General features: G+C 26.4%; 16 protein-coding genes and 1 long non-coding RNA gene across 24 annotated transcripts; 9 read left to right on the plus strand and 8 right to left on the minus strand.

Moving 5' to 3' along the window:
- Positions 1–436: 436 nt before the first annotated feature.
- On the minus strand, positions 437–1455 carry LOC119668568. The gene is made up of 2 exons (XM_038078123.1): positions 1287–1455; positions 437–1218 (listed from the first exon to the last, which is right to left on the minus strand). Exons 1-2 carry the CDS (start codon positions 1316–1318, stop codon positions 603–605), a joined length of 648 nt encoding a protein of 215 aa, XP_037934051.1. The 5' UTR covers positions 1319–1455; the 3' UTR covers positions 437–602.
- Positions 1456–2323: 868 nt separating this feature from the next.
- Positions 2324–5051, plus strand: LOC119669504 (endoplasmic reticulum-Golgi intermediate compartment protein 2). Its single transcript, XM_038079412.1, has 5 exons — positions 2324–2518; positions 2586–2741; positions 3882–4174; positions 4245–4542; positions 4618–5051. Exons 1-5 carry the CDS (start codon positions 2398–2400, stop codon positions 5013–5015), a joined length of 1266 nt encoding a protein of 421 aa, XP_037935340.1. The 5' UTR covers positions 2324–2397; the 3' UTR covers positions 5016–5051.
- Positions 5052–5109: 58 nt separating this feature from the next.
- On the minus strand, positions 5110–35243 carry LOC119669507 (arginase-1). The gene is made up of 5 exons (XM_038079415.1): positions 34595–35243; positions 34310–34501; positions 34067–34253; positions 7818–7917; positions 5110–5469 (listed from the first exon to the last, which is right to left on the minus strand). The coding sequence occupies exons 1-5, from the start codon at positions 34815–34817 to the stop codon at positions 5110–5112; spliced, it is 1062 nt and encodes a 353-aa protein (XP_037935343.1). The 5' UTR covers positions 34818–35243.
- LOC119669505 (protein elav) lies at positions 14808–18551 on the plus strand. Of its 2 annotated transcripts, XM_038079413.1 has the most exons (3): positions 14808–15314; positions 16821–16905; positions 17100–18551. In XM_038079413.1, exons 2-3 carry the CDS (start codon positions 16857–16859, stop codon positions 18386–18388), a joined length of 1338 nt encoding a protein of 445 aa, XP_037935341.1. In that variant the 5' UTR covers positions 14808–15314; positions 16821–16856; the 3' UTR covers positions 18389–18551. The 2 variants fall into 2 exon arrangements, with proteins under 2 accessions (XP_037935341.1, XP_037935342.1); XM_038079414.1 differs by lacking the exon at positions 16821–16905.
- A 1772-nt stretch (positions 35244–37015) lies between the features above and the next one.
- On the minus strand, positions 37016–78821 carry LOC119669508 (carboxypeptidase D). Of its 3 annotated transcripts, XM_038079419.1 has the most exons (14): positions 78563–78821; positions 77942–78343; positions 51863–52098; positions 49955–50434; positions 49772–49872; positions 43982–44093; positions 41364–42006; positions 40893–41302; positions 40755–40834; positions 40501–40694; positions 40220–40443; positions 39893–40045; positions 38763–39826; positions 37016–37216 (listed from the first exon to the last, which is right to left on the minus strand). In XM_038079419.1, exons 2-14 carry the CDS (start codon positions 78194–78196, stop codon positions 37089–37091), a joined length of 4080 nt encoding a protein of 1359 aa, XP_037935347.1. In that variant the 5' UTR covers positions 78197–78343; positions 78563–78821; the 3' UTR covers positions 37016–37088. The 3 variants fall into 3 exon arrangements, with proteins under 3 accessions (XP_037935347.1, XP_037935344.1, XP_037935345.1); XM_038079416.1 differs by having other exon boundaries at positions 77942–78821; XM_038079417.1 differs by lacking the exons at positions 77942–78343; positions 78563–78821 and adding an exon at positions 67040–68198.
- On the plus strand, positions 42648–43946 carry LOC119669509. The gene is made up of 3 exons (XR_005251616.1): positions 42648–42678; positions 43165–43357; positions 43540–43946. It is a non-coding gene; the product is annotated as an uncharacterized LOC119669509 (long non-coding RNA).
- A 1714-nt stretch (positions 78822–80535) lies between the features above and the next one.
- LOC119669513 (thioredoxin, mitochondrial) lies at positions 80536–81893 on the plus strand. Its single transcript, XM_038079424.1, has 3 exons — positions 80536–80782; positions 81014–81221; positions 81568–81893. The coding sequence occupies exons 2-3, from the start codon at positions 81057–81059 to the stop codon at positions 81871–81873; spliced, it is 471 nt and encodes a 156-aa protein (XP_037935352.1). The 5' UTR covers positions 80536–80782; positions 81014–81056; the 3' UTR covers positions 81874–81893.
- A 65-nt stretch (positions 81894–81958) lies between these two features.
- Positions 81959–84462, minus strand: LOC119669510 (5'-AMP-activated protein kinase catalytic subunit alpha-2). Of its 2 annotated transcripts, XM_038079421.1 has the most exons (3): positions 84356–84462; positions 83844–84300; positions 81959–83770 (listed from the first exon to the last, which is right to left on the minus strand). In XM_038079421.1, the coding sequence occupies exons 2-3, from the start codon at positions 84117–84119 to the stop codon at positions 82355–82357; spliced, it is 1692 nt and encodes a 563-aa protein (XP_037935349.1). In that variant the 5' UTR covers positions 84120–84300; positions 84356–84462; the 3' UTR covers positions 81959–82354. The 2 variants fall into 2 exon arrangements, with proteins under 2 accessions (XP_037935349.1, XP_037935348.1); XM_038079420.1 differs by having other exon boundaries at positions 83844–84413.
- A 2310-nt stretch (positions 84463–86772) lies between these two features.
- On the minus strand, positions 86773–88518 carry LOC119669511 (GDP-fucose protein O-fucosyltransferase 2). The gene is made up of 2 exons (XM_038079422.1): positions 86942–88518; positions 86773–86882 (listed from the first exon to the last, which is right to left on the minus strand). The coding sequence occupies exon 1, from the start codon at positions 88348–88350 to the stop codon at positions 86980–86982; it is 1371 nt and encodes a 456-aa protein (XP_037935350.1). The 5' UTR covers positions 88351–88518; the 3' UTR covers positions 86773–86882; positions 86942–86979.
- A 2077-nt stretch (positions 88519–90595) lies between these two features.
- Positions 90596–92681, minus strand: LOC119669512 (60S ribosomal protein L22). Its single transcript, XM_038079423.1, has 3 exons — positions 92577–92681; positions 91732–92340; positions 90596–90967 (listed from the first exon to the last, which is right to left on the minus strand). The coding sequence occupies exons 1-3, from the start codon at positions 92586–92588 to the stop codon at positions 90701–90703; spliced, it is 888 nt and encodes a 295-aa protein (XP_037935351.1). The 5' UTR covers positions 92589–92681; the 3' UTR covers positions 90596–90700.
- A 2409-nt stretch (positions 92682–95090) lies between these two features.
- Positions 95091–102148, plus strand: LOC119669514 (gamma-aminobutyric acid receptor-associated protein). Its single transcript, XM_038079426.1, has 3 exons — positions 95091–95300; positions 101311–101508; positions 101575–102148. The coding sequence occupies exons 1-3, from the start codon at positions 95211–95213 to the stop codon at positions 101641–101643; spliced, it is 357 nt and encodes a 118-aa protein (XP_037935354.1). The 5' UTR covers positions 95091–95210; the 3' UTR covers positions 101644–102148.
- A 2348-nt stretch (positions 102149–104496) lies between these two features.
- Positions 104497–107509, plus strand: LOC119669515 (vacuole membrane protein 1-like). Of its 3 annotated transcripts, none has more exons than XM_038079427.1 (5): positions 104497–104616; positions 105733–106051; positions 106136–106417; positions 106493–106799; positions 106863–107509. In XM_038079427.1, the coding sequence occupies exons 2-5, from the start codon at positions 105762–105764 to the stop codon at positions 107298–107300; spliced, it is 1317 nt and encodes a 438-aa protein (XP_037935355.1). In that variant the 5' UTR covers positions 104497–104616; positions 105733–105761; the 3' UTR covers positions 107301–107509. The 3 variants fall into 3 exon arrangements, with proteins under 3 accessions (XP_037935355.1, XP_037935357.1, XP_037935356.1); XM_038079429.1 differs by lacking the exon at positions 104497–104616 and adding an exon at positions 105109–105128; XM_038079428.1 differs by lacking the exon at positions 104497–104616 and adding an exon at positions 105341–105419.
- A 4531-nt stretch (positions 107510–112040) lies between these two features.
- LOC119669516 lies at positions 112041–118933 on the plus strand. Its single transcript, XM_038079430.1, has 4 exons — positions 112041–112461; positions 116741–118115; positions 118297–118514; positions 118573–118933. The coding sequence occupies exons 1-4, from the start codon at positions 112385–112387 to the stop codon at positions 118874–118876; spliced, it is 1974 nt and encodes a 657-aa protein (XP_037935358.1). The 5' UTR covers positions 112041–112384; the 3' UTR covers positions 118877–118933.
- Positions 118934–120718: 1785 nt separating this feature from the next.
- Positions 120719–122395, plus strand: LOC119666522 (delta-1-pyrroline-5-carboxylate dehydrogenase, mitochondrial-like). The gene has a single exon (XM_038075804.1). The coding sequence runs from the start codon at positions 120719–120721 to the stop codon at positions 122393–122395; it is 1677 nt and encodes a 558-aa protein (XP_037931732.1).
- Positions 122333–124662, minus strand: LOC119669517 (protein transport protein Sec24-like CEF). Its single transcript, XM_038079431.1, has 3 exons — positions 124564–124662; positions 123672–124490; positions 122333–123614 (listed from the first exon to the last, which is right to left on the minus strand). The coding sequence occupies exons 2-3, from the start codon at positions 124432–124434 to the stop codon at positions 122950–122952; spliced, it is 1428 nt and encodes a 475-aa protein (XP_037935359.1). The 5' UTR covers positions 124435–124490; positions 124564–124662; the 3' UTR covers positions 122333–122949.
- A 1643-nt stretch (positions 124663–126305) lies between these two features.
- LOC119669520 (exosome complex component RRP4-like) lies at positions 126306–127340 on the plus strand. The gene has a single exon (XM_038079434.1). The coding sequence runs from the start codon at positions 126356–126358 to the stop codon at positions 127253–127255; it is 900 nt and encodes a 299-aa protein (XP_037935362.1). The 5' UTR covers positions 126306–126355; the 3' UTR covers positions 127256–127340.
- Positions 127341–127359: 19 nt separating this feature from the next.
- On the minus strand, positions 127360–139085 carry LOC119669518 (rho GTPase-activating protein 15). 2 transcript variants are annotated; one of them, XM_038079432.1, is made up of 5 exons: positions 137881–139085; positions 129261–129596; positions 128154–128259; positions 127743–127922; positions 127360–127662 (listed from the first exon to the last, which is right to left on the minus strand). In XM_038079432.1, exons 1-5 carry the CDS (start codon positions 138602–138604, stop codon positions 127569–127571), a joined length of 1440 nt encoding a protein of 479 aa, XP_037935360.1. In that variant the 5' UTR covers positions 138605–139085; the 3' UTR covers positions 127360–127568. The 2 variants fall into 2 exon arrangements, with proteins under 2 accessions (XP_037935360.1, XP_037935361.1); XM_038079433.1 differs by lacking the exons at positions 127360–127662; positions 127743–127922 and adding an exon at positions 128951–129071 and having other exon boundaries at positions 128174–128259.
- Between the last annotated feature and the right edge of the window lie 1014 nt (positions 139086–140099).

Below are 140099 nucleotides of genomic sequence, written 5' to 3' on the forward strand. Positions count from 1 at the left end.
ATGTATGTACTTGGTTAAGGTGTTTTTCATGTAAATATATCCAACTTTGACATACATCATATAGTGAAAAAATTTCTTTAAAATAATAGAATTATTAAAGTTCATTGCCCCAAATATGTAAGCTCGGGAAATAGGAATTGTGTAAAATTTGAATATTACAAATTAATAAATACACAATAGCAAGTAATATGCTGTGTGTTTTTTTGCTACAAAGAGTTTCGTTTTAGCAATATTTTTTGATGTGCGTCGTATTACGCACAGATGAAGCACTTTCATTGATCTCTTAAAGCTCTCGATTGATTGCTGGCATATACTATTAAGTTGAGATTTATTTAAATAGATTCAATTTAAGGAATGCCACAATAATTTATTTAATACATACAATTAATAAGTTTTCAGCTCTATAATTTTTAACAATTATTTGAAACAGCGCCATTTTATACAATTAAAAAAATCTAGCTTGAATTTACTCTTACATATAATTAAACATTTAACTACAATAAATACTATAGACATACACATATCAACACAGTCAACACACTAATCTTTTAAATGACTTACATTTTTGTTGAATTTTGAGAACTCAAAAATGCTAGCTTAATTTATTTGTTGATACTACCGTTCACAACCGAACTGTTTGTTGCATCCGAAATTGGTTTTATTGCATCCAATTCATTCTGAATCGATTCAAATTGATTAAAAAGCTGATACAATTCTTCGTGATTCATTTCCAAGTTGATATCTTCACCAGCTCCAGTTTTTAACTGAAGTACGGCCAATGCATTTTTTTCACGTTGTTGACAGTGCGATGATATTTCAACATTAAGTTTCCAAGCCACGTCGTTTATTTCATTTGATTCATAACGTTCGTTTGCTAAGTTATTCATGATGGGTGTTGTTTGTCGTACCCATAACCGAATTATTGCATCAATTTTAGCTTCTTGCAATTGAAGTTTTTCGCGTAATTCTACTTGCAATCTTGAAGGTTTAATAACAAAAGTTGATGTACGACGTAATATATAAGAAAATGTCTTTATTAGAAGTAGAAAATCACTTCTAGGTACACCTACTAAACGTTCAAGTTCTTCAAGTGCATTTTCTGGCTCAACCATATCCTGATCTTGATCAGTGGGGCTCATTTGTCGATGAACAAAATTAAGTACCGTTGTAAATGTTTCGTATGGCAATGCATTAATAATTTTAATGCCTTCGCGTGCCCTACACATAAAATGTATATAAGTTGATCTAAATATGCTCACAAATTATATTACTGTTATTATTTTTACCTTTCAGTAATCTTGATCCAATTAATATCCATAATAACAATAACTGTAAAAAAATTCTGTTTTGCTTCACGAACGCCAGAAGATTGTTATTTAAGTAGTGTTGTAAAGTAACTTATAGCTTAAAATTGACAGAACTATACACTTGATAATGAGGAATGTCAGCAAGAAATGTAAATTAAAATTATCGTACGTTTAAGCTTTGTTATACATAAGCCGTAATTAGCCTTAATTTTTGCTTAATGGTAAATACGTTTTTTTTAATATAAGTTGTTAGTTGTGTTAATTTATATGAAAGAAAAATAAAAAAATATTAGAAAAATATATATTAGTAAGCATTTTTATCATACATATTTAGATTAATTTTTTTATTCGTGTATTTGAAATTATTAATTAAGCATACCGTACTATCAAATCGCACTATGTATATTCAAGTATGCATACCAAATTTCAGACTACCGACTTGTATGCGATAAAATTACTAATTGTTTCAAAGTGTGTAGCAAAGCGCATACCTTAGCGGCGTACATGTAGTATCGTCTAAACCATGCTTAAACGAAATGCTCATATGATTTTACCGGATAACCGGAATTTCAGTGAACACCCACTATAGACTGATTTTTGAATTAGTCTATTCTGAATTGAAATTTAGGACTTAAATTTTTTTACGAGTAACTAACTATAAAGATTAGAGTTTGATGTTTAATTAGGTATTAAATTATCGATCTATAGTGGATAAATCGATAGATTAATTGAATCCTAATTTGATAATCAAAAACGCCATAAATGTCCAATGTTATGTTTATTGTTGTAGTTTAATTGAGTTTGCTGCAAATTTGTTGTGTTGTCTTCAACTTTTTTTAATAGTATACATATGAAGAAAATTACACATGTTTAAAAAATCGGATGTTATGATAAAATTTACAAACAAATCTATCAACTTTTTATAGTGTATTCACGACATATAATGGTTTCCAACACTTTTACTTTCAGCTGACGTTGGCATATCTGACAATTGATTCCGGCTGTCAAATGTATTTACATATTTATATTGAATGAAAAATACAACGGGAATATAATAACAAATCTTAAATTATATTTATATTTGTTTAAAATGGCTGCAACGTTGCGATATCGCGGCGATAGAAGTAATTTAATTGAAATGGCAAAAAATTTAGATGCCTTTAAAAAAGTTCCAGAAAAATATACTGAACCATCCGAAATTGGGGGGACGTGTAAGTTTTTGAATTTTACTTGTGCACAACTAAATTTTAAATATTTGTTACTTTTTTCACATTACAGTATCACTTCTTAGTCGAATATTAATTATCTATCTTATTTATAAAGAAATTTGCTATTATCAGAATGCAAATCTTGTTTACCAATTCGAGCCTGATATTGATATGGATGACAAGGTTTTAATGAACGTTGATATTACAGTGGCAATGCCTTGCACATGTAAGTTTCAATAGTTATTTAAAAAAAATTAAATAATATTTAACAGTTACACAAAACTATTATGAATAGCTAAATAATCTACTAAAACTTATTCAAGGTCTCTCTGCCTGAATACGATCTAGGTTCCTTTTAGTTCCCACTCTTAATGCTATACTATTTATGCCTTCCAATTACTTATTAATTTTTCTTATGGCATTTGTTTTTTCAAAATTTTGTTTTACTGTTTTTTTTGTTTTATTTACAAATGAAATCACATTCACTTACTTTTCAAAACTATAGCTGATATTAGATGGATAGATAATCTTACAATTTTGAGCTATCGAACAAATTTTTTAAACCTAAACCTATGTATACATATCAATACAGACACATAAGTCACAAATACACTTATAATTTTACTTAATAGGAATATATACATTCGAACAGTCAAGCTACTTCAAAGTCCTTGAGCTCAGTGCAATTTACATGTAGGACAGTCTTTGACTGCTATATATCTCTAAATAATATGTCAATCCGTTCAGTTTTTCTCTAATCTAGGTTCCCGGTCAAAGGGATATTTTCGGCAACTGTTAAGCAGACGAGTTAACCAGACTAGCCAGATTAGGAATCCACTCAAAATACTTACACAATCTTAATATATCGTTCCTGTGCCGAATTTTTTTAACAAAAGATTGAAAGTCACAATGATATGCAGACTGTATGTGATTTGGCTACGCTCCAATTAAAAAAAATATCAGACTCTCTCATTGAGATACCCCGTAGAGATAGTTCGTTTACATATAAGGTACATTGTGTTTTAAGTAACCATGCTAGGAGACCAGTCTCCTTTTCAACCATACCGGCCGCAGTCGTGGAGAGGATGATGAAATTGCCTCCCATCTGATTTGCTTCTGTCCAGCTCTTGCACGGCGTCGCTTTCTTTTACGAAGATCTTGGCGAACTGCAAGACCTTCCTCTAAATAGCATTATAAGCTTTGCCAAATTTTCTAAGTGGTTCTAACCCTTGAGTTTTTAATTATACGGTAAAACAATGGATTGTCTCTAGGGATTGCCGGTATAATTTAACCTAACTTACTTTATAATTTAAAAAAAATAAAATAACAAATAATATAAATACTAATTTCGTGCCAAATTTCGTAGCTTTGTCCGGAGTAGATTTAATGGACGAAACGCAGCAGGATGTATTTTCTTATGGTACCCTTCAACGTGAAGGTACTTGGTGGGCAATGACAACGGAACAACGTATGGATTTTGAGCGTATACAACATATTAATTCGTTTCTACGGGAAGAATATCATTCTGTAGCAGATATATTGTTTAAAGATATTATTAAAAGTAATGAAGCACACGATACACCTACTATGAATGAGAAACCTCTACCCGAAGAACAATATGATGCATGTCGTTTACATGGTACACTAGGTATAAATAAGGTTAGACTATCTCATATCTTTCTTTAATATATATTTAATATAAAATAAATCCGAAGTTTTATTTTCTTAGGTAGCTGGTGTATTACATTTAATAGGAGGTGCTCAACCGGTATTTGGTCTACTTGAAGATCACTTTGTAATTGAACTACGACGTCTTCCTGCTAACTTTACGCATCGAATTAATCGACTCAGTTTTGGCACATATTCTCGCCGTATCGTACAACCACTAGAAGGTGATGAAACATTTGTAGGAGATGATGCAACAACTGTGCAATATTTTTTAAAAATTGTTCCAACAGAAATTCATAACACATTTTCTACTATTAATACTTATCAATATTCCGTAACAGAAAACGTTCGTAAATTAGGTAAAAATAATAGTATATTACTGTACACATACCTACATACCATTATGCATAATAATGTTAAAAATATATTTGCAGATGCTGCGCAGAATACATTTGGATCGCCCGGTATTTATTTCAAATATGATTGGTCTGCTTTAAAAATAATTGTGCGTACTGATCGAGATAATATTATACAATTCGTTATACGTTTATGTTCTATAATAGCGGGAATTATAGTCATATCTGGCGTTCTTAACTCAATTTTATTAGCATTACAACGCAAATTTATAAAAACATTAGCACCACAGGCGCTGCAGCAGTCAACGTTAAAAATTCCTTTAATATCACAAAGTAATAGTATACCACGACCAACAATAGCAGCTACAAGTATAACAAATGATCTCATTAACGTGGCGAACAGTATGACGCAAGAAGCATTAGAATCTCATATAGTTACCGGTTTTGTACCCACCATTCCAACTAATAAAAATTAAGCATAACACAAATAAATCGAATATATAAAATTATAGGCAAAATCGAATTTTAAAAATAATTTATTATTGTAAATACATTTCTATTTCGAAATTTTTAATTACTTTTAAATAAATCTGTATTGATATTTGAAAAATTACCAGCGCGTTTATAACCATAAAAACTTTTTAATATTTCTAATGTTGAGTTTAACGTAGTTTTTACATCTTCTTCTGTGCCCAGTAAAGGATTAAGCTCAACCAAATCAACTCCTTGTATACGTTTAGTATCACGAAAAGCTTCTATTAGTGCAATACCTTCACGCAACGTTAATCCGCCATTCACCGCAGTACCTGTACTCGGTGTGATTGCTTTATCAAGTGCATCTATATCAAAACTTACATGTATTTTGTTTTGAGGTTTTATTCCATCTAGCGTCATTTCAATAATTTTTTGTATACCGTACTTATCAATGGACTGAAAGAGATATAATATTTTAAATTTTATATATGGTTTAAGGTAAAAATTTTAACGAATATATAAAATAATTTATAAGATAATATAACAACATAAAATTTATACCTTCGTAAATATATCATAATAACTCTTAAACTCAAAATGATTTCAAAATCTTTATTACTTAGGTATATAATATCGAAACTAATTTATTTATCTTAAAAATAAAAAATTCTTCAGTTCAGACATTTCATAAAGTATTTCGGTTGTCTGTTGATTAAATATTGTTTTTCCTTGGAGAGATACCGTTGGAACCAAACAATGACTGGTTAAACTGGTTTTGAAGACTCTTCATGAAGACAATCAACTATTATTAAAAAGTATATTTAAATTAAAAGTAGTCATACACACACTGATGTTGCAGGAAATCGGCAGAATTGTTCTGGAAAACATCAAAAGATCTTTAGAAATTTTGAACGACCATAAAGTGAAGTTTCGTAAGATAGTCGACACCTTAGAGATATCAAAAGATAGTGTGTTTAGAATTTGAAAATTTAAGTATGCGTGTTGCTTTCGACGTCTATGCAAACGATAATTAACTTGAACGAATTGCACTTCGAATTTTCTTTCCCAACCACCATACTATCTAGATCTACTCTCCAATGGCTAGAAAAAAATGTACAATCTTTCAAGCCTTTTTTCTTACCTTCCTGTCAGACTTGTCATTAACGAAAGATTTTATGTTTTATAATAATGTATATATATCCTTAAGGAAGGCCAACTAGGACCGTTGCGCCATTAATTATGATGATGATTGGCTTAACTATTGGACAATCTGAAATTTATAGCAGTTCAGTTGTTAAGAAAACGTCTTCCAGTAACTACAATCTGCATCCCAATCTTTAGCATTCTAGTAAATTTTGTTAAGCCTGAGTACACGTACTGAATATGAAACCATACTGAAGCTTAATACTATAAATCCGAATGAACAAAATGTGATACCTTTTTATATATTTCTCTATATACAGATATCACAGGATGCATTACCTATCTGAACAGAACTAATAGGTTTATTTATTTTAATAAATAAGTATTTTAATAAAAAATTTACATTTATTATAATAAATGTAAGTTTTAATTATAATAATTTTTTAATTTTTAATGTTATCGTAATACTAATAGCGTTTTCGATTGTTAAATCTGGGGTAATTATTTTAATCAAGATTTACTTTTAGTGCAATTTTCATTTTCGATTGGTAAATCTACATAATACTCGAGATATTGTATAACACTCAAGATTAATTTATAATACTCTAAGTATTTTGCCAGAGTAGCAAGTTTACCCTGAAATGAAGAGCTGTTTTCGATATATGAAGGGCTGTTTGATTCAATATATGTATTTTTGAAAAATATAAATATCTTCTGACACAGCTACAAATCTAGATTGAATGCAGAAAGGAAAAAAAAAGATATTTTCTATCATTTCGTAACAGTCAGCAAAAATAGATCAAAATTACCAAGTTCCCTAGACATTTGTCTATGTGATACTAACAAATTGTTCCCATATCGACAAATGAAAATATCTTTCTTGGAACAGATTACTGTTGTTATATATCATATAAACTTAATTTAGCTTTATTTAAAAAATAATTTTTAATTGTTACATTCTATATTACGACATTATTAAATATTGGTACGAGTATATCATATAAGTTTCTGATTCCTTACTATACATAGAAAGGAGAATTTTGAGAAATTTTAACAAATGGATACATATCATTTAAAATTCAGAAAATTTTCAATGAAAATGATAAAATTATAAAATTTATTAATATATAAAACGAATTGTTTAGATATTTACATTTCTACTAAAAGTATCTATCAACTGTTTAAAATTGCTATTGAAAAATGATTTAAAGCTAAAGGTTTTACGCCTAATTAAAAGATACTAGCTACTTTCCTCACTTTATCGTTAACGTCTCTTTACAAACAAGTATATATAGACTTGTAATTTTATTTATATTTTTTTTGTTTTTTCACAGTTGAAAATCCGGATTCGTTCTGCCTGAATTTAAAAATTTTTGAATGTATAAAAAATTATAACAAACAAGCTAAAATCAAACCAACCCCAATTGTATTTTGTCAGTGCGTTACACTGTTGTAAAGAAAGGACTTAAGGATAAATAATACAGCAAAAGCGAACTGCATCCCTCTTTTTCCGTATTATTATTGTTTGGCACGATCGGTGCTACTCATTGAAATCCATAAAATATACTTTACAAAATAAAAATAAAAATAAAAAATACTTACTTAAAGGCCATAAATTTTGTTAAAGCAATTTACCATATTCTGAGTACAATGAAACTTACATCCATGGCATATGCGCGTATTCCAAGTTTGTTGAGTATGTACGCTTCGTAGGGATCAACATCCCTTAGTCCAATGTAAATCAATTGATCCGCCGGTAGACTGGAATGTAAAAGATTAGAGATAGAAATGAATCACCATATATTTTAGCTTTATATATGTCATACATAATTAATAAGGGGAGAAAAACGCTAGAGGGTATGTTTATACTTCTATCACAGATAGTGAGAAAAAGTTACTCATTCATCTTATACTTTACACAATAAACTATTTACTTGTATGTAATATTCCCATGTACCCCGCAAGTGTGTTTACACAATTTTCTGAAAGTTTGAAAAAAAAAAACGCGCAGACATGGAATAAGAGGTTAAAATTCTCTTAAGATTATTTTTATAATTAAATTTAATACTCCTATGAAGAATTCCAACCTATGTTTTTACAAGTAGTTATATGTTATTATTTATTAAAAATAATAGCATTTAGCTTACTGTAATGAAAAAAATAAACTATTAATGCAAATTAATCCAATACTAAACACTTGCAGATGAAATTTTATAAGGACTAAACGATTATATATCTTTATTTATGAAATCTTTTCTTTTCGTCATAAGATGCGTTACATTCGATAAAAAAATCAAAGTTAAATCTTTAACGGTTATTAAAACATGATAAGGCAAATTAAACGACAAATCTAATTAAATAAAAGACTAAGAAAAAGGCTATTTATTGTAATCAACAATCGACAATGAGCAACATTATTTTTGGTATATGAAGCCAAACAAATGTCTAGAAATAATAATGATTTCAGTGCACCCCACAAACATAATACACCAATCAGCAAAAAATTATAGTAATCATATGTAAATATTTTTTCCGCTAGGAATAATGTAAATCAACCTATATATTCTAAAGTACTTATTTTCGTTTAATCTTCGAAAGACAGGTGGCACTTAATATGACTTTCAACTCTTTCTGTAATTTTGTATTATAGCCTGAATAATTGCAATTTTATTATATTAATTTACACGAAGTTACAATATATAATATGTTTAAGAAATAGAAAAAGGTCAAACGGAGTCTTATCTCATCAGTCAGTTGAACTTTATATCACGTTTACCAAACAGTTGAAAAATAGAACTATATTTTGAATAATGAAACTCCCATAACGAAGATTATCTTATTAAATAGATAAGTTCTAACAAAAAAAAACTGCATGGCAGATCAGGTGAAAGGTGTTTACAGTGTTGTCAATATTGGAAAACAACTATATTATAACTATAACTATATAACCTATATAGATATATGTTATCAATATTGGAAAACAACTATATTATAACTATAACTATATAGCCTATAATTATTATAATTATAATTTATTAATTAATAATTAATTATAATTAATAATATAATTATTAATAATATAATTATTAATTATAATAAAATTTTTTTTATCTTTTGTTATTTTGTTTATATATTATTATTCTGTATAATATAGTTTGATTTTTTATATTATTTAGTATTCAAATAAGTATTAAGTATTCAAATATAAAAATACTTAATAAAATCAGTATTAATTGAATTAGTTCGATAATATTGCTGATAAGTTCAATACTTAACAATAAACTTTAGGAAAAAGTTTAAATCTCCCTTAAATTATGGTTTAATTTCTCTTCATTGAATATCTTTCAAAATTTTGCTATTTAAAATTTTTTTTCTTATAATTACATTACAAATTAGCTGAGACCTTTTGCCACATTATGTTACCGTATAAAATTCAAAGGATTTAAAACCGAAGGATCAAACCTTTAGTAAATCCTTAAGAATTCTTTAAGGAGAGGTTCTGTAGTAGACTGAGTTTCTTTAGAAAGTAAGTTGGTGACATGTTTAATCCATATTATGCGTATATCGAACAGTGATAAAGTATTTTCTAACAATTAAATAAGTATCCAAATAAAAATACACAAATAAATAAATTAAAAATATGTAGTTTAAAATAAATACATTTAAAAACAGTTTTTACCACATCTAATTTGAAGTATGAAATAATTAAGTCAATACATACTAATAAAAAAATGTGAAGTGCATATATATTTTTTTTTATTTAATTTTTTAGATTTTGGTACTTATCTGTCTAACCAATATGACAATGTTAAAAGCAACCTGTAGAACATCCGAACAGAAGTCTGTTAGTGCTACCGGTTTAAAAAAATCATTTAATGTCGATTCTTTGACATCGAAATTTCCAGAACGGAATTGAGCAAAACACTCCTAGCATTCTGTGATAAACGAAGTTCCGATTTTTTTCATAGACTTTGACATTCAGTGCTGGTACTGAGGTCTGTTACTAATAAATAATTGTCTAGTTCATCAATATATCGAAAATATGTTAGTTATTTTCCTTTTACTTAATAGAATTGGCTTCTAAATTACTATTTTTATCCGTATGCAGTTTTTATTGTCCATCTGAAATCCTCAAATCTATTAACTTTGATCGAATAGTTTCATTTAATATTTAAGTGATATTCCAATTTGCTGAAATGGCGTATAGCTTTAGTTTTATTATCATTGATAGCAATTCCAATTTGACATGTAGCCCGTTAGATTTTTTAAATGAAAAAATTCATACCATAATATTTAATGTGTCCATATAATCATGTTATCATGTGAGTAATAATAATATGATAATTAAAATGTTCGACGTTTTGAGGTGTTTGATTATGGAAATCGACTATAATTGAATATACTGAAGTAAGTAAGTGGTTGGTTAGAAAATACTTGTTCCAGTCTACAATTAGAAGCTCTTCAACAAAAATCTGGCATTCTTTGATATATATATTCTGAGCGCTTATAGTGTGTTTCATTACAAAAGATATGTAAAGATCACAGTACTTTATTGCAATGGAAATATAATAGATAATAATAGAACTTATCTTGGGATTTGCCTTTGTGAAGATAATATCTCCCTATAGCCACCATAACCAAATCTAACCTATGTTCATTTAAATTAATTTGCTTCAATAAGTTTTGCTTAACAACAATAAATAATCTAAACACAATAGTTTGTTTTAACTTTAGAAATGTATTTTTATTAATATGCAATTTCAGTAGTTTGCATATGCGAGCATTTCCTGTGAAAAGACTGTGCTTTTTAGTTACAAAAAGCATATATTCCATTATGTATTGCAATGAAAAATTTTATGCACATACATATATATATTTAATAATATCATATATTTATATGTAAATATTTAAGATAAGAGACTCATTATGGAAATTCTATTCCACCCTTAACTTTTTTGTGCTTAATATTTAATATTTCAACATCACATATACGTAAGGATATTACATGTTTAACCCCTTTTGTAATTCTAAAAAATTTACATTTCGTGCCATATATGGTATGGTATCTATGGTATAGTTTTAACTTCATACGACTCAGTGCACACTTTTTGTCATGATCATGAATAGGCTGAATATCCCTAACATAACAAGTTTTCGTTGATCAATAGTTCCACTTTTAAGGAAATTCTAACATATGCCACTAAATTCGATCATAAAGCAGTAAAGTCTAGTCTAAGCAGCAAATGTGTTAGGGAACAAACTTCAACTTTATGTAGTGATCACATCTAACAGGAATATGCGTAACGAATATTTTTAAATAAATAAAATTCTAACATAACATATGCTATAAAACTTTCCACACACTTTATGCTTAATTAAAACAAAAAAATATTCCTTATTAAAAATCTTAATCCAATTACTTTTAAATATTTGTTGTTTTGAGGTAAAATTGAAATGAAGTTATATTACCTGACATGACCTGCCAACACGATCAAGTTTAATATTTTTAGTACATATTTTTTAGTACATTACTATAATCCAAGTAGTATCATAGCATATGTAGTTTATAACAGCACATTTTACTAAACAAAATTAATACAATTGCAACCCAAAAACTGTGGTATTGCAATGGGCCTATTATCAGTGCATCTAAATTATACATCTAAATCTACATTATACTAGAGTATGATACTCATGGACACCTCTGAGTATGTGTTTGAAATAATATTTGATAATGTAAACTTTTATAATATCTTATAAAACATTAGGTTTTTCAAAAAAAATTGTATATTTTCCTTTCTTGAGCGAAATTTGTATATTTACAAGATTGCTATGAAATACGGTGTCTAAAAAAACACTATATTATTTCGTTGGGTTAAAAATCATTGTCTTTTGCTCAAGTCAAAAATGGTTCCAAAAACGAATTTGGTGACTAAGTGCCAGTACGTTGGCGCTTAAATAAATAAGTCGCCCTGTTGACGCTTAAGTTCATCAATTCCCAATGTGTGCTCTAACCATACCTCTACTCCACACAATGCCATCATCTATTGTCATATCCCAATGCACACACCAATTTAAGCTCTATTGATCTTTCAGTCCGACCTATTGGTGTGGCAAGACTTTTTCGCCTCGATTCAAGTTAGTTTGAATTAAAAACTCACCTAATGCTTATCCATTTCTCATAATTATATGTGTATGTAAAGAGTATCCGTGGATTTTAATGACTACATGATGTTAATACCCACATAAACATAAAAAATTATATTGATTTAAATATCAGTGAAATATCTAAGGAAATATGCTATATGATGTTTTAATACTATAAAAAGGAAAAACTACTGCAAAAACATGCCGAACACCTTGTACGGTTCTGGACGGCCAGTCATTAAAAATTACGAAGTTACTCGAAAAATGGCAAGAGGTCATAAATCATAATGACCAATATATACCTGATTAAAATTGATTTGCAATAAAGAAAATTTTTATTTAAAATCCAGTTAAGCTTTCGTTCTGAACAATGGTATTATGACGAATCTGTAGGGTTTAAGCAATTTGGTAAGCACATCCATTCCTTATCCCTAACAACCCCTCTTCTTCTCACTTAGTCCATACCTAATTCTTTCGTATTTTGTAATTGATTTAATGTCTCCTGCTATATAACATATGTATATAGATCTCTTCAGGGTACAAGAACAACGACAACAACAACTAAATGCAAGTCAAATGCAGGGTGAAACATATTGGTATTTATATTTAATTCGAACCTACAATTGTTGAGATGATGTTAGAAACATTGAAAAATATTAGAATAAGTATATATTCTAGCACAAAATAATTGGGTGTGTTATAACTCAATTAGGTTTGAATACATTTAATGCAAAATTTTTTTAAAAACCTGCTTTTTACATGAAAGGAATTCATTATTTGATTTAGTTGAAAAAACAATTGCATTGTATTGTATTGTAACACAATCCTTATTGGAATTTATTACAATAAACGTCATTTATTATAATAAAAACTTCAGCATACTATTAGTTCTCATAAAACTGTATAAAAATGTTTAGTTTATGTTTAGTTTAGTTTAAAATGTTTAGAACAACTATAATTTGTTTTAATACATGTAAACAGTATATAATAGAAACAGTGTAAAATTTTTGTTTGGATTTAGTTGTTGCTAATATTTTAGTCTTTATCTTAGTTACGTTATATTAACAACACAAATTCACGTCATACAAATTCATTATCCCTTTTTTCAGTTCATATAGGTTTTCAATTGTCTTCAAAATACACTCAAACAAATCTAGACCAAACCTGTTCATCGCCATTTATCAAAGTTTTCTGTTATTATGTGAATTACTGGAAATATATACATACATATAAGATATTCGAAGCTCTGCATTGCATTTGTTAGAGCAATGTACTTTCTGTATCCAGTCTATAATTATATATTCACCCTCTTTGCGTTTTGCCCACACATGCTAAGTGCTTTAACACAAAAAGCCGAAATAAAGTGTAGCTGTTACTGATCCTGGAAGTAAAAATAATACAACCACAAAAGTACTGACAGAAATACAAAAATACAAAAAAGGAAACAAGAAAATAAAATTGAAACCGGGACATAAAGCACACAAAAAACGAGTATAAAAATTGTTTACATATTATTTACAGGAAATATGCATCCCTTATGCTTAACATTTTGTTACTAAACCAACAGAAACAGAAATATAAGAAAACTTATTGCAACCACCCCCTGCTAAATGAACGCAAAAAATAATTAAACTTATTGCCTACAGTATAGTATACCATATACCGCTGAAAGTCAACGAGAGAAATAATACGCATATGCTTTGATGGTATCACGCACCCATAACCCCATTATACGCAGCCGGTGAGTAAAAGAGATATTACTTGCACGCGATAACAGAACGGTTGACGACCTCTGCTAGCGCATAACTTTGTTTCTTTTCTCATTTGAAAATAAAAGGCATTTTTTATACAAATTGGAACTCATACATCCGGAGTATTGTAAATATTTTGTGTATATTTATGTATATATATATAGAGCGGAAGTATGGAAATGAAAAAATGTACAAAAATGAGCGAAGAGTAAAAATTCTTTCTCTCATTTGCATCAGTTCCAACACATACTTCCAGTGAATTAGTTTTTTAAACTATTAAATAAATTTAAATGAAATTTGTTAAATTTTTATAAAATATAAAAACTACTTTACACAATAAAAATTTTATTTCGTTAAATAACGAAATAAAATTTAATAATTTTACTAAAGAAAGTAATTTTAATTTAATATTTAATTATTTGGGCTAAATACAACACTTCACCATTAGTTCTCTCTCGTATTTGTTAACATTTCGCAGTAGCTATTTCTTTCATACACGCTTTAAAAGTATGCTCACAGAATGCACTGGCAGCCATTTTTACTTAAAACAAAAATTCATAAAATCATTTCGCCGTTAACACTCCTAGCATACACACGCAAATTATCCGTACGCCGACTTTGAAAAAATAGTAATAGGTGAAAATTTATAATATATATGTTTAATAAAATTATAATATTGTTCAAAGTACGCAATATAATTGAATTTATTTGTAGAAGCAATTAATTATATTCATAAAGTTCAATAAACTCGCAAATATTTAAAATTGATAGAAAATTATAAAAATTATTGAAAAAGGGTGCAGCTCCTGAAAAATCGATCCAAAAAAGTTGGCGTGTTTAAATGAAAATATATTAGTGGAAGTGAATTTGTCTGTCGAATGCTTCCAAGAATAAATAAATGTTAAATATTATAAACTAATAAATAATTTATATATCGTATTATAAACAAGAAGTCGTGTTTTGTGTTGTGAGTGTTAGAATTGTAATTAAAGTTGTTTTATAAAGAATTGTGTAATAAAATAGATATAATAATTGTATCTATCAGATACAAATTTAAGCAACAGCAATATATATATAAATATATATATATATAGAATCTAAAAAAAATTGTCGGCATTAAGAGCAAAAATTTATACCAACGAAAAAGTCTAAAATAAAAATCAATAAAATCGATTGGCAGCAGCAAATTGTGTAGTTGCCATCTCGTCCATACATTCTTTGAAATACATCTATAATAGTACACGATACAAACGAAAAAGAGTAAGTAGCACAATAGTAGGTACGCAATAGAATCTTTTATTTTTCAGTACAACTTGAATGGCATCTTTCCATTCACTTTTATATTATTTTCCACATTTTTCCAGTTCTCTTATTTTTCTCACATTACTCTCTGGGTTGCTGACGCTAAATTTTACGCAACATTGCGCACGACTGTATTTGTATCTAGAAAAACTATGCAATGTAGGGGCAATACTTTTTGTACAATAAATGTCAGCAACTAGATTGTTATTTTATTAAATTCATTCATTCCTATTTAACAAAATGTACTAAATGTTTAAAAATAAAACATGTACGAATTTCACAACCCTTCAAAAAGAATTCATTATCGCAATAAAGTATTTTTCCACGCTCTTAATAAAATAGCTTTTGACACTTCATATATGAATTAAGTATTAACGAATTCAATTGTTTAAATTAATTAACACAAATTGAAATTTAAACAAGATTTGAATGATGTAAAAAATTAAACCAAATCTAATAACCATTGAGAACTTCAGTTCATTATTACCGGAAGGTTTATATTTTTTAATATTAGGATTATTGAGACCGTAACCGTACTCGGTTAATTTTTACAGTAAATTTGTTTTTGTGAATGTACCGCACATAAACATATACATAATTTTTTTCCCCGATTTTCGAGTTCGGTCTTTACACCCCTATTTTGTTATACGATTATAATCGTCTGCTAAATTTTTGCAACATATTCTTTACCATATACAGTTAGCTCGATAACATGCAATAGCACATATATATGAACAGATTCTTGAATACTATAGTATACATTCTGAAAAGGGAACATATTCATTTAAGCTATTAAATAATAAATAAGTTTCTAAACTACACAGTATTTAAAAAGATATGTGAGATTTAGTTTTATATAAACTTTTTTAATAGACTAGATAAAAACTAGATTTGATATTTTTTTATATCATTTTATGTATTACATAAAGTAAGACAAAAATTTTGCCAATACTAAATCTAATGGAATCAATTGGAATAGAAACCTTTGACCTGCGCGTACATATTCACCCTAGTGATAACTAAGGTAATATTAGCATACACTCTTGTTCTCTTGTTATATATACAAAAAAGGAAAGCACTCCCTTTCCCATTTCTACCCTATTTTTGGTATACTCAAATTTTACAACCTCTCATAAGTCTAAGTCACAAGCTTGAAAGTTAGTTTTTTTAATGCCATTTTATAACTTATGATATACAACTGATTTACATTAATCCGTGCCCATTTTTTAACAAATTTTACAAAATATGTATATATATATATATAAAAAGGTATAATTTTATCTAAGATATCTGGAGTTTTTATTTCAAACCTACACAATTTTTATATATATATTTATTATATATATTTATATTTATATATATTTAATTGAAATATTACTTAAAATAATAGCCTTTACTGTTTTCCTTAAAAGTATATATTTAATGATAAAAGTTTTAAAAGACTTTATTTTACATATTCTAAAGGAAGTGTAAATATTACAAAAACACAAAATAAAAAATATGTTCCGAGCATTACCACATTCAAGCATTTTTACCCGCAAAATAAAAGGTATATTTATTTCAAAATTTATTATTTACAGATATTTTTCACTAATACTAATCAATTATAGTTATATTATAAATTTTTATATTAATTGTTTTTGTTTTTATACGATTTTAATTTCATGTAAACTTCTATTGCGGCGAATCTGTATATGAATCTGAATCTGAATCTGAATCTGATCTGGTTTATGATAATATTAGTGGATTTTATTACCACAGCAAACGCACCACTATTACCAACTGCTAATGCAGCAGCCGCTGTAGCTAATGTTACACCGGCACAACAAGCTGCTGCCGCTGCAGCTGCTCAACTCCAGCAACAACAGCAAGTTCAACAAGCTATACTTCAAGTGCAGCAACAACAAACACAGCAAGCAGTTGCTGCAGCAGCTGCAGCTGTAACTCAACAATTGCAACAGCAACAAACGAATGGCACTACTGCCGGACAACACAATGGCAGCAATGGAAGCTCAGAAACGCGCACGAATCTGATAGTAAATTATCTACCACAAACTATGAGTGAAGATGAAATTCGTTCATTGTTTTCTAGTGTGGGTGAGATTGAATCTGTTAAATTGATACGCGACAAATCTCAAGTTTTCATGGATCCTTTAAATCCACAAGGAGCAACAAAGGGACAAAGTCTTGGTTATGGTTTCGTTAATTATGTGCGTCCACAAGACGCTGAACAAGCCGTTAATGTGCTAAATGGTTTACGTTTGCAAAATAAAACTATTAAAGTATCATTTGCTCGTCCCTCTTCGGATGCTATAAAAGGCGCTAATTTATATGTTTCTGGTTTACCAAAATCTATGTCACAGCAGGAGTTGGAGGCTATATTTGCGCCATTTGGCTCAATAATTACATCGCGCATATTACAAAATGCCGGAAATGATGCACAAACAAAAGGTGTAGGTTTTATACGCTTTGATAAACGCGAGGAAGCAACTCGTGCTATAATTGCACTTAACGGTACAACTCCTAACAATTGTACTGATCCAATTGTGGTTAAATTCTCTAATACTCCTGGTAGCACAAGTAAAATAATACAACCACAACTACCAGCGTTCCTTAATCCACAACTTGTACGACGAATTGGAGGAGCAATGCATACACCAGTGAATAAAGGTCTTGCACGTTTCTCACCTATGGCAGGTGATATGTTAGATGTTATGTTGCCCAACGGATTAGGTGCAGCTGCTGCTGCTGCTTCAACATTGGCAAGTGGTCCTGGCGGTGCCTATCCAATTTTCATATACAATTTAGCTCCTGAAACTGAAGAATCGGCTTTATGGCAGTTATTTGGACCTTTTGGTGCAGTGCAATCAGTCAAAATTGTTAAAGATCCAACAACAAATCAATGCAAAGGCTACGGTTTTGTATCGATGACAAATTATGATGAGGCTGCTATGGCAATACGTGCACTCAATGGTTACACACTCGGTAATCGAGTTTTGCAAGTTAGCTTCAAGACAAATAAATCCAAGTAAATAATAAAAACAAAAATAAAAGTAAAAGCAAAAGTAAAAGTAATTTAAAGTTTTGGTGTGGAATGAACAAACAATGTGGATAATGTGGAGAAAAATGTGTTCGTTAAGGTATTGATTAACAAACAAGGTGGTAAAGATTTATTCTACCGCAAAAAAATAAAAAGCGAAATAATATCGGAAAGTTCAGTTGTATTGTTCATGATGCGCTCTCTAAGATTTTTTTTAAATTAAGATACAAAAATTTTTATTAAGAACATAAGAACATAACATATTATTTGATACACATACGTATGCATGTATTTACAATATTTGAGTGCATGTTTGACTTAAAAATAGTAGTTACCAAAGAATAATAAGTAAAAGAAACAATACGCAAAACTAAAGAACAAGAAACTTAAAGAAATGCTCGAATATGCTCTATGCTCTGAAGTAGAACCACCAACCACCATGATGTGCAATAAATCCACACCATAAAAATTACTGATTATATTTAAATAATATTTAATGTTTTAATTACTTTTTATATTCTTAACAGTTATAGAAAATATATATTTCTTAATATTCGTTTCTATTACGTTTTCATGTAAGTCATAAGTCTAAATCCATGCTTATATAAAAAGAAACATTCTAATCACTTTTTGTAAATATATTTAATACTAACCAAACTACAGATTTTGAAATGAAATGTTTTACTACATATTATTTGTTTATAATAAACTCACATTTTTTTCTTTCAAAAGAAAAAAAATAGAAAAACAAAAATAATTACAAAAATTTCGTCTATATGTAAACATTTCTGCATTTCTGCATTTCTGCATTTCTGTTACTATCTCCTAAAAGTGTTTGTACTAATTAATTTTTTGTATATGTATGCATATATAATTGGTAATTTCTGTAAACAATATCAACATACCAGAAATGTGCACAGCTCGGGTGGTGCGATATGGAAATGTTTGCATTTATTAACTAAAGTAAAATATCGGTTCTATAACTAAAAGAAAAAATTAAGCACAGTTTAGATAATTATTATTAAAAAGGAGAAGGAGGAGGTATGCTGTGTAAAGCAAGATTAAAAATTAAATAAAGTGAATATCCTTTATTTCAAATTGAAATAATTTAAAATAAATTATACCAGAAAAAGTAAAATTTTAGAAAAGAAACAATGAAAATTCTTCCATAAAATCTAGTTCGATTCAGCAATAACAACCTATAAAAATTTAAATATAAAACATTTGTTTTATAATATAGTGAAATTTAAAATAGTCATAAGAGACGTTATGGAAATATTTGTTCGATAAGGCATTTCCTTTTTTTTATAAACAACTAAATAATTTATTACTAAAAATTAAATCAAAATATGTAGTAAGCTTTTTTTAAATAAAAAGTTTAAATTAATGGAGGCTGCAACAGTATTAAATTATAAAAATACAAACAAAAACAAAAAAACGATTAAAAACGAAATTGCATAACCAGCAATTGAGTAAATAAAAAAAGAAAATGAAAATGAAAATGAAAATATATCTAAACATTTATCCACAATTTTCAGTGGATTTCACTATTAACAATTCAGATAAACTAACCAAATATTAATAAATAAAAAAACATCAAATAAATAAATTTACTTAAGTAGAAAAATTACAAAAATGAAATGAAGATGAGTAAAACGTTTGTGCAAAGCGTAAACAATTACTTTGTATTTGTAAACAAATATATAATAAATTTAATTAACTAAACAATTTGCAACAAAGAAGCACAAAAACAATACACAATTTATATTAAAACAAATTTTTTACAATTGATAAATTTCAGTGATTTTTTAAAGTTTACTATAATTAATATACATATATATTGAAATATTTATAATTATTTACAATTTTCTTCTCTCAAACCAAACTAATTTGAAAATTTGTTTTTGCGTTTAATATATAAAAAGTATGCATAGTTTTGTTTCTGTGTTAAAAAAAAAAACATTTAAATGGAAATTTAAATTAAAAGTCTAGAGTAAAAAATAAAATGAATTCAAACAATTTTATTGCACATACTTAAAAAATGATGTATTAAATGCTTAAATTTAACTTTAATTAAAAAAAAAACTTAATGTTTTGATTAAAATATTTTAATTATAGCAAAGTTATGTATACTTGAAATCATTAATAATTAATTAATTATTTTTCTTCATTTTGTTTTTAAAATTTGATTATAATTTCAATTTGTTTAAAGGAATTCGCTAAAATGTAATTTAATTCTTTTGTTGTTTATATAAAAAAAATTAAAGTTTCTTGTTGTTTTGTTTAATTTGCAGTTTATGATTTTGTATGAATTTATATTGGAAAAAATTCATATAATAAATTAATAATTTCTTGGCAGCAAAATTAATTTATTTACAACATTATTTTGCGTTAACTACTATTTTTTTAAGTTTGTTAAAACTATTTAAAAATCATATACACAATATAATATTATATATTAATTATTCATATTCACATACAATACATTAATTATATATGTTTATACAAATTTTTACTCTATGTTTAGTTTTAGTTTATTTGAATCATATGATTGATTTATTTATTTCTTTCTAGTTGTTTATTATAATTTTCAATAAGTAATTTGAGATTTAGGAGGAAATATATGTTTAGATATAAAATATACTATATATAAATTAGATTTAGGGTTTCTTATTGTTAATTTTACACAACACACGCGCGCATATATATTTATACATGTATATGTGCACACACAATAATTTTAATATTTTAAAAGTATATATTAATTAAAATAAATATGAAAACAAATGAAACAGTTGTAATGTTGTGTGAAACTAATATATATTTGTTTCTATAATATGCTTAAGTGACAATGGAAACAAAACGAAAAAGAAAACAAAATTTTTAAATTAATTTAAAATACCGAACAAAAATTGAAAAAATAACTAATCTAATATATTAAATCATCTAGTCAGCTATAAAATAATGAAGAAAATACGTTATTAAGGTATGAAAAAAAACTCATGAAATTAATACATTTAAAAATTTAATAATTAGCAAAAATGCAATAAAATTAAAAGAAAATATATTACTAAAGAAAAACGAAACAGAGTAATATAACAAGAAGTAGTCAAAAGTAACATAAAAAGTAGTTGAATTTTTTCATTATAATATTTTTGTAGCTCATTTGAATTCTTCATTTTTCTATTCATTAATAATTTTATGGTGAATTGTGGAGAGCGATTTTTTTTTAATGATTTCGGAATTGAAACATTTAACATTTAACCAAAAACAAAACAAAAATAAAATAACATTTGTTATTGTAGTTTAAACAAAACTTTATATAAGAATTATTATCGCAGTAATAACAAGCTTTTAGGCAAAATTGTAGTAGTTGATTTCTTAACCACCCAGTCTTGTAAATGACCTAATCTCATGCTAAAGGAATTGTAAAGAATCTATTCTCTGATTAAAAATATGCAAAACTCAAAAATATTTTCTTTGTGATTGTAAATGGCACTTACTTTTGGTTCAAGAGCTGCCTACAACAATTATTTTCTACTTAATTTAATTTTAAAAAATTAAGTCAAACATGAAAGATGGCTTCTTCAAATTCGAATAATATAAAAAAAAATTTGTCGCCAAAAAAAAGAGCAAACCTGATATGCAGCATTTAATAAAGTTTAATATGGACCAAGTTAAGATAAAGAAAATCTTAAAAACAACAAGTATATAGTAAGAAAACTGTTATAACAAAATAATATCGGATCAAAATGTTACAACTGCTTCAGACAACTAAAATAGTTGTTAATGCACTTCTTAAAAATTTATATTCGTACGATTAATACTTAATCTAAAATCAAAATATTAATGAATTTTTTTTGACACCAAAAATATAGAACCGTTGTCCATTTTACTTTAAAATATTTCAATATTAAATGAAGTGATCATTGGTGATAATGACATTCAACTTTCTAAAAGGAAATTACAACAAAAATTAGAGTTTAATCTAGGGGTTAGTGACACAAGTCTAGTAACAAATATAATTTTCTTGTGTGTTCGAAAAATATCCTAGATAAATTTAAGGATACTTTTGTTATTACTAATACTTAGTATCTGATTTAAAGAGATTTGATTTTGGTCCTAATAAATAAATGCCCTTGTTTAACTTTACTAATATGTAAGGGATTTTTTTAATTGATTATCCTTGATAACAAATTGTCACTCCTTTCATTCAAATTGAGCTACAATAACAACCATTTACTGCTTTTTGGGAATAAATGTTTTCTTAAACAATATGTTGCATTGTTAATTTTCTATTTATTTTAAAATTCACTCTCTCATACATTCACATTAGAAAGTAATTGGCATAAAATTTTTTTCATTTCATTTTCTCCATGTCCAAAGATCTACGGAATTTTTACCCTTTTGTTAAAAAGATATATTAGGCTTTTAGTTTTAATAAAATAACATATAAGCTAACGTAAAATTATAATAACTTAAATAAATTGCTTTTTATATTAATTTTTTTATTTTGGAAAAACATGTTCTTGTGCAATAGTTATGTTAATGCGAGAAAAGTTTTAAGGAAAACAATTGTGTATTTCAAGAAAGTATGATTTTTTGTCATTATTAGTAATTAAAATTTATTTAAATTTATACACATATATTTTTTTATATGTATTTAAACATTATTTATACACAAATTATTAAGAGAAAAAAACCTTCACTTAATATTTATATATATAACTCTTATGTATATATATATTGTATATATATACAAGCATATATATAAATAAATGTAATAATTTATTTAAACAAATAAGCAAGGCAATGTAAATGCAAACGAAATTGGATTCAGAATTATATTTTGATAGAAATGCAAAACAGCGAAATGCAGTAAAAATTGGTCTGGCATCAATTTACAAAATAAATAAAAAATATAAAAAGCAAAAGTTTATGCAAAAATTATAATTTTATTTTTCTTTTTAATTTTTAATACTTTTTAATTATTATTGGGTTCTGTTATTTTAAGTTCTTATTTTTTAATTTAATTATAATTTTGTAAACAAAAATAAAAAATCACATAATCAATATAATTGTATAAATGTTATTTAAATTTGTGCAGAAAAATCTAAAAAAAAATTTATAAAAAACATTTCTCGAATAAGATGTGGGAAATCAGATTTCAAATTTTAAAATCAAAATCAAATTGTAAAAGCAGAAATTAATTTTTGTTTTGTACGTGTAATTCATTTATATATTTGTATTATTTTCTTTTAATTTTATATTTAAACTAAACTAATATATGTTATTTTATGTGGTTTTTATTATTGGTTTAATCAAACAAATTTGTGTATTTTAATTTGTTTTCATTTTTGTATTTTAATAATTAACAATTAATTATCGATTGTTATATATAGAAAAGTAAAAAATTGTAATAAGCGATGGTTTTATTGAATTTTCCTTTTTTTATTTTAATTATTGTAACGCAATTATATATATTTTTTAATTTACTTGAAATTTTAATTTAATAAAAACATATTTTAATTTTTTGAATTTTGTTCTTTTTATTATTTATTATTTTAAGTTTTTAATTTAACAACAAAAAAGAAACACAAAACAAAATGAAAATTGTATACTCATTTGTTGGTTACTTTCCCATTACATTTTTTTAATATCTATTTTGTGTTTATATATTTTACTTTCTCTTCTTTTATTTGTTGGTTGTTTATTTTATTATTTCACTTTCTTCATTTGCATAATTTTTTGCCAAAGTTTGGTTTCACAACGAAACAAAAATATTCTTTTTATATAAAAAATATTTTTCTTAATTTGCATTAGAAAATATTGAATGCAACTAGCATTCCTTGTTTAATTTTAAAATTTAAAAAAAAATCTTGTCAACCAAAATCTAGTCAAAGTTGATCTCAATTTGATAAAAAGAAAATGAATAAACATATATGAAATAATATAAAATATAAGAAAATGTTTATAAACGTTTAAACGTTGATTTTCTGGATTCCGTATATTGCAAATTAAAATTACTAGTCAGGAAAAAATTAATATTTTTTCATATATAACAAACTAAGTAAATGTCGAGTACTTAATATTTTAATTTGTCTTAATTTAAAAAGCAGCATCATTGTATAAATTACAAATTTCTTTGCAGTATTTATATATTTAAATAGTTGTAAATATTTTTTATTTTCTCGCCAAACACATTCCAATTATACTTTGATATTTTATACAATTATACAAAAAGAAATATATATATAAACATATATATATATATATATATTTATATAACAATACTCATTTTAATAATTAATTCTGCAGATCTCTTTTGTGCAAAGCAAAAAATAAGGATTTGTTAATTTCAAATATTTAATTTAATTAAAAAGTACTTATATTTATATTTTATTATATTATATTTATTATTCTTCATTAAAAAAAATACCAAAAATAATAAAGACATATTTATAATTAATATTTTAATTAAATTTCATTTATTTATTTCTTATAGTTATTATCTGTGAAACAATAAATCACCACCCACTTTAGTGTCGAAAAATGCAAATTATGTTAATTTTTAATTATTGAGAGAAGCAGTAACAGTAAAAGTAACAGTAAAAGTAAAACAAGGATGTCTTTGAAACTACTCACACTTATCAGTTGGCTCCTTATTTTAGAGTCCCGCTTTAAAAAAAAAAGATTTTTTAAATTCTATTCCTTAATATTTATGTGTCGATTGTGGTTTGAATTTTTCCTGCTTTCTCTTTATGTTCGTATGATGCTCTTTTTTCTATATTTACTTCTCATTCTCTTATTATTTATTAAACACAATTACTAACTTTGGATTTACTTATTGAAACAAATTGTATTTGTTTTATTTTGTAAAATTCGTGTGATTGATTGAATAAATACTCTTGATTTTTAGTGTATTTTTTCTATGATGTAATAGGGGATTAGTTTCTATTAAAGAATATAGTACTGGATTCGCACGAGAGTTTTGTTTGTAATTTAATTTGTCAATTGTAATTTCTTTTAATGCAAAATAAAAATTTTTGACAGTTAAAATTACAAACAAAACTGACGTGTGAAACCAGTATAAAATATCCTCATTTTAATGAGTTTTTAAAAACATTATGTTTTGTTTTTTTTATATTTATATTAAACGTGTAACTTCTTTATTTTTCATTACATTTTGATTCTGTTCAAAATTCCTTATGTTAACGGCAGATGGTGAAGCAACTTATATTATTCGTTACTTCTAAATATTAAATATTAATTATTATATTTGTATTACTTTTATTATACCCCATTTGAGTCATTTTTTATAACATTTTATTTTGACTCAGTTATTTGTGACATTCAGGGACTGTAACATTCATGGAGTTATCATTAAAAAAATAAAAATCAACTTATAACTGTTATATTATTCGCATTTTAAAATAAAATTAAAAAAATAATAATTAAATTTGCTTTAATTTATATTGATCTAAAATAATTATTATCATGTGCCTTTTATTTTTTTACACTCTGCTTTTTATTTTAAAACGCACAAATAATTGTTTTTTTAGTCTTATAAATATAAAAATCAAGAATAACTCTTATTTTTGAATATAAAATACTACTCACACTAGCCTACCGAATATTTTTAAAAACGAAAATATAAAATGTATTTTTCATATAAGGTTAAATATGAGTTTAAACAACGTTTAAATAATATTTTTTAAGGGCTAGTGGTAAAACAAATCCCACTTATTTTTTCTTTAAATCAATTATAAAATTATTTTGTTGTCGTTAATTATGACTTCAATATATAATTTTTATTTTTTTTTAAATTTTGTGTTATATATTACTTAGTTAATAATTTAAATTTGTCATATGTGTAATTATTCTTATTTTAAATTCGTTTTCGTACTGCCATCTTTTTTTAATATTGATTCTAATTGAATGTACTTTTTAAATTATCCGAAACTCAGGGTTGCTACTTTGATGCTACCTTTTTTCTGTTACTCTAATTATATTAATTTTATCTTTTAAATTCTTTTTTATTTCCTTTAATAATTTGTATTAATTAATTATTTTAATACATTATATCAAATTTAAAAATATTTAATTTTAATTAAATTTAAGTGGGGATTTTTTTCAAAAAAGTTTAGTTTTGAAAGTGGGTTGCTTTTATTTGAATTATTTTAAGATGCAGTGTTATGAATTAAAAATAATTTTTTTTGATAAAGGTCCTAAAAAAGATGAAACCGGAAACATTTTCAGTTTTTATATTGTTAATGAACTAGTTGACAAATTACTTTAGATCTAACTAATTGTGTTAACGCAGTAAAAAAAAATAATTTTTTCTTTAAAAACATTTTAGATTATATTAATATTTTTTTATTATTTATCATTATTATAAACTTATATAACATTTGTGTTACTTAATATTAGAACATGGTTATATTTTCCTCAATTTCTTTTGGCAGGCTCAGGTCCTTTCAAAATTGTTACACCAAGTGTATTAAAGAAAATTCAAATTGGAACCTTTTTTGTTTAGCTTAATATGAGCGATTCCGGTGGAAAATAAATCGTATGGCTATAAATTATAAACCTGCATTTTATTCTGATTTAATTTTATGTTCCCTTTCCGAATTGTAAAATTCTGTTTTTCATTTTTTATCTATTTTTGTCTACATTTTTTTCAATAAAAATCCATAAACTTATATCATTAATATATTCTTTTATTCAATTGTTTTTTTTATTTTTTTTATTTGCACAATCTACTTGAATTTTAGTTCTACCGTTCAGTGTTTTATTTCCGTTTTTCCTCTTTTAGTTAGAACAATATATTTTATAAATTTTAAATGTAATAATACGAATATGTTTAAAATTTAATTTTTAAAATTAATATTCTTATTTTTATATTATTTTTTGTTTGTAAATAAAAGGAGTTAGTATTACAAAATGATCATTCAATACTTTTTTCAAACACCATACATTAAGGATTTCGAACACATTTTTTAATTGTATTGTTAACAACAATACAAGTAATAAATACAAGCATACAATCTGAGTACTATATTTAGATTTAACAACCATGTGTTAAATTTGGAATAGGTTAGGTCAAGTGATCTGACACCAATTTTAGCTGACAAACAGTAAACTTTTATTATATCAATATGAGATATAGATATATATATATAGATATAGATAGATATAGTTATATTAAAATTCCTAATATTTCTTAAAACCAATTATATAAAGTAGTGTAGGCTCAAAAAGATTATTTATTAAACGAATCTTTTTTTTTGTAGGAACCTCTGACATTTGTTATGTGTTTTTATGTAAAAATGTTATAATCTGTAAATCTGTAACTAGATAATTATCTAACGCTATCCATGTCATGTACGCTTAATGGCTTTCTATGTTGGGTTATTTTGTTTTATTGGTTCTATTAAACTATACTATTCTATTTGGAAACCATTGCTAATAATCGTCGGGTTACATATTTATAATTTATTTCGTTGTTAACGTAATTTTTGTGATATCAGTTTTAAGTGCTAAAAGGCGTATAATTTTTTAAAAAAAAATTTCATTGGTAGCAAAAATAAAAGACAAAATTTAATATTCGGTTTAATGATCAAGACTAAATAAAAAAAAAATATTTAAAAAAAATGATGCTACCTTTGAAAACCAAAAAATAATATTAATTTTTTATTTTTTAAACACATTTCACTATATTTTTAAAGTATAAAAATTTTGCGAAACTAAAAAATAATTTTTAAGTTGTGTAAACTCCTCCTTGTGTTATTAAAAAAACAAGCAAATAAATAATTTTTAATTATTTTCATTTAATTATTTTTGTGTGTGAAAGTTATGAACATATGAATATCTAAGAAATATAAAACTACATAAAAAAATATAATTTTAATTTTTGCTGCTGTTTTTACGTAAACCGAGTTAAAATTTATTAATATTAGATTTGTTAAATTATAATTTTTGGTAAGTAAAATTTCTTTAATTTATAATTTTTACTTAATTAATTATTAATTAATTGATTAAGTAATGAATTGATTTTTTAGGTTTTTTTTGTGAAAAAAACGCTCGTTCAATTATTGTTTACTCTTAATTATATAATTTTTCTTTTTATTTTCAGGAGTGTGTTGCTAATCAAAAATTAGTTTTTAAACAAACAACAATCATAAAAAATTTTATTCATTTAATTAATAATTTAAAAATTTAATATTTAAGTATTATATTTTTCTTATAATTTAGTGTTTCAAAGTGAATATATATAAATATTAATTTTATGCAAATTACTATTTATTTGTAAAACAATTAACCATATGTACTATGTAATTTTTCTCTATAATCATCAATGCTATCACTATTGCTAATATTCATAATCACTATTACTATTACTGAACCTCACAGTCATTAACTAAAATATAATTGTATCCAATACTGCATAAACACATTAGATGTAGCCCTTAAAAAGGCTTTCACAGTATGAACTAACATATATAACTAACATAAGGAAGGACACAGGAAAAAAAAACAGGACAGGATATTCATATTTTCTTAAAAAATGTGATTACTATAGTACTAAATTAGTTTTAATTTATGGTATAGTAAAATTTATAAAAAATTTCAAATAAATTTGAAAAATATTTTAAATATTAAATATATTTTATTATTAATAAAGTTCCGCACATATTACCAAAAGCAATACTTAATGATTTAATTTATTTTCAATTTTTTTTAAGAATCAAAAGAATCAAAAAATTGTTCAATTTTTTATCTTGTGTCGTTCCATAAAATTTCATCTTATAAAGAATATACATATAATTTACACAAATTTAACACTGCATTGTAAAATAATTTTTGTACACCCTACTATGTTATTTATATTTCCTTATTTGTTTTATACGAGTATGATATATTATTTTGATATTATTTATTATTATAGTATAAGCTATTGTAAAAACAAATAACTGCCACAATTAGCCAGACACGTAAGAAATTATGGAAACCGAATTTAAATGAGAAATCCAATGCAAACGTATAAAGCATGAAAAACGAAAGTCTAACAAAGGATTAATATATATAAAAGCTTATTGAAATAGGAGTGTTTTTAAGACCAGTATTTATTATGCCTAATCCCCAGCCTGAACATAATAAGCAATCATTGAAAACGATATATTCAAGACGTTTTTAGAATTCCATACTAGATGAACATACATAGATCGTAAACCGCCTGGCAACAATAAACTGAAACCTGCTAAAATTTGGTTCGTTTTTTATTATTATTCATCCGCTTATAATTATGTTTTAATACGATTTAATGTTTTTATTATTATAATTATTCTATTATGAAACAATAAATATTTTGTGAAAATAAATTATATTTAAAGGCTTAGAAGCTTTTACTCTTATTTGATAATTATTTTTTACATACTTCGGTTTTTCATTAAAATTTATTAAAATTTTAAATAATTTGATTTCATATTGTTAATTAAGTTTCACAAATAATTTTAATTGATTTTTAATTTTCTAATTATTGTTCTAACGTTGATGTAATTTATATTTGAATACAATTACTTTATTTTCTTACTATATCATTTATTTGAAGTAATCTATTAGTTATTTTTTATTTATTCTATATATTATTTAAATATATTTATTTTTATATACTGTTTTATTTTATTTTATTTTTGTTCTGCTGATTACTACAGCATATATAAGAACAATAATTTTTATTTTGTATTTATGTTTAAAATTTTTCTATGACTATTTATTAAAATAACTTTTTTTAATTTGTTCTTTGAGCTTGATTTTTAATTATTTTTTTTTTTTATATTTAATACGCTTTATTTTTAATCATTTTAATTTCTATTATCATATTATTTAAACTTATTCATGTTAAGTTTATATAAACAATTAAAGAATAATTGAAATGTTTAAAACAAATTTTTTTTTTTGGTTTTGTTATTCAGATTTTTCATCGGTACTACCAATATTAAATTTTATTTATTAAAATAATATATTATTATCAAAATATATATTTATTAAATATTATTTCAATTGTTACAATTTTATTTAGTTTTTAAATTGCGAAATTGCTGATAATTTTTTAATTAATAAAACAAGAGTTTCTTTTTTCTACTCTTAATATAATATTAAATGTTATTATTATTTTCATTATAATTTCAAATTTTATGAACAATTTCAATTTATTTTAATTTAATTTAATACACATTTCATTTTTATTAATTTTACATTTTTTTGGCTTTTATTTTTATAATTTCTTTTTTCTATTTAGCTTAATTTTTTAAAAATTTGTAATAATTTTGAATTGGTATAATATTAATTTTTATTAATTTAATAAAGTTTTTACTACAAAAAGTTTCATTATTGTTTAATTTTTCTTCAACTATTATTAGTTTATTAATTTTAATAATAAATTATTTTAATATTTTTATAAATTATAATAATTATATTTATTATTTTAATTAATATATAATCTATTCTTGATTACAATTTTGCTCCAAACTTTTTCGTTAACTAATGTTTGTATAATTAATAAACTTTTATTGTGAAACTAATATATATGTTTTATGATTTTCTGTCTTTTTTACACTTTTATCTTTTTACTTTTATATATATTTATATTAACATTATTTTTTTGAAATAATTATAATTTTTAATAATAACATTATAACATTATTTTTATTTATTTTATTTTTCTAAATTAATACTTTATTTTACATTTTCGGTGCTATGATTTTAACAATTTTAAATATTTAATTTTAACATTAATATTTTAATTTTTTATTATATTTATGTGTTTTTTTTCAATTTTAATATTTTTATAAATTTTTAATTTATTAATATAATTTTTTAATTATCTATAATATATTTATATTTATAATATATTTATATTTATAATATATTTATGTTGGTTTTAAAATATTAAGTGTCTTATTATTTAAATGTATTAATTTTAAATTGTTTAATATTATATATAATACATACAGTTCAATTTATTAATTTTTTTAATAATATGTATAATTTAATTAAATTTATTATTATAAATAAAATTTTACGTAATTATAAAATTTTTTTCAATTATTGATAATAATTATTACGTTACGATACTTTTCTTAACACATTTCTTAATTTTTAAATATAATTATTTTTGTTTTTTAGTTACATAGGAAAAAATTAACAACAAATTTGATTTAATTTGATTTTTCATTTATTTATTTTAAATAATTGAGGTACTAATATTAAAAACACGCTGAGCAACTACGATCCAGATAGTTTGTGTATATTATTTTGAGTTTTAGTGTACATTATATTTATTTTTACATTTGGTGTAAATTAAATTAATTTAGTAATAAATTACGTTTATGTTTAAAGTTGATTTTGGATTTTCAACATATTGCGTTTCATTTTTTATCAACTTTTTTTTATTACATATATTAATTAATTTTTAAAATATTTAACATTTTATATATATATATTTTTAATATTTATATATTTAAGTATATATTTTTAATTTTTAATATTCGTATATATTTTTATTTTAGATTTTGCAAATGACAAATGTAATATATAAATAATATTAGTTGTTAAGTTTTAACATAATTTTACATTATTTATTTCAAAATTTAAACATCAAAGAGACTGAACACATACAATGGAATCAAATTATTTTATATTTACGAGTATGTATATAATTCCTATTAATACTAAGCACTACAGAGACTGAGAAAATATTGCATTTAGTTATAAGATATTTAATATATATACATAAAATATTTTTGTAATACCTTGTGATAAAATATTTTTAGAAAAATTTTAATAAAAATTTTATGAAAACAACCTTTTTTTTTATAAATTTATTAAATAATGGAAGTCAATAATAAAAATACAAATAATTGTATTTCTCGATCTCCACTTTGACGCAGAATGGATGGACAAATGATAAAAAGTGATATATCACTTTTTTGATAAAAAAAAATTGTTAATAATTTGCTTTAGACATAAAATAAGTTTTGTAAATAAATAAATATAACATAGCTAAAATTGAATAACACTAGACATTAAAAATTAATTGAATACAACCAGTATTTTTTGTTATACGAATTTTTATACAGTAAAAACTTTAATTTGTATAATTTTCGGGAAGTGTATCTATAAAGTACTCAGTTTAAAATATCGATCGTTTATCTACATTAAATTAGACGATTATGAAATATGGAAAATGCCCTTTATTATAATATTTCCTATATTTCAAATTAAAATGTTCAGAAATTAGGTAACGTCCGAAGATATAAAATTTATACTTTGTTAGTTGTTATTGTTGCAACTTTTTTTTGGTTTAATAAATAAATACTTTACTATTTTCCCGTGGAAATCACAAAGTAACATATTTGTGACACCTAAACTAATCTAAATAAACACTTGAAATTATAAACACTACGAATAATTTCGAAATTATCAGAGGAGGAGCACATTTTTTAAATATGATATAGAGCCGTTATTGAATAAATATTGCTAAAATAGTAAATTTTATTTATATTGTAAATATTTATATTCATTTAATATCTTTATAACAGGTGTGTAGTTATAATGATCCGATTTAGGTCAAATATGTGCCGTTTCGTTCGATAACTTCTGTCATTTTGAAGGTAATGTCATTATGCCTCACTCAAAGAAGTTCACGTACCTATTGGCTAAAAATTGAGACAGTCGATTTTCTTAAAGCAAGTCTCTTAAAGCAAATTTTACACCAGAATAATCGTTCGCCATGGTCGGGAACATAAGAACAGACGGTAATCATATGGTACCAGGTCTTGACTATAAGGTAGACGCATAAGAACTTCCCAACCAAGCTCACGAAACTTTTGGCGAGCACACATCAATATCGATGTGTGTGATCTGGCGTCGTCCTGATGGAATACAATTTCTTATATTTGTTGGTATATGTATCAGTTATTATATTTGACGGTTATACACATAATATCATTAGCAACTTTATTAGCATTATAAATATTATATATAATAATTGCTCAGATAAAATTAATTTTGTTAAATCTTCGAGAGTTGTTTAATTTAGATTTATTAAGATATTTTTAACGTAGCAAAGGAAAAGTTAGAGATCATATATACCACATATTTTCTTGAGTGATATGAATGACTTAAATTTTTGATATAAAATATCACATCGCACCTTTGTTATATGAGTATCGAAAATTAAAATATTTTTATAAACATTTGTGTGCTTTAGATTTTACGTCAAAAAACAAATTTCAGAACAAATTTTTTCAGCTGAAAAATTATTGTTCATATATAGAAAATAATTGATTTGTTACATGATTCTTTGTCGTATGAAGAAAAACTTTTTTAAGTTTCGTTTGGCAATGTTGGTGATAGTGATAAAGTGAGTTGTTGCTAGGTCATGTTTTTTAATTTTTCATAAACTATTTTTATAATTCAATATTCAAAAAAACTGATACACAAATATTTTTTAGTTTTTTTTTTTCTCCAAACTTAACTATATATCAATTTTTTAGGTAAGAAAATATATGCTTCAATATATTTAACCCCATAGCGTTACTATTGCATATGCAGCAATATATTTGAAGGAATTATTTTACAAATAGAAAGTAAATGTTCGACTTACCAAACTGGTGCAATTTTATCTAATTTTGCATTTTCCCAATATATACGTAGTTCTTGAAGTAAAAATGAAACGGGCATGCCGTGTATATTACCAGATTCAGAAGTTGAATGCAGATTAATATCAGCGTGAGCATCAATCCAAACAAGTGACAAATTTCGCGTATGTTGTAGGTGTCCCGCAACAGATCCTAATTTTTAAATAAAATTATTAAATTTTTGTTTTTATTAATTTATATTATATTACCAAAGCCAATTGCATGATCACCACCTAGCGCTAGAAACTGATCATTTTCTTTTAAAATTTCTTGAACTTGTTTAATCAAAGCCTTATTGCAACCCATAAATTCCGGATAATTTTTGCAATTATTTATTATACATTTAGTATCAGTATCTTTTTCGTATTCTAAATTGCCATAATCATTAACTTTTAAATTGCCTGTGTATTTTAAAATTTGTAAATAAAATAGAAAAATTAACTTAAAATTATACAGCAGCGGATAGCATTTATGAAGGTAAGTTTATTTCCTACCTTGACTAACATCATTTAGTATATTAATTAAACCGTTTTTTCGTAAAAAATCCGGTGCTGTTTCAACGCCTTGTTTACTCTGTCCCTTTGAGAACGGAATCCCAATGATACCCAATGTCATTGTCGAACTGTTGGTACTCTGAGTATTAGCATAAAATCTCCGCGAACATATTCCAACTTGATTTCTATGTTTATATGATTCAGATATAACTCTTTTCCACATTACTGTATTTTTTTAAATTATTTTATTAAAAATATATTTAAAAGAAAAAAATCTAGTTTTCACTTTTATTTATTTGAAGCTCAAAATTGACATACAACTTCGCTGACGTTAATCGCACTGATTTGATGTTATTGATGCTTATGTTGACTAACCTATCTCGTTTATACGAATATTAAACAACATAACTGAGATATGGGTATTCCAGTGATAATTTAAACAGCTGATAACCTTTCCTCATTAAAACCTTAATTCATAGCAGAATGCGGAATATTGATAAGATTGAATTTTTTTTAATGAAAGAAAACAAATCACACCCAATGGCATATTATTTTTAAATGATAATCGGCAGTCAACAAATGATCGTTTAGTGAAGACGTACTCGTAAATTTAATCTGTTAACGAAATATATTTTGTTTTGTAAAAAAAATTTATTAAAAATTATTAAATAATAATAGAAATATATATTAAATTTATTGAGTACTGAATATCATGTTTTAAATATTTGCTAATTTTCTGAAGTCATACTCAATTGAAATTTTGTAATTACCTACTATGTTTGTTAGAATTTAAAAAAAATTTCCCAAGTTAAAGAATTTAAATTCTTCTACTACTGTATTAAAAGTAGTCGCTTTTAGAGATGTTTTTTTTTCGCTGAAGTCAAAAGTTTGAGGTGCTACAATAGTAAAAGTTAATTTTCACTTTATAAATTTGTCAATTTTAAATAAACGGATAATTAATGAGTTGATTAATTAATAGAGTTTCTTTGCACTGGGTGAAAAAACATACACATACATTAATTTAGAAAAAATATTGTAATTGAAATATTTAAAATTCATATATTAAATTAAATTATTTTTAAGATTATTTTTAAACATTTCATTAAAGCAATTTCTTTATTCTAAAAACGCGAACAATATTTCCAATTAAGGAAAAAATACAAAATCTTTTTATCTCTTTAAAAGTTCATTTTAAAAAACTTCGTTTCGTTATACTGTGAATAACAAAAAAACTTTAACATAACTTAACACTTTTCAGAAATAACAAATAATATGATTGCAGAAGTAGCTGGTACTACGTCACGGAGCCACGCTACATCTCTACTTGAGCCTAACCTAGGCTACATAACAACAAACACTGTCGTTAAAAAGGTATAGTGTTAACTGTAATGACCTGACTTAAACTATAGCCTTAAGTAATAAGGTATAGCGGTAGACGTGCGTGAAATGTCATTAAAATAAATGATGACGCCATTAAATGCTCAGCATAACCGTCTTATTAAAATGTGACTATATAGAATTTAAGAAAGGCCATACGAATCCCCACAAAGCTGTCATTTAACTGCTCAAGATAAACAAATTAAAAACACAAAAATATAAACTAATTAAATTTGTATATTTTGTATTTTCAAGTTTTATTTTGATTGGACGTATTTTTTTAATTTAAATAAAATACAAATAAATAGTATATTTCTTACTACTATGTAAAAATTATTAACAAAATATTTCGTTTAAAATATATATAGTTAAAACGAATAAAACTCTAAATACACTACTAAGGTTTAAATTGCCGTAAAATTTTAATACAAAATGTTTTAATAATAAGCAGCCAAGTGTTTACAACGGTAGTATAAATATACATAAATATATTTTGATTTTAAATTAACACTCTCCTAAGTCTATATTTATATCTATTGTGAAATAATTGCTAAATTCACAAATAGAAATTGAATTGCACTAATTTAAATAAATACATACAATTATAGTATATTTTCTTCTCATATTATTACTATATGGTATTTTTAACATATATTATTATTTCCGAAATTAAATTCTTTAGCACAAATTTAAAAAAATGCAAACATAAAATTTGTTTTTAATTAAAAATTTTTTTTTTGGTAACTGTTCTATATAGTATAAAAGTTTTTATAATGAGATTCTTACACACATGTTAATTACTTTATAAATAAACTTGGAAATGGTCAAAGTAATATATAGGCATTTAGAAAATAAAATATTTAATAATTATAATTAATAGCAAGCATCAAATTTCAATAGTCAATATAATTTAAAAATTAAGAAATGGTAAAAAAATTAAATTAATAAATTTAAAATAAAAAAATTTTTGTGATGCTTTTTTAAATCTTTAAAGCTTTTGTTGATTCAATTTTATCAATTAAATTTTTTTACAGTTAAATTTTTTTATTTTAATGTTCTAGTTTAAAACTTATATACACATTGTATAAAAAGACTTTAAATTAAAATAAAATCACAGTTAATGTAGTCGTTTATCCAGCATGATTATTTCGTCGCCACTGTCATCATTAAATTCATCTTCGTCATCAGTATTGATGACTTGTTTAATATTATCCTCATCGTAATACGGTTTAATTGACATGCCTTCTAAAATAAAAATAAATAAAATATATTATAAAATATTTTATATATGCGTTATTTATTTGAAATTCTATTAGTTTTATAAAAATAAGTGCATAAAGTAATTATTATAAGAATAAAACAGTTGCTAATATTATAATTTTGGTATAAAATACAAAGTTGAATATCCAACTGAACTCCCAGAAAATCAGACGAGTCAATTAAATCAGTGGCAGGATATGTGATCTAAGGTAGAGGTAGAAGAATGTTGTAAAAAAAAATCAAGTCTATACTTTAACTGTAGTGTGATTAAAAAAGAACTAATTACTTTGTCAATATTTTTGAATTTCACGTACAGTTTTATGGTTTCTAAAATCTCTAACAATCCAAAATTATCTATTTCTAATTAAATGATGGGAAATTATTTATGTAAGCTGCTTCTATTATTAATAAAAATTGTTTGCTTATTTAATTCTTATAGTTTAGTTAAATTTGTATAATACAATTTGTGTCGAATAGTTTCTATATTACAACGTCTATTCTAAATTCAGTTAATGTAAATCCGACTTTTGACAGCAGGGATGTCCAAAGCACGTTCCATGAGCCTCATTCGGCCCAGGAATAACATTATATTTTTACATTACATTACATTATATATAAATGAATGTTTTAAATAATTTCTTACACTTCACGTTAATTTACTTAATTGACAAGGACTATAGTATATATTTCTTTGTACAATCGGTTCAAAAAAAACTTGTATCCAACTAATATTAATAATGCTGATATTGGTAGAATTTTAAAAGATAAATTAATGAAGAATTATTAAGACAAAACTTAACATTATCGTCGTATTTTTTTTTACAATCTATTTAGTGATTTGTATGGGCCCGATCTTATCTTATCTGGTCTGGTTTGGATAGCTTTGTTTTACAACATTGATACAATTATATGATCTTAACTGTTGGTTTAGTAAAGATATGCACGAAGAAAAGATTCACACTTTATTATTTATATTACAAAATACTGAAGTAACCAAGAATACAAATAAATATAAAACTTTTTCGGATATTATTTTGTTGAAGAAAATTTAGATTCAGTAGTTTGTTAAATAAATTAAATAAATTATATTACTATTGATCATTAATATGATCAATAATATATTATTACGAAATAGAAACTCATTAAAATTAGAAATAATTTTCTAAGAATGACAGTAAATAAAAAAATAAATCGTATTATATTAATTATTACTAAAAAAAATGTTATGTTGACGAATCAAGAGTCGACTATTTAATTGTTTTTCAGGATCCAGTGATTTCGAACGACTACGCATAATCGAAATTTCCGTAACAACATAATATCAGTAGTTCTCACTTTTAATTGTAGTTATATTTTAAATATATTTTTTATATAAATCTATTATAGCAACTATCATTCTTATTTGTATATAAAAAATTCAATATATAATAATATTGTGATAGATAACATTTATAATTTAAATTATTATAATTATTGCATTATATATATAAATTTATAAAATTTATAAAAAAACAAAACATGTATAACTTACTTCTGATAGGCGATCTAAAAAGCTCTGTTTCACCATCTTCACCAAGTTCATCTTCAAATAATTCTTTACTCTTTTGCGGCAGTAATGAAAAATTATAATAACGTCGATCACCATTTTGTCTCCGCCTCGACATTATAAATTGTGCACAAAGAATGCAACCAACCACACAAACAATTATAAGGACACTTGCAATCATTATAAAGAGCAAACGCGGCATACCCATAATATGTTCATTAACTTTTAAACGAAACACTATACCAGGTATAGGCGCTCCTGTCGTACCAACATGCACTACCCTTGTAGTATCTATATGTCGTGGAGCTTCTACTTTAAGCGTTACATCATAACCCGCAGGAACATTACTAAGACTGTATGCACCTAAACTATCTGTAAAATTGCGTACATAATGTTTTGTATGCGGTTCTATTACAGAAATTTTGGCGTTCGGTATTGGATGATTTGACACATCTAAAACGAAACCAGATACTGTTGCCACACCTCCACCCAAACTACCCAATTGATGTACTTCACTATGACCAGTTAACAAAGTTATTGCATTAAGTTTGATTATATTCATATTCGTTATTTTTCCTTTTGTTATAGTAATGCTCTCTATATGTGATTCAAAGTTATAAGCACCAACTTCTATGCCATAAGTACCAGCTGGTAGTATAAGTTGAAAACGAGCGGTATTTTTAGTAACATTATGCATTTGGTTCGAATCAATCAATCGTACGAAGGCATTACGTAGAGGTTCACCTTTATCATTTTGTACCACACCAAGTACACCAGTGTTAATCAAATCGAAGAAGTTATTCAATTTTTCCAAATTTGCTTGCCATACTTTAGCAATTTGGTCTTGTTCTGGCATACGACAACACGATAAGCCCAATGTAAACATTGGTATATTATATAATTTATAAAACAGATTTGTTAATCGTTCCGTGGACTCCCCTTGCTTCATTCGAGTCGTTGTAGAAGCACATTGCAATGGTGATAGACTAAATTCGGTATTCTCAATATCATGAGCCATCTTTTTAATAACTGAATCTCCTTTTACGTAACTAAATAAATAATCAATATGTTAGTTATATAAGTGAACCCATTACATAAATATTTTATTGAATTACCTTAATTCACTATTGCCGGTGGTAAAAGTCATCATTAAATCAAATTTTTCATTCTCCAAAAATCGAAGAAACAAGTCCCGTTTTTTCTCTGATTCTGGACTTAATATTCTATCAGCTAAATCATTTGGAATAACAGGATCGCAAATAGTATTACTAAAATTATAAATTTTTTTGTAAATGTAGTAGTTATATAACATTAAGTATTCAAAATTGATCATTATAATATCTTTAAATCGATTTGATAGGTAGTGAAACACAAAAAAAAATTAAAATGTTCAATAATTTAATTTTGATAAATTCAATTTACCAATATGTAACATTACTTACTTTTGGTTATACATATCAAAAATATTTCCAAAATTATCGGTCGTGGGTAAAAAGTACATAATTGACTTTTGCAATAAGTTTAGAATTACAGGCTCGCGAATGTTATATCCTTCAATAATGTGTCGCACCATGTTCATAGTTATTTCTCGGCCTAAAGGTGATACTGCATCGAATAGTGAGCTTAAAATTAAAATTTTATATTTGCTTTCTTCCGGTTCACCGATCTATTGAATTATATAACATCGATTTAGTTTTATAACTGAAAAAATAACACAACTTACATCTGAAGTTAATTTTATGGAATTATAATAAAATCCAAATTCACTCTCAGCGTAACCAAATGTGGCAATCTGACCATTGCGGGTCTCAAATTCTGCCAATCGTGAACGTATCTCAGGATTAGTATGATAACGTGTATGAACAACATTTTCAATTATTCGGTAATCGTTCGCAGAGGCCCAATGTTGAGGATCATCTATATTATAAAAAAGCAAATGTATAGATAAGAATTTAAAAAATAAAATATCAAACCTACTCCTCATAAGCAAAATATCTAAACGCATTGAACGATTTATGTCATTTGCAATTTCAATTTCTTGACGTTGTGGTGTATAACTGAAGAGCACAGACAATAAACAGAAAATCAGTTAATACAAAATATATATGAACTTACCCATCAGCAACAACTGTTATGTTATATCGTCCTGGCAATGCCAATTTCCAATAATCGCCATATGTAGAACTATAACTCGGATGCTTAGCATCATCCAAAGTTATAGATGCTCCAACAACGGGTGTTGAAATAGAACTTTTTAAAAATCCATGTACACCATATTGTATTTGTTCAATAAATAATATAAGAGGTTCACGGTTATCTGCCCAATATTTCGGTAATTCTGCAGCCATTGGAAACTTATCACAACCCATTTCTATTGTTAATTCTAAAACTCCTGCACGTATATAATTCCAATCTTGCATACCACCTGTAACACTGTACCATTGCGCACCATTTGTTATACCTTCAGGAAATTTCTCATTTCTAAAAAGTGGACAAGGATCTCCTAAGTGCATGGTAGGATGTGCCTAATAGTTAAAAAATATGTCTTAAATCAAAAACTATGTATTGGCGTAAAAAAATATAAACCTTGGAATAAACTAGTGCCAAATGCTTAAAGAGCTCATTATCTTCCGTTGGATTAAGTTTATGGTGCTGAAGACTGGATATCCTCGAACGAGATTGAGTATTTGTAAAGTCATTTTCATTATCATCAAATGGATAGTTTGCTACTAAAGATCCGCCATGTAAATTTGCAGATAATACAAATGGTATTGAAAGTGTCCAATTCATTACCGCAACAACTTCAGGTTCAGCTACACGATTATATCTATCAGAACCATATTGATCAGGAAAATTGCGATTAAGATCAACATCGTTTGCATTTGAGCGTCCATTAGCACTGGATTTGTCACCTTCTTTTGAAATTTCGTACCCATCTGGGTTCATACTGTATAGAAAATGCATACGAGTGCTATTAACCAATTTTGTTATGCGTTGATCAACTAAATAGTTCTCGCAGATATATTTTGTCAGTAAGAGCAACATTTCTTTACCAATGACTTCGTTTCCATGCATGTTGGCGACATATTTAAATTCTGGTATTCCTGGTACATGTGCTCCAGGGGTTACGAAAATTTCCATAACCCAAAGATCACGATCTTGTACACTTTTACCAATTGAATACAACCGAGTTATTGTGGGATAACTTTCAGCGATGTTCCGTATAAATCTTTGTGAAAATAAAAAATGTATACAAACAATTATATTTTTTAAACAACATATATACATATATGATATTTTTTACTTTTTCGTTGTTCAATTTTTATAGAAAACGCATATTGGAGAGATACAAAAATATGGGAAAGATACATCAGAAATATTCTGCTAAAAGTTTTTTTTCAGAAATTGAAAATCACTACAGTTTTGGCAAAATTACAAAATCCACAGTCCATAACACTATTAAGAACTCTCGTTATTTGGTTTTAACCAAATTCAAATACTTCATTTTTGCAGAAGAAATAGCTTAACAGGAACTGTAAACTAAGGAAGGATAAAACTGCAGAAACCGAAGATTATAAATTATAATACCGAAGAATATGTTATTAAACCAACTTAGATTTTTGGAAATCGAATCTGCTTTGGTAATTTTTTTGTAATTATTTAAAATTTGAAATACTATTCAGCTTAAAATTACTTTAGCCGTAATTTTGTCTTTCAGAGTTATAAAAAAACAGCATTATGTCTGGTTGAAACGAATTGGCATCACTTTTAAAATATGTTAAATGCTTTTTTGTGCCATATTTTTGGTTGTGTTGTGTATAATATGAAATATAAAAATTGTAAACACTAAAAATTATTAATTTAAATAAAAGAAAACAAAATGAATATTAGAAGTGCAATGGTAAGTATTTTTATCTTCCGTATTTAAATTTATTTATTTATTTAAATATTTAAAATTATTAGTAAATGAAATGCTCATATGCTTTTAACGGATAACTGGAATTTTGCGACATATTTACAGTAAACATTCACAATAGGCTGATTTTTGAATTTGGCTGCTCCAAAACTTAAGACTTGAAATTTTTGACAAGTTGCTTCACATATTTTCTTTCGTATGTTGCGAATATTTTTTTGCTACTCTGAAATAAAAAACTACGGCTTTTCTATGTTTCATTTAGCAAATATCTTATTATCTTAGAAACATATCCTTTAAAAAAAGCTTGTATCTGTGGATATCCCATACGGTATTCGTACATTAAGCTTCTAAGCTGTACTAATTTGGTATTTAGTCAAGTAAGGCACACTAAGAGAATGCACCACCTAAAATTCTGCGTTTTCAGACTTAAACTACATTTCAAGTTTATTATCCATTCCCCTTATTTTCTAGAACTAACTCAAACTGACTATTTTTTATTTCCTTCATTTGGATGAATTTCATCAAATGAAGACTTGATATCTCCCAAATATTGAACGCTATGGCTCTGAGACCTGGAAAGTGACATATAATATAAACCGAAAATTACAAAGATTCTAGTGCAATGCTTTTCGCCTGTTGCGTCATTCAACATTTATTTTCCATAGTAAGTATACATCTGTCTAATTTATTAAAGACATCAAGTATGTTTTAAAATTTAATTAAGTTAAAGAAAAGCTGATCGACTATCTGTTCAACAACAGGGAGTTATATTAGTTGTGGAGTAGATATAAATAAAAGTTATATATTTATAAATATTAATAATAAAATTAAATTAATAATCTCCAGTGACAATCTGTTGAAGTTGACAAACACTATTTTGATTAAAACGAAATCAAGAAGAGATAGTGGACGTGAATAAGGTACATCTACGAAAAGAGAACAATAATATCGGAAATATTGTTGTTCAGTGCAACCTACAAGGTAATTGTCGACCAGGTCAATCTAGACTGAACCGAAATAATTTTAATTACATAACATAGAGTCCATTATAAATATTTGAGGTTGAGAAGCTCATAAGTCACATATATAAATATTAAAAACTTAAATCAGTATAACAGTATAATACTCGTAGTATAATAAATGTACATAGATGTACATATTTTGTCTAATAAGACTTGGGGTATATCTTTTAACAGTATAAACATTATATAAGCTTAATATGTATTATAATTACTATTTATAATTGCGTTTTCTAACTGAAAAAAAAATCATGAAAATTTATACAAACTTTTCCATTGCTGTAAAATTATGATGTTCGTATTTAGTTGGAGTTAGGAAGCCATCATTTTCATGCTTCGTTAATGATTCTGCATGTTCCACATTAATTTTACGAAAATCACCTAAAATTATATAATATATAAAAAAATTGTTTGGTGATGTAGGTATATGAAAATTGGTTATATAATATAAAATCAAAACTAATTCAAAATGCTAGAGGCGTTTATGCATAAATAGGAAAGGTTTTGTATGGATATGTGTGATTGCAATCAAACGAAAACCAATTTTAAAAAAGATTATTTTGTTTTGTTAAAACCAAAGTAATGTTTAGATATTTAATTATTTTAATATAAAATAAAATGATATGATTATATGCAACTCCAACCAAAACCAAAATAATGTCAAAACTATATGGAAGCGAACCAATGAAACTTTTTCCAAACCAAATTAAATGATAAAAAATAAAACGTATTAATAAATATGTTTCGTAAAAACCACAAATAATTTAAATTGTTGCAATTAGTTCTCAAAACTACAGTGGATAAAACTCATTTTTATTTAAAATAAATTTTTATATAGGTAACGAAAATAGTAATTAATTAAAAAATCCACAACTTGCGAGTTGTTAAAGATTTCTTTTTATTTTATTTAATCGATAAAATTTAATATATAATAATTGGTTTAAATTGTTGATTAATATATTTATGTTCATATTTTTTTTACAATAACTTATTTTAAATTAAATATAAAATACAATACAAATTTTAGATATATATAGTAAAATATATTTATAAGTTCTTTATCAATTTGTGCTACAGTAACATATAATAAATGAAATTAATTATAATTGTACAATATTAAGATATAATAATTATATTTTATATATATTATATAATTTGATTAATATTTGCTGATAATATTTTTTCTATTTATTTTATTTATATATATTATCTTAACAATATTATAAATGACTAGTAGTATATTTTAAAGATATTTTTTAAGTATAAACAACATTTATAATGATATTATAAAGTGATTATAAATATTAGTATATGTATGTATTTTAAGTGATTAGTGTAAGTTGAATTGTGAAGAGACTGTAGAACTTATAGTATATCTGTGCATTGGTAACAAATTTTTTATGATATAATTTTGAGAGATAGAAGACAATATTGTAGGTCATTAAAACATTTATTATATATACTATAATAAGACTTACTAAAGCAACATATTTTCAAATATATACTTAATATTTATGAAACAAAATCCATCATACGGATAGGTTTTAAAACTGACATCGTAGCTATCTGCATTGCATAACACAACGTTTCAAAATAATAACAATAACCACGAAAAAATAAGAAAAGTGATGTATTAGAAAAAAAAGCTATGTTAATGAACAAAAAAAAAGTAATAAATCTTAAATTTTGTTAAAAATTATACATTTATCATTATCATCATTATTAATATTATCATTATCAATTGTTCTTTATATTTGTAGCTTAGAGGCATTTATATTCCATTACATTGCAGACGGTTTTTAGAAGTTATAACAACAAATTTATAAATACCAATAAAATTAATAAAGAGAAAAATAAAATTTATAAAGTATTATCTATATATAAAATAAAAAGAAAACCATTCAAATAGATATTTATTTAACACTACATTACAAGTCTTTTTTAACAAACAGAAAATAAAAATAATATTATTAAATAATAAGAAAAGAGATTAATTCTATAAATTATGAAGAAAATAATAAATTAATTTTTATTTAAAATACTATAATAATAACAATAAATTAAACATCATTTTAATAAAATATGTATCTTATATATTTTCATAACACAGCTTAAACAAAAATTTAAAATAAAATTTATTTATTTTAAAAAAATGAAAAACTATATATAATATATGTATACTAATAAAGTGAAATAGTTTTTCTTAAATTAAATTATTAAAAAAATAGATTCCATTTACAATAGCCATCAATTAATTAGAAGTATATAAAATAAACTTAAACTTTACTTTCTTAAGCTTTCATTAAAAAATATTTATATAATATATTGAACCAAAAAGAAATTTGTCTGCTATAGTTTGCAAAATTTTTTATTATTAATACTACTCATATCAAGTTTTTTTATTTACTTCAGATAATATAATAATAATATTACTTTTATTATTTTTATTTTCATTGTTAAACCGCTGTTATACACCTGTTATATATATAGTATTATATTTCAAAAAAAGTATATGCATTGATTTATACATAAAATAAATATTTATTTTTGGTATAGTTATTATAAAAATCTTATATTTTATTTCATTGAAGCTAAAGAATATTGAATATATATGAATAGTCTATTTCTAGTCTATTAAACTAGACAATAATAATAACCTAAGATGCATGAAATAATTGAAATACAACATTTGATAAAGTCAATAGTAACTCTTATAGTAACAGTTCCAGTAGAAAAGCCCAAAATCATTGCCTTAACGTGATAAATGTTATTTAGTTAAGTTTCAGTTAAAAAAGATTGACTTTACATACATATCTTATCAAAGCTAAATTTTAGAGAAGTATAGTAATTAATTTATCTATTGTAGCTAGTAGACCAAATAGCAGTTGTACGGTTTGTTGTTATGGTTGTCTCTAACCGCTTTTATGTTTTTATAATTTTATAAACTTATACTTTTTCCGTAAATTGATCTAATGGCAGAATAAAAACAGTAATAACGATTCTGTTGTATTAATAATATTTTTTTCTTTCAAGCTAAAGACGTCTTTAATATTTAAATTAATTCCTTTATAATGCATACAATATATACATATAAGAAATTATATATAAGGTCTTTTTAAATATTTGATTTTGTTTCAAGGAAAAGTCTTCTTTTTGATATTTTAAAAATTATACTAAGCGATTTTAATTTTACATCTTTTGGTACATAAAGCAATTATTATAATTAACAATTAAAGTTATTTATAAAAATTTTTAATGCAGTTGAACTGTTAACTTTAATAACATTATATATTTTGTTGATTCTTAATAAATTTTAAATTTCTAAATCAAATTATTAAAAAATAACTAAATTTTTGCTAATTATAATTTAATATGAATATGACTTATTTTTAAAAAATATATAACATACTGATTGTATACAGTAAAATGTTATAAATCGTTTACTATTAAAAAATTTCAAACGCATTAAATAAATAAATATTCCTCTTAGAGTAGAAATGCTACAAAGTTATTATAGTTTATTTCAACATGTAATGCTATATATATATATTAAAGCAAATTTATCAAGTTTTTATATAAATTTTATTTATATCTGTACAATATACTTAAAAGTTGATGTAGTATGGATACAAATACAATATAAGAAACTGCTGTATGTTTATTCAATCCTTTACGGATTTCAGAAGAATTAAATTTATAGAAGAAATCTTCAAAAATTAATACCTATCACAACTAATTATATTATGAACTAATAGGTTATTACAGTGATCTTAAGCATTTGCTCAGGATACTAAACATCTACAGAATCTCTATATAATATATAAAAATGGAGTTATAATACATTTAAAATTCTTATTTGTTATTACAGAATACTAAATAAAGACAGTATTTTTGTGCTATTAAAATACTAACAATGAAATGAAGTATTTTATCATCATCTTAAATGAAAAATGATGGCAAATATTATATATATATAATAAATACTTTACACATATTTAAAGGCCTAATATTTAAATTATTTTATATTATTGTATAAATTTGCATCTGTATATCTCTAGTTCTTATGTAGACTAATCATTAGCTCAAAAACTTAATTTGTTATCAAATAATTTTTCTTAAACGTAATCGTAACTTTTAAAGTTCAATCATAATTCATTTAGCAATAAAGTAATTCAAATTTTCTACATTACTGATTTAAATTTCTATTTTTTCTATTTCTATACCGACTATTAAATATATAGATATATGCTTTTAATTATAATTATTCAAATTCAATTACATAATTAAATTCACCTATAGCTGGTTTGGCCTTCAGCTTGACTGTATCATATATTATAAAGTTAAAATTTTAAAAAAAAGTTTAAAATGATTTATTATAACTGTTGTTAATTTTTTAGTACAAAAGTATTTTGAGAAAACTATGTGAAAATATTTAATATGGATTCATTTCTTATATAATATGTATACTATTAATAGCTTTATAATCGCAAACAGTGTCCAACTTCTGAAATGTTTTGTCAACCGAATTTTCGCCGCATCATATGGTTATTCTGAACTAACACTATATCTAATACTGAGTATTAGTACAGAACCAACCAACGTCCAACTACTAATAAAATAATGGCTCGAAAAATAAAATAGTAATATTTTTTTTCATATCACTAAGAAAATTATTATATATTAACGAAGCAGAAACCCAAAGGTTCAGGCAACACATAGAGAAGGCAAATAGGTTTCATTAAATCATATATTACGGATTTAATATATATAAATAGCTTAAAGTAAAAAAAATCTCGTTAAACTGAAGTCAAGGCAACGATTCTATAGATTTCTTTCTAATTTTAAAATCGAGTTTTAGCTCATTATTTAGAAATTAATAAATTATAATAACTAACAGCATTCTATTACAATTCAATTAATTTATAAATAAATTACATTTTATATTTTATATCTTTATAAAAATAATAATTAAATGATTTCAATATATTTTTTTTTAAAACAGTAAAAAAATGAAAATAGTAACCTGTGGTTGATAGGTCTTTTATAAATTGATTAGATACTTTAAAAAGTGCACTTAAAATATAAATTATAAATAGTCTCCTCATTACATTATTACACTAATTTTTAAATACATACCTTTAAAAGGACTAGATTTAAGCAATTTTAAGACATAAAATCTTATAAAACAGAATTCAACCATCATTAAGATGTTTATAAAGAAACTAAAACTTTGAACCTAGTATTAAAAAACATAAATATTTATTTAAATAACTTATAAGCAACGATTCGTAAAATAAAATGAGATCCTTTAAAAAGTAAATTAAAAACAATATATATGTATATAGAATTAAAACAATTTAAACAATAGAAAAGAAGACTGCACAAAAGATATATAAGATTTCTTTATTTATTTATATATTTATACACGCAACAAACACACACACATAATAACAAAACAATTTTCATTAAATTTAAATGATAATTCATATATATTATATATAGATACATAGATATTTGGCAAAATGTCTAAAACACCAATTTATGTGATGGTATAATATTTAGTGCCAATGCACAGTACCAATTGCATTTGGAATAGTGAAGAGAACATAAATTGTGCCTAACATAAACGGATACTTAGAGATGAATATGTTTTATGTGCAAGTGAATATTGGAGTGACATGGGATTGCACTGCAAACTGTCTAAAATGTTAAGGTGCATTTATTACGGAAGCATATATATATTGTGTGGATATATGATATTTAAATGCTCATAGTGAGTAGTGAGTAATGGTTATAGTGAGTGTGGAGTTAGTGTGATTTCAGTACTAGTTTAGTGAAGTTAAGTTAAGCATATTAAATATGTTTAAATATGATTAAATTTTGACAATTCTTTTTTTTTTTTTTCATTCAAATGAATTAATGTATTTTATTGTTGTGAGAAAGGTGTGTGAAAATCTACATAAGGATTGCAATGAATAAATACTATTATTTTAAGAATAAAATTAATCTCGAAATATTTTACTGTCTATAAAAATATGAACTGTAAAAACTGCTTATACCATCATAATTATTTTCAGTTGGTAGTAATGTGAAGTCGATGCGAAGAGCTTCAGTGTTATCATTAGTAATTTGAATCTGTTGAGGAACGCTGGCTTGATATCTAAAAATAAAATATATGTAATAAAATATAAAGTTCATGAATTAAAATTAGTATTAGTATTTTTTACATAAATAGTACTGACCCAAATGCTTGAGCTTGTATATTATAAATGCCTGGTGTCAACATACGCCAATATTCACCGCGTCGAGTTGTACGTATTGGTTTATCCTCTAAACCGGATACTACAACTGTAGCATCTTGTATTGGATAACCGCTAGCATCTTTTATAATACCCTTGACACCAATATGAGCCAATTTTAGCAATTGTAACAAACTATGCTTATTACGTGCCCATTCGGTTGGTAGTGTCGATGCCAATGGATATTTGCAACAGCTCAACTCAATTGTAAGTTCAAAGCAATTTGTGAACGCATAATTAAAATCTTGCATGCCACCATTCAGTTCGTACCAGTTTGCTCCATTCGTTATGCCGCCTGAGAAGCTGTCATTGCAATTATTGCCCTGACGCATAATCGGATGATTATCAGCATATGTATGCGCCATCAGCTTAAATACGCGATCATCTGGAGTTAGGCTCTCTTCACAACATTCATGATGAGCACTACAAGCCAACATTTACATTTGGCATTTGTTGCACATGCGTTAAAAATTAAAGTGAAGGGAAAAATATGCATTATATATAAATGTTATTTTAAATTTTCAGTTACAAGTAGTATGTATTGTAATTTATGTACTTTTTGAATTAAATTGTAATGACTTTTATATTATGTCCACTGCAGACAACAACCGCAAAACGTAACGGCAATGATATCCACAGTTCCATAAATTTCAATCAGCTGAAGTTTTGCGGTTTCCTCAAAATTATAGTATATTTTTACAAAAAAAATATATCATCTGCGTTGGGCATTAGTTACATAAAATAATGATTTTAAAGCAATATTTAAAAACATTTTACATAAAATACATATGCCATAATAGTTCGAATAACTAAGAGAGCAATACATTTCTAAATCAATATTATTTCAACTTTTATTTATGTACTTTTACTGAATAAAAGATATATATTAATGAATTTATACTACAAATAAAAATGAATTAAACAATTTGTTAAATGTTTATAACAATTGTTTTTTGAAATAAATTCAAAATTTACAATATTAATTTAGGAATTTAAATATTCACCTTAAAGTATATTCAGTTGGTTAAGTTGGTTTTAAAAAACAATTGGTATAAATAGAATTTTTTAAAGACAACAAACCTAGAATAAAGGTTACTTAACTATACTTAATGTTTGCTTTTTATTCTAAAAATATATATTGTAATTTTACATCCCTTTATACGATTTGTTTTTATTTTTGGACAAAAGAATTACCTATCATATTTATGTAATAATCATATGTAATTCCTTACACAGGCAAGTAGTTAATAAATCAAAGTATTTGTTCAAAGTATTTGATAAATTTTCATTTCTTACAGCCCATATCTTTGAAACCTTCCAAGCAACTGAAAATTATTAAGAAATTATGTTCCTCGTTTCAAAATTGTATAAATTCGATATATACTACTTTCAAGGACCTTTCGAAACGCTCTAAAATTAATTTAGGACGTGCATATTTTATCGTTGTACTAGCTCTTAGGAAATGATATAATCAATCTTATCACAAAAAAAAAAATTTCCCTTACAACTGAGGGCCACCCTAATGTAATTTAGGGTGGTAGTTTGGTTTAGTGATTTAGTTTAGTTAATGTAAGCTTATTAGTCTTAATATTCTAATAAATTTGCTTTTAATAATATTAAAAAAAAAATTTAATACATTATAGTATCTATGCTAATTTTGAACATTTGTATATTGTTTGCAAAGTTACTCTACTGAACCATTTATTCATTTCTGTAGCTGTTTTTACAAATTTTACGAATATACTCGTATGAACGCGTACATTCAGTTACACTTTCTAAAACGTGAACTTACGTCATTACAACTTATTAATATACATAAATACATAAATTCGATATTTGATAGGAACTTACATAGAGTTATCATATGGATAACTTGCAACTACGGCACCACCATGAAAATTAGCTGATAACACAAATGGCTTACTGGCAATCCATTCAATGATTGCCGCAGTTTCTGGTTGACGGGTTTGTGAACGCAATTGTATAACTTGTTCATTTTCTAGCCGATCAGGAAAATCACGATTCAAATCAACGCCAGCGGCATTAGTGCGTCCAATGTATTTGGGAAGAGATTCACAATTTCCCTCCTGAAAAGAGATAATGAATTTCACATTTGAGGTATGAGAAGCAGCAAATTACGACTATTTTTATTAAACCAAATTGGCAACACACATCAGTAATCAAATAGAAAATAGGCATCAGTAACAATTTTGGGTGTTTGTGCGTCATTCGAAGTAAATATTATATTTAAATTTACGCTTTCAACTGTTTTTCAGGAAATTGATAAGTCTACACATATTACGTATGCAACGAGTGTAGGTGGATTCGGTTCAGTTAGATATTTTTAAAAAGTAACTTATCTAATTAATTTATGCACAAATCAATCACTAATTTTCGGATATGTTATTAATGCATTTTTTTATTATTTTGTTAATAAATAAAAAGGTGTTAGTATTATCACAAAATTACGCATCAAATAGACGCACTCTGTCTATATCTAAGGTCAAATAGACCTTTACCTAACGTTATTAATTATAACTTTATTTATGTTTATGATATTTCACAGGAAATATGATTTAATGTACATTTATTACAAAACGTTTCGACAAGCTATTTATATACGTAAGTATATCGTGCCAGTCATTGCTTAAATTACATTAAACGCATTTCATGTTTCAAAAGTGAAATTGACAAATAAATTAGTTACTTGGAATAAGTAAAACTATTGAATATGAAACGCACAAACTGGCGTAATTGTTAACGAATATGTTTATTTATTTAGTTTTACTTTTTACAATACAATTAATTGTGAAGCTTATAGGTTTCCGAGTTCACTTAAATAATACAATCATCAAATTTATATACACCAATAAATATTAATGAATTAATTAGATGTTGACTTTATCGAACAACAAAGAATTTATATTTATTATAGAGATATTGTAAAGAAAGCAATTAAAACTCTTTTAAATTTAATCTGATTTTTTTAAATTAATTATTTTGTTCCTATATAAAATTATTTAATATTAAATAATGATTACTTATAAAACAAATATTAAATAAATTATTTATATATATACAGGTATGACTTTTTTGAACATAAAAACTTAAAATATATTTTTTGAAATACCATATAAAAAAATAATTAGGTTTTTACAACTATGGAATCTCTTTTTTATCTGTTATATTATATAAAAAAGTATTCTTCTCTTTTTATGATAATAATTTTTAATATATTGAATTTGATCTAATGATATCACAAAAATATTGCAGAATTAAAGATAGGTTTTTCGAACAGTAGTGAACACAACAACATAAATTCATTGTATATTATTTTCATTAATTGAATTTTTGGTAATTAATTTTTGAATTTTAGAATTTAATTGAAATACCCATCATCAGTGGTCTTCGAAATAATTAGATCTGATCTTGGAATTATAGATATTTATATTATTAGGTAGACTTCGTCTAAATCAATAAAGAAATAAGTCTTACTGGCAAAAAGATTAACCCTTCTATCCCTCTTTAATTTTTTTTTCCTTTTTTATTTCTCAAGAGATTATAGTGTTTCAAGGTGGTTACTCACTCTGTTGGACTCAATTATAAGCAGAAATAGAATTATAGGAGAATAATAAAATATCTAAATCAATCTTTTACCAATTTCAAACGAAGTTGATACAAGAATGACAAGTAAAGCACTCTTTTGTGACTTTTGAAAAATCAATTTTCTTTTTAACAAAGAAAAAATAATAATCAATTCATAATAAAAATTTTTGTGAAAATCAATTTATTGATTTAATAAATAACAGTGTCCTTTGTTCATAAACGATTTAATTGATTACTCAATATTGTAATAATTCAATAACAATTGAGTTCTTAATTTTACTATCAGAATATTTGCACTTGCACTTTTTAATTGAATTTTTATATTTATTTCAAGATATAATTAAATAAATTAAATGATGATAAATATATTTTAAAATTAAATTGAAAAACTCTTAGTGAAGCACTTTAAAATATAATACTTAATGAGATCATGAAATGCTTTTTTAATCTATAGTTTTTTGAAGTAGTATAATTTGCAAATAATTTTTAATTTAATAAAACTGAGGCTTTGAGTGACATATGTACTTTATACATATTACATACAAATATATCACCGATTTACTGCAAAAATTACCATCTCAAGATTGGTATTGTACGTTTTCTTTCCAATTTAATTTAATTCAAATAAAACCTGAATTAAAAGTAAAACTAGAGGCATAAGAAATCTTGATTTTTTTTGGTTGAAAAAATAGCTTGATTTACAACACTAGGCAAATACTTGGTGAATAACCATATTAGCATTAGAAGTTCTTAAGAAAACCACGTTAGGTTTGCTTAAATCCTTTGGGAGACTACGTGTTCACAATTTCAATGAGTTAACTGCATATTTCAATAAAAAATTAAAAATAGGAAAGTGTAAAGTATAATAATATACACTTTAAATATGTTTATATTCAAAATGTTAAACACATTTGTTTTTCTTGATTCTTTATTTTGAGTTACTATTTAAATTTTTAATTCAATCTGTAACTGCCATTCGTTGATTCGTTAATTCATTTGATTAGAATTCTATCTCTGAAATTATTTGGAAAATTCAAGAACACTACGAGTTCAAAAATAAAATATATAGTGATTTTTATTAGCTTTATAAGGAATAACAGGTCCAAACTTAATATCTAAATAGTTATATACTAAATTGGGAATTTGTTTATTTACTTATGTATTTACCATACTGTTTAGCTCTACTCGCAATTTATCCGACCGCTTTTGTAACGGGTTATGTTTGGATTTTAAAACTGGCACTTATGCGATAATAAAATCTATTTTTTACATCATTTCTATTGAGAACAGCTTTTTTATAAATCAAAGTAAGAATAGTTTTAAGGAACAAAAATTAAATGTAGCAAATTTTAATGGCATTTACATTTCTGGTATAAAAAATACCGAAATTTTTATTTGTTATTTAAAAAATCTATGCTAACACAAAAAAGCATTTATTTAAATCACGTTAGGAAAAGTGCAGAGATAAGAAATAGAAAATAAATAAAATTGATAACGTAATAAACATTGAGAAATTGAGAGAATTAGATTAGCAACACCATAAATGAGTTGCAATTCTAGAGTTGCATGGACAATAAATTGATAATTACATACCAGAACGAAAGAAATTACAATAAATCACACAGGATAATACAAATATCATATATGTGAGACTCTAAAGCCAAAAATGCTCAGTGAGCGAAAAAAACGTACGATACATTGTGGGAAACAAAACGAATTTCGTTTTATGGTACTTATAAAAACAACCAGAACGCATTGTGAAAATAGAGAAATGTCACAATGCGTTTTTGATAGCATCTAATGTAACCCTTAAGTGACGAACAATTAAGAAGATATTTAGACTTTATCTACACCGATAGTCACTATTTTCATCTATCAATGTGTATTTCTATATATTCATTTTTGGTTTTATAGCATTGTACATATAGTACATGTTAAAGTATTAATTTTTTTTAATAGCACACAGTTCTTAGATACTAAAATGTAATATAGTACATAATATTGCTATACTGTTGTAATAAATCGCTTGGTTACTAATCATAACGTCTTGTGGCATTCTTCTTTTACCACAACGCGTTCTAGCTGTTTTCAGGGTAACATATATATATATATATACAAATTTGGACCAAAAACATTATTACATTATTAAAAATGTAAGAAGTATTTTTAGCCTTTTCACTAGGTTCAATGGAATTCAGTATATATGTTTTTTTTTTTTATATTTGCTTATTACATTAATAAAACTGTTAAAATGACATTATAATTTAGTACGTATTTGCATTAATATTAATGTTATAGTACTTTCACAGTAAACCGACTTTATAGTAAAATACTCTTCAGTTTAATTCGATTTTAATCTGATTTCAGCCCGATTTTTTTTTTTTTTTGTTTTATGAAGTTTACAAACAGCTAATCAACCTCAGTTTAGTAGTTCACACTCAATTAAAGTTATTACAGTAAAATTTAAAAAAAAATAAATATTTCGCAAAAGCATTTTTGTACTGCGATATACACGATGCAAAAAAAAACAAAAAACAAAGTACGCATTTTTGTGCAATAAAATACTAACAAAAAAAAACAATTTTGTAGCATTATTAAATAATTTAAAAGACGTTAAATGTTGAAATGTTGAAATATTGGTTTTTTCTTGTATTTTATATGATATTTAAAATTCAGATCATAATGATAGACTTTGTTATGGTGACGACTGCGACAATGTTTGTCCATGTGCAAAATTAATATGAGGTTTTATTTATTTATGACGTTTTTTTTTACAGATTAAACTTTGTGAAAAACAATTTTTAATCTCTAAAAAATTGTTAAAACATTTCGAACGTATGCAAGGTTTACAAGTAAACTAAGTAAAAACCAAAATAAATAGTTTAAGATGATCAAGCGGCAGCAGTTTACAAATTTAAAAAATATTTTTAAACTTTTCAAAACTAAGATTAAATAAAATTGATTGAGTTAAGTTCTATTAGTTTTAATGTTAAAGCAATCAACATTGTAAAAATTATTATGTTAAGACACTTGGTTTTGACAAGCTGCATTCACTTATAGAATTTTATTTAAATATATGCAACTCATTCCGTTTGCGATAGAAGTCAAGCGATTGACCTCATTTTTTATTAACTTAAAACACACAATATATACATATAAATAGATATAAATTGCATAAAGTACATATATATGCAATATTATAGAGTAGGTATATGTCAATAAACTTTGTTTTCTTTCTTTTATAACTCATTGTTTACAAAATGAAATGAAAATGTGCATTTTTTGTAGAAACTGCAACAGATGCTGCATCGTTTCTGCATAACGAAAATTATTAATGCAACAATTTTATAAACTTTTCCTATCTAAAATGAACAATAGCAAATATGTTATATGAAAAAAAAATAAAAAATTATAAATTGTAGGTGATAAGGTTAAATAACTGTCTACTAATACAAAAAAATGAAACAATAGTTTATTAAAAATTTTAAAGCTCTGATAATTTTTAGAAATTAATAAGTTAAAAACAATTATGAGTGTTTTGATTATTAAAAATAATAAATTCTTAAATGTAATCAGTCGCAGTGAAATTATTTATATCAAATACTATTCATTTTTAGTAGTTTATTAGAAATAAATAGAAATCTTATATTAAAAGTTATAGAATGTAATTAAATGTCGAACAAATAAAACTTGATAAGAAAATGAGAATGTTGAAATTAAATGTATTCGCATTAATAAACAATTATATTTTTAATGTCACTAAATCCAAAAACTTCTTTTGAGAATTGATATATAAAAATAAAGGATCCAAATTTAAATTGTTTAATAAATGAAGTGAATGTTGAATACATTAAATAAGTTAGAAGCAAACACTATATTACACATATAGTACAATGAATCTCTAAAATCCGTAGCTAATATAAAGAGAGAACTTTCACATAAGTTACTACAAAATTAAAAAAAATGAAATAGGAAAGCTTAATTGAGAAATGTATACAAAAAAAAAATATACAATTGAGTGTTAAATATATGGTATATAGATATTATATCTTATTATTGCAATATATTTTTTTACCATATAATGTATATTACATATAGTTGAAAATATAATAACTTTAAAATATTATTTATAATATTTTATTATTTTTATTATATTATTACAGTTAAGTAAATACAAAAAATCTTTTTTCTTATTATATAATTACTTCAAATAATTATTTTATTAATTTAGGACTCTCTCTATATATAAAATAGAAGACGAAATTTGGAATTAATTTTTTTTTTCAAATTAATTTGACAATTAAAAATAATACTTCAGCTATTAAAAATTCTATTGCTCTTAAAAAAAGTCCCCATATATTTTATAGTTAATTTAACAAACAATAGAACTATTTTTTATAATTCTAGTCTCAAATAATAAATTATTATTTTTTTTTTCGACATTTGAAATTATAGCGAATAATACAGCGTTGAAAGTTCGTTAATAATCAAATCAATTCAATTATTTGTTAGTGGCAACTATTTTCCAAACTATAGAAAAAATAATTTTGGAATATTATTATTTATGGTTAAATGCGAATATTTAATTTATACTCGCATGACATTTAATATTTTTGTATCGTACGAACAATTTTTTAATTATTGTTAGTTGTTTTAAGTATTATTGAAAATCAAACATTCAAGTTTAAGGTTATATGTCAATATCTATTATTATCATCTTATTTGTAACCAAATAATTATGAACTGAATATATTATTTTAATTATTTATAGTATTTACTATTAGTTAATCATATCATGAAAAACAACAATGAATTAAAATTGTTTAACAAGTTGCCTTGTGTCGAGCCCTAAGCTATGGCAAATAAAGTAATATTTATAGAAATATTTACTGAATTCAGTTAAGATAGTAAACTGTGTTAATCAAAAATATTATTAAATATATCAATATTCGTACATGCTTTTATAATAAAATTATTACTCTCAATCTATAATCACCAATAGATTAAGTAAATTACTAACAATCTGATAATGTTATTATACCCAATTGATATTCTCGGAAGAAATATTAATAAATTATTTTGCAATATTTGTTAATTGACTATATTATAAATAATTTGTTAAATATGACTTACTTTGAATTGATTTGAGAGTGGAGTATACTATAAATTGTAATTAATGTCTGTAAAAATGTAATAATTTTATATTGAAGGATCATTATAAAAATATATTAAGATTTGGTTTTCTTACATAAATAAATGTCAGTACTAGAAACTTCCCCTAAAGTTCTTTAACTAATGTAGTAAATAAGTGGAGTAATTGCAAATTAACCACAAATGAAAAGTGTATGCTGTTTATGATTTAAGCCCATCACCTAATTATTTCAAAAAATATATTATTTCCTGTTTTAATGAACTAAAACAAAAACTAATAAAGTAATTGTTATTTTTTTTAATTGCTAGTTTTAGCTGCATAAAATTATAATTAACTATGAAGTTTTGATTTTAATATTTAGGTAAATTTAAGTAACTTGGAAATAAGAGACGCAGGGTATGGATTTATAACACTTAGTAACTTTTGGATAAAATAAGTTATAATTTTAAAGTTAAATTCGCAAAGATATTCTTGACATTTGAAACTATGCTCTCAGAAAGCAATAATTACCTTAACTAATATTATAATAATGTCTAAATCATTTACCTTCATGTATAACACAATGTACAGTACGCTAATATGCTAATATTGTCATAAATTTGAATACTACACTATAGGATTCAAATAATTTACATAGTATGCAATATAATAAAAATAAAAAAATTTACTATAATATATTCACAAGAATTGTTTGCTATATTAAAATTATAATTAAATTCAATATCATTCACTTCATAAAAATCTTAAAAAAAATATTAGCAGTAACAATGTTAGATTAAAATTACTACCATTTTTCCTAATCCTTAATTTCTTTTCAAATACCATTTAATTGTATTCTTAATTTCGCCGTAGTTTAATTGAAATTTATATCGTGTTTTTTCTGGAATTTTACTTTGCTTTCTAATAACTAATCATCTCAACCAAAATTACAATTAATCACTATTACTTAACTATTATATCATTCGAAATAACAATAAGGTAACCGTAATTCAAATTAAATTAAATAAAAATGATGAAAGAATGAGTGTAGCCACTTATTTGAATATAATTACAACTTAATTTATAAGAAGCTGTAACTAAGAACTTATCAACAAATGATTATATTAATGACTAAATTAAAAGTACGAATAAAAAGATCAATTTTAAAAGGAATATTAAATCACATCATTTTAATATGGGTAGATACGTACATCGAAAGTATGTCCTCCAATAACTCAACCTTTGGGCAGCTTCAAGCAAACCGCAACTATTTCATGGAGTGAAAATACTATTTTGATATACAACATTATAATACAACAATATTGGACACAATTTATATTTGATATACAACATTTTGGATATTGGATATATATCAACAAATTTTCAGCATCTACCAATTTAAAGTTATTGCACTTTAAATTTAGGGAAGAAAAACTTTGAATACTTCTTGCCAAATTCAATATTAACATAGTTTACTCAAATAAGAAAGTTTGCAAATGTCACAAAATTGCTTAAAGCTATAAAAATAAATTTTTATTTGCAGTAAATCCCATTTGAAATCAGAGCAATTATATCTAAATTAGTCAAAAAAACTTTCATTTTTTAAAAAATCAAATGCTAAAATCAGAAAGCAGTAAAACTACTCACACTTCTTACGTTTTTCTACATTTAGGGCAGTTGAGAAATATTAACATTTTAGTTTTGGTTTTTCGCATAATGAGCGAACTGAGAAAAAAAATATAAATATGTATAAACAAATAAGTAACAAATTATAAAACAATAAAAAAGATTCGCACATGGGTCTAAGTCTTGAATAACATTTTCTCATAGTACGATGTATATCGAGTTAACATGAATTTACATTTCAAAAGACAAAGTGGTGTACAATAAGCTAATTATTTATTTAAACTGAAACTCAAAAACTTGAAATTTGTTTTATTTTAAGATGTAGAATGCTTGTATTTCCTAATTTTTAATTTATTACACATTGGTACATGCACATGCATTTTGAATTATTTTTAAGGCATGCAAAAATTCAAATGGCAAATTGTATGTAGCTCTAAAGTGTCAATCAAAATTCGTCTGAATTGTATAAATATAAAATCCAATGCAAAAAGATTTGTATACATGCTTTAGTACATACGTACATATATAAACCAAACTCTCTTTGCTAATTTTATTTCATTCATTACGATATAAGAGCAGTCAATGGTCTGGCTTTATGAAATCTTATTATAGATACACGCTTAAGATATGGAATCATAGCAAGTCTATGGAAAATTGAAAAATTCAAACTCTGACATTTGACATTGCGTGAGTATCACACACAACAGCTTTGGAAGCTTATGTATGTGCGTAATATAATTTTGTTGAATAAAGTATATATTCATGAAACCTACCAGCATATATCTCAAATAAAGTTGCTTTTATCGATTTTACCTAAAAACAAAATATGTGAACATGTATTGTGCATGATTAAGAATTTTAACAAACAGGTGAAATTTTTTATTGAGGTAGTTTTGTGCTATATTCTGCTACAAAGTATATAACTTTAAAATCGTATAATAAAAATTAACTTTAAAATCGTATAATAAAAATATTTTGAATTACAACAAAATGTTTCATATTTAATGATTTAAATCATATACTAACAAGTGCTTTGATTGTTTTGTCTTCAAAGAAATTTGAAGGAAAAATTCAAAATTTAAACACTCAAAAAAATTCATACAGCTTTGGCTTATTCATTAAAAAAACATGCTTGTTATTAGCTTCTAATTTAAGAAGCTTAGAAAGTTCTAAGCCTGATATTAACAGTCCAATAGTCCAATAGAGTAATGGACTAATAAATCCAACAAAGTACAGTCAAACTTTCATAACTCGAAATAACATTTTGCAAAGAAAAGATTCGACTTATGGAGACTTCGAGTTACGGAATGTTTTTAGAATTACATTTTAAGATATTTATTTATTTGAAATCAAACACAGTACAGAAATTATAGTTAAATGAAATATTCAGAAATTAGGTTTTGTGATTTTAATTTTTTTCTTATTGTCAGTAAAAAAAGATTCCAATTTATTTCAAGCCTTATAGTGATCATCAGTTGGAGAATCATTAGTTTGAAAATAAAAATTCAGAATTCAGAGTCTTCTACTTCATTCTTGGAAGGCTAATGAACAATTTTATCCATCGAAATCTCATCAATATTTTCCGTTCCCCTTAGAATCGGATCGACTAATTCAGAGCTATAATACTCAATAATATCGCCGTCTGTAGGAAAGCTTGATGTACAAATTTCAACTCAATATAATCGTTAAGAGAAGCATTGGAAGTTATTTTATTTACTTTAAACCAAGATGCCAGCGACTGGCATTTGCACAAGGAAGCAACATAAGAAAAAAATTAAACATTTGAGAATTAAACGTAAAAAAAAATTAATTTAGAAAATTTTAGTTATTGAAGTTTGACTGTATTTCTAAAAACTACATATAAGAAGTATTACTTGACAATAGTCGAAACAGTTGTAAGATAAGCCAGTAATTTAATAAAATTTAAACAGTTTTGTTGCTGGTATTCATTACTGTTTGAACTTTTCCATTCAAAAATAGTTTCTTTCGTTAAAGAATTAAATTAAAATTTTAATTTAATTTAAAAAATATTTTAATTTTTAAATCAGTTTTTGAAGTTATATTATAAATTTATATTGTACCGAATTATACTTCAAATAATAGATCAATTATCTAAGAAACTATACTTCAATTATGTCTAATCACATTCATATTTTCTATTATAATTCGTTATCATTTTAAGGTGTAGTTTATTTTGAAATTTATAAATATTAATATATATATATATTTATTTATATATATGCATATAAATATTAATATATATATATATATATATGCATATAAATATTAATATATATATGCAATACCTAATTTATAACTGTAAATAGATAAGATTATCATAACTTTGAGACTCATAAATATATATACTAACAGCTTATCGGTATAACAAATATTTGTACTGAAATAATTAAAGTTACTTTTGAAAATTTCAAAGTAAATACATAATATTAAAAGCAGTAAATACATAATACAGAAATGATAGCCAATTAATTAATCTATAAAATTATTTAATATGATATATAACTTGAAGTTATAAATACAGAATTTGTTTATATTGGATATATTTTTAAAAATACTATAAATAAAAAAATATGGTCATATCTAGGCAATTTCAAAACTAAATAAAAATCTTTAAGCAATCAAATGAATCAACATAAATATTCTTATCTGCATTATTTTTTCAGTAAATGTTTTATAGTTTCAATAAACTCGAGTTAATCAAAATTAAACGTATATATTGCCTCCAAGAGGAAGTTTTTTAGACTTCCTTTTGAGATATATACATATGAATCAGGTGTCTTCAATAGTAATCAATTCTCCTTACATATTTTATTAAAGCTTTTTATTCCAAATAAAAACTTGTTAATGTTTATATCAAGTTAGTAAGCAAAAATAGTCACTTACTAACTTACATGGTGGTAAGTTTACAATTTAATATTGGAAACTTACCCAATATCTGACAGAAATGTTAGTAGTTATCTTTAAAAAGAGAGTGGAGCGTTCGAATGTGAAATCGATGGTGTTCAAAGTTTTAGGCTTTTACTCGAAAACGAGATTTTTAACACAGTAATGAGATAGCTACCAAACTTGCAAACAATATATATTGATTCCGACCGCTTAAGGCGCTTCCAGAGACCTATATAATCCAATCAACTCATGAGGATTAAACACGAAAGTACTGATAGGTTTCCCAGTCTAAATAGATCTTAACTTAGAATAACAGTTGATTTCTTGATGGTATTTTGGTTTCTTAACAAAAACGATTTTGTCAACTACTGGAATGTTTCTATTTATGTTTTCAATAATAGATAGATTATTTAAGTTTGAATGAATTCAATAATTTCAAAATTTCTGTAAGAAAATAAAGAAAACTCTGATACTGAAGCTCTGCTAGAATCTAATTAATCTAATTTAATTTTACTTACAAAGTTAATAAATTAGATAAATTAAAAAATTGTTGAATCATTTTTATAATGGTTAAAATGTATATCTAACTTCTTCATCTAGTTTTCAATGCTATTATTGGTTATTATAATTAATATCAAAGTAATTAAGACGGTCATACCTTTTTTATAACAATAAATAAAATTATCGTCTGAGATGAATAACCCAAGAGCTTTTCAATATTATAGTTAAAACAATTGTGTAATTATTTGTTTAATATACAATATTAAATATACAACGAAAAACACGACATTTTTTTTAAATATATATATATTTTAATTCAATTATTTTATTTACAAATTCTAAATTTGAATAATTTCACATTAACATTCAACATAAAGTCCCTTTTGAATTGCAAACAATTCTTAGGATCATTGCGTGAGATAAAATATCACAATGTGTGTTGTATTAATAAAATAATATCAAGCATATATACTACAGTGAGGTCTTCACAAAAATAATAATAGCTGATATAAATGGTCATTCAAAATGGAAAATTCCGAAATCAAGGTTATTGGAGAAAATTTGTGAAGAATGCTCTGTGACCCATACAGATAGTAACAGCTAGTAATGATTATGACAAAAACAGACTTATGTATTATATTCGATTATTATCTTAAAAACATTATAACATTAACTTATGTTTATAAGGAGATTTATATCTTATATTGTATGTAGTACATGTTAAATGTAATAATTCATAAATAAGTACATAAGTTGTTATTAAAATCATTAGAATCATAAGATAGTTCAAAAGAAAATTATTTATTATAATTTTCTGTTGCTTTTATAATAACATTGTGTCATGCTAAAATAGATTGGGAAAAACCAATGAGGATATATTTAGTATATTCCAGCAATTTAAAAATGATACACATTTTACTTAAAAGAGTCCGCTGTTGCTCAGCACTTAGCAGTGAATCATATTTTATTAAGAAATTTCATAAAATATTCGTTTAAAACCATAGATAAGTGTTATGATATTTATTTTCTTTTCAAGACTACTTTAAAATGCTTAAATGTATATATACATATATACGCTTAAAAATACAACTATAGTCTCACCTTTCAGCAAACAATGAAAGGCCTGGTGTAACAGGTAGAAGACAGAGTTCGTGGTACTGTAACTTAAATGATTTTTTTTTTTTGATTTGTGTAAGGCTTGTTTCTGAAAAGATAACCAGTGTTTTAGTTGCCTGTTTATAAATAGACCAACCCCTATAGTTTGTGTTATGATTTGTAGTCTTTAAGCAAATTCAACCGAATATTTAACATTAGTTTTGGGAATTTTTGTTGCTAACAATAATTATAACTGAAACCTTTTTTACCAAGAGCACTTATAATAGTTCCGGGATCTACATCTGATACAATACCTTTCATGATAATAGCAAGGCGTTTAAAACTTTAGTTGATAACTGTAATAATTTAATTTTTTATCAACAAAATATTTTATTATGAAACTGAAGTTATTAAGTCAGTTTGGATTCTATGTAATTTCGTGTATATTATTTCCAAATAAAGGAACGCTAATTAGGCGTTATATGAACAGCGTTCACCCAGGTAGATTGAAGATGCTTTTAAATGTTTTAGGTTGATTGATCAGCTAATGCTGTAAATTTACATATTACTAGAGAGTCTTTGTAGATGTGCTATCCTTATAAATTTTGTTTTTTTAACACTTTTTATGTGGCCTTTTTGAGCACTTATAAGTAAAGCATAAAATTAACATGATATTCTATGCCTGACTGATTTAGTATTTTGTTTTTTAGATTATTTGTGTAGCTGATGCTGCTGAAGACACAGTACAAATATTTTTTTTTTTTTTGGTTAGTACACTTTTCATGGATAACGTATCCTATTTCTCTATTTCAAGGATAAGCAATTATTTGGAATGCTTATCAAATGTCCTCAATGTGAGAAAGGATTTTAAATATTCATTTAAATAAGTGGGTGTATATGCAATTGACAAGGATAATAAAATGTTCTTTATTATTATTATATTTTTTTCTTGTATAAATAAGCAAAAAAAATCCAAATCAATATAACAAAATTTAAAAAATTAATTAATAAAATAAGATAAAATAAAATAGATGTAAATAAATGAATAATTCATAATTACTAGTAGTTTCACTACTTTTGATGGATAATCAAACGATCAATATTTTGTATTTTGTAATAAAGAGTAAAAGAGAGAAGAGATAGAAGAGTAAAAGAAGAAGATTTCTAACCACTTTTGGATCTTTGACTTTTGGATTTTTGATCGCACATTGAATTAGAAGCGAAATATAAAAAACTATAACTATCCATGAGGAAAGGCCCAATAGGAAGTCAACACAGATACCTTCTGTTTAGTAAAAATATTAAATATTAAAACAGGATTACGACTAAAAACGTCTTGCAATTCGATCAAGCATCAGGACTGGCTATATTCACTATGTTGACTTATGAAAAAAATTCAATTTATTATTAGTTTTTCATGGTGAATTGACCTAGATTCTAATGTTAATTGGACGAATATACTTGTATAAGTGTTTAATATGTACATAAACATTTTTATTTTTTTATATACATATGTTGTAAATTTAAATAGATTGCGTTTTCAGTTTGAATGCATACAAGCTTTAAAATCGTTAAATAAGGTAATATTGAACTTGATAAGAGTAACAATGAAACTTGAACTCAATTAATATCTTCGATACATGATAATTAATGTTAGTCAGATATATTTTTTAAGTAATTAATACTTAATTGATAATTGATGTTTTATTAACAATTAATATAAAAGTATTAATTATATATTAATAATTAATGAACAATTAAAATAAAAATATTATTTAAAAAATTATTAACATTTAGTCAGTCATTGAATGTATTCAACTACACATTTTTCGCGGTTTCGTACCATTATCATTTATCATTATATCGAGTAGCTACTGTATATCGTGGTGTATAATATACACTGCTCTTCAATGATAATATGTTGCATGTCAAAAAACTTTAATTATGGAAATACAAATATTTCAAATTACTGATCAGTAGACCAAAAAAAAGAGAATAAACTACTCGTACAATAAACAAACAACAATGAATTTAAAAATCACATGCTTTGCAGATTATTGCAAAAAAGTCACAAATTAACGCCAATAAATTTTGCATACTTTTAACATACTCGTATTCGTACTCGTATTTTATACATTGTACGTGGTTTTGTTGTTAATTACCTTTGAATGTGCAAACCCATCTGGATTCATACTAGGCATCAGATATATGTCGGTGGTATTAATTAAATATGCCACATCGAAATTAGTCTCATAATTGAATAGTAAATATTGCGCTAAGTATACAAGTAATTGACGTCCAATGGTCTCATCTCCATGCATATTGCCAATGTACTTCACTATTGGCGTCAACAGATTGCGATTTTGTACATTTTTACCAATTTGCAAAACAATCAGGTTGCGTCCCTCCAATGAACGTCCAATAGTCTGTACTTTAGCATATTCAGGATATGCTTTTTCCAAACGTGCAAATAAATCTTCAATCTGTTCCTGTGTTTGATAGTATGGATTCTGTAAGAATGTTTCATCTTCCTTGATAATGAAACCCTGACAGAATGTTGGCACTAAACTTATGCCAATTAACAGCAACAACGGCAAAGTGTGTATCAGCATTTTGTTTGTTATTTTGTTGGTTGTTGTTATTGTTGTTATTCTTAGTATTCTTGTATTTTTATTTTTTGTGTTGGTGTAACTTTTTGTGACGACGTCAACGTAAATAAGGCTGCTGCAGTATTTTAACGTGGGCGTTTAACTTCAGCCAATCCTTGTTTTATAAGAAACTTGCTATTTTTAGATACAAATTTTCAGCTCCAATACAACAACAATGAACGTTTCATACAAGTTCAATTTGGTTAATGCGTTCCTTGTAATGACGTATTTTGTTGCTGGTATATTCTTTGGTATACTTGGAAATATCTTGCAAATTATATATACGGAATATAATTCGTATAGAAAATTTGTTTATTTTTCGTTTTTTTCTTTAACTGTATCTGGTGCTTTAGTAAAGTATGTCAACAAACAAGTCTCCACTTCGTGTTATCACTTTGGTGTAAATTGTTATAATACTTTGAACAATTTAGTTCTTTCCTTTTTGAGATTATTTTACTTGATAATTATTCATTTTCAATCAAATAGTGCTTCACATATTTTTTTTATTATTATTTAATAGAAATAACAAACAAACGAAATACTCGTTTTAGCCCCTTTGATGTTTAGCTCCAGTTATGGAGATGCCACAGTTTTCACGGCACGCACTCTAGCAACAATACTCCGTGCTTCTACTACTGCTTTCTTGCTCGTTTCAATTCAAACTGAATGAATTTTATTTTTCCATTCTGATATATTGCGCTGGTGACGAATACAGCGATAACAATACAACAGCAACGACTGCAACAACAAAATTAAACTGCTCTTTGTATGCTCAAACAAGCAAAAAATGAAAGCAAGGGTGGGTTAGTGGTTGTTATCTTGGCTTCAATGCTCTTAAAAAGTGCTTAAAGTGCTTTTTATTTTAAATACAAATGTTAAGAGAGAGAGCAATGATAAGCGCTCAGATTTTATTTCGCTCTCTTAGCACAAAACTTATTAGCTTTTACGCTAAATATTGTTAATGCATACTGAAAAACCGAATCGGATACGAATTTGATGTAAATAAATTTTTACATTTGCTATGCATGAAAATAAATGTGTATTTATGGTGAGGGAGTTATTACAAAGAAATGCAAGTTCATGCGATGAATTGTGGGAACTATTAAGTTATAAAATTATAAAAATAAACACAAAAAACTTAAAAATGTTTGTTTGTATATCATAGGATAGTAATATACCATACAGAATCCAGAACGCTTTTTGGAAACGGTTTTATTTTAGGGAGTCACTTATTATTAACGACCAACTGACGATTGCAATTTCTGTTTGCAAGGAAGCGAACCAAGCAGACTTCCATAAGAACAGAGCAACTACACAACAACAAAGGTGCACAGCTAGCCATGATTAGTAATGTCATTCACTCACTTACTTAAATGGCTATAACAACGCGTTACCAAGTTTCGGCCTGCCACAGGTTTGTACAGGCGCGTCTGCTGCGTGCGCACCTTTAGTGTGGTTAGTGCTTCCTTAACTTAATCACTCCACCAGAGATACGACATACCTCAACGTTTTCTTCCTCCAACTACTGCTTCAACTACATTTTTCACTTAACCATTTTCATCCATTCTCACGACATTATAAAGTCAGCGAAGCCGCTAGATGATAATTCATTGAGTTATATTCAATATCGTGATAAAGCTCGTACAGCATGCGTTTCATTCGGATGCTACAGTCATCGCCAACTTGTAGAGGAGTAATCATATTACGAAGAACTTTTCTCTCGAAAACTCCCAGTGCTCCCATTTATCATTCTCTGATAGCTTCCAGTTACACAAATAAGATGAGTGACCTAATACAGCGTAAGTGTTGTCTGCAAGAATGAGCTTTACATCCCAGTTGCTTACTTAGTCTTTAGAAGCACCTATTTAAAATGGTTATTCGTAGTTTGATCTCTAGGCAGACAGCGGTGCAAAGATAGATGAAATTCTTGAGAGATTCAAAATTACAGTTGCTAGTTACTAAGCTCGGCACCTGAGCGACATACATTTATGCTCTAAACACTCTAAACAGCTGTATGGTCAGCCAAAAATTAAAATTAATTAGAAAAACAATATTAAATCAATTTTAAAAAATTAGTAAATGAACAATAATAAGAATATTATGTACTTTGAAATATTTTAATAACATCTATTTTTAATGAAGGTGGTAATAAAAAACTAACATGCTAAAACAAAAAAACTTTTAACGAACAATTTTGCTGTAACGAAGCTTTTAAAGCTTTTTGTAACATTTTTATCTGGGCTTTGAAAAGTTTTCATTACCGAAAAAACAGTGTTCAGAAACACTGTACTAGTGAAATTAAATTATAAATCTTTACTAGCAGTCTCAACTGAGTTTATTAGGTAAGTACCTATAGTACGATAAATAAAAAAAAAATTTTTAATATAAGATTTTGTTTGTGTTAAGTAAATTTTTATTATTTGAAACATAGATTTATAATAAAAAAAAGAACTGGAAACATATGTGTGTAATTCAGAATATATACAACTATAATTTATCTTGGTACCATTATCTCTACTGAAAGTGTTGCTAAAAAGATATAAATATCAAGCAAACATTCGGTGTACAAGGTACTTGAAATTATTAAATAAAATAAAAAATTATCAATGAAAACTTTTTCTATTGTCTTTAAAATAGGCTTTAACTATGTGAAAACTGATTTATTTTTGAAACTAATTTTTCTGCCATGTTCTTTTCTGGATGCAATCTTCTCGAAATGCATTCTTCGGGACAGAAATATAACCTTCAGTAGAAAGAGAAGCCACACAAAGCCATATGAGAGAGTACGTTTATCCTCAATCACATTCGTTTTATTAGTGTTGCAAAACAGGGTATTATTACGTTTTGTTTTCCGGCTCTGGATACTTTTTATACAGAATGTATATATACATATTTTATTTTTACATATTTTCTTTTCAATTATCAGGAAAATCATATTTATAGAAAAGTTAAAACACCTACTTCTCAAACACGGTATCTTTGAGAATTAATATCAAATATTAATTTCAGAGCTTAAAAACGCTTAACTAAATGTGTCCACTCATTTAGAAACTTCTACACATAATATTTTAACATTATCAGAATTTTTATTTTCTATAATAAATGTAAATTAGTCTATTTCCAACACCATAATAACAAAAGCTTAGCAATAGATGATACATACATTACTTGAAGTAAGTACATAAGTACATGACATTTGTAGTCACGTTTTCTACTTAAAACCTCAAAAACCAAAACGCTATACAGATGCCCTAATTTACTTTAGAACTTTTCAAGACGAAAACAAAAAATTTACAATTGAACCAAAGTTTCATTGTTCGCACCAGAGGTGAACCAGGGCGACCTTGCAAAAAACTAGGGAATTACCTTATCTACAACAACAGCAAAGAAAATTGATTACGTTAATATTGAAAGACTTCCTACGCTTTCCACTTTAAATAGTTTTTTGTTTAAATTTCTGCATAAACAGAATATCTTTTTATCGTACCTAAATGTATTAGAAATATCAGTATCAATACATGCAATACATTAGAAATAAGTGTATTTAACAATGCATAAGGAAATACAATAGATAAATTGTATAATAAAGAACAGTGAAAAGAGTTATATACAGTTTCATCATTGCTTAATTATAACTTAAATACATAGACACAGAATGTACTTAGTTACATTAGCTACATTACATATTATATTTTAATATTTATTTAAATAAATTTAATTAGTTACGTATTATTCAAATAAATATTGCGAGCTATTTTTAAATGCGCGAAATGAAATTTTTATAAGTCAAACCCTATTGCTACGTTTCGTGTTTATATAATGTAGATATATATTTTGTATTCCTCGACATCTCTTTTAAAACAAATTCACATATGTAAAGTACATTCTGCTATTGCAAATATTTGTATAGAAGTTCTCCACAGAATTTTTTTGTAATATTAATTTTTTGTTTCTTTATTTTTTTGTCACGTTTTTGGTGCTGTTAGTTAGCACCGACTTTTGCTTATGTATTGTTCGATGTATATCGGGACTTCGAACCGGAATTTTTTCCGTTCCGGTTTTCGCTTCGGCTAAAATATCGGTCTTTTTCGGTTTTCAGTTTGGTTCCGGTTTCAAACCATGGTATATATTGTATTAATTTAATTTATTAAGACAATTCATATACAATACCACATTTTCAATATATAACACCATTACTTTAATAAATAATATTGAAGATTTTTTTTATTTTATAAAGTCTAAATTATATAATTCATAATTCAATGCTGTAAACTGCTTCAAAGATTACGTTTAGGTTTAAAGGTTACAGAGATATGAAAAACTTAAAGACAATACGAGAACAGACTGCTTATAAAAAATTTGGACTAAATAAAGTGGGCTTTATTGATCCACTAAATCTATGTAGTAACCCACAAATTCAAAAATAACTTCATACATGACTGGATGAATAACAGCCTAATAAATTACTGGGAATGTTTTACTGCTTGCTGCAGGCAAAAACATCAATAAACCCTATTCACTTTATACCATAAACTGCCTTAAGACTCAGTAGAAAGAATATTAAAATCTATTTTGCAATAATGAGAACATTACATAATCAATCACTAAAGAAAATAGCAATAGAAAGAAATCGCATAAAGACGATAGGTTTCAAAAAATTTCCGAATTTCCGATAAACGTGGCTAGAGAAAACCCTTTAAAGTATATAAAACAAATTAGAAAAAAATCAGAAGTTATGTGAGTTTAATTTATATTATTTCGTGTAGTTTTTGACTAAAAGAAAGCTAAGAAATTTTTCTTCTAATTTCAAAACTATATGCTTTGAGAGTATAGGGATATTCTCAGTAAGTTTCCACAATTCTAACTTGTTTATTATAATTTCTTGATCGCATGCCTTTTTTACATTGAAGAAGTGAAAGCAAAAATAAAATAATTAAAATCGCGTGTTCTTCTTAGTTTTTATTTCTGGGCACAGAAACTATTTCGCGATAGCATCAAAGACGGTACTACTAGAAATCTACAAAAAAAGTCAGACAAAACTAGAGAAGCACAATGTTACTATGGTAACTATGGTACATAAAATAAGCGTTTGTCGTATCACTAATGACCATGGAAATATATCTGTAAAAAATTGGAATTTAATTAGTTCGTCTCTAAAAATATTAAATAAGTTAAGTTTTGTAAATAGTATTACATTTTTCCCCTATTAATTATTATTCCACAATAATAAAAACTAAGCATATGTAACAGTTATAAGGTTTTACATAGAAAGTAAAACAGTTGAAATACTTTATTTTATAGAAAACCTCTCCATCTATCATTGAAACTAAAATTTTCTTATAAAACAATTGAAATTTAATGAAACAAAACTTAAAATATATTACTTAGTGCTCCTTAAGAGAAGACTTTTTTGTTTGATAAAACTGTTTAAAAATGTTTGTCTGTTTTAATTTTTTCTTCATTTCTTTAAATGCAATAATGCTTTTTTGATCATGTATGGTATAACAATGGTACACTAAAATTTGTCTCCAAGTAAAAAAAATACGTGACTCAATTGAACTAAATTTGATGCATACTATTTATTCTCCTCTCTGGTCTTTATTATTCAAATATAATAAAGAAGAAAACAAATTTAAACACATGAAATAAATATATATATAATATATATATATTTAATATATTTGTACTTCAAACATGAATGTGTGTTAAATTAATTAAAAAATATTGCAAGAAAAATACTTTTTATAAATAAAACAAATACTAGACATCTAAATTTTTGAAAAGAATACAAATTAGATAGATGTATGTGAGTTCTATTAGCAATTTTGAGTAAATTAATAACAGAATTTTAACGAGATTTGCAACATATAAATATTAAGAATATGTGGAGAAATATAAAAATAAAAAATTAAGTTAAAAATTAAATTTTTGTCAAATCAAATTGCTTTTATGCAATATTTTTATAACATATATTTAGATAAGTTTCTTTCTTATTTAGCAATCATTAAAAATAATTGAAAATCACACCTCTCTCCAAAACAGATAACCTAAAAGTTTACTTTAGAAGTTCTTATAGAGTTGTATTTTTTAATATAAAGCGACTAGGTACCATCAAGAACATGATATCAGAAGTACATTTTGATGAATAACATTCTGCAAAACTGTAACTAGTGGTTCAAAAATAAAGTCAACTTCAAACGAAAAGGAATCAATAATGGTGATTTTCGATATTGCAAAAATTTTTGATGATAAATTTGAAAAATTTTGAAGTTTTATTTTTTGCAAAGCAGAGTATTACGGTTAGAATAATAAACCGAGCACCTATGAAATCTAAAGAAGTAGACGCAGGAGCTCTACAATGCTCTCCAATATCTCCTAATCTATGCAACTTACAATGAAACCAATAACGATTTTATTGCATTAGACAGAAACAATAGTAACATTTCAAATATCTTACATATAGACGATCCAACACAATACTTCCGAAAATTGAAAAAAACTTAAGCATAATAAAATGTAAGACGAAAAATCCAAACAACACAAAGACGAAAAAATCAACAATTCAAAATGGGATAAAAATTTAAAACATCTAGACCTAACAATAGATAAACGCTTAACATGCTCAACACATATTAGAAACAAAAAGCCATTATTTACGAACGGATAAGAAATTTTGACCCTCTCACATGTAATAATAAACTTAACAGAATTCTCATATACAAGTAATCCTACAACCTTAGTCCTACCTACCATTATATACCAACATAGTGGTTGGTAGGACTGCTACATATATTATTAATGATATTCAAAACTATTGCAACAAAGCGTTGACGGGAGTAATCAAAGTTCCATAGTACATCCGACAAAAATGCATTAGAAAATGGTTAAAAATTACATTAAGAACAGAGCTATGAAGCTCGTTAATGGGCAAATCATAATTTTACTTGATTTAATGAATTGTTTTTGCAGAACCATTTAATCGTAACTAAGTAGTATGGTACGTATTTTGCAAACAAGCTAAAATCACATATTTTTCATAATCGATCTGGATTTATTTTTTTTTTAAATTATGATTGACAGGAAAAACTTGTTTAATATTACATCAGGCCATAGAAATATGTTATGTATAATTTGTAAATGTTTTTTTAGTTAAAGTTTGCGATAACTAAAAACGCGTTATAATTGTAAAAAATTGACTAATTAGAAATTACGCTCTAAATATTGTTATGTTAATAAACTTAATTGAATATTTAAACACATATTTGTAAACTTCACTTTTTTATAAAAGTGATATTTTTTTATTATGTACAATCTACAAAAGTTTGACCATAAACAATATTAATACTTACCAACTGCGACGAAAAGTTAATAATGTTTTAAAAACCACTGTAAAAAGCATATTTATTTTGAATCAATTTATTTATATTTCTAAACATAACCCATTTTAACCTTGACACATTTGAACCAATAATTCTCCAACTTTTGAAAAGGCGTTTGAATAATATAATTTATTGAATCCTTTAAAATAAGTTATTTTTTTTTTATCTTTGATAGTATATTATCTTCTTCAGATTTGTACACAGAAAATATTAAATTTCCAATACAATAATGTATCTCATTGGTACATAATCCAATATGTATTTTTTTACATATATTTTTTATAAAAGTCTATAATGCACAAAAATTTAAATAAAACTATATACGTAAAATTATTTAAATATATACTAAACCTAGTGTAAATATTAATACTAATACTACTAAATAAACATGAATCATTGAACTTCAATTTTCAGTTGTTTTCAATGTTTATATTTTTCCAATATTTATAGATGAGATCAATAAATACCAGATCAAAATCAAACACCAAACGCCGGTAAAAATAGAAACAACACTTAACAGAAAATAAACAATTAAATTATTTGCCATAAAAGTTTTTTAAATTGGCACTTAAGACATAATTTAAGCACGTGAGTTTGTCAAAAATGTACATGTTATGCTATCTACAAGATACTTGATGTATGGTAAAGATAGCAATAACAAGAAAATTGATTGAATATTTTTTATCAAAATTTCAGAGCTACTGCTTTTTTATATTACTGTAAATATATGTATGTCTTAGAAAATATATTTACAAATTTATTTTTTACAGTAGTGCTTAAACTAGTATATACAATAATTCACAGGATAAAGTTTTATATTCCAAAAATTAAATTGATATATAGTATAAAATATTAACAATGGTATATATTTCTTTATGTGAGCGTCCACATTATTACAAGAATTTATGTAAAAGTTGATTGAAATCAATATTCTCTCATAGACTTACACCATAAATATTAAATTTTAATAGCTAAAAAATATTTAACTGAACTTATAATAACTATAAACAAAAGGAAGCATTACGTACAAAATATAATTTAAATGAACCTGGAAATATTCTCTGTTCGAGATACTGTCCGATACTCAAAGAGATGAGTGGTAAAATTCTAATAATTTTTTTTTAAAGTTTACAATTTTAAATTTTAATTTTTGAATAAAAATCAAATACATCACAAATTGTATAAAATGCTTAATTTAATAAGTATTTCTAACATTACTGACCTAACTTAAAAAGTTCAAGATTAATTGAAAATAACAAAATAGATAAAATATTTTTGAAATCGAATTTCGACTATTGACTTATTAATGATCAAAATAATTTTTTTAGGCAAAAATGACTCTTGATATTGACAAGTGTTCTGACTAGATATATGTGCATACCCTTTTCAATCTATTTTACACTAATTTTTTCGAAATCATATTTCATCAGTGATATTATCGATATTTATGAATGTTATCGATATGCCAAGGTGCTCTTTGCGACCTTTTAATGCTTGATAAAGTTGCATTGCCGATTAGTTAGATCCGTATTATATAAGAGAGCTTGCCCTGTAGATTAAAGATTGGCTGTTTAGTAGCCAGCGTAGATTAAATGCTTATAGTTTTATTAGAGCCTTTTGGTTTCTATGTCCTTACGCTAAGTTAGTCTACTATCCAAGTGAAAGCCTAGAGAAGGTAACATATTCCGCTACCCACTAAAATTTAGTGTGGGAGATTAAAATATTATGTATTCTGAATAAATATTTTGGCATATAATTAGACATAGTGTAATAAATTACATGAAAAAAATATTAATAATCAATATCGGCATCACAACAGGATCTACTTAGTCTTCTTTAATAAATCTGTGCGTCGGTATGTATGTAGTATCTGTAAGTTAAATATTTTAAACAAAAGTTGAGCTTGCAAATACGTTGTCTTTTCTTTATATACCATATAACAGTGAATAAATGTTTCACAGTATAAAAAACTGTGTTGAATATTGTAATTACATATGAGTAAACAACAATACTATATATGCTTAAACTGAAATTCTAATTTATAGATTGATTTATAAGGTTAAGTAATGGGCTTTCCGTTTAAACTATTTCTTACTACTAATGACAATAGTTTGATGTTTGCCGCTAAGTTAAAGCACTAATATAATAATTGTGATTAGATTCTTCATCTTTTTTAAATATTCCCTGTATATATGTATGTATATATTCATATATATGTATATTTTCCTATGCTGTGATTCCATTCCACTGTCCAACTGGAATTAATTAACCGTCCATAGAGTCTACTCTTAATTTTAAGCTAGCTTTCTTTTAATTTCAACACCATCTCCCTGATTCCTCACTATTCTCTATACATTAACCATACTCTCGGGCTTAAAGAACTTTGGCTTGCTGAATATTAAGCTCATAGGCGTGGGAAAAAACTTCGGTAATTTCCCCTTTATGGACCACTGAATATAATATTTTAACATTTCTTTAGAAATGATTTCAGTCACTTAAAGTTTCACATTAAAACTTTAGATGCTTTACAACTACTGAAAATAGAAATAAAAAAAATATACCAGCTCTATAATTGAATTTTATTAAGTATAACAGTTATTCACATAGTTTTTATTAGGCAAGTACGAAAAAAAATATTTTCTAATAAAAATTAAAAATTAAGCTCTAATTTGTTTTAGAATTCGTTAACAATAAATAATAATATGATTGTACCATATTCATTTTTTAAACTCTTTTAACGAGGGGTAATGCATTCATACACAATGCATTCATATATATATATATATTAATTTATATGTATATGTACATTCTTATCTCACTAATGAGGTTTTTTTAATTTTATTTTTATAGATCATATTTCCTTTATTTACTGCAAAAATAATCAATTTATATGAATCATGGGTAATTCCATGGGTAAGTTAGAAGATAATTAAAACATTGGTTTATTTATTGAAATGATCGTTGAACTATCGTTGAATTTAATTATAACAAAAATTTATTTTTATAAAAGTTATTATAGAAAATAATTAGCACTTACCTTTGCTGCTGCAAACCCATCTGGATTACAACTGGGAAGTAAATGTATTTCTGTTGTGTTAAGCAATTGTTGTACTTCCGGAATGTTATTATAGTTTTCAGTTAAATATTGTGCAAGAAATATAACCATTTGTCGACCGAGAGTTTCATCGCCATGTATATTTGCTAACACTTTAATCATTGGACGTAGAAGATCGCGCGATTCACCCTTCGTACCGATTTTATCTGTACCGCCGGTTAACATTAAAGCATGCATATCGCGACCATCTAACGTTTTGCCAATCGCATATTTGTGAGCTAATTTTGGATAATCTTTATGTAACTTCGAAAATAAAGTACCGATTTCATCATTACTAAGATAATGCGGTGGGGGGTTTAGGAATGATTCACTTTCCTTTTGCGACTGCGCAATCGAAATGCCCGACAAACAAATTTGAATAACAAAAGAAAATAATATCGACTTCAAATAATACATTGTATAAGCTTTAAGCACACACAATTATTATATTGGAATAAGAAATTTTATTCACTATTCAATAATGTTGATTAATATATATAATTTTTATAAAATTTCTGTTATTTAAAAAACAAACAAAACACACACATTTACACACGAGCGCACCTAAATAATACGTAGGGGAACGGATTTCTAAGCTTTTCTTTCACTTTTGCTGACGTTGGTACTAAATTCTCTTTTACATTCTACTTTCTTTATTCATTTAATACACATTGCATTCAAATTTAAAACAAACAAATATATCACAAAATTAATATTTTCACTTTTATATTTAAGTATAATTCTTAAATTATTTAAGAAATTATTAAACACAACGAAAATAATAGCAAATTCCACCACCGCACAAACGATTTAACAACACAACACGGACTAGCCTAGTTGTTAACACACATTTGTTAGAGCCGCCCATAGATTAATTAGATTAGAAACACGGCTCATTGAATTATGAAAAATTTAGAAGTATGCATGCATACATTAAAAATTTTTAATGACATTTTCAGTTCTAAAATTTATTAATACAAAAATATTTATAATTAATATATATAAATATATATATATTTGAAATTAAAATGTACTAACATATATATTAATATATATAGATATTTATATTTAACATTGTCTTATATTGTTACCTACTTTCTTATATTGATACATTTTTTTGTAAACGAATTGTAGCAAGTATAAAAATAAAGAAAATCAATATATATCATTTTATTATATTAAATCACATATCAATTTTCAACTGTTTATAGAAATGTTATAACAAAAAACAACTTCTTCATACATTATTCATTTATATTGTTTTTAATTGATAACTGCCCACATATTTAATTATTATTATGGTGTGTTATTACATAATAATCTAAATAATCTAAAAACACATTCATAATAGACTTCATAATGTTTATATGAACAAAATATTTAATTTTAGAGTTTTAAAAAGATTATTTTAATTGTACATTTAACATAATATTTAAAGAATATTTTTTCTACTAAGAAAAATTACAAATTTAACTTTAAATTATTGCTTCTACATTATGTATACCTATATGTGTGGAATATTACGTTAATGTCTTGATTATATATTATCATTTTAACATAAAATACAAAAAAATGGTAACTCAACAAAAATAAAATTAATTGTATAAATAAATGAATAAAAATATTAAATTAACGAAATTTATGGTAACATGTATCTACTTAATTTTAATAAAATTTAATAATAATAATACAATTTAATAATTAGTAAAATTTAATAATAAATATTCATATAACAAAAGTTCAAATTAAAAATCTATATCTTGTAATATATGATCTTATAATGCACATGAACTGTATTCATTTTGTTAATATTGTTAAAAATTATATATGTAGCTTTATAAACCATCGATTCAAAATGGAACTTAACTTGTGTATTCATTTTATGCTTTATATATGATAGTGTATTTTTATAACCTTTATATGCAACTATGTATATTCTGTGTTTATAATTTTAAAGAAAGAAAAAGAAGAAAGAAGAAGAAAAAAGAAGTAAAAAGAAGAAAAAAAACTTATAAACAATATGCTTTAATAAATAGATGCGGTGAAGAATCGTTAATTCTTAGGATATAACAATTATAATCAATTTTTTTGAATTCAACTCAATTCCCTCCTCACTAATATTTGAATTCTATATTAATTTGGGTATACTCATTTAATTTTTGCATGTGTGTATTAATTATATTATATGATAATAATTAGTGTGAAAATTTTTCAAAAATTTAAAACTATATTTTATAATATTATAGATATAAATAAATATAATTGAAGACTGTTATCAAATAATTGTGTTATTTCGATGTAATTATATTAAAAATGGAAAATGGCATACAGTTTCATCGTGCATTCATCGTGGAACTCAACGTTACTCGAATATCGAGTTAAATCTGAAAATAAGTTAAATACAATAGTGTTAATTTCCCATTGGTAGCTTTTTCGATATTGTTATACATGTGTTTGATGCGTATAGTCCAAAATATAAATAAAACATGTTAGTGAGTTTCTTACCAATTCTCACTTTTTGCTCACAAAAGAAATTCACTGACGTGACGTTCTTCAGACATTGTGACGCATAAAAATCTATTCCAAAAAAAATGATTTCATACAAACATATGTTTTTTGGAAAACAAAACTAAGATATAGTGTAAATAAATGATTTGAAAACATATTTAAGATAAATTTTGTGAATGTGATATACTCATAATCAGAATTTATGCAAATTTATTGCTAAAAGTGTTTTTTAAACTTGTTTCTTTGTTAAAGTTGCTTGGTGACAGAAGCCAACAGGTAAATATAATATGAAATTAAATTTTTTTTTTGTTTTCTTATGCATTTATGTTGAGGCGTTTTTATATAATTTTAATGGTTTTATTCTTTCTTATCTCAATTGTTTTTGTGTCTTAACGATAACAGGCAACTTCAGTTTTAACAACAAAATGCAAATATTAAATTCATAAAAAATAAGATTAATTTTCACGTTTTGTATAATATAATCTTATCTAAATTATTTTATTAAAGGTACTTATAGCAAGCATTCGTACTAATTTAAAAAACATAAAAAATGTTGAAACTAGCTGCGGAGAATGTTAAATCCAGACTTATCACTTGCATATCTTCAAATTTACCTACGGCAACAACAAGAGCTACAACACAAAAAAATTTATCACAAAGTCAACAACATCAGAAACAATACATCATAAAGGATCACTACGAATTTGATCAGAAGGTAGATGCTAGTTATTGTAGTATTATAGATAAATTGAATACATCTCAACAATGCCATTGTTATGCAAGAAATTTTATAAAAATTTGCTTACATGTATTAAAACATATTAAAAAATGTTTTCTGACAATAAAGAAGAACACATTTTGTAATATTAGTTTTTTTATTTATGCATATTAACTATAAATATTCCATATAAGCAAATTTTTCCGTGTTTTAGTCACGTACGCACGTTCATTTACACTACAGAGCAACGTTCAAAAAATTTTGCATACAAATTGCCTTGTCTGCTTCAATTGTTTTTCTTTTCGCTTCTAATGTATAATACAATATTTTTTTGTTTACACAGGTGATTAATAGCGATAATCCAGTAATTGTAAATTTTCATGCTGAATGGTGCGATCCCTGCAAAATACTTACACCAAAAATGACAGAATTATTGGAAAATTCGAACGAAATCGATTTAGCCATCATTGACGTGGACTCCAATACAGATTTAGTGGAAACATTTGAGGTTAAAGCCGTACCCGCTGTGTTAGCTTTTCGAAATGGTGTCGTTGTGGATAAATTTATTGGATTGGTAGATGCAAATAGTATAGATTCTTTAATTGAGAAACTTAGACGTAAAAAACCCGGCGCTGCTCAAGAAAACTAAACTTCTATAAACTAATGCAATAAATGTTTAAGCATGTGTCTTTTCTTATGTGAATATTGGCAATATTGGAAACTGCGATAAAATATTATTTAAAATTCTTTTCAAACATTTTTATTTTTAAAATATATTTATAACATAGTTTAATGTATTAATTTGAAAAACAATTATGATGAAACATTACTACAAACTAAACACATTTTTAATTCTTGTAATACAAGATTTCTTTAAAAGATATACATAAAAACAAAGTAATTTTTATAAAAATAAAACAAGAAAAAATAAAGCCATTGCACAATTTCTTCCTTATATCATTATTTACTATAAAAAAATATATATTGTATTTAAACCATTCCAAAAGTTCAATTCTGAATCAGTTATAGATTCTTTTAAAAGGAATAAATGATAGCGAAAACTTAAAAACTGCATATATGCAAAATCTATAACAACTAAAAATTTAATTAGATTTTTTTAAATATAGAAATTAACGTGCAAGTTGTATAATTAAAGCAGCACACATTTCAAAAAACTCCATTGTATGATGTCCAGTTGGTTGTTGTGGCATTGAACCAGCCTGACTCAACGGTGGTGGTGTCAAGCTTTCCATTATAACATCATCACCTTGTTCAACTTCTTCATTAGTCAGAGATTTAAAATCCAGCAAATAACTTTTAGCATCAACTTGATACAATTGCAGTGACATTTTAGAATATTTGCCCGTTTTTGTATTTTGGCGTCGTACACGTACATGATATGGATTTATAATTTTCCATTCATAATCAAGTGCTTTCATTGCACGGTATACTTCTAACATTATATCATTTGGTTTACTTTGTGATCTTATACCAAGATGCCATTTAGCACGTTTGATTGGTGTTCCACGTGCTGCTTTTTCTGGAAAAGCTGCACCGCCTGAACATTGTACAGACATTGCCAATTGTCGTTCACGCATAGGTGCAATACGTTCCGGATGTGGTCGCAAACTTGATAAAGGTGCACTTGATGCTGTTACTGTTGGAACTGTATTAGGTCCTGCTACGCTTACAGCTACCTCAGCACTACGATCAATTGGTGAATGAGCCACCGGTGGTGGAGAACCTGCTACGAAGAAATTGTTAATATCTGTTTTAGCCGCTTCATCTGCAAATCGTTTATTATCTATAATTAGATGGTAGGCAATAGCTAGCTGATCATGTGGATCACCACTTAAAAGCGCATTATGAACTTCAGCATCTTTAACAGCGAATTTTGTGCATACTTCATCAACAGCATAAGTATCAATAACATTAGAATCTTGCTCTACAGATGATGGAAATAGATAAGTAGGCAAATCTTTTTGGAACCATTCGTGCTTCTTAATTTCTTCCATATTAGCACGTTTTAAGGGATCAACTTGCAACATTTGACAGACCAAATTTACAACTTGTTTATTTAAATATTCCGGAATTGGAAATATACCAGACTTAATTTTTCGGAATAGTGTTGGTACATGTTCATCATCGAATGGCAAAGTACCACACAACAACGCATACAATATCACGCCACATGACCATATATCTACTTCAGGGCCAGCATATAATTTGCCAGATATAACTTCAGGTGCAGCATAATTTGGTGATCCACATGAAGTGCGTAAAAATTCACCATCTAACATCATATTAGATAGCCCAAAATCAGCTATTTTTACGTGCATATTATGATCAAGTAACAAATTCTCTGGTTTTAAATCACGATGCACAACCATGTGTCGATGGCAATAATCGACACCTGATATTATTTGTTGAAAAAATCGACGTGCCTCATGTTCTTGCAATTTGCCGTGTTTGACAATATAATCAAATAATTCACCACCACTTACATACTCCATAATCATAAATATATCTGTTGGTGTAGAGATTACCTGCAATGAAAAAACATAAAAATATATATCTGTTTTTCTACTTTTTCTACGTTAAATAGATGCACTCATTTACCTGATATAATTTTATAATATGTGGATGACGAAACAATTTCAAGTTTTGTATTTCGCGACGAATTTTTCCAACGACATCAAGTGATTTTATTTTTTGTCGATTAAGAATTTTAACAGCTACTTTATGTTTTGTCATTTGATGTTCTCCAATTTTGACCTTGCCAAAGGTGCCCGTGCCAAGGGTGGCGCCAAGCAAATAATGTCCAATTTTAACCAATGGCTGTGAACCAGCTGCATTAGCAACAACCTCAGCAGCAACTTGTCTTGATTGAGGCATGATTAATTATTTAATGATGACGGCTATCGATATTTTTTGCTGACCTTATTGAAAAGGGAGGTGGTAGTGGAGTTTTTTTTATATGTATTAAATCTTTTTTCTTTTATCTGCTTATTTCACTTGCCCTCCAACCGCTTGCACTTGACCGCATCGAAAATTGTCTTCAACACACATCTATATCCTTTAAAATAGAATAAGTTTAAAATAAATTGATTTAATTAAAATACGGAAATTACGATTCAATATATTTGCAACTGATTGCTAGTCTTTTAGTAATAATTGGGATTTTCTATGTGACATTTGTACAATAAAAAATAAGCAGGGCTGCCAAACACCAATTTATAAGCAATTTGGGAAATTTTAAAAAAAGGAAATATTTGTCAGTATTTTAACACAAATTAATTGTATAGACATATAATATGTCTATATAGAAGCAAAAACATTTAAAATAAATTTCTTATGATCAAGATAATACAATAGTTATATTAAGTAGAACTGATTGACAACAAAATAACCAAGTCTTCATATCCAGGTCGCTGCGATCCAATTAACAAACATACTAATAAAGCTTTAGTTCCATTAACGTGTGGACGTGTATTCTCTAAACGAGTTTTTTAGTTTTCACTGGGTTTCCGTAACCCCAAAGTTCTGATATTTAGCTTACAATTAATGACAAATTATTTTAGCATCCTATATGAATAAAACGATTATGATGGTTTCCTGCTTAACTATCTCTTTCAGGTAATGACGCTGTGCAACACGGTAGTGTTCATTTTTACTTTTATATATATTATTTCATATTATATTTATATTGTCGTTGCTGCATTATTGTATACTCTCGATTTTACGGTCCTTGGTTATATTTTCATTTTTAATATACCAAGATGCTTTTCAATATAATATTTTAATAAGTTTGAACTTTTCTAATGGTGGATGAAGCAGCGTTGCTATAAGAAACACAGCCATAAAGTAGTTTAGGTCTAATTACTTATAAAGCAGTGTTTTATTTCATTCAAATCATTCAGAGTTATATTACAAGCCAGTTTTTCGACCCTTATGTTCTCTAGCCAAGTATATCTTCTGTAAAAAATTACACCATTGTATTTTGTATTATCTTCCTATACTATTGACTTTTATTTTTCTTAGATTTCAATTTTAACGTTTAGTAATGAAAATAGTTTTCATTTTTTTAACATTTATTCGAATTGTCCATCTTCATAAGTATTCCATTACCTTGTCACTATGAAGTTGTAAATTACATTCTTGTCAGCATGTATAATGGAAGTATCATTCACAAAGAGCAAAACTGAATTTTTAGATTTCAAAGCAAAATTCTTCAAGGAGACGATAGAGAACCTTGATGGACGTTATATATGTACTTCTTCCATATCTTTAATTAAATTTATATCACTTTGATGCCTTTAGATTGCTCACTTAAGCCTTAATCAGTTGAAATTATTAGTCAAAAACACTGAACTTTAAAGATCCATAAATATTAAGAAATTAATGCTTTCTGTCCAATGTTGGACTTAAAATCGTATTCAACTCTTAAATGAATTATCAATTGTAAAACAAAAAAATAGTTTAATTCTTTTTAATCTCATTAAAGATTGTCACTGAATTATATATTATTTTACGTACTCATGTTTGATAGACACGTACATGTACAACTATTTTCAAAAACACAAGTGCTTAACGTACTTTTACACTATCGCAATTAACTTGACAAATTTTATATAAAATGCCTACTATATATATATAAATATATATTATATATATATTTGTTTCACACGTATATGAAACAGTTTCCATACTCACATCCCACAACATATCGAGGTATTTTACAGTCATTTTTTAGCCCTCAGAACACTTATTATGATACTTAATAATAATTTGCTTCAATTTTATTGCAATGTATTTCATTAACATATTATTTAAACTTCAGCCTATTCTGCCATTATAATCGTTGTCATTAAAACATTCTAAAACTCTTCATTCGAATTAGTTTCTAAGATATGTTATACAAATCGTTTTCTTTTACTGACCAATATTCAAATTTTTTTATTACCAATATTTAAATAAAAATAAACAATCTACTAACTTGAGCAAAATATAATTAAACAAACTATTGCGAGAGAAAAAATATATTAAATCCATTTATGGCAATATCTTAAGTAACATACAATTTATTTTTACAATATTAAAGCTTTCACATTAAGTTGAATAATAAAAACAGCATTTCAGAAAAATTACACTAATTTTAAAAATTTACAAAATACATTACATTATAAAAATTTCAAAAAGAATAATAATATATATAATCTTACATATTCGCTAATGAAATGAAAGTAAAATAACTTATGAAGAACATCGAAATTTCAGTATTAAAAATAATTGTTTTTTTAAATATTAATTTTATGAGTATTAACAATCTTTTTCACAGTTCCCTTGTACTTATGGATAAATATTAAAAAAATTCTAAATATATTAAAAGAAAAACTAAAATATATAAAAGTACTATAAAAAAATTATATATATAAATACTTAATGAATATATCTAAAAAAATGAATCCAAAAAAAGCACAGACTATAAAATACAATTAATAAATATTTCAATTAATTCTATGTATTAGGCAAAATATAAATTAATTCATTTCCTAAACTTAACATTTCTAATTTTATGTTTGCCTTATAGTGAAACATTATTATCACGATGAAATGCGGTGATTTAAAGCCATAATTGTTGCAGCAGTAAAGAAAAACCTGCAAAAAATATATAAAAAATGATAAAAAAACACAACTTTTAAAGTTATGAAATTTACCTTTTCATGATTTTAATAATTTTGAGTTATGAATTTTTTTAGTAAACTATTGGCCATACAGAATTTTTTGAACAATCACTTAGATCCTCACTTTTGCAAAAAGTATTAAAAGTATTCATTTTGGGAAAACCCATTATTTCCCGCTCCTCATATATACGATAAGTAAATGTACTTTCATATGTACCAATAAAATAAGCAGCATGGCTACATATTATTTGATCGATTATTGCTATGCCACCATCTTTGAGCATTGATTTTTGTTCTAAAGAATCTGTACTGTACCGTACAGGACGTACACGTTGTAAATAGGACTTGAGATTTTGCATTTCGAATGCTGTGGCATCAGTTGCTAAGAAAACAGTTGTCAAATTAAGATATTTTAGTTTATCTCTAATTTGTACTGCCACCGATTTTAGAGTGGGTGTTGTTTTTTCTCGCCCAAATACAAAATCACCACGACGCAAATGCGCACATAAATATCTGCCACCCAAAGCTGAGCGATATTCTTTCTCGAATTCCCACATCGGCGGCCGTTGTACTTCTTCAATAGAATTGTTGGTGCGAAAGTGTTTCATACGAAATTTATCAGCAATTTCAAGTAACTGAGGTGCAAATCGCATAGATCTTCTCGCTTTCCAAAACTCAACATCTCCCCACGAGTCATGTAGCACTATTTCTGCATTTAGAAATGCATAAACTTTTGGTTCATTATTAGTGGTATCATTACTAGCCATACTTTGTCGTAAGACTCGTTCCAACATACTTGAACTGCCTTGGAACTTTAAGCATAGAAAATCATTATCCAATAATATAGATTGTTGTAATAAGTAACTGCGTTGGTATTGCTCTTTACGGCATTCAGTAAACTCGTATTTATCATGAAATGCACCATCTTCGAACATATCCTCAAAGTGCATCAATTGAAATATTTTATGTACCGGCACATATGGACTTTCTGGTAGACCAAATAGTGAAATTTCATGCAGAAATTCATCAAAATCTAAAATCGGTGCATAACGTCGCATGCTTTCAATGTTGAAAAATTGTTTCCATAATAAATTGTCTTGGCTTAAATGATTTGATTTCCAGTGAAACAGTCGTCGCCACGGTGGTAGTACCAAACGCACATTATTGAATAATTTTTTCTTCTGTAGTTTTTGAACAAATACAGCCAGTCTTATGTAAACATCACGTCTTAAATTAAATCCTTCTGGTGGATTAACATCGTAAAGTATATAAATTGTATTCTTTAGCTCAGCTATTGTTTTGGGGCAAGTTTTTTCATCGAATTGTGGAGTAGTTTCGAACACATAGCTTTGTAAGTCAGTGGTTGGATTTTTTATATTTAATGCATTAATTTCAATTAAAAGAATACAAGCAGAAATCAATATTAATAAATAACAGTACATTTTTTATTTATAATCTCAACTTAATTACATTTATTTGCCTAATAACATTATTTACAAGTCTTTTTATTTTCCGGTCGGTTACGATCAGCTGTTTTTGTTTGTTGATAACAATCACTTATTGGGTGGATAAAATAACAGTGAACGCTCTAATAATGAAGTAACAAAAGAACTTTATAAATTTTTTAACATTACATTTAACGTTTTGCAGAAATTAATTTTTGTTTTTTTTTTGCTGGTAGTTTTATTTGCTTTTCCTTTTCTTTGGTTCTGTTAATTGGCACTTTACATTTTCATTTTTTCTGTTGTTCTGTTGTTATAGATTTACCAAAAACATAGAAATATTTCTATGTTTTTAGATTTACTACAGTTAAGAGGCAAAGTTTTACATAAGTTTTGCATTCAGTCCGATTTTTTGTTAGTAAATGATAAGTACCGAAAGTTTTTCAGGACTGTAAAACGGAGAAATTGCAACACAAAGTCCATTTGCACGAACTCTACTCTAGTAGTTATAGAAAAAAGATCATTAGTGGGCATTATAAATATGCGTATATAAAGGCTGTTATTTTAGTTTTTTTTTTTTACAAATAACAAGTAAATTCTCTTTTCTGAACAGAGAATTGTGTACCAATTATGTGTCACTATGTCGTAAAGAGACTTATTTAAGAAGGGTTTTTGAAAACTGTTTTAAAATATATATGATAATATATAATCGAAAAAAAATTCATTATATCTTGTGTGAAATGATCTAAAATGTATAATGTGTGATATAACCACGAACTTTTGTCCTTTTTGTTGTTGATTTCAAACATATTTGCGCCACGACTGATTCGATTCTCACCATTTGTATATCCATTTTTTGAGCAGTTAAGGTTAAATGTTAGCTTCGAAGTGATGCAATGTCTTCGGTTTATCTAAATAGCTCAGAGACTTCACATATCCTGACAGAAAAAAAGTCATTAATCATAGACCTATAGCACGCTCCAGTAATCATCACATTTCGATCGGCTGTATCTTTAAAAATATATGTTTAACCAATTCCACCCAAGCATACTAAAGTGTTTTCATGTTGAAATGACAAAACATACTTTAATTAATTAGTTAAAATTAATTGTACGACTGAAATAGTACAAGTCCTTAAAAAAAATACCCTTTATATTTAAGGTTTAAAGTTGTTGTCAGTAGAAAACAATACGACTTCATCTGCATCCGCTAAAAGATTAGCTTTTTAGTTAGCGAATACTATATACTGTGTTGTATTAAAATAACTATTGTTAAGGATTATGTCTAGAGTATGAATAAATAAGTATGTAGAGACCTTGCAGCCCAGCGTAACGCTAAAAACGATTTGAAAACAAGTTGCTGAACAGTTTGGTTTGTAACTTAATCAGAAAATTTTTCAATTATATATATAATTGAGATCGACAATTGCAGAGTACTTATGGTGGATATATCAATTGTAACGAAAACCAGTTTGATTTTGGACAGTTTTGTTTATTATGCGATTGTTTCAAATTTTATTTCCAAGAAGTTATATTTTTCATCTACAAAACAATCATTTTGTTTCATTCAGGAAGGATCTTCTCTTCCCAAATTGAGGTTGTATTCTAGATAGCACACCAAGAACAGGCATTCGTCTACTGATTTTGAAAACCGGTTTTCTTTATAAATTCTTACAAGAGCCGCATTAAACTGCCGTTACGGGGCAACTTTCAACACATAATAATGTGTTAAAATTAGTTTTATGTAAAAAAGCTTTAATTGGGAATAATAGTCATCTTGAAGCCAAAGTAAGTATACACACTATTATTAAGATTCTTTACAATAACAGGAGACCATTAAATCTAAGCGAATCTCGAGCTTTGCTAACATTATTCTTTAGTGCATTTATTTACGTTTACACTACAAATAAGTCTAGATAAGGATTTAAGGGCTGAAAAAGTGATTCCCACACCATGTTAAATTTATCTATCTATTATTTACTTAAAAGCCTAGTTCTGGTTTTTTATCTTCTTCATTAATGGCGCAATAATTTCAGTTGCATCTTGGCCTTCCAAGTTCTCGTTTTAACCTACTGAAAAACTTATTTAAATTAAAAGATCATTTCGGGATTCTTTCCAAGATGTCTTAATTTCAATATATATATATGATCAACATATATGATTGTGTTATAGATTCTGTCAGCTGATTATTATTCATTAAGAAAAAGCTTAATGGCAATATTTATTTTATTTAAAGACAGAGTTTCTTTTTATATTTTATTTTTACTTTGAGTAAAAGTTGTCACACATTTTTCATATGGTAAAAAAATTCACTCGCTTAAAACATATAAAATGTATAAAGGATTTCATGTTTACTCAGCATCTTCATCTTCATCATCGTTAGAACTGATTCTGAAGTAACGTAGCTCATAAGCTTCTTTAGCACTAGCAACGACACGGATCCAATCACGAAGACTGTTCTTCTTCAAGTATTTCTTAGTTAAGTATTTAAGGTAGGCCTTGGAGAAGTGTACATCTGAGTTGACAGCCAAAATATTTTTCTCGCACTCAAAGGTGACGCTGTTGCCTAAATTGTTCACTTTTCCGTTTATCTTCAAGCGCCCTTTAATGTATTTTTCCTGAAGATTTAAACATTTAATAAATATATTTTTATCTACATAAAATTCTATAATTAAAGGGAATAATATATAAAATATAAAATGTCTCTTTCTTTGTTAAGCCATAAAATCATAAAAAAATTAAATGACTAAAAATAAGAAGAGTGCAGTGTTGCTATGCCACAGAGTACACTGTCGTAAGGGCGGCAAATTCACTCCCAAACGACAAATCGGTTGTGGCATAGTATTCACATAACTACAGAAATAAATCAATCCTAATTATTTCAAAACAAAATATCCTAAATAAAATTATAAATTTATTTATATTAAAATTACCTCTGCTCTAAAGTATTTGCACAGCTTCCATGAACTATAAAAAATCTGGAAACCTGCAGCGAATTAAGCAATACACTGTAGCAGGGCGCGCTATGACTTTTGGCCTGACCATGCACGGGTGTACACGGCTCAGCCCAGGGCCCACCACTTGGCGGTAGACTAGCACGACTTGGCAAGTTCACAGACGGTTGCACCACTGGCCAGACCCGGTACTGACAGTCAGAGGCTACCCCGTTGTGCTATGCCCAGAGCCCCTCAAAATAAAAATGAACAAAAAACTGCAGTCATCTATGCATAGCTAAGTTATATAACTTTGTTCGTGTAGAACACGTCTGCACATGATAGTCAGAGAAAATCTCAAAAAAAAAAAGCTGTGCACATCTTATATACTAAATTTATTACCATAGTCCAGATGCCGCAACTGGCAGTGGTGGCAATAATCTACTTACGAAGTCGGAGACATCCATAATATTATCTTCAGCAATATGGTTGCAGTCAATAGTAAAACGGAGTTGCACCTTCTTCTTTTTCAATCCCTTGCCACGCAACACTTGCTTCTTGCCAACCTTACCGGTAGCAGCAGCAGCGGCGGCAACTACTGACTTCTTCTTTTCTTGTTTAGCAGGAGCTACTGGTTTGGCTACAGCCTTATGTGGCTTCTTCTCAGCAGCTGGTGCGGCAGGTTTTGCTGGTTCAGCTTTCTTTGCAGCAGCAGGAGCGGCAGCTGGTTTTGCTGCAGCTGGCGCAGCAGCCTTCTTTGTATCTTTTGCTGGAGCAGCAGCTTTAGCATCTTTTTTAGGTGCTGCCGCAGGTGCCTTCTTAGCATCCTTAGCTGGTGCTGCTGCTTTTGGAGCAGCGGCTGCTGTTGGTTTTGCTGCAGCCTTTACTTCTTTAGCGGCTTCTGGCGCTTTCTTTACATTATTAGCAGCGGCAGCAGGTTTAGTTTCAGTTTTGGGTTTTTCAACTTTGCCTTTAGCGGCAGCAGCAGGTGCTGCTTTTGATTTTTCAGCCGTTTTGGCTGAGGTAGGTTTGGAATCGCCTCCTTTATTGGACTTAGCCTAAAAAAAAAAAGAATTTCAGTTTCATTTCACTTGTCGTTCCAATTTTACAATACTAATTGATTTCATTATGTGAAGTCAATTTTCTAATCGTGTTTTAATTATAACATCACTTTAATTTTTAGCACAGAATCAGTAATTTGTGTTATAGTTTTATTTAAATTGCAATTTAGTTTCATTATTTCTAACAAAACCCGTTCATATAATTATATATTTAAAAATTTGTGAGCACTTACGGTTGGTGCCATGTTTCACAGCGAAAACCTCAAAGGAAAAGAACCAAAGAAAAGATTGTCAAAATATATCACATAATCGAGACTCGAGTCATTTCGAATTCGGTTGTTCGCTTGCTTAAGGGTGTTCAATAAATGCTGTTCAGGTGCGCTATTAGTATTATGTGACATCTGAACTTTATTATATTATTATAATAATATCATATAAAAATATTATATAGATTAATTTTTTTTAATATTATCATACATATATCATGGTCTTTATATTATGTTATAGCGTTTTATCACTTTTTGTTATCATCTTGCTTGTTAATAACTGACGATTTCAAATATGATTTGTGCGAAAGTTCAAATATGTTGTTAATAGCTATATTTATTTCAATTATGGGATTTATAAACCCTTCCGCAATATTTTTAAATAGAGCTATATATTTTTTCTTGCAAAAGTATACTTAAGCCTTTTCAAAGAAGTAGTTCGAAAAAAATCGATATATATGGTACTTACACCCAGTATGAAACGGATCGATCCGTCATCGAAGACGTCTTGATGACATGGATACATGCTTGAAGACTGATCGAGCCAAATGTATGATGGTCTTCGAATACATTTTCGAACAAATTAGCCAAATTTTTTCAAAGACATTTTGCGTACATATCTCTAAGACTGGATGCATCCATATCTTGCATAGCGGACGCATTCGATTGATAGTTGTGCGCTCTTAGCTCAATTTTGTTTTTTTTTTAAATAAATAGTAAGAAATTTGTACGTAATTATTTTTTGTTTTTTATTTTATACATTGTATTTAGGACGTGTGCGAGTTAAACTGCACACATTTAGCCATTTATCAACACTTTTCGACACATCACTACATTATCGGCACAACTTAGAATTTCCCTCTTTTAGAACGCTTCTTAGCCTAACTCGCACATGACCTTATGGTAGATAATTATAAATTTGTTTGGAAAAACGCTTATTCACTTTACTCAAAATTAGCACTGATGATAATAAAGGCATAGTGACATAGTTTGCTGTGAACACTATACTTGAGAGAGTAAACAACAGAGCGATTTTTTACATTCATATTTTGGTAATTGTTTTGGAAATTTGCTTAAACGTGCGTAGATATAATTAAAAAAATTTTGTATGTTTTTACTTTATTTCAATTTTGTATTTTTTTATAATTAAATTTTTATAACAGTTTATTAAAATAAGAATAATAAAATACTGAAAATAAAAGTTATCTATTAAAGTATTCCTTTCATATTTTTATAAGAATTTGTGTTTTGCCGGACTTCATATCGGTTTTGTTTTATATTACTTCAAATAATATAAAATTATTTTATAATAATAAATAAATAAAAAACTAATTTTTTTGTTAATTTCATAACAAAGTAATAGTTTATGTATTGTCTGTTTATATTCGTTACAGTTTATTGTCTGTTGCAATTTATTTATATATGTTTTAAATAAATAACATAAAACAAAGCCGACCTAAAACCCAGCAAAAAAAAATATTACAAACGATTCAGTTCGATGCGAATACTTACAAATATATTTTTTTTATATGAAAATAGTGTAAGTAATTATACACCTGAATTTTATATTAATTTGCCTTTTTTACTTTAATAATTTTAAATTCTATTTAAATTATTTTGCATCAGTTATATCAAACCGATATAGAGTAATTATAATAATTAATAAACTATTTTCATTTTTATAAATTTATACTGTTAATATAGTGTATAGTAGAACTTACGAAATTGTAACTTTCATATGTTATAAGGCTGTTTCAAAGAAATTTCTTTAAGTCTACATAAGGGTATTTTTTCCATAGTAAATATACATACCTTTTTTATTGTTTTTATATAATAATAATATATTCACACTTGCTCATTTAAATAAATGAGTGAACGTTCACATTATAATGAGTTCATTTATGCACCCGATAGAACTTTTATAAACTTCACTTAACAACACATACCAAAAAAATTTTATATATAATTGATATATTGAATCAATTATATACATGTTATATATCAATAACATATTCAATTAATAAAAATAAAGATTTTTTTAAATACTTACTTACTCAGTGCCTTTATTTACAGCTCAGCTGTTGTTTGTTTTTTTTACATATAAAACATATAACAAATATTTTAAATTTTGGTAATTTCCCTTATGGGAAATTTATTTTCAAGGATTGCAATCGACATGCTTCAAATGAGCGGATTTATTGATAATGGCTGTGTTTTTATGTATCTCATAATTATTAATTGTATGTATTTGGTACAGGAAATTAATATGCGTAAAATATATTAATATTTATAAAGACTTGTTCTTGCAAATATCTAATATAATAAAAACTTACAATACTTTTATATAATTAGTAAGTAATCAAAACCCTGAATCACAGTTTTTCTTACGTTTTATAAAAAATAGTAGTTCTTTAAAACAGAAAAGTATTTAACGTTTACTACACATTTTTGAAAGCATTTCTACAACACTGTCAATAACGAGGACAACATTCGTTTTCAATCGTAACAAAGCAGTCAGGTAAAGAGCAAGTCACAAGTGAAACAGTTTTCGTTCATAAAAAGTTTATTTTTGTATTGTTAATTGCTTAAAACCAAACAATAATGAAATTCCAATATAAAGAAGAACATCCATTCGAAAAACGCCGTGCTGAAGGTGACAAAATTCGTAGGAAGTACCCAGACCGTGTACCTGTAAGTTTTTTAAAAATTAATTTTGGAAAATTTTCGATATTTTTAGAAGACATTTTTTTTTTACTTTTGTATAAAATGTCTATCACAGGAAAGACATTTTGTTTTGGTAGGGGGTCACTTTGAAATTTAATTTTATCAAAATATACTATTGCGTCGTTAAAAAAGTAGCCAAACAAAAATATTGTTTTTACAAAATATTTACTTAATATTGGTTTTTTGTAGCTTTTTTCTTTTGTTGTTGAATGTGTATTTGTTTTATGTGTTTTGTTTTGAAATTAGTGTTGCCTACAGCTGACACTTGTAATATTGGTAAAAAAAATTAAAATGTAAAAGGTGTAGAAATTGTAAAATTTTGATTTGATTTATAATAATTTAAAATGAATAAAATAAAAAAATGCTTTAATAATAATATTATATATACATCTCAACTAATTAAAATATTGCATTGAAAATGGCAACCCTTGTATTTTTTTTATAAAGAAAGACGCAAATAATAAGTGCAAAAACAAAGAAATAAAAAATATTGCTTAAAATGTATTTTATGTAACAAAAGCCAAAGAAGTTATTATTGTTTATATTAACTTCAAATAAATTTTTGTGATTTGCGCACAATTTATTGTTTTAAGTTAATGAGTACATACTAATCTCTTTTTGTTTTTAATATTTCCCCCTTCGTGTTAACTAAGCTATCCATTACTCATCGATTCGTAAGTATTTCACCATTTTTGTTTTTATTCGTTATCGGAATAGAAAACAGTAATTGTATGTATATAGTATATATGTATGTATCTCTTTTCAGTTTAAAGACTTCTGATTTTCTTTCATATTTTGCCAATTTTCATTTTTTTGTTTTTTTTTGTTTGAAAGAATAGGACGAAATGACATGGTACATATGCAAACGTTCTGTGTTTGTGTAAATGTGTACACTTATTTTTTTTCATTAACAGCTGTTTTTTGACTTGTTTATCAATTAATTGTTTATTCAAACAAACAAAATAGTTTTTTTTTATATTAAATGTAAATTTATTAAAAAAAAATTATTTTTATGTATCAGTAAATTATTTGTTCAATTGTGTTATTTCGTTTTAATAATTTTTTTACAATCTATCTTATAGAGATAAAACGATAATTTGTTTAGAACTATAAAAATTAATAAACTCTTTTAAGTTCTATTGTAGTTAAATATATATATTTAATTACATCATAAGAGATTGTTTTCATTTCTGAGTGAAGAGGTACAAAACAGTGGTGCCTTTTAGTTAATTTCACTACTTTCATCATTTAGTTGTTTTTTTTTTAAGTTAAATTTATTTCTTTAAAAATAAGAGTTCATACTCAATACGTTTGTGGTCTATTGAAAACTTTTTATTTTATTTTTTTTTTTGTTTTGTTTTCCTCTACAAACAAGTAATTGTTGCATCATTAATGAGTCGAGTCGTCATTAGTCAGAAGTTGCATTTCACAAAAATATAAAAAAAAATCTATTTTTAATGTGGAATGGGATTTGTATATAAACGAAAAAGAATTGTTTAAAGTAGATGGGAAAGCTTTTTTTATGTCAGTTGTGTATGCAATATATTTCTAATTTATCATAAAATATTTGTCCTCAAAGATAAAACACTTTTATATATATGTATATGACCTTAATGATGTTCAAAAATAAAAAAAAAATTAGAAAAATAACAGGTTCTTAACAACTAATAGATTAATTAGAGTTAAATAAATTGTTTAAATATATTTGTTCTCAAACATAAACCTTTTAAGAGCTTAGTTTTTAGAGTTTACAGCCTCTCTTGCATTTAAAACAAAATAAAATTAAACTAGTTTTTATGCTAAAGCACAAAGTTCGGCCTTGCAGAGGTCAATAGTATTGTTCTGGTATGATTTTCTGCTTTTGCTTTCAATAAATTATAAAGATTTTTGGGTATAAATTGTTAATATTCGTGCAAATTTGAGTATTCACATCTACAATAATATTTTTTAATACAAATTGTGAAATACATTTTCACTAAACCAAACAACTTTGTTGAATTCTTGTTCTAAACAATTTCCTCTTATATACAATTTTTATTTAGTTGGTATTCATTTGTTATTTGAGTAATTGGCCAAATCTGTGACATAATAATATTATAAAATTACGAAATAACATTATGATTAATTATAGACAAATATGACTATTAAATATAGAGAAATTCCATTAAATAAATAAAAATAATATAAATAAAAAAAAACTTTTTTACTGCCACATTGGTATTTTCAAAAGTGAAAAAAATTATAAATAAATAAATAAAAATATACAAACTTTATAAGTTAAAAGTTCAAATTTTTTTTATATTAATTTTCATACCTTAATAGATGATTTAATCCTAAATGTTTTGAATCTAGCATTCTTCAAAAATTACATTCACGATAAAGTACCATCCCAATAATATATTAAACCAGTCTGCAATCATAATGCTGCCGATGTCAAACTAAAATATTTTCCCTGTATTGTAATTGTTTAGTTAAATAAATATTATGACTAGAGCCAATATTTTTATGCTATTAAAAGTACTGTTTTAACGCATAAAATAAATTGTAAAAACTAAAAAATGTGCATTTGAAAATTATATCTTACTTATCCAAAACAGTTAACAATAAGATGTTTTTCACATTTTGGAACAGAAAAAATGGGCGACATTTTGTGAAAAATGTTTTATAAATTAAGAAAAAAAAACTCTACATCTGTGGATGTCAGTGGAAAAAGTTCTTTGGGCGAAAATTGATTAACGAAATCATCTGCTGATGTAATATCTTTCTTTATGACATAGTTGATTTGTTTCAATGTATTTAAACTGCATTAAATTTTGTTTGTGTTTTTATACACAACAAAAGCTGCTTGAATATACGCTAACTCCGATTTGACTTCTGCGTTCAGGAACAATGATTCTGGTGTCCTATATATTCCTACATGTCCTACATAGGAACAATGATCATCCGTCCTACATATTAAATAATAACCTTAAGTGTTTTTATTTCCACTCATAACACCAAATACAAAATGAACCAATATACGGAAACTCCTGTCCGTAGTTTCATCTAGTGCCACTCATATATGTATGAGAATTTCCAGCTAATTCTCTTACTTGATGCATAATAGTATATATATATCGATACGCATTTTTGGAGTAACAGGCATTCATTCATTTAAAAGTGTTATTTGGATGTTTGTTTCGATAAATTGTCTGGGGCTAGGATGTGGTATCTTTTTCAGAGGTATATTAGCCTTTAAAAGCGCCTTTGTTAAATTACTCGATGCAATGTCTTTAAAGTTTTTGTCTTTTATTCAATTAAAAATGTTTGTTCGCTTGTTTTTTTTGCGGTATTCTGTTGCAGGTACGTGTTTTTGAATAGATAAATGCTGCTTTATGTTAAAAATTTTATCTGCTTTCACTTGGCAATTTCAGAAAGTATAAGAGTTTTAAGAGCTGCCATTGCAATAAATAAATAAGAAAGTGGTCGAAATGTATTACAAGCATATTTATACAATTTAACAAAAATATGCGCTATAACACGAAATATGACAATTGCATATGCAAAATGCAAATTTATAAACATATGACCAAATGCATGAGATATTCTGCATGCAGCGATGCATGCGAACCGCAACGGGTTCATGCTAAATTTTAATGTACAGTTTGAAATGTATTAATATACATTTTTATCTATTGTGTAGTGCTGTTCGTATTCGGTTTTACGAAGTATTCAGAGAATCCGATTAATCGGATAGTAAACAAAGTCTCCGAAGTTGAAAAAACAAAAATAGGATTGTTTGTAAAGTAGGAGTCTTATATTGTTGGATATAAAAAATTTTATGCATGCAGCGCTGCATGCGAACCGCAATGGGTTCATGCTAAATTTTAATGTACAGTTTGAAATGTATTAATATACATTTTTATCTATTGTGTAGTGCTGTTCGTATTCGGTTTTACGAAGTATTCAGAGAATCCGATTAATCGGATAGTAAACAAAGTCTCCGGAGTTGAAAAAAAAAAAATAGGATTTTTTGTAAATTTGGAGTCTTATATAGTTGGATATATAAAATATTGTTTTTCAATATATGTATATTGTTATTTTTATTACATAAATATATTATTTTGCATTAATATTATTTTCTCAATGTGGTTATATTGTCGTATTTGTATCTTATGATCAAAATTACTATCCTTAATTATTATTAAATTTTATAATACGATATAATAATATTAAGCAATAATAAATATTAATTTATTTTTAAATCATTGTATTTTTATCACAGTTAAAGTATGTGTTTGTGATTTTACATTATCAATATTTTGAATAAAATATTTTTTATTAATAAATATTCTAATATGTCTCAAATATTATCATCTCTCCATTATTACTAGTTTATATTGCATTACTTTTATTATTATATAATTATTTAATTGAAGTGCACGAATATCTTATACGTTTATAAGTTAAATGAATTATTGTCAATTTTAGTATGTATTTTATAAAAATTTTAAATATTTCTAATAATTTTACTATCACGTTTTTAAAATTACTATTTGAAGCACACATAGGTACGTGATTTTGAAATTGTGCATTTCACAACAAATAATTTACGTAAACTATAACGCATGAAAAGTGATTGCAATATTATATTTTTTTTTCTAAATGACAACTTAATTTTCAAAATACGAAATAAATTTATTTTATGTACAGATTTGTTTCTTTGTAATGTATGTATTAGATAAGTGTATATTAGCTGTACACGCATTGATCCTATCGAGTCCCTAGCGAACTCCTATGTCTATTATTTAGTTAGTGGTTAGTAAAGTGATTGTTTTTTAAAATTATTAATGCATAGTAAAATCCATAAACTTATATATTGACTCTCAGGTTTTTTGTTTTGGTTATTAATACAACCTGACATGAATATTCACACTGATATTTTATATGCATTTTGGTGTATACTTTTTTACACATGTTTCTTTCAATGACTACACTCACACGAGATTAGTGTTAAGGATTAATATTGATAAATTCATACAGAACACTGTCTTTGTTCTGCAGATTAGCAATAATGTAGAAAAATATCGAAAGAAATATTTGTGCAGACTATAACGAAATATACACAGAATCACTAGTAGTTAGTAGCATAATTTTTATTATATGTAAGGTTTTAACACATGCTTGTGTACAAATTATAATTTTAATCTTAATATTATTAGGTTTCATTATTAAATCATATCATCTATAAACTCTAATTAAATTAAATAACAAATTTACAAGAGGTAGATTATAATCCATGTGTTTACAAACTTTTAGAAATATTTATATAGAATAGATTTTATAGAAAAAATATAACTTGTAGCGCAATAGATGTCTCCAGAGACCAATGATGATAGTTACAATATTAAAGTAACGCACACAAACTTGCCGTTTGGACCCAATTGACGTTTGGACCCACCTCATTGAAGTGGTCAAGTTTCTCCATCTGGACCCGGGTTAATGTTCAATACACCCCTTATCATCATTCCTCCCCTCAATCACTACCCATCCACTTCACCACTCATGTAATCGTCTTGTTATTTAATTACAGGTCCCAACGGGTTACAACAACTATATTTAGCAATATCTAAACAGCTGTGTAGTTAGCCAAAAAATTCTCTTAATGAAATTTTTTTTTTTGATTTGAACATTTTCGCACTATATCCTTACTTTATTTCAAAATGGATTTCTTGTCATAGAACATAAAATTCCTAATTCGAAATAATAATATTATTATTTATTATTGATTCAAAGCATTTCGTACAGCACTTACAAGAAATTATAAAATTTTACTTAAAATCTAAATTGTATATTATAAATTATAATTATATATATAAATATATTAAATTATAAATAAAATATATTTATGTTATAATAAAAATAATTGAAAATAATAATGATCTGCTTATGTTGACATAGTTCAAAAGATGATTAACATGTGATTTATTACTTTCAGGTCATCGTAGAGAAGGCACCCAAAGCTCGCATTGGTGATTTGGATAAGAAAAAATATTTGGTTCCTTCTGATTTAACTGTTGGACAATTTTATTTCTTGATTCGTAAACGTATTCATTTGCGCCCCGAAGATGCTTTATTTTTCTTTGTTAACAATGTAATTCCACCAACATCTGCAACCATGGGTTCCCTTTATCAGGTAGAAAATATTATTTAAATCTGTTTAAAGTTCAACTAAAAACAAAAAAAAAATTGAATTTCCTAGGAACATCATGAAGAGGATTACTTCTTGTATATCGCTTATTCAGATGAAAATGTTTACGGCAAAGTTTAAGCATTTATTAAACACTTCACTTAAAACTGATAGCTGGCTAATGATGAATGTATTGGTGGAGAATGGCTTAAAAGGAAATTACTACAATTTTCATTAAATTAATAATTATATTTACAAATAAAAGTGTTTAAATTTATTATATAAAAAAAAACTAAAAACTAATTTAATTATAGTAATGCTACAAAACATAGTTATAAAATATTTAAAAAAATTGCTAAATATATATTTTTATTAGCAGTAGTTTTAATAACATTTTGATTTCATTTTTTCTATTGTATTTAATTTTTCTTAAATATTTCTTTAGGGACTCGAAATAAAATTGTGTGGGGTTTTATTTTGTGGAAAGATATAAAAAAACTGAATTTAATTAAAACATATTGTATACATATTTCTTTTCTTTTTCAGTTTTTATAAGTATATAATGTAATGACAAAAATATTTTAATTAATCTACATACATAGTTATAATAAAATTTTAAGAAACTAGGCTTCGTGTCTAAAATAATTATTTGTTTTATTTTTATTAATTTACACTTAAATGAAAATAAATATTTTTACATTTTGATTAATTTTATAGTTTTAAAAAATAATTCCATAAAATCATTTCCGTTTTGTTTATATAACACACCAAAACAATATATTGATTGTAGATATTGATTTTGTACATGTTAACAGCACAAAGAATGTTTTATTTCAATAATAAACGTAAAAATCCAATCAAAATGCAATACAATCTTAATTAAAAATAAGTGTTTGGATTGACATCTATAGAAGAATGGTTAATATATAATGTATATGTATAAATTGCAGAGTCTGTGATCGATGTAATAAATATGAAGTAGATTTAGTAACCTAAGCAGATACATGAATGGATTGCAAATAAAATATTCGTGAAATAAATTGGGGTGTGGAGGGGTGGTTTGGATAAAAATGAATAAGGCGAAAGGATGATGGTTTCGAATTAACTCCGATCTAAGTGTTAATTGTTGTTAAATCAATCTTTGAAACACTATTCTTACAAGATTAGCGTTATAAACTAAAAATAATGACAAACAAACCATATACCATATAAGAATTGATACATGGTTTCATCGTCTATAACAATAGTTTCCACTTAATACTAAAAGCTAAGAAATCGTCATCAGTTCGTCATTTTGGTGAGAACTGCTCAGTCCTTCAATATTATAATAAAACAGTATACACATAGTTTCTTTCACATTAAGCTGAAATAAATAAAAAAGATTTTGAGATTTTAATTCAAGACAGTAAATTGTGCGATCATTATTATAGAAACTGATTTCAATATCCGGAACTTATTCAAAGTGATATCAATCAACATCAAACTATGATAATATCTTCTGCCTGCAATGTTTTATAAATAATGGTCCAGAAAACCTTAAATGTTGATGATGAGTACTAAATAAAATGCAAGGACTAATATTGTAGCATTAACTTGACATTGAATATGTGTCAAATAAAAACATGTATGAATAAACATTAATATTTAACTTTAATTATATCAGTTTTTTCAATTCATGCGTTTGTTAAATGCGAACCCAGATTTGATTTATTTGTTTCTGAGAACAACTTTGTCGTAGTTTTTTCGGTAAAAATGCATTCTATTAAAATCTGTATTATAAAATGCCTCAATAGACAGTACAATCGGTAATACAATTAAATATTATATTAGAAATATTACGTTTTTTTTTGTTTTTCTATTTAATTGAAATTCAATATGTATTCTGTCACATAACATGGTGACATTTTCCAATTTTTTAATAAACACTATTTAAGTCATGATAATTTACAATTAAGGAAGAATTTGTATTCGTCCATGGTATTTTCTAGCTACCTCTTTTACTTCGTCTCTTGCCGGAATTATCCTAAGGTCCCGATGGATTTGAATATTAGTTACATACCATGGAGCATTTACTATTTCAGTAAAGTTTTAGACTGAAATCTTTGAAGAATTTCTATATTGGATGTTTCCCATAGTTGTTATTGAAGAAATTTTCTACAATCTTTTTAGAATTTTTTATAAGGCGATACAAAAACGTCAGCATTATTAATATATGCATATTGAAATAATTAGGCAATTTCTAAGTTTACTAAATCCAATGAGTTAGTTCATATTCGTCTAGAGAGTGAGAGAGACGCCGTAACGAAACAGTTGAAAAACTTTCAAAGTGAGTAACTTAACTTCATTCATAGGAACCTTTTTGCGTCAAATTCCATTATGAAACAGTAGTGACAGAAATACAGAAATATAATCATAAACCAATAACAGAGGACTAAAAAGCAATATAAACAGATTCTTTTATTCAACAGCAAAAATGCTTACAAGGGCTTTTATTGTAAATGGATTCAAACTTAGATTAACTACTAGCTTTTTAACTGGACACATTACATTTACTGCCATTTTTAAAAATACAACAGAAACCATCCAGTTATCTATTTGTACCCTACCATACTAATGTCAGAAAATATATTTAGTATTTTTATTTGTGTTTTATTTAACCCAATTAGGTCTGGTGCTTCGAACAAAAACAAATTATTGGTTTATCAATAGAATTACTTAGTCCAAAAACACTATATACTGTTTTCTCTAACAATCATTGATAAAACAATAATATTTAAGCTTTAAAAGTAAAATTTTAATTATTATGGAGCATCAAGTAATTTCTTATCAATTCAAATATATTTGGTTCTTAAAGCTTTATGTATGTTAGGAACCCTAGTATTTTATATACTGCTTGATAATGTGTACAGGGTACACATATAATTAGTCGGCAATGATTAAACATACCTCTTTATAATGTGTCAGGTTTTAGAAAAACTTTATAAACGTCAAACATTTTTCATGTACTTTATTCTGCTGGTAGATCTGCGGCACCGTTCAGAGTAGATTTAGAATTTTTAAAAGTCATTGTTAACTGATAAATAATTAAAAGAGTAAATAAGTGTTAAAAATTAGGTAAGTGTAAGTGGTTACAAGTGTATTTGTTCTATTTAATTTAAGTTGAAATAGTCATTCAAAACATCTTGTTATATTGTGAGTACGATTGATTTTTTTTTTGTTAAAATAGTGACTTAATTTAATTAAATTATATGAATTATACTTCTGAATTAAAGATTGTGTAACAGAGTTTTTATATTTAAAAACATTTTTTTTTTGGGAAAATAAAAAAAATTAAGTGTAAATTGACCCGCTTTTTATTAATAATTTTTGCAGAATATAAACACATAGTTCAGTATATCTTTTTTCATGCCACTAAGTTAACTAAGTATACACTGCAAATTATGTGCAGAATTATTGACTAACTTTTATCTAAACAAACTTTTATCTTTAATAAAATAAAACAAAAATCTATTATTTTAACCTTCATGGGTCATTAAATAAATTCTGGACGACCTGTCAGCTTTAAGTAGCACCATTTAATGTTATTTTGGTTTCATGAAGTTGTTCTTGTTTTGCTGTAAACAAAAGTATGTGTGGTTTCATTTCATTGGTGCTTCTCAATCGCATGATTATCAAACGTGCTACATGCTTTTGTTTTTGTTCAGTGTTCAAAGTTGTATTCGCAATTATTGACAAAAAACTCTTATTCTTAACAAAGAAATATATTAAATGCTTATTAAGCAAGGCCATGTATTAAAAAGGTTTTTCATGAGCATTGAAAAATGTTAAACTATATGACTGATACTGCAATTAACTGCATATATTCTAACGCACATAAATGTTTTCAGTAAAATAAAAAAAAATTATTTGAAAAACAGGTGAAATTACATTATATAAATAAAAAAATGTAGCAAGATGTTTAAAGTATGATTCTTTATCTTTAACTATAATTTTATTTTATATTAATATTTCTTTAAATTTTTATATATTGTACATTTTTGAGTTGACATGATTTAATCAAATTTTGATAAGAACATAGATACAATAACAAATCAAAATATTAAAGTTGAACGACCTTCTTGTCTGCTAATATACTGTTATACTTTGTTGTTGTTTTCGTTTTCGTTTTCGTTTTCTTTTTTTTTATTATTTTAAAATATTAATTGATTTCTTTTTATTTTTCTATTGCAGGGATAGTTTTAATTTTTCGAAAAATATAAATGTCACAAAGTCGTAATCGTAGGCAGCAGCAGCATCAACAGAATGCGGAAAACGTAAAACAGAAATCAACATCAACCCAAAACGAACGCAATAAAAAGACTATTGGTGATGGTCCCCATAAGAATAATACTATGTCGATTATACCCAATCAATCACGTAAAAAACCAAATACCCAAAAAGAAAAAGAGCGCGCGGAGCGAGAACTGTTGGTGCTTTGGCGTAAACCGATAGACACTCTTAAATTTTCTGCATTAGAACTTATTACATTGATAAAAACTACATCCCAAAAGTAAATTTTTACATATACACAAATACATTATATACCTAGATATATATTTAATACAAAATATATAACTATATATTTTATTTCTAGATTATTACAACAAAGGGCGCTGGTTGCTTTGTTTGTAGTATTTTTTGCAGTTTTAAGTATACTCTACTACACTCCTGGGCCACATCAAGTCGTTTTAGATATAATACGTAAAAACACAGTTTTTTTTGTGTATTGGATTGGTTTAGGAGTATTATCATCTGTGGGCTTAGGTACTGGACTTCATACGTTTTTATTGTATTTGGGTCCACATATTGCAAGTGTGACTTTAGCAGCATATGAATGTAATTCGTTAAAATTTCCAAGTCCCCCTTATCCTGATGAGTGAGTGAATTGTAAAATTAAAAAATTGTAATTTAGTTATATTAATTTTTATTTTTATTTTTATTTTTATTTTAGTATTATATGTCCAGAAGAACCTTATACGCAAAAAGTACCAAATCTTTGGACAATTATGTCTAAAGTAAGATTAGAAGCGTTTCTTTGGGGTGCCGGCACCGCGCTTGGTGAATTACCGCCGTATTTTATGGCTAAAGCTGCTCGCCTCTCTGGTTACGATCCTGATGATGCAGAGGAATTAGCAGAATTCGAAGCACTTAAAGCAAAACGTAATCAAAAGAATTTAGGCATAGTTGATAGAGGCAAATTGTTCATGGAAAGAGTTGTAGAACGGATTGGCTTTTTTGGTATATTAGCATGTGCAAGTGTAAGTTTACTTAAAAATTGAAAAAAAAAAAAACATTTATAATGAGGTTTTTTCTTTATACAGATTCCCAATCCACTTTTTGATTTAGCTGGAATTACATGTGGGCATTTTTTGGTGCCATTTTGGACCTTCTTCGGTGCTACGTTAATTGGTAAAGCAATAATTAAAATGCATATACAAAAGATATTCGTTATAATAGCATTCAATGAGACGCTTATTGAGCGTGCCGTCGACTTAATGGGTTCAATACCATTTTTCGGTAAAAAATTACAAGAGCCTTTTAAAGGTTTTTTAAATAATCAAAAATTACGCTTACATCGACAAAAAAATAAGCCACAAACCGAATCAGGAAATCTGTTGTCAAAGATATTTGAATGTTTTGTTGTTATTATGATTATGTATTTTATTGTTTCGATAATTAATTCATTGGCGCAAAGCTATCATAAGCGTATTCATAAAAAACCAAATAAGAAGACGAAACGGTTCGTAATCAAAGAATAAGTATTGTATTAAGTTACGTATGCAATTTTTAGACTGTTTGGCATATTATTTGAGTATAGAATAGCAATCATTTTTAAATTGTTCTACAGCATTCTGTGTTCTGTTGATTTAGCATGAATTCAAAGCTAAAAAAGAAGCTAGTTAATAAAGCAAAATAGATTTAAATTATTAGCTAATTTATTATATTTATAAAAATTAATTTTTTAAATAAAAAAAAAAAGACTAGTCTTTAATTGTATTAAAAAAATTGAACTTTTATTTCATATACGTTTCATAAATGTATTCATACAAATTAAAATTACTAGCAAATAAAAATGAATTTGTAATTTATTTTTGTATATAATGTTACTTAATTTTGATATGTATGTCGATATATGAAATGAATAGGTTTAATTACTAACATACAATTTAGTAATATAAAAATACATTGTGAAAGTAATTTATTAAGTATAATTAAATGAATAAAATACATAATAAGTTTAAACAAAGTAAATAAAAGAAAAAATAATTTCAAGAAATAAAAAATAAATTAAAATAATTTTAATGTAAACCGAAGTCATTCTTTTTTAATTGTTGCTTATCATTTTTCATTAGAAATTACTTTAAAAATTATATAAATCTATTTATAGCTGTAAAATGTCATAAAGTTCTTTCATTTTTAGTAAATTATTCGAACTTTCTATTTCTTTGTGTTGGGAACCATCTTTCTTATAAAGAGTGATAGTAGTTGTAAGTGTAACTTTGTCACCAAACAATCCTTAGTTATTATATTTTGTTATTGTTGTGGTTGTTGCAACCCGCTGGGATGTCCTTGTAAAGTCACTTTGGTAGGTGTTAAACGGCCCTTGGTCGTCACTGGCGACAAGTGGCTCCGGAACGTAGACCCTGCCGTTCTTGAAACCATTATCTTTTGTAAATATGCTTAGCATATTTTTAAATAATTTTACTTATCACAATTTGTTGCTTTATCGGAGAAATTCAAAATATATACTTCTAATTTAAGTGCTCATGACATATATATATAGTTATCTTTATTTATTAAGTATTTCAGCTCTTGTTATATTATATAAAACTACATATATGTACACAAAATATAATATAATAACACTTCGAGTAAGGAACGAACTATTTTCATGTATGAAAATAATTTTATAAACCATTTATCTAATATACTAAAAAATGAAATATCTATATGTTCAATTTCATTAAGGTTAATGCCTTAATGACGCTAATGTCTAAAAGGTTATTAAAGATCTATTGTGGTTAAAGACTTTTATATATCCATAGCATATTATATATATTGATTTGATAAGAAATTTATATTAGAACATCTGTCTTGAGAACATAACTTATATTCCATAGAAGACGTTAGGTTAGAATGGCAGTCTTAAGCCCATCGTTTTAGAGTGGTGTAGTATATCCAGTTAAATATTTCTTGTAGAAATAATTAGAAAATCCACTCATTTCACAAATACTAGCAATTATCTGGTTTATGAAGAAATATGTGCTAAATTTCAGTTCGAATATTTGTACTGTAAAGCTTTCAAAATCAATTTCAAACTGACTTAGTTAGAATTCTAAATTCTCAGCCGTCCGTTATCGTTTAAATGACCACAAGCTGTTCTCTATCCCAGCTGAAGATTCGACATTTGCTTATAAAAGCAATGAACAAATAAGCTTCTCAAGTACAGTGGAGCGATATGAATTACAATAGGATTTTGATTCACATTTCTGACTTTTAAAAATTGTTCATTTTTTTGGTTTTTAAACACACGTCTGTGCAAATCAAATGCTGGACGAAATTAGCAGTAGAAGATTTGGATTTTAATTGTTTCAATTTCATTATCACCGAATGGAAATATAGTAGCTATTTTTAGCTATGATAATTTATTAATATATAAGTAAAATTTTAATGTTAACTGCTACCTGTACCAGAATTGTACACTCATTGTATATGATGTGGTATTATTATTAGAAGCAATATGGTGCAGTGACATATAATGTTTATTGTGCTACTCTTGGTCTATTAAGCTAATGTGAACAAATGAAGTCAAATTGATCAACCTACCAATAAAGTTCGGTTTAAAAACAGATTTATTCGGTTAAAAAAAACAGATTTAAGTAGGAGATCTTTTCCCTGATAATAATATGACGTGATGATATTAATAAGATGATTGAAGGTTTTACAGTTTACAGTTAATAGAAACGTGTCTATCTTGGAAACCAGTTATTACTTGTAGTTCAGATCTATTAAATTTGAGAAATCTGTTATAATTTTTTTTGTTGACTAAAACGACTAAAGAGTCCATAATTTCGATAAAAATTCATGGTTTATGCGGCCTGATAATGGATATTTCTTTAAATATAAACAATAATACAGCCTATAAAGCTCTATCAAAGATTTGTAATAAACATAATGCCACCAATGACGAGCAAAATAAATTTTTATTATGTAAGTAAATTAAAAAAATTAAGTTTAATATTGTTGTTTGACTTGCTTTGCCAAAATAAATTTATTTTCTTGTTTAAAAACTGTTTAAATTGTCACGATTTCAGGATATAAACAATTACGAACGCTTTTAATAATCTGTGGAGTTCTTAACTACTGTGGAGTTCTTAACTGTAGTCACTAACATATATACTGATAGGAACATTATTAAATTCTCTCTTTTGAATAATATCTTACATCGAAACATTTTTTCATAAATAGTACTCTGAATTTTTTTATAAACAAGAAACACACAGAGCATAATATATATGTATGTATATACGTACGCACATATAGTTACATGCTGTATTTAGATTAAATATATGAATTTAAAAAATGCCCATTTATAAATAAAAAGAAAATGTAAGGACATTCCTTGAGCATTAATGAAAAATTCTGGTTCAAAGCATGTAATTATTGTTCTACTGGTGAATACGTGTAAGGCGATGTACTACTTAGTAAATTAAATAATAATAGCAGAATTTTATATTTGAAAATACTGCGTGTTGTGCAGGAATTCGTGTCCTATTCAAAAACCACAATAATACAATATATTAAATTATAAATAAGCAAATAACACAATATATTTTTTATGATGATGATGAAACAAAGGAAAAAAAAAAATTCTATAAATTAAGGATGTGAAAAAATTAGATTATACTTTAAGCAAAGAATCTATAGTACTATAGATTCTTTGACCAAAGTTATATATGCAAGGTGCTAAGCAAGTTAAATCTACAAAAATTTTGTTCAAAAAAGACAAAAGTTAAAACACTTTTCATGCTATTACGATTTTAAGCGCATTGTAAAGGGCAGAGTTCGTTCCACTGGATTAAAAAGTATTTTGAAACATTTGTTGCATCATATATGAAGTTTTCGGTAAAAAATTGGAATTTTTTGCACAATAATATGCTATTTATCGATCTATAATGATCTATCAGTCTATACGGAAAGAGTAACAACTCTTCGTTTATCACCTAGCGACTTTTCTCTTCAACAGTTTGTGGGCATGGAAGTCATCGAAAAGATTTGCATTGATATCTAAGGATATATAACACTTATACGACTTCCTTCTAAGTCGTGCAAATTGCTGTATTGAGTTAGAAGGTTTTATTTTCAATAAAAGACATTGATTTTACCAAAAATATCATATTTGCTTTGGAAATCAAATTGTTAGTAAAACGTTGGTCATACCAAAAATATTCTATTTCCTTTGGAAACCACATTGTTAGTAAGAAGATTAAAAATTATTATTTAAATTAATTTTAATAATTGTTATAATTTATTGTTTTAATTATTTTTGAAATATGTTTTAAAAATAGTCTTTCATTACTATTCATTTTCTATCAGCAAGAAATTTTAGTTAATTCTGAATATTTTTGTTAATTCTGAACATCTACCTATGGACACACTCTTACACATATTTGTTATTTTACCGGATTAAAAGGACAAAACAAAATCGAAACGTGTATTATTTTAAACAGGCTAACATATCCCTTATTTTTCTCATTTTTTGTTTAAAAGGAAAATGTCAAAGGTCAGACATTTAAAGCTGAGGCTTTAAAAACAAAATATTTACCAAAAAAATTTTTATAGGGAAAAAGTGATAACAATTATAAAGTTTACAGCTTGTAATCTTTATTATATATAATTCTTTAAAAATTAAATTTAATGTTGAATTAACTAAAATTGTCATCAATTTAAATCAATTCAATAAAAACTCTTTCAAAATATGAAAAGCAAGAATAAAACACATAGTTTAAACAAATTACAGAAAATACGTCTTTTAAAATCTTTTACTTAAGTAATTATTAAAGACAGTTAATCTATGTATATAAATAACAGTATATAAATAAAAACAACTCAGCTTGAAAGTAAAAACTTAATTAACAACAATTTTTTCAAGTTCATATTTGTCTGCGCAAGCTGTGGAGTCTTTACTGTGTACTCAGAACATTACACTTCCACCCCAAAGTGTTAAGCATTTTTGGGGTGGCTGGCAGAAATAACTGCAGTGAGTTGCTACTGCCACTTATGTCGGTGCACATCTACCACAAAACAAAAACATAAAAAAATGCTTGGTTACAGTGTATTTAGTCCAGTAAATGTTTGAATTTTTTTTGGTATTTTTATGACACGCACACAGTTCACACATCAGGTCTCACATTTTGTTGACAGTACGTGCAATAACTGAAAATATAGATAATAAGCGGTGTAGGTGGGTGTTGGAATGATTGTTGGGGTTTGAAACTTCTCAGCAAAGCATAGTCATGCAACAGGCATGTAGACAAACTTAGTTTAGTTCAGTTTGTGCCGTATCCTAAACAATACACAAAATCTGAATACCGGAGCCATGTTGAAATATCAAATACATACAAAAAATTAAAGAAAAGTGCAGTAAAAATTATTTTATTAACATAATTGCGTATACGGTTGTGCTATTTAATTGTCTAAATTATAACAAAATGATAAAAATGTTTTTTATATCGTATATAAAATTTATGAAATAAAGAAATTCTCATTTCTTGTGTACTTTACTGAGACATAGCGTCGTCAATTTTTTTTACAAGAGCAAACAACAACAACTTCAACGGATATGGATTTCCAAAATCGCAACAATGGCGGCAATAAGTTTGTCTGCCCAAGTGACAGACAGCTGGCGTTAAGAGCAAAGTAAATATTATATATAAAACTAGATTTAAACAAATTATTATATATTCGCTAAACAAAAAAAAATAATTCACTTTCGAACTGTAAATGGGGGAAAAAAATAAAGCAATACATAAACGAGAACCTGTAACGTTTTGCTCTACTGGAGCCTTCATGGGTTGGTGGTAATACACATAATTAAATCAAGGAATTTATTTAACACACATGTGCATACACATACATTTATGATAAACTTGTCGCACAGCTGCAGCGGCGACGCCATATTTGCAGTCGCTAATAAAAAGCAATTAATGCGGCTATAAATTCAAAAGCTAATAAGAAAATTTTGTATTTTTACAACTTAATAAGCTGAAAGAATATGTGCGAATTCGAATGCTCATTAAAATTTGATTGACGGCATGTAATTATTATGCTCTTGAATTTTATGTTTATATTATGAAGAGAAAAAATGTATAATTTACAACAAAAAATAATAAAATAATAAAAATAAAAAAAAATAAACTTTTAATTAAGTTTAATTTTTTCGATAATTTTTATTGCCTTACCAATAGTAAATTATTATGAGCTACACTTCGCTTTTGTGTATATATGTGTGTTTCGAAAGGGGCGAGGACACATGTTCTGATAAAAAATGAAAAAACAACAATGCCAATGTTGTGCAAATATTCTCTCTCCCACTTCATTTCCGTTAACCATATGGCAGATCCCTGATTAACGCTTTTTATTTGTTTATCAGAATTTACATTTTATGCATGCGTAATTCGCTGCAAACAATTTAACATTTTAGTCGTTCTGTGGCGAAATTGTTAATAGTTATCAAGTGTCTTTGAACTTGAATTTGTACTTGAATTTGTACTTGAAGTGATTCAGACCACCTTTGACATTAATTGTAAAGTTTGATCGTTGAATTTTAAATTTAACTTTACAGATAATTTATATAATTAAATCGAAGTTGAACTTAAGTTTATTTTTAAAAGTGAATTTTTCGGGGTCTTTTTAAGTCAAAATTTATATTTATCATAGCTAGATAGTTAAATAAATGAAAGTGTCTTTGACAACTATTTGAACCAAAACACTGCGATCATTAGATATTGTATGCAACAACTGTCCCTAACGAAATAGAAAGCACTAAATCTTCATTGTCATTCAAGCAGAGATGACATTCTATTAACTAGAACAGATTTTGACACCACAGATTGAGATGTCTATATAGTTATGTTGGGAACGATAACAACTTAGATTCTATTCTACTGTATTTAAATGAATACAGTAGGGACGTCTCTCCGTATAAGTATCTTTCTTTTAAAATATGAAATACTAGTTTTATTTTATATTATTAAAATATTAATATATATTAATTAAATATTAAAAATATTTATATATTAAGTTTTTTTAACTTTAAATAATATTACATAATCAATCATTTTCATCATGTAAAATGAAATGACAGTTTTCAATAATATCCTGTTGGGTATTAGAAATATCTGTTATGAAATACCCGGGATTCCGATTTTCATCTCTTGTATTGTTTCAGCTATCAATAGTTTATACAAATATTTTTATTATTAGATTAAATAATTAATATAGGATGACAGAATGAACAGAGTCCTTTATTTATTAGAACTATATTACTCCTAATTGAAAATTTAATCTTTTACTTCAGCGCCTAGTTTACAGAAATTCTTGTGCATTTAATGCCATTATATTTTTCTTTAGTTTTTTGGTTGCTAAACTCAAAAATAACATTGATTTTTATTCGTAGCTTTTCGGGATATAACTTTAAATGTTAGCACATAGATATAATAGAAATAAACAGGGTATTCGTTCCCAACGGAATGTAGTACTACGACCGTAGTGTTAGGTCATATCTCGAGTAAAAATCAACCAATGGGTTCACACAAGTTCATATCTTGTAATATCTTGATATTAAAGGTAATCAAATCTCTAACGTATGTTTTTGTCCATTGTTTTTAAACAGATTTAGTAGTTTGGATCTTATACGCTGATATACATTAGAAAAAGGTATTTTTTTGTGCCAAAAAAAAAATTCGAATTTCGCTATACGAAACGGAAAAATAGAAAACATTAAATATTATCCAGTTTCTTATTCTTTACATATAGTTCCTAATAGTTTTTAGAAGAAAAATAATGATTTGGTAAAAATATCTTCAAATAAATACCAGATTTAAATGCTGATATAAGATGATATATATAGCTTATATATTAAATTATTTGTTCGAATAGTAGTGAAAGCAGCTTTAAAGAGTGCAACAAGAAACGTGAATCGCATGCTTTCCCGATCTTAAGAGACTATAAGTCTTTATATATGACAATATTTGAATAAAAAACGAATATGCTTATTCTTCTGTTTTTGAATCGTAAGGATATAGTTTTTATATATAGTTAAAGGTGGAATAAAATATTTTATATTAAATTTTATTCTATATTTGACCATTTTTGAACTAATGGTCGTGACTAACATCAACCGAGTTATCATATATTTGGGAATATATAACAAATAAATTTTACATATTGTAGTCAGAGATTTATAATAAATTATAATAATAAATTAATTATTTTATAATAAATCTTAACATTTATAATAATAAATTAAAAATATTTAAATTTTATAAAAATAAATAAATATTTAACAATGTTACTCATACGTTCTGAAGTCTTTCTTGAAAAAAATGTAGTAAGTGATTAATTTTACAAGGCTAGTTAAGGACACCAATAAATGATGGGAACCAAATTCTTATGCGTAAAATATTATTAAGAAAATAAGGCAAATAGTATTTGATAAAAATTATACGATTATACGATTTTTTCAACTCGACTAATTTTTCAATAGTGGATTTACAGATTTATAAATAGGACATTAAAATATTAGATATTCCATAGATTACAATTGACTGAAAGTCTATCTCTCATTGAGTTTTCTTTAATACTTTGTATATCAATGAATTTTATTTTCATTTCATGGACAAACACATAACTACCTAATTTATGGTATATGAAGTATTTTGAATCAAAAAAGGTTCTACTCTAATTTCTCTCTAACACACTGTAATAATTTACAAGCTAAATTTTTGGTCCGTAATAAGTAGTCCGATTTTATATAAGAAACCTTACTGGATTATATCATCTACCATACTGCAACATATATTTTGTTTTCACATATATACATAATATATATATGCATGCTTTAAAATGTACTAAATTTGTTTTTAATTGTACTTCCACGGTTTAAGTTAATACCGATTATTATTATTTTTAAGAAAATATATAAAAAGCCCTCTGTCATTTCCGTTTTTTGATAAATTTTGAAATTTTTCTAATGCCTTATTTGTGATTAGTTTTTTTTTAAATAAGGTTATAATAAACTTAGAATTCCAATAAATAAATATGTTTAATCAACCTTATGAGGGTACATATTATACAGTTCAATGGACTGGAGTCTTGTTATGCATATTTAAGATAGTTCATGAACATCCGATTCTCATTATTACATACATCGTATTTTTAAAAGTTGAGAGTAATCTTGAAATCGATTTAGATATTAACAAATTTTCTCCTCTGTAGAGACCTATAGATTTTACACACGAATTAAAGATCTGAATTTTAGTTTTAAGTCGAAAATTGATTGAAACTGCATTTGTGGTAAAGATAAACTATAGCAGAAGTAGAAAAACTCAATAATAATAATATGAACTTTAATATTTGTGTTATCTTAAATCTTTTATTTCTCTTGACTGAATTTTATAAAAAAGTATCTGACCTACGATTTTATAGAGAGAGAGGTGAAAAAATAATTTTTTATATATAAATGTAATTATGTATATCACATTGTTTTTCTGTTGGTTTAGTAACTTGTTTATATCACAAGTTACTAACAGGATAGTTTAAACAGGATAGTACCTAAGGTTAATAATAACAATAGTGGAGATGATCTTCCATAGGGATTACAAAATGGAGGCTGTGTCTTTAATGCTTTAGATTCCCACACTACTCTTGCAGAGACCGTGTGTGTCTTTTAAGATTACCACACTCAAAAGGCAAGAAATAAGTTTTTTTGGCCTAGTGCTCCACAATATGTGTTTAGAACCTATACCTATTTAATAAAAACGAATAAAATTGAATTATATTTCTACTTTGAGATAATTTTTATATTATATATTTATAAAAAAATTATTTCCCCAAAATAGATAGTTTTACATATGATTTTAATAAGTTTTTAAAAATGTGTTTATATTTATATTGTTATTTTTAATTTAAATTTAAGACTAAAAACTGGTTGGAGCAGTTCAAAACAAAATGAACCCTTAAGACCCGAAGAACAAGCTGCTATAATATCTGTTATTCGACGAAATGAGGAAATTGAAATTGCGGAGCGTCAACGTGTTGGACGTTTAGTTGAACGTGTGGAAAAAATAAAAGAACGTGTTGGGAGAATGGATCGTGGACCCAATTGTTGTCGCTTATGTGGTGATACATTTGGTTTGTTACGTCCCGCCCGTATTATATGTGAAGATTGTAGAAAGCCTGTATGTGCAAAGTGTAGTGTTGACATTAATATACGATTTCACACCATTGAGAAGACAAAAGAAATTTGGCTTTGTCGAATCTGTTCTGAAACTAGGGAAATGTGGAAAAAATCTGGTGCATGGTTTTTTAAAGGGCTTCCGAATTACGATATTCCTACAAGCACAAGTTCCACACCGACACATCACACAGGCAATACCATGTTAAGTGGAATGATGCAAAGAACATCGCAAAGTTGCAACAACACGCCGATTCGAAAGCCTAGAGTAAAAAAATTAACCATTAGAGTAAATGACAGCAGCAGTTCTGAAGAAGAGGATGTTGTAGATGGTGCTTCCAATTTTAATCATACGGCAATTGTGAATTCAATTCCAACTTCTATTGATGCAATCGTGCCATCTAATGTCTCGCCAACATCAATAACCGATGGAAATGATATACAACAGTCGAAAGTGCAACGTGGAGATAGCTTTCGTATGCGAACTTTTGGTTCGATTCGTAGCTTTATCGATGGCGGAGAACGAAAACTTTCGAATTCGTTCTTTTTCAATCGACAAACTTCGAAATCTGAATTTATTCAACCAGAGTTCGATACCATATCGACAGCATCAACTGTAGGCACAATTACATCGGCTACAAGACGTGAAAGCAACTTTACACGACGTAGCTCAGTATCTTCATCATGGTCTATTAGCGATAGTTCATCTGGCAACTCTGGCACAGTTAATAATTTTTCTATACATAATCAAATCAATTTACATTGTCGTGATCCACTACTAGGTTGGTTAGAGATAGCTATAAGCTATCGGGAAAATTTTCATGCTTTAGATTGTACAATGGTAAGAGCACGAGATTTGCCGCCAATGGATGCCGCGGGTCTAACAGATTCATATTGTAAATTAAATATTATAACACCAGAGGGAAACACAAAATACACACGCTGGCAGCGAACAAAAATAGTACATAAAACTCGAAATCCGGAGTTTAACGAAACACTTCAATTTGTTGGAATCGAGCCTGAAGAGCTGGGAAATTCGTTATTATATGTTACTATATTTGATGATGATAAATATGGGCATGATTTTCTGGGGGCAGCTAAAGTATCTTTATCAACAGTAAGTTGTTCCATTTTTTTATATTAATATATTATTTAATATATAATATTATAACATATTCCATATTAATATAATTTCCTTTTTAATTATTTATATAATATGCCTTTTTAACATATATTTATTTTTTTTTTATTAAACAAATGTTATAAAATTTTTTAAAATATTCCATGTACACTACTAGGTGCATAATACTAACCAATATCGTATATCGGTACCTCTAAATGGAGTTGAGGACCAGTACACGAATGAAGCGGAAATGTCACAAGAATGGACTCGTGGTAAAATTTTGGTGTCACTGTGTTATAACACAAAGAAACGGGCTTTAGTCGTGAATATTAAACAATGCATAAATTTAATACCTATGGACAACAACGGTAGTTCGGATCCCTTTGTTAAAATGTAAAAAAAAATAATTTTTCCTATAATAATTATATTTACTTTTATACTTATTTCGTAGTCAACTTAAACCAGATCCACACAAGAATAAGAAATATAAGACGAGCATTAAATGGCGTACACTTAATCCCATTTACAACGAGGAGTTTTATTTTGAGGCAAGTCCGCATGACTTAACCAAGCAGATGCTAATCATTACTGTGTGGGATAAGGATATAGGAAAGAGTAATGATTTCTTAGGTAGTCTTATTATAGGTTATAACAGCAAAGGAAATCGTCTACAACAATTTTTGGACTGCATACGTTTACCAGATCATTTTCATGAGAAATGGCATTGTTTAGCAGGCGACAATCCGTTGCATTGAATTTACTTACGACTTTGATGCATTTAAATTGCAATTATATAGCATTTAATACTATTTTGCCAAATATTTTTTTATTAAATAAATAATTTACGTTTTTTTAAATAGTTTAAAATAAAATAAAAATAAGTGTCCTTAGAAATAAAAATGCAAATCTTGCATTTCAATAACTTAATCAAAATACATTACTTGTGAAACAAAGTAAATCAAAAATAATTAATAAAAAATTTTTTAATTAATTTTTTGAATAATTAGTTAAAATAATTCAATTAAACATGTTTAAAAAATTAAACAAAATAAAATTGTTTGGTTTAATCAATTCAACAAATTTCGACTCTATTTATTTTTAGGCTGCATTATTTATATTTTAAACTTAGAGTTCTTGGAGAGTGTAGTAATATCTAAATCTTTTTTGAAATACTATAAGACTTAAAATATTAAAAAAAAATTATTTTTTGCCTATTTTCAACAGTTATTTGATATAAGCACTACTTGATATATATAACGTATTTATCGACTTTAGGTATGTTTACTTCAATTTACTAAAATTTGTCGTACACAGAACTAGTCTTCCGGCTATGATATTTTTGTTTTTAGTAAGCACTACAAGGTTTAAGAATAATAAACTGTATAACTATTTTAATATGCTTAATTTGAAACCAATATGTTTGTTGAGGTAATATGCTTAAATAATAAAAATAATAAAAATAAAAAAAATTATAATTTGATCTGAAAAATCCTTAATATGATCTTTGATAACACAAGGCAATGTAGCGACTATAGTTCTATTTAGCAACTTTATAAGTCTTCTACATATTATTCGAAATGTAAATTCTATTTAATGAATGTACTCGGCTACTTAATATTTTTTATTATTTTTATATATTTTTATACATTATATATATATTTTCTATATTATATATATATATTTCATATATTATATATATCATTTTATACTAAATATTTATTATTTCAAAAATACAACTCGTTTTGTTAATATGTAAGACTAGTCCACTTCAGTTGAAACAAGCCTCCGTACTAAAATATGCTGCATTAAATATATGTAACATTCTTATCTTTTAACTGTATAGTACAACATTACTTTAATGTTGCGCGTTTATTCAATTGTTGTCTGCACCATATTATCCTATACACTAAATCGTGCCCAATTAACCTGTTGTTACTTCTAATCGAGGTAATAAATTCCGAAACTTTCATTCAGATTGATCTAATTTTTGTATACCAGCATCTCAGACCAGCATTCTATCTGCATTCTCCTATCTTAACCTTTTTCCCCACAAACATAGTCAACTGTCAATTTTAAATTCCAATATCTCAAAAACTAAACTAAATTGATATATAACTTAGTTCGAAAAGTTGTTCAAAATAACTGACTATACTAAACTCTGTTGCCAAATCGGCGTTCCCCATTTTTTAAACATTCGTTTTGCTTTAAACCGAGCTAATAGTAATTTCTAGTTTTCAGCAAAATGAAACAAGTATGAAATAAAGAAATATTTCCCTTCACAGATTCCCTAAATCTATAAATACATGTTATTGGTATTACCCTCTCATAATAATAACAATAACAACATGGATTAATTATTTCAAATCATGTACAATAATCACATTCGTTAGTTAATAAAAAAAAAATATTAAAACACATATCGTTTACAAATGTCAAAAATAATTTATATTTCATATAGTAAAACTTATTTATCAATTTAAAAATATATATTTTAAAACGCATATAGTTTACAAATCTCAGAGATAGTTTATATTTCATTTATTAGAACTTATTTATCAATTTAAAAATATATATTTTGAAGTCGATATAATTTCAAAATGTTTGGCATTCGAGGACATTTAGCGAAAAGTCGAATAACCGATTTTATGCAAGTTTTTGTACGAAATTGTCGAGTAGCTTACAATAGGGCTAAGCCTATGGATTATGAGAATGACGCTGCTAACCGCAACATGTTGAGAAATGAAATAAATGTGCTTATTCAAAAAAAACAAGTTATACCAACTGTTATTGCTGGCGAAGAAATCTGTGCTAATGGTGAGGAACAACAAATACGTATGCCACACAAGCATAAACAAATATTGGCAAGATTTCAATACGCAGAATCGGAACATTATAAAGTAGCTATGGATGCAGCAATGCGCATACGTGAACAATGGATTACAGTATCGCCGAAGGAACGCGTTGAAATTTGGATGAAAACTGCAGATTTGTTAGAGAAAGAGTACCGTCATCGTTTAAATGCTGCTATTATATTGGGACAAGGAAAGACATGCAGTCAGGCAGATGAAGATACATGCGCCTTAGTGAACTTTCTGCGAGCAAGCGGAACTGCGTTGATTAAATTATCAAAACGCAAACTTAAGAACTTTAATGCAGATGAAATAGATGCCCGTTTTAAGGTACGAGCAATGAACGGATTCGTTGTTGCTATAGGTCCTTTCAATATGACATCAATATCAGCTGGTTTAGCTGCACTCCCAGCGCTAGTGGGTAATGCTGTCGTGTGGAAGCCATCGGATAGCTGTTTACTTTCCAGTTATATAGTATACCAAGCATTTCAAAAAGCTGGTTTACTCGATGGTATTATAAGCTTCTTGCCTACCAATGATGAATATTTATTACGCTGCTTAAGGCAAAGTGAATATTTTGTTGGTGTCAACTTTACAGGAAAAACTGAAACATTTAATACCATTTGGAATTTAATTCGACCATGTATTCGATGTTTTAGAAATTTTCCCCGTTTGGCGAGCGCTTGTGGAGCAAAAAACTTTCACTTTGTGCACAAGAGTGCTGACGTCAAAAAGGTTGTTAATGCTACCATTGATGCTGCATTTATCTATTCAGGTCAGCACTGTACCGCCTGTTCACGTCTTTATGCCCCTCAATCTAAATGGGCAGAAATAAGCGAAGCAATGAAACAAGAGCTTGACAAAAAAAATATTGGCGATCCAACTGATTTTAGCACGTTTTCCTCTGCGGTTATTAACGATGTTGCTTTCAGACGTATCATAAATTATATTAATGATGCCGAAAAAAAGGAAGAGAACGAAATTGTATATGGTGGCGGATATAGCAGTGGAATTGGATACTATGTGGAACCTACTGTAATTGTGTGCAAAAAACCATTTGATCCACTAATGACGAAAGAAATATTTGGACCGATCTTGAGCGTTTATCTTTATAAAGATGATGACGTTAACCAGACTTTCGAGCTGATTAGCAAAACTTCCGAGTATGCATTTAATGGTGCTGTTTTTGCAAGAGATGAAGAAGTCATCAAGAACTCTAAGATGAATTTACGCTATGCTGCTAGCAATCTGTTTATAAACAATGGTTGTAGAAAATCAACGAATCAACAAAACCTTTTTCACGGCACCAGACAATCCGGAAACAGGAGAGGGGCTACTGTTTTAGACCGACTTATACGCTGGTGTTCTCCACAACTAATTGAGACAACAAAAATAAAAGATGACGAATGTAAAAAAACTTGTTAACACAAGTCATAACCTGTTTCCGCAGATGACAATTATTTGAAATGCAATGTTAATTATAATACATTTATTACTAAATTTTCTCTCCATTTAATTACGATTTGTTTCGCCAATCAAATAAAAACACAAAATTGTTTGCGTGCTGCGAAGAACTTTATTAACATTAATAAAATATATAAGTGTACTATCACGAAATTGAATCAAAATTTACTTTAGTAAAATATAGGTATATATGGTAAGCTTAATATCATATGAGGTAAACAATACAATTCACTCTATTACAATAGTCAATCTGATTCCCTTAGAGATTCTATAAAGTTATTTACATTCGATTTTTACGAATTTTAAGGTGCTAAACATCACAATCAATTTTTTACATATTATTTATAATAATTTTAATACTTATAAATTCAGCAACAAAAAACAATACATAAACTTATGGGACGGAAAAAAACTGCTAAAACATGAGTTAGAATAATAAAATTGGAAATGTTAAATTCTCATTCGAATAATGGTTAAGAGATTATAATATTTTTTTAAAAACATTTTAAGTTGGCTTATTTAAAACCAAAACTCACTAACAAGCTCACTATCAAAGTAGCAAAGCTAATATAGTTGTATAAAGAATTAACACCACTCTTGTGTACGTTTGCATCTTGTGGTAATAGGGTAGCCTGAGTTGGAGTTTGTTGTATTTGTTGAGATTGATTTGGAATCGGATTCATTGGAGCCAATGGTACTGTTCCATTAACATTGGCATCAACTGCAGGTGGTGGTGGTGGTGGTGGAGCTGGATAGCAAGCAACTTTTTCAACCTCAATCATTTTAGAACTATCAGCTGGGTCAGTTTCATTAACACGTACAGGCACGCATATAATTCCACCTGCTGGAGGCTCTTGTGGAAGCGGCTGTGAACCATTAACGGCAACAGGAGCTGGTTCAGAACCATTGACTGCTGGTGCCATAGGTGCCATAGGTGCAAGTGGTGCATTCATTGAAGGAGCTTGTGGTTGTGCTGTTTCTCCATTTGTTGTTATTATAGTAGTTCCATTAGCAGCTTGAGTTGCTGTAACTGGTTGACCATTATTTATAATAATTATTTTACCATCGCCACCAGCACTTCCACTCTGAGCTGGTGCATGTTCTACAACTCTGGTTTCAGTTGGAGTTAAAACATGACCAAGTATAGCTCCTCCAATAGCACCTGCGGCTAAACCTGAACCTATAAACATATTATGTTATACCATTTTTATATTTTTCATATAAAACTTTTACTTACCAAAACCTAAACCAGAAGATGATGATTGCGGCTGTTGTGGGTAGTAAGTAGCACCCGGTGGTAGAGATGCACCTGCTGGTATATAAGTTGCACCAGCTGGCACACCACCAGCTGGATAGTATGTTGCGCCTTGAGGTACGTGTCCACCGGCAGGATAATAACTACCACCACCTACTGGCATATGACCTCCAGGATATGCTGAACCTGCTGGGTAACCAGCAGGCACACCTTGTGGCACATGTCCACCAGGATAATAAGTTGCACCAGGAGGAAGAGATCCAGGACTATGATAAGTAGCTCCTTGCTGTACTGGGTAGCTAGCTCCATGCTGTCCTGGATAACTAGATTGTACACTATGTGCATTTGTAGCAGTTATTGGTGTATGTACGTTTGTTCCACTTGCTCCGTAATTAGGTGGTGCCTCATGTATATTCGTTTTTGCTCCTCCAACAGGATTATTAGCTGAATACGCTGGTGGCGGTCCTTGTTTATTTGGTACATTCCAACCAATTGGTGCAGGAGTATGAGAAGCTGTGCCTGTGTTTGCTGGTCGATTTGGTTGTGAGTTATAATTCGAATAACTTAATTTTGCCAAATCTGAATGAGAATTGCCAGTGTTTGTAGAGTGAGTTGGTCTCGTCACATGACTATTAGATGATGTTTTGCGATTACTGCCTTTTGTACGGCTGGCACTTGCCAAAACAATACTATGCGTCACTAAGCACAAAGCAAACAAAACACAATATAATTTATTGTGCTTCATATTGAAATACGTTTTTCGAAATATTTTTCACTAAAAACCGTGATGTTTCAGGTAGACTGCAAATATAAAATATTTTACGTTTTAACTCGTAATCAACTTATTGATGCTAATTAAATTTAAAATATAAACCTGTAATTTCACTTTTCCCCACTCGTCGCTGAATATCATTTAGTGAAATCAAAGATACAAACAAAAGCTGTGGCAATTCACAATAGATTTCATGTGCATGTAACAACAAAAGGTAGCAAAAGGTAGCTTTTGTTCAAAATTTAAAACACAAACAGCTAATTATTTCATAAAAGAGCTTTTTTCAAATATGCTGCATGACAGTGTAAGTGAGAATTTAATTGATCATATGACTGAGATTCGAAAATCCACTCACGATAAAATATATGAGCATATTGCACGAGCTGTAACCAATAGTGGAAAGATAAATTAACGATATGAAACGAATTTCTTTCTTACTTAATCAAAGACCGTATTTCAAAAAAATTTGGTTATTTAAATATAATAACAACATTATAACCGTAGCTAATGTTTTGTTATTAAATTTATTAAATAAATTTAACTAAATTTTAATGATAACCGTATATTTGTATGCATATTCTAAGAGGCTATGTATGCATTTTTTCATTTCTTCAAATTAAGAAATAATAAATAATTAATAAAAATGAACTTTCGTTCATTCATGATTTTTTGGTGCAATCTAAAATGTTTTCATGAGAATAAAACAGTAATCAAATATCAATTGTACTATATATTTTTTCGGACTTGAACCTACTAAAATTACCTCTAAAGAATGCTAAATGGATAAATTGAATACTGATGCCCTATTCTAGTAATCAAGCCAAAAACACACTTAAAGTCAAAATTGTATATGAGTGAAAAAGATGTTGTTGCTAAGTAGTAATGGAGAACGAAGAGTCAACTCAGACCAAGGAGTAATTGTAACCACGATTGTAGAACATGATAACAGGAGAAACGCAAATAATGTTATTCAGATAAAGGGCCAGAATTTAAAATATCGTCTTCTTATTATTATTAAGAATATGAATAGTGAATTTAATGTGGAAAAATATTAGGGGGAAGGTTGAGATGCCTAGTTAAGTAGCTACGGGCTAGAATTTTGAGGAGATTTTTGCTCAATTTTTCTCAATTTTTTACTAACGCATATAAAATTCTCTTTCCTAATTTATCCCATATGCAGCTCATTTGTTTCGATTCACTTCTTTATAAAATGAAGCTAAAATTACAATCCGGTTCCATACAAAAGCCGCCACCGAAATTTATAATTCAATTGCAATACAAAATTAAGTTTATATATAATTTGTAATTCAAAATATTTGTCATTCGTATAATCTGAAACAAAATATTACTGTAATGTTTAACATTTTTATTTACGAGTGTAATTCTAAAATCAAGTATGAGATACGATCAGACACTATACTTTAAACTTTTCTGACAATTTTCCGATATACTTTTCTGATATATATAACATATTAGGTTAGTGTTGTTTTATGTTAATTATGAAATTTTAGCTATCAATTTTTATTTCAACACAAATAAATCCCAAAAAACATAGTTTACGCTTGTCATCATATTAGAGACAAGTCATATTAGATAAAGTCTTCTTCACTTTATTACTTATAAATAGTCATAATTTTACAATTAAAATTCAAATCAATTTTGTTCGCTATTACAACTTTTTACTTTATAATTTATTGCATACTGAAGCGGAAAGTAATATAATTCAAATAACTTTTACTATTTTTTTACTCAAACAGATCTAATAAGAGTACAGTATTTAATTATTGTGAATTATATACATTATTATTGTTCTCCATTGAACATACCTAATACAGCCGGGAACGTGTATAGTTATATGTCACGTTTGTTTATCTGATATTTGATTTAATTCAGAATGGAAGAGGGTAGTAATGTAATAATACGTTTAGCAATTGATGTTTGTGATGAATCAAAAACTAAAAAACGTACTGGAAAAGTTCCACGCATATATACACCTGGTGAGATTGTTGTATCTGAGTCTGGATTTATGAGAGGACATGGCACATACAATGAGGAGAACGATATAAAATCATCAGTAGCAGGTGTTTTAGAGCGAGTTAATAGATTAATTTCTATTAGACCACGAAAATCCAGATATGTTGGTGAAATTGGTGACGTTGTGGTAGCACGAGTAACTGAAGTACAACAAAAACGTTGGAAATTGGACACCAACTCAAGTGTCGATTCTGTTCTATTGATATCATCAGTCAATCTACCAGGTGGTGAATTGCGTCGACGTTCAGCAGAAGATGAACATATGATGAGAAAATATTTACAAGAAGGCGATTTAGTTTCAGCAGAAGTACAAAATATTTTTGAAGAAGGTTCACTTTCATTATATACTCGTTCTTTGAAATATGGAAAACTATCTCAAGGAGTGCTTGTTAAAGTGTATCCATCTTTGGTGAAAAGATGTAAAGCACATTTTCACAACTTATCATGTGGTGCATCAATTATATTGGGCAATAATGGCTACATATGGATACAACCCACATCAATCATTCAAGATGGTGGCGATGGTGGTTTTACACAAAATCTAAGTGAAATCACACCGCTATCAGATTTGCGTACAATTTCTCGTTTACGCAACTGCATTTTAGCATTAGCTAAATGCAACATTATGATATACGACACCAGCATACTTTACGCCTACGAGGAATCTTGGAAATATGGTGAACGAGACTTATTGCAAATGGAGAATATACAGGAAGTGGGCAAAGCAACATGTCAAAGATTAAATCAACTTCAAAGTTAAGGTAAATTTTAATTATTAAAGTTTTGTATTATACTTTTACACCACCACAAATATTGTTAATAAATAAATATATTTTCAAGTAAATTTTTTTTATTGTGTAAATTTAATTACAAACACACGATTATCGAACGAAAATGCCTAAAATATATTTAATACGTTTTACTGGCATACTCTTAAATTACTATGATTATATTAAATAATGTAAATGCTGATTAAAATATAGAGTATTACAAAATTGGAAATGATTACTTTATTAAATAATTTTCTGGATTTAAATATAAAATAAATATTTTTTTTTATTTTAGTCCTATACTTAAAATAAATTTTGAAAAATTAAATCGGGATGCGAAAGCGTCTTTCTTAAACTCCGTACATTAAGTCGACGTTGTCTCCGATCAGCCGTGCATCTAAATAAATATAGTTTATTAACATATGTATATACAGGTATATAAATAAAACAACTTATAGCTAGTATCTATAAACTTACTCGAATATACGACTTTGGTATTCAATCATGATTTTTACACAATCCGCTAGAATTTCACTCTCTTTAAGTAGAACTTGTATATCTTGAGTTTGTGCTCCTTGTACTGTATGAAATATTGATGGTGTCACTGAAAGTGATAAGGTCTCTGCACTGATTTGTTGCAACGGAACCTTAGTTAATCTAAAACAAAATAATATCAAACTATAATGTTAAGTTATATTAATTATTAAATTTAGTTAAAGATATTAAATATTAAAATATTAGCCGAGAAGATTTTTTATATGTATCTTATTTTGTAAAGCATTTTGTTTACAATTATTTAATTTTACAATTTGTAAATAAACTTGGAAGCTCTAAGTGGATACCTAGGAGCACAGTATAACCTATAATATTGTTAAATTCTTAACGTACTTATTAAAATGTGTAAATAAATACTCCATTGTATCACGATTTACTTCTGGTAATGATCGGATCAGTCTTTTAAGGATTTCAATTTTGGTGTGTAAATTAGTTAATACTGAAAAATAAAGATGGAAAAAATCAATATTTTTTAAAATAAATAAATTAAATTAAATTAAATTAAAAAAATGACAAAATAAATTTTACTTCTTTGTAACCCACTAACAAATACATAATATTCTTAAGTAAAATATAAACATAATAAAGAAAATGTAAAAAACATTAATTTGGCAATAAAATTAATGGTTAACTATAGATAATGCAAGAAATAGAACAATATTAAGTTTAAATATAAATAAATTTATATTTTTATATATATGTATAAATAATTGTTTATAAGTATTTCTTTTTTTGTCGAATTCTAGATTTTGTTTTGTAGTATTATATTATATTATATTATAATATATAATATATATTATATTATCATATATTACTCTCTTAATTTAAATAATATAAAAAGTAATTAAATAAAAACACCAATTTAAATATTTACATATTTTTTTATATTAGATCGAAATATATATTATAAATAAATAAACAATAATTTTTGTTTAAAATTAACAAATTGGTATTTTCATTTATGTATATATTTTTTGGTATTATTTAAAGTAACATAAAATCGATCATCAACATTAAGTCCGGTAAAAAAACTAATACTTATACTATACTTATACTTATAAAACTATAATATACTAATGATACTAACTACAAGTATTTTATAATACTTATTTAAATTTATTTATAAATACCCGTAATTTTATTGATTGTTCTTGGAATTTTGACTTTCTTTATTTGACTTTCTTAATTTTGAATTCTTTATGTAAATCAATTTTCTAGACCTTGTATTATCTTCATTACAATTGATAACAACTGAAAGAAGATTCTAATGAACATATATGACATGCAAAATTATTTATTATGAATAATTTTATCATTTTAATTATTATTTAAATAATTCTGTTAATATTTTATTATAAACAAAATTTTATTTAAAATTTTATTTATATTCAATATTGTTTCTTATTTATTTAGGTATAAATTTGTTTAAACTGTACTTACACCATTGATTTGGTTTTCCAATAAATGTTTTTGCTTCATTTGAACTTATCAAAGGACTCTTAATTTCACGTAAAAACAACTTCAATACTCCTGTCACTGTATGAATATCAATATTCGGTTGCCGAAGCGATTCGTAATCATTGCCATCAATACGAAATCGCAAAGTTTGTATTTTATTATAATCGCCACACTGTCTATATATTCCTTCAACCGGTACCGACGATTCACGATATTTTTCATATACAATATCACAGCAATCTACAACAATTTTTGGCACTGTTTTGTGTATTTCATGTTTTAGGACCATTTCTATTTCCGTATCAAAACAAGGTTCGTCTGAAAAAGACAGAGATTTAAAGGTAAATACTTTGTCTTTTTTTTAGTTTTAATTTTCAAGATTTGAGAATACTTATATATTATAATTTAAAATAATTTTTTTTTAAAAAGCGGTTTTAACTTATATTTTAGGCTATAGTAAATTGGTTTTGGTGTCCAAATATTAATAAGAACCGTTTAAAGAAAAATCGATAAATATATATAATGTCTAGTTTGTATGGTAATGAAATTTTTTTCTTTACTTCAAAACTGACAAAATTGCTAAACTACTTAATGACTATAATGCTATAATGACATTTGTCGGGGTTGTGGCCCCGAAGATACTGTACTCCATATCTTGTGTCAGTGTCCATCATTGACTAGGAAAAGATTTAAGATCTTCGGGGCACATTTTCTTATCGACATGACAGAGCTGTCATTCTGAAATGACAGCGGGATTGGCGCAGGTACACCCTTGTCAGGTTAATTCACTTTCATTTAAATGAGAGAGTCGTGCTTTTAAGCATTCTTGGTACGTAGACCACAGCGTTTCTTTGGTGGGTTTTTCTGATTTGCATATGAACAGTGTTAGTCTGTGATATCACAGTTTGAGCTCAAATCGGTTTTGGTGCACAAGTCCATTACTGCCTCGTCATTTCGTCCATCTTTGATGAATACAATTCATTACATATAAGCCGTTTTCTTATAGATATGTATGTATATATATACAAATATATGTTTAATTTGCTAAAACTGGCCATATGTTTTTTAATATTTTGTCTCGTTACCCCCGAGTTAACAATATATTTATTTAATATTTTATAATTTCTAAAATGTTGAGTTATATATATATATTTATAGTTTTATTGGTATATCAAATAATTACTTTTGTTTTGAAATATATGTTAAGTTTAAAAATTGAAGACATATAAAAATTAGTACTGAAGCAAATTTCAATAATACTTTTCTAATCGACCTATAATTACAGCTCTATATCAAATCATAACTTAAGTTGCAAAACAGAAAACATAACGTAAAAATGACGTATATAACAAGAAGATCTGTGCTATACAGTATCGTGACTCATAGAGGGCTGTATTACAAAATATTTATTTTTAATATAAAACTACAATTTATAGTGATTCTTTATATTAAGCACACATTATTAAAAAAATAATATACTAACTTGTCATTTAAGAAAATTAGATTTGGTTTAATGAGCTTGTATAACTAAACATTTCAATAAAAATAGCAAGAGACCACATATTTGTAATGATAATATAATTTTCTACACATTCACAATTTAGTAACCACATAAATTCATATCAACCACAAAATAAACACCCTCGTTTCCACATTTCCGATAGTGTTGAACTTATCCCAAATAAAATACATTAAAATAAACAACAGCTAAGTTACCAGCTAACTACATTGAAACCTCGTTATAATCATTCAAAAAAGAAGTTAATGTAGAAGGTCTTTATATGAACATTTTTAACACTACAAATAAGAATTCTATAATCATTTAATTATTTATTTATGTTAAAATTTTTCGTTTATTTTCAATTTATTTTTTAGAGTAGAGAATAATCCTTAACATTACTTTGTTACTTTGCATATTATTACATTACTAAATTGAATTCACATCTATTATGTAGTTAATTATTTAACTTCATTGATCCCAGCAACACAAGTAAGTCAGTTTTGACTTTTAGGATTTTTGCTTTTATTTATTTGTATATTATTTCGTATTTTGGTTTACAAAAAATCCTAAAAAACAAAACCGACTTTAAAAAATTTATAATAAAATTAGCACAAATAAGCTGAAAGATGTTATATATATTAAGTTAGAGAAACAGCTAACAGCATCAAAAAATAAAAAAATTTTGGGTAATAGCACCAAAAAAAATTCACACACAGAATGAATGTGGGAATGTTAAACATTTTCAATATTTAAATAGATTTTTTTTGGGTAGTATTGTTCTAACAGCATTTTTGTTGGCTGTTGTGTTGCAATTTGGAAAGAAATGACTAAGTCTGTTATTGTACTATTTTTTCTTCATAATGGTTGGTTGGTTGCACTGGTAGGGCAGCAGTTAAATTTTCACTGATCTCAATCAATCTTATTCATTTTCCAGATAAAATGCGTTATCGTTTCTTTTTCCTGTAAGTTTCAACTTCTACAATGAAAAGCACTCCCATCATAAAAGTCTAACTAATAATAGTAATTTGTTATGTTTCCGAGTTCAAAGATTTTAATTTTAAACAAAATTAAATCCGTTATTAATTTTTTTAAATTAATGCTTTATTATGTTATGGATATAATCGTCTAGATTATGTATAATTAAAACAAGTTAAATATATTGTTAATTGATGGACTCATTCATATTGCATTTAAAATCATAAAAATGTTCGCTAAAGCTTTTGGAAATTTTAAGCAATTAGTATTTTAAAATTTTGAATCAGTTCAGGTATATTCGTATTTGGAATGAAAATTAGTCTGCTCTTTGAAAATGTTAGTCTGCTCTATGATGTTTTATAGAAATATATACAACAGCAAATGCTTGAAACTGTATAGAACAGGTCGCTGTGTTAAATGTTAAAGTACACTCCAAAACCTCGAACCTCTTAAAATGATCTAAGCTTCAAACATCTTAAATCAGTAAATCAAAAAATCTATAAAGCTCTAGTAACAATATATCTACCTTGATTTCTTGTTTGTATATAACACCAATAATAACACAGGTCAACAAAAAAAAATTTTTTTTTTATCCTAGATATGTTATTGAGTGATCCTAGAGGTATTTTGCGTGCTGATTCCAAATCTGGACTTAGATTTTTTCTATCACGTCTAGTTTTCTTTAGACAACCAGATTAACGGGTGATTCAAGGGGTGTAGGAAGTGAAGTTTTAAAGACATATTGCAGCCCATTTTTTGGTATGAATCAATTAGATTAGCCACCAGATCGCGATAATTTTCAGCCAACATATTTCCTAAAAAATGCTCAACTACATTTTTGAATGAGTTCCACGCTTTAATTTCTGTTGAACTCAATTGCTGTTGAAATTCCGAGTCCTTCAGCAGTTCTCTAATCTGTGGCCCAATAAAAATACCTTCCTTAATCTTTGCCTCACTTATTTTAGGAAATTTTTGCTTCAAATAAGTAAAAGCATCACCATTTTTATCCATGGCTTTAACAAAATTTTTAAAAAGTCCTAATTTAATGTGCAGAGGTGGCAAAAGAATATTTTTAGGATCGACCAAAGGCTGGAAGAGGACATTTTTGATTCCAGGAACGAGTGCTTTACGTTGTGGCCAATCTTTTTTTTGAAGTAATGCAATTTTCTGTCTCTGCTATCCCACTCGCAGATGAAGCAACAATATTTCGTGTAACCAAGTTGTAAGCCTAGTAAAATTGCAATAACTTTTAGGTCACCACAAATTTTCCACTTATATCTTTCGTAATGAATTTTTTTTAAGAAAAACTGCATATTCTCGTAAGTTTCTTTCATATCAGTTCCATGGGCTAACGGTATTGAGGGAATTTCATTTCCATTATGTAAGAGAACAACCTTTAAACTGACCTTAGAAGAATCAATGAACAAACGCCAATCATCATCGTTGTATTCAAAATTAAGAATATCCATAACAGATAGAACATCATTGCAAAAAATAAGGTTGTTTTCTTGAGAAAAGAATAATTTAAATTCGTCATGGCGAGATCGATACATAGAAATTTTATTTTTTGGATCCAACAATTTCCAACCCTTTAATCGTGATCCTAAGATTTCACTCTTCTTTTTGCACAACTTTAAATCGCGCACTAGATCGTTTAAATCGTCTTGCGTTATAAGATGAGGTCCATCAGATTTATTAATTCGTAATATTATTATTTATATCACGAAAATAATGTATACTATATATATCATATATAAATGAAATACCCAACGCTTAACCCAATCTTTCATACACTTTTCAAAGGCCCGTGAAGGTATGGCTTTTAGTTCCTTCGGCGAATTTTCTTTTACCGATTCAATCGACTCTTACCACGAAGGAGCAATTTGAGTTTCGGGAACAGAAAAAACTCACACGGATCCAGATCTGGCGAATATGGTGCCTGAGCGATGAGAGTGGTGCCGTGTTTGGTCAAAAAATCGCGTATAACAAGAATTTTTCCATAGTAAAAATCGCTAAATGCACTTGAGGTAGTCTCACATTAACAGCTGCTGTAAACAAACTAATTGTCAGATGGCGCTGAAATTTGTATCATATGTCAAGAAAAGGTGTACAAACATAACAAAAAAAAAATTTTTGAAAAAGGTCTATTACTTAAAAAGTAGTTAACAAACAACAAAATCCGGATACTTTTTGAGCAGTAGGTAAATTACGACTTTATAGCAAAAATATACATTCAACTGTTTTGAAGAATCTAGACGTGATAGAAAGAATCTAAATACAGATTCGGAATCAGCACGAAAAACACGTCTAGGATCTCTTAACAACGTCTCTAGGATAAAATCTTTGTTGACCAGTGTAATTATTGATGAATTGTCCGACCTAAATATCAATTAAAACTTCTTGGACTACAACAAGAAATTATATTTATATTATAAAGAATATAGTAGAATATAAGAACATATTAAAAATTTTCTTTAAATGGTGCTACACCGTAATTGTGAATAAGAATAAAAATTAATATAATATTCATAATACTCATATTATTTACATTTTTAAATGATCTTTTAAAAGGATTTTTTTTTTTCATTTTTAAAGTACGATGAAATCATGCCATAAAAGTCTCCAACGCATTTCAATGGTTAAATATACAATAAATTTGGGGATATACGAGTACTTTGAATGAATCATTAATAATGGCATGCTTAGCATAACTTTTATTTAATTAATGATTCAACTTGAAAAATTTATTTTTTTAAATTATGTATACTTCATTCTTATTCATACATCAAACTGAGCTTACTTTAATATCGATATCTTTTCGTAGAATTTAATTTATACTGAATATACCTATATATTGGTATTAAACCCATTTTTCTTTCATATTAATTTGAATGAATGTGTTATGTTTTGATAAGTTGCATAAAAATATATTTTGGAATTAGAATTGAGAATTGAGTAACATTTGGTAATGAAATCAACATCTGCACTTAACCATTTTTCTTAAAAGAATTATTAAAAACATCCAATCTTTTTAAATCTAGAAATAATGAATAAAATATAAAGTTATGAAAAAATATTCCACGTAAAGCTTAGTACTACATCGCAACTCGGCTGAAAAGGTAACATAAAACTCCATTCAAAACATAATTTTTCTACAATGCTAAACTTTTGTGGATAATTTTTTTCATTAGGAGTTTTATGATAAATGCGAATTTAAAGTAATTAAAAATATGAAAGTGAATCTTATACTTCTCTTCGAAAAAGTAAATTAGTTTCCTTAAATTTTAAAAGTAGATTAATTTTATTAAGAATTAAAAGTATTGCGAAATAAGATTTTTCCATTAAAATATATTATATTAGTGTGGATTCTATTATGATTAGGTTATTACGAATATTCTGAGAATACACTTAAGTGTGTTGCCCTATAAAACTTAAGGGTGTATAAAATTGTAATGCGTGTAAAACTCTAAGAATTTTAAATTATTTGGAACTCCGATATAGTTTTGAAAAAGAACTCTTGTGAGTGACTAAGATTCTCTAGAATGTAAGTCTCTACTTTGCTTATTCTATGTTTCATACGTGCTGGATAATGTCAAAGAAAATGTTAAGAGTTTTCCTTATCTGTGGCATCATCTGTGTATAAGAAATATTCATTAACCTTGCATGATTTCTCACTATAAGACTTGATATAAATGCGGTGTATCTCAACAATTAGCCAACTTCCTCACATTTGTCTGCATCCATTTTAGTGACCAGTTTAATTGTATTTTTCAATTGAAATATTTTGTCTTTAATTTTAAAATAAAATTCATGTTTACCAAAGATATGGTTTATTAACTTAAGATTTTTCTTAAGAGATTTATCTTTAGAGAGATATAAAATATCTATGGACCTTTTTAATTATTACAATCATATAATCATGTGCTACATTTCAGATATTGGTTAATTTGATGTCATATCTATTGAATACAATAGATAAGTGAAAATATACTAACTTATGATTTCTTTTAATCACTTATGAACATATATAGATATAGGAGATACCTATGGATCTTTCTATTTATTAATAATCACATAATTATGTGCTACATATCAAATGTAGGCCTATTTGATGTGTCATGTCAGAAAGCATGGTTTTTCGTGTTCAAAAATATAGGTACTTCTAATACTTTTCACAATTAGTTGATTTATAATTTTTATGCGCTTTAAGAAAGTCTTCTAAGGAACAAAATTTAATTTGCTTCTAAAGAAACGGAGAAACAATCCACGAAACGTCGAGTATTTAAATTTTTTTTAAAAAATAATTGTATAAGTGAATATGTTTTCCTTTAAATTTCAAACATATATAACAATTTTTTAAACTATAATTTTTTTTTTAATAAAAAATATTTAGAAAACTTCCTATATTGCTTAATTTTAATTTGCTATTTCTGAATTTATTAAAATGTCAATTATTGTTAAGCAAGATTATTCATATAATGAATTCGTTAACTAATAAGATCAAGGGGTCAATTGTTTTTTTTTGTTTTATGCGATACTAACATTAAAAATATTTGTTAATAAAACTTTCACAGCCAATTAAAAAAACTCCAGAAAAATGTGCGCACATAAAAGTCAAGTACGGCTTTGAGTCAGTTGGTTAAGGTGTGCTGATTCTGAGCTTCAAATTTGGCAGGGTACGAGTTCTATTTCTGGTATTTGTGGTCTAAAAAATTATTTACGAATAATTAAATATAAGAATTATTTCCTATACCACTGTTGATGAGTATTTGGTAATACTCGCTGTATGGTCAGCGAAGAAATCAATTAATTGAAATAATATGAAACAATTTTTGTTGTTGTGGTTCACTACTGTTTGAAAAATCTCTTTATTAAAAACTTTTAAAATAACATTTTGGGAATTTCAAAATATAATTACATATTAGATTTAATTCAACTTCATAGAACTTATGAGGTATATCATAAAATTCGATAGTTTATTAGATGTGATTGAGATAAATATCTTAATGGTTTTGACGCTAGGCTTATATGAGTACTTCAATACTTTTAATGTTCAAAACTACCATCATAATAATTATGGTGTATCAATGATGTTTATTTTTATTGGTTTTTAAAAAAATATAATTTATTTTAATTGGTGAACTTGTTAACCTTTATGATATAATATAGCACACTAGTTTTAATACCAAAAGAGTAGTGGAACTATATGGTATATATTATAATAACATTGCTATAAATAAGATATATAATCGAAGTTTTTTCTCTTTTTAATCTTGAATTTTTTTTTGTGTATTTACAAACTGTATGTATGGTTTAACTTCTCATGAAAAGTAAAAAGTTACAAAATTAATTCAAAAATGTTATTTAATTATTTTTTTTAAACAATTATTGTAAATTTTTGTTTTGCATATAGTATTCAACGATGTTTGTTGTTGTATTAGACTCCTTTTTAATAAAGCGATATTATGTGGGTCCGAAAAATTGGTTATGTTCTTTATGGAAAATACCGATGTCGTTACGTCTACGTCGAAAAGATTGGTTATATGCTCAAAAAGTATTAAACTTTTTGAAATTAGAGTCATAAGTTTTAATATCAGAGCATTCAATGCATAACAAAATTAGATTCCAATTTCTGCACACTCTAGTTCCTAAAAATTCTAAGTTATGAGTATTCATTGCACTCATATGCTTTAAATGCAAATGCCTTTATATCTAACAAATAATTTATTTGATATTGTTACTGATAATAAAACTCATACATTAATCAAAGTAAATACTTTTTATTTGGATTGACTTTACTTTGAGTTGCGCCATACATAATTCAGTTTAAAAATCGAATAAATCCGATAGTCCATGATATTTATGTATATAATTATATATATATATATAAAATATGTTTTTAATATACATATATATTTGTCTTTAACATAGTTTTGTAATATCTTCAAAACTTGTAAAAAAAATTTAATATTTATAATATTGAAAACTTTAAAAACTTTTTACATACATCCGTATTTTTGAGATATTTCCAAATTTTGAGATTTCAGTTTCAAGTTATATTTTTAAGCATTCACATTACATAAAATATAAAATATTTAGATTCTTGAAAAAATTTATTCTACTTACCATTGTAAATATTTTTCTGTTTTAAGGATTCAATACTTGGTCGATGTTTCCATAAATTCGTCAGACGTAACCACGCATTAAATCGGGAAGGTTGTACACTTGTATTTAGATTGCTAACGTTCTTACGTACACTCGCTGATTTTTTTCGCTTCTCTACTTGTTTCACTTCTGTTAACTCATCAACTCGTTTCTTTAAATCTTGAATTTGTGTTTCCAAACACTTTGTATAATCCTTTTGTTCCTGAAAATCCTTTTCTAACTGTGAAAACCGTTTCTCTAAATCTTGCAGATTTTTTATTCCAGTATTTGTATGACTGGTGTTTTTGTGATTCGATGAAGAGGAAGAGGATGAAGTTGACATACCAACACTCCCGTTACTATTAAAATTCACAATAGTTACTTCGTCCACAAGACGACTGAGATCGCGAGTACTTGAACTCTTGAGTAAGGTTAATTTATTTGGACTTGAACGTAACTCTTTGAGAAAAACAACAGCTTCCGGTCGACCACTACCGCTACTGCTGCCAGTACCGCTTTGTTCATAAATACGTTGCTGTGGCTGGCGTTGATTTTGATTATAATAATTGGGGCGCGTGTAACTCGGCGTTCGATCCCGAAAACAATTCATAATCGTTTTATTGCGTTTCTCATTGGCGGCGTTGCCTGCAGCACTGAGCAAAATGTGCGGAGTACTTGGTGGACTTGGGCTACTAACCGATTGCATTGTTATGTATAAAATTTATTAGACTCTTTTCGCTTTATCAATTTTCACTTGTTTGTTTTACTCAATAACACAATAATACAATTTTTATTATTCATTAAATAATGTTTTCATTTCATATTATTATTTTTTTTTTTTTTTTTGTTGCAAAAACTACACTGTACATGTGGGATTTGCACTTCTTGCGGTTTCAAGTATTGCGGCGTAATTCCTCTTTCGTACTCAACTAACGACTTATACGATAATATCGTTTAAGCATATCATATAGTTAACTGTATGTGTGTAAGTATTAAATTCCACACTACGGATACGTATTTTTATTCTTTAAAAAATTATTTAAAAAAAATAGAATAAAGAAAAATAATGCAATTTTTAATTATTCTTCACAATTCTACGGTGTGCTCAGACGTCAACAGTTCGACCAAATAATTTCATGTATTTGCTACGGCCGATAAAGCATGACGTGCTCTGGCCGTTGTGGAGCTCTCGACTACTCAAATTTCGTTCGTTTTAGTTGTACGTTTTTTTAATGGGCATATCTCAAGTATGAATTATCAAATTCTATACGCTACATCCAATTAACAGGTTTTTTGTGTTCTTAAGATAAAATTAATTATAATCACACAAATATTATCTTAAGTGAGTTCTTCGAATGACGCATATCTTTAGATACATTTCAAGTCTATATTGTGTGTTAAGAAAGTACTTGCAATTTAAATAAGTATTTTTTAAAATGTATCTATATTTATTTTATATAAATTTCAATTATTAGAACTTGCCTTAATCTCTTACTATTTTATTATTTATTTCCGATATTTTATATCCTAATTTTATAGCGTTTTTATAAAATTTGAACTTATGATATCGTTAATACTTTTATTGTGCCCGTTTTAAGTTACTATATTCCTCAATTTTAAAACTCGAATGTCTTATAATTTTGTTTCAAAACTATTAAATATACCTACCATATCATTATAGGTCACTATTTCAAAATACCATAACTAAAATTCTTTTAATATCGGGTAGCGAAAATGTTACAATTAATATTACATTAACTGCAGTAATACACCTTCCCGATCGAAACGTTTTTCGTATTACACTGTAGTACAAAAATTCTGGCTTTTTAGACCTTTATCTGCTACATTTCCATCATATAAGCATTCACATCGATTCTTTATAGTTTCGATTTATTTGCTTCGATCTTTTCTCACTTATAAATGATTATCAATTCCATAGTCCCGATTTAACAGCATAGTAGATATATCAATAAACATAGTTGTAAAATTAGTGACAACCCAGAAGTTACTGCCAAAAAGTGTCTGCATGATGCGGTGTTTGGTCTGCAGATGTGGTAGATCGGTACTTATTTGAAAATCACGAATGTGTGACATAAATTGTTAGTTCGCCTTAATAAAATATGTATAACTTACATTGTGACCGAAAAGTTTTCGGAAATTCTCATTTAAAATTCGCGCGCTGTATATTTTTCGATATTTTA

Source organism: Teleopsis dalmanni, chromosome 1 (genome assembly GCF_002237135.1).
Source record: "Teleopsis dalmanni isolate 2A chromosome 1, ASM223713v2, whole genome shotgun sequence".
Lineage (NCBI taxonomy): Eukaryota > Metazoa > Arthropoda > Insecta > Diptera > Diopsidae > Teleopsis > Teleopsis dalmanni.

What these genes read in the sequence shown, in the direction of transcription:
- LOC119669504 (XM_038079412.1), top strand. Translation starts at nt 2,398, where the DNA reads ATGGCTGCAACGTTGCGATATCGCGGCGATAGAAGTAATTTAATTGAA. An exon ending in ATCCGAAATTGGGGGGACGT is followed by an intron (nt 2,519 to 2,585) that starts GTAAGTTTTTGA and finishes TTCACATTACAG; the next exon opens with TATCACTTCTTAGTCGAATA. An exon ending in AGAAAACGTTCGTAAATTAG is followed by an intron (nt 4,543 to 4,617) that starts GTAAAAATAATA and finishes ATATATTTGCAG; the next exon opens with ATGCTGCGCAGAATACATTT.
- LOC119669515 (XM_038079427.1), top strand. Translation starts at nt 105,762, where the DNA reads ATGTCACAAAGTCGTAATCGTAGGCAGCAGCAGCATCAACAGAATGCG. An exon ending in AGTCCCCCTTATCCTGATGA is followed by an intron (nt 106,418 to 106,492) that starts GTGAGTGAATTG and finishes TTTTTATTTTAG; the next exon opens with TATTATATGTCCAGAAGAAC. An exon ending in GTATATTAGCATGTGCAAGT is followed by an intron (nt 106,800 to 106,862) that starts GTAAGTTTACTT and finishes TTCTTTATACAG; the next exon opens with ATTCCCAATCCACTTTTTGA.
- LOC119669517 (XM_038079431.1), bottom strand. Translation starts at nt 124,434, where the DNA reads ATGAAGCACAATAAATTATATTGTGTTTTGTTTGCTTTGTGCTTAGTG. An exon ending in ATCTTCTGGTTTAGGTTTTG is followed by an intron (nt 123,615 to 123,671) that starts GTAAGTAAAAGT and finishes ATATGTTTATAG; the next exon opens with GTTCAGGTTTAGCCGCAGGT.
- LOC119669518 (XM_038079432.1), bottom strand. Translation starts at nt 138,604, where the DNA reads ATGCAATCGGTTAGTAGCCCAAGTCCACCAAGTACTCCGCACATTTTG. An exon ending in ACAGAAAAATATTTACAATG is followed by an intron (nt 129,597 to 137,880) that starts GTAAGTAGAATA and finishes TGTCTTTTTCAG; the next exon opens with ACGAACCTTGTTTTGATACG. An exon ending in TTATTTACACATTTTAATAA is followed by an intron (nt 127,923 to 128,153) that starts GTACGTTAAGAA and finishes ATTTTGTTTTAG; the next exon opens with ATTAACTAAGGTTCCGTTGC.
- LOC119669516 (XM_038079430.1), top strand. Translation starts at nt 112,385, where the DNA reads ATGGATTTCCAAAATCGCAACAATGGCGGCAATAAGTTTGTCTGCCCA. An exon ending in CTAAAGTATCTTTATCAACA is followed by an intron (nt 118,116 to 118,296) that starts GTAAGTTGTTCC and finishes GTACACTACTAG; the next exon opens with GTGCATAATACTAACCAATA. An exon ending in TCGGATCCCTTTGTTAAAAT is followed by an intron (nt 118,515 to 118,572) that starts GTAAAAAAAAAT and finishes CTTATTTCGTAG; the next exon opens with TCAACTTAAACCAGATCCAC.
- LOC119669505 (XM_038079413.1), top strand. Translation starts at nt 16,857, where the DNA reads ATGTTCCGAGCATTACCACATTCAAGCATTTTTACCCGCAAAATAAAA. An exon ending in TTTTACCCGCAAAATAAAAG is followed by an intron (nt 16,906 to 17,099) that starts GTATATTTATTT and finishes TGATAATATTAG; the next exon opens with TGGATTTTATTACCACAGCA.
- LOC119669514 (XM_038079426.1), top strand. Translation starts at nt 95,211, where the DNA reads ATGAAATTCCAATATAAAGAAGAACATCCATTCGAAAAACGCCGTGCT. An exon ending in AGTACCCAGACCGTGTACCT is followed by an intron (nt 95,301 to 101,310) that starts GTAAGTTTTTTA and finishes TATTACTTTCAG; the next exon opens with GTCATCGTAGAGAAGGCACC. An exon ending in CCATGGGTTCCCTTTATCAG is followed by an intron (nt 101,509 to 101,574) that starts GTAGAAAATATT and finishes TGAATTTCCTAG; the next exon opens with GAACATCATGAAGAGGATTA.
- LOC119669520 (XM_038079434.1), top strand. Translation starts at nt 126,356, where the DNA reads ATGGAAGAGGGTAGTAATGTAATAATACGTTTAGCAATTGATGTTTGT.
- LOC119668568 (XM_038078123.1), bottom strand. Translation starts at nt 1,318, where the DNA reads ATGGATATTAATTGGATCAAGATTACTGAAAG. An exon ending in TGGATCAAGATTACTGAAAG is followed by an intron (nt 1,219 to 1,286) that starts GTAAAAATAATA and finishes TTTTATGTGTAG; the next exon opens with GGCACGCGAAGGCATTAAAA.
- LOC119669508 (XM_038079416.1), bottom strand. Translation starts at nt 78,415, where the DNA reads ATGTATTATTTGAAGTCGATATTATTTTCTTTTGTTATTCAAATTTGT. An exon ending in ATGGGTTTGCAGCAGCAAAG is followed by an intron (nt 52,099 to 77,941) that starts GTAAGTGCTAAT and finishes ATCTCTTTTCAG; the next exon opens with GAGGGAAATTGTGAATCTCT. An exon ending in ATAACAGTTGTTGCTGATGG is followed by an intron (nt 40,835 to 40,892) that starts GTAAGTTCATAT and finishes TGTGCTCTTCAG; the next exon opens with TTATACACCACAACGTCAAG.
- LOC119669512 (XM_038079423.1), bottom strand. An exon ending in TTATGGATGTCTCCGACTTC is followed by an intron (nt 90,968 to 91,731) that starts GTAAGTAGATTA and finishes TTAAATCTTCAG; the next exon opens with GAAAAATACATTAAAGGGCG.
- LOC119666522 (XM_038075804.1), top strand. Translation starts at nt 120,719, where the DNA reads ATGTTTGGCATTCGAGGACATTTAGCGAAAAGTCGAATAACCGATTTT.
- LOC119669510 (XM_038079421.1), bottom strand. Translation starts at nt 84,119, where the DNA reads ATGCCTCAATCAAGACAAGTTGCTGCTGAGGTTGTTGCTAATGCAGCT. An exon ending in ATATTATAAAATTATATCAG is followed by an intron (nt 83,771 to 83,843) that starts GTAAATGAGTGC and finishes TTTTCATTGCAG; the next exon opens with GTAATCTCTACACCAACAGA.
- LOC119669511 (XM_038079422.1), bottom strand. Translation starts at nt 88,350, where the DNA reads ATGTACTGTTATTTATTAATATTGATTTCTGCTTGTATTCTTTTAATT.
- LOC119669507 (XM_038079415.1), bottom strand. Translation starts at nt 34,817, where the DNA reads ATGTGGAAAAGAGTTATATCTGAATCATATAAACATAGAAATCAAGTT. An exon ending in ACTAAATGATGTTAGTCAAG is followed by an intron (nt 34,502 to 34,594) that starts GTAGGAAATAAA and finishes TAAAATACACAG; the next exon opens with GCAATTTAAAAGTTAATGAT. An exon ending in TACGCGCATATGCCATGGAT is followed by an intron (nt 5,470 to 7,817) that starts GTAAGTTTCATT and finishes TATCTCTTTCAG; the next exon opens with TCCATTGATAAGTACGGTAT.
- LOC119669513 (XM_038079424.1), top strand. Translation starts at nt 81,057, where the DNA reads ATGTTGAAACTAGCTGCGGAGAATGTTAAATCCAGACTTATCACTTGC. An exon ending in ACTACGAATTTGATCAGAAG is followed by an intron (nt 81,222 to 81,567) that starts GTAGATGCTAGT and finishes TTGTTTACACAG; the next exon opens with GTGATTAATAGCGATAATCC.